At 33.2% G+C, this 144,179-nt stretch overlaps 7 protein-coding genes, 1 non-coding gene and 1 pseudogene across 45 annotated transcripts; 7 read left to right on the forward strand and 2 right to left on the reverse strand.

Annotated features, from left to right (window-relative positions):
• Positions 1-6,830: 6,830 nt before the first annotated feature.
• Positions 6,831-24,890, forward strand: LOC127900686 (bifunctional aspartokinase/homoserine dehydrogenase 1, chloroplastic-like; annotated as a pseudogene).
• Positions 24,891-28,728: 3,838 nt separating this feature from the next.
• Positions 28,729-34,974, forward strand: LOC127900984 (disease resistance protein RUN1-like). Of its 5 annotated transcripts, none has more exons than XR_008052920.1 (6): positions 28,729-28,910; positions 29,817-31,715; positions 31,801-32,088; positions 32,213-33,507; positions 33,595-34,355; positions 34,599-34,974. XR_008052920.1 is itself a non-coding variant. In XM_052436608.1 (6 exons), the coding sequence occupies exons 5-6, from the start codon at positions 32,428-32,430 to the stop codon at positions 33,991-33,993; spliced, it is 1,479 nt and encodes a 492-aa protein (XP_052292568.1). In that variant the 5' UTR covers positions 28,730-28,910; positions 29,817-30,304; positions 30,994-31,715; positions 31,801-32,088; positions 32,213-32,427; the 3' UTR covers positions 33,994-34,974. The 5 variants fall into 5 exon arrangements, 4 of the variants coding, with proteins under 4 accessions (XP_052292567.1, XP_052292569.1, XP_052292568.1 ...); XM_052436608.1 differs by having other exon boundaries at positions 28,730-28,910; positions 29,817-30,304; positions 30,994-31,715; positions 33,595-34,974; XM_052436607.1 differs by having other exon boundaries at positions 33,595-34,974.
• Positions 34,975-43,179: 8,205 nt separating this feature from the next.
• Positions 43,180-117,613, forward strand: LOC112498222 (disease resistance-like protein DSC1). 27 transcript variants are annotated; one of them, XR_008052942.1, is made up of 9 exons: positions 43,180-44,407; positions 44,712-45,457; positions 45,968-46,069; positions 112,073-112,220; positions 112,876-113,437; positions 113,564-114,123; positions 115,941-116,012; positions 116,163-116,431; positions 116,517-116,814. XR_008052942.1 is itself a non-coding variant. In XM_052436611.1 (6 exons), the coding sequence occupies exons 3-5, from the start codon at positions 112,216-112,218 to the stop codon at positions 114,086-114,088; spliced, it is 1,092 nt and encodes a 363-aa protein (XP_052292571.1). In that variant the 5' UTR covers positions 109,885-110,076; positions 110,974-111,126; positions 111,589-112,215; the 3' UTR covers positions 114,089-114,123; positions 116,517-116,814. The 27 variants fall into 27 exon arrangements, 4 of the variants coding, with proteins under 4 accessions (XP_052292574.1, XP_052292572.1, XP_052292571.1 ...); XR_008052939.1 differs by having other exon boundaries at positions 43,182-44,407; positions 45,920-46,069; XR_008052936.1 differs by lacking the exons at positions 43,180-44,407; positions 44,712-45,457; positions 45,968-46,069 and adding exons at positions 109,879-110,076; positions 110,974-111,126; positions 111,637-111,738.
• LOC102626890 (disease resistance protein RUN1-like) lies at positions 49,441-53,985 on the forward strand. 3 transcript variants are annotated; one of them, XM_052436601.1, is made up of 5 exons: positions 49,441-50,119; positions 50,285-51,365; positions 51,783-52,082; positions 52,193-52,418; positions 52,585-52,777. In XM_052436601.1, exons 1-5 carry the CDS (start codon positions 49,614-49,616, stop codon positions 52,629-52,631), a joined length of 2,160 nt encoding a protein of 719 aa, XP_052292561.1. In that variant the 5' UTR covers positions 49,441-49,613; the 3' UTR covers positions 52,632-52,777. The 3 variants fall into 3 exon arrangements, with proteins under 3 accessions (XP_052292561.1, XP_052292560.1, XP_052292559.1); XM_052436600.1 differs by adding an exon at positions 53,506-53,679 and having other exon boundaries at positions 49,446-50,119; positions 52,193-53,122; XM_052436599.1 differs by adding an exon at positions 53,391-53,985 and having other exon boundaries at positions 49,451-50,119; positions 52,193-53,122.
• On the forward strand, positions 106,577-107,092 carry LOC127900687 (disease resistance protein RPV1-like). Its single transcript, XM_052435881.1, has one exon. It carries the CDS (start codon positions 106,577-106,579, stop codon positions 107,090-107,092), a length of 516 nt encoding a protein of 171 aa, XP_052291841.1.
• On the forward strand, positions 107,234-109,671 carry LOC127901197 (disease resistance protein RPV1-like). The gene is made up of 3 exons (XM_052437882.1): positions 107,234-108,484; positions 108,798-109,097; positions 109,198-109,671. The coding sequence occupies exons 1-3, from the start codon at positions 107,564-107,566 to the stop codon at positions 109,669-109,671; spliced, it is 1,695 nt and encodes a 564-aa protein (XP_052293842.1). The 5' UTR covers positions 107,234-107,563.
• Positions 117,614-123,678: 6,065 nt separating the features above from the next.
• LOC102627662 (disease resistance protein RUN1-like) lies at positions 123,679-133,881 on the forward strand. 6 transcript variants are annotated; one of them, XM_052438870.1, is made up of 6 exons: positions 123,679-124,250; positions 125,769-125,968; positions 126,722-126,861; positions 131,428-131,727; positions 131,852-132,571; positions 133,070-133,879. In XM_052438870.1, exons 1-6 carry the CDS (start codon positions 123,781-123,783, stop codon positions 133,631-133,633), a joined length of 2,394 nt encoding a protein of 797 aa, XP_052294830.1. In that variant the 5' UTR covers positions 123,679-123,780; the 3' UTR covers positions 133,634-133,879. The 6 variants fall into 6 exon arrangements, with proteins under 6 accessions (XP_052294830.1, XP_052294828.1, XP_052294827.1 ...); XM_052438868.1 differs by having other exon boundaries at positions 125,769-126,861; positions 131,852-132,140; positions 132,375-132,571; positions 133,070-133,877; XM_052438867.1 differs by having other exon boundaries at positions 125,769-126,861; positions 131,428-131,566; positions 131,687-131,727; positions 133,070-133,877.
• Positions 133,882-138,075: 4,194 nt separating this feature from the next.
• On the reverse strand, positions 138,076-139,116 carry LOC127900688 (uncharacterized). The gene is made up of 2 exons (XM_052435882.1): positions 138,706-139,116; positions 138,076-138,630 (listed from the first exon to the last, which is right to left on the reverse strand). Exons 1-2 carry the CDS (start codon positions 139,114-139,116, stop codon positions 138,076-138,078), a joined length of 966 nt encoding a protein of 321 aa, XP_052291842.1.
• Positions 139,117-142,476: 3,360 nt separating this feature from the next.
• Positions 142,477-142,580, reverse strand: LOC127901675 (small nucleolar RNA R71). Its single transcript, XR_008053919.1, has one exon. It is a non-coding gene; the product is annotated as a small nucleolar RNA R71 (small nucleolar RNA).
• Positions 142,581-144,179: the final 1,599 nt, after the last annotated feature.

Genomic DNA, 144,179 nt, shown 5'->3' on the forward strand with positions numbered 1-144,179 from the left:
TTTTTTCCGAAATGCTAACCTTCTAAATTTACCGTAGTCCCTTTTCCAAAAAAAAAAAGAAAAAGAAAATCATAGTTCATTCTCTATAGCAAATCTAATTATACACACTCTGATGATGTCTAATTACAATGCAATATAAATTCCACACTCACAAAGTTTAATCATTAAGTTCATAAGGACTTATTGATAGTATTATCTGAAATCATTTTATAATTCAGACAAGAATATTTTCATCCCATGATTGTTGTAAATACATTCTACTTTTAAAAAATAATTATAATAAGTTCACGTTGTTTTTAAAATATAAAAATTAACAAAAAAATTTGATAATTAATCAATCAAATCTTTCTTATAAGCTTTTTACTTAGATATTTTTTTACTATTAAAGTTGCTTTAAGATCAATTTTATTTGCTATTTTATCCTAATAATATAAAGGGAAAATATCCACCGTCCACCTGATTTTGTCCATTTTATCAAAACTATACAAATCTTAATTTTTTTAGCTGCGCTCCACCTGAACTTAAACTTTTTTTTACATTTCCACTTTCGTCTGCAAACCGTCAATAAAAGTAACGGAATTTTGTCAAAATTACTTTTTAACCCCGAAAATAGAAAATTACATATTTACCCTAAATAAATGTCAAAATATTAACTTTGTGCTCTTTGTAGCCGTTGCCTCCCAACGGTTACAATTTTGGGTATTTAAACCCATGAACCGTTACATATGCAATGCATGAAAGCTCTACCATTCAAGCAAATATACAGCTGCTCACAAACCAGCCACAACTGAGAATCATTTGTTCAAATAAACCTACTCATACACAACTCATCATCTACACATTGAAGCAAATATATAGCTGCTCACAAACCAACCATAGCTGACAATCATTTGCTCAAATAAACCTACTCATACACAACCCATCATCTACACATTCAAGCAAATATACAGCTGCTCACAAACCAGTCACAGCTGACAATTATTTGTTCAAATAAACCTACTCATACACAACTCATCATCTACACTCGCCAAATATCACTTGTTTAACCATTCTTTCAAACACATCATCCACACAATCGATTAAAAAATGGCATCAAGTTATAATTCAAGTTCTGCACCCAGTGGACAGCAATATAGAAAAGTTGAATGCACTCCAATTCACTGCTGGTGTGGTGTGCAAGCATGTGCTATGGTTTCCACTACACCACAGAATCGCAATGCAATGTTTTGGTCATGCAGGTTCAATAAATGCAAGTTTTGGCAATGGTTTATAGCTGAAACTCTTATATACCCTAGCAATAGTGACCAGACAGCAGATAATCAAAATTTAGAGCTGGATGCAGTCCACCTTCGAGCTGATGATGTAGCAAAGATAAAGAAAAGGCTAAAGGTCATTGAAGGGAGGCTTAAATGTATAATAATTATGCTAGTATTTGTCTGTGCTATTGTGTTTACTAAAATGTAATATATCCTACGAAATATGCATGAATAAAATGAGATTAATTATGTTCTATTTGTCCTAGAGCTAGTCAACTTAAATACATTGTAAATAATATAACTTCAACCATAATAAATGAAAAATACAGCCCAAGTAAAATGAACTTAAATACAACCATATCTAATTATCCAAAAAACAGCAGAAATAACAATTAAACATGTCATGAAAATACAGCCAAGTAAAATTCCGAAATAACCAGCAATATTCCAAAATAGCCAGCAATATTCCAAAATAACCAGCGATATTCCAAAATAACAACAGATATAGCAAGTTTAAACATTTTTAGTTTGTTCTCGCATTTATCATTACAAAGAACCTGTCACATTTGAAGCTTGATATGGATTTTCAGATTGTGACAGTCCCTGACTTGATTGTTCACCTCTTGTTCCAACATCTCCAGAGCCAACTTGAGCCCTTCTTTTCCTCCCTCTAGTATTGGAACTTTGTCCTGGACCACTTGGTATCTAAATATATTGTACGTTAGTTTGAGAACTTAAACAAGAAAAAAAAACAAAAAGAACTTAAATAGAAAAAAAAACACCTTTCTTGCTGTCTGTGATGTAGTAACTTTTGAATCAATTGATTTTGCTACTGTTGTTGTCTGTGATGCCTATGTTCAAGCATAAATGAATCTTATGTTACGCGTTACGCATAAAACAAATTGGACAGCCACAAAAAAATAAAATAAAACAAGTCAGCACCTGTTTTCTTCTTGTTGTTGCTTGTTGTGAAACATTTAACGGCTGAATTGAGGTAGTTGATGCCTACAAAACATGATGTTTGTTATTTAATGACAGTAAATAATAACAGCTACATATGATGTATAATAATAAACTATTAAAAATTAATAGTAGTATATTGTCTGTACCTGAGAGTTATGACTTTTAGCTCTATTTGCCCTTGCAACAGATGGTCTTAATGGACAAGACCTCAGATTATGGTTGGAGCCACCACAGAATGAGCAAATAACAAAGAATTTTCTTTTCTCTTTATTAGGCTCATTTTGTGCTCTTTTCCTGGATTTTTTAGGCCTTCCAACCTTTTTCTGCACAATTGGTGGATCAATCAATGGTCTTCCTGTACGCTCCCACATACATTGATCCGGAAGAGGGCTAAACATCAATGAATATGTGTTAAGGTAAGTCTGTGTAGCAAACTATGCTGGAACATACTCCTCAATTGCATGTCTTGCATATCCAATGGCAGCCATGGCATGTTGACAAGGGAGGCCAGCAATTTTCCAATAACCGCAATCATATGTTCTGGACTCCAACTTCACCACAAACCTTCTAAGTGGACTATACGCTACATCCATGACTTGAAAATTCAGCTCACCAGAAGCTTGTACAATCATTTTCTATGCAAGCTTTCTTTTTTTGTCCAACTCTCTTACAACTTTAGGTGTCAACTGTCCCTTCCAAGTGGCTGCCTCATGTCTCCTCTTTGTAAACCGTTTCATAAGCCGACATCTGATTTCTTTAAGTATTGTCAAGCAAGGCCTGTCTCGATAAGCTAATATCCAGCTGTTGAAGCACTTTGACGCATTGTTGTCAGTTCGGTCTACCATGCAATTTCTATCAAATGTGTGCATCGACCAACTATAACCATTTAGCTCTCTTTCCAGCCATTCAAATGCAGCCTCTTTTACAATTTTTATCTCTGCCATTGCCTTATCAAAGTCATGCTTGTTACAGCTCTTAGTAGCTTTCCAAAATAATTGTTTCAACTGTGCACCAGCAAATGACTTAGAAAAATTAGCATACACATGCCTAGAACATGCCCTATGATAAGCAGTAGGTCATGTGTTTGAAATTGCATTAATCAGGCCTTTTTGTCTATCACTAACAAAAGTCACCTGCCTCCCATACTCTAGATAACTATGCAAGTGCTCCATAAACCATCCCCATGTCTCTGTATTCTCAATCTCACAAATACATATAGCCAATGAGACAATCCCATTATTACCATCCATGCCAACAGCAGCTAACAGTACTCCCCCATATTTACCCTTTAAGTGACATCCATCTACCCCGATGAAAGGCCTACAGCCATTAAGAAATGCATTTCTTTATGCTGGAAATAAAAAAAAAATCTTTGGAATAATACCTTATCGGGTATAGAAACACTATCACACAACACCTTACATATTGCACCCGAATCAGCTTTGTGAATAGCTGCAGCATACTCAAACAGTTTCTGATATCCTTTCGAATGATCCCTAAAAACCTCCGTTCTTGCCTTTGCTCTAGCCCGATACAATGCCAAATTTTGAATCTTCAAACCATACGTCTCTTGCATAAAATTCTTCAAAAGATCAATTTTCACATTCGGGTCAATGGCAACCTGACTTTTTATTTTGCTGGCTACCCAAGAAGAAGACACTTTCACTGTCTTGCTGGTAAGTCTGCACTCATGCTTCTTATTGTACTGTCGCAATATAAAACTAGTTCCATTGTTCAGTTTTGCACCAGCCACATACCATGGACAACCAGCCTCTTTACAAGTACCCACAAATCTTCTTGGCTCACTGTAAACTGTTTTAATGGAAAACCCTTTCCTAATCATCACTTCATGCAAAATCTCTCTAAAATGAGCAACATCTCTAAACACATGTCCTAATTTTAGTCTATTTTTTCCATCAGCACCCACTTTATACTCATGTTGTTCTATGTAATTGGTCAATTTGACAGTCCCAAGCTCAATATCATCATCAGAAGAATCAACGACCCCTTTTACTTCCTTATTATCACCAGATAAACTACCATCTGAATAAGAATCAACGTCAGTTTCAGTTGTGCCCTCACTGTCCTCATCAACAAGAGTACCTACAGCAGCACCATCAACTGCAGCACCATCAACTTCAGCTTGCATGACTTGTGCATTAACATCATCATCATTGCAATCATTTCTGTCCGAGTAGTCAGATAGTAATGCATTTTCGTCAGATTCACCACCCCCAACAGTAGCTTGTCCATCAACAACATCATCCTTTCTAACACTAGCTTGTCCCCCAACAGAGGCATTTTCGCCGACAGAATCATTCAACTGATTAATCAGTTCATCAGGCAACACAACTCCTAGGTTAGTCAACAATGCATGTAGTAAGGCAGAATCTTGAAACTGAGGGTACAGTGCTGGTGCAACTTCAACTATGAGAGTCTTCACACCCAAAATGTGATGAATTTTAAGCAAAACATCTAGCCCAAAATCTGAATCCAGTGCAACCTTAGCCTGATTCTCTGGATTTATAACGTATAACATGACTTTTGAAGCACAATCTAACCCATATGGACTCGTAATGCTTACAACAGTATCCTTAATCTTCGCAACTGTACAATCAGGTTGAAGCAACCCTAAATTCTTTTTCATGCCTCGAAAGGATATCACTAACTCTACTTGTCGCATCCTGAATGACCAAAAATAAATAAATAAAAAATTCAGCACTGGTTTACAATTCTTGAGTCTTGTTGGTAACTCTACTATTTTCCTATTAATGTATTATTAATATTGCAGGTCAGACACTTAAAGAAAAAGCATGTAAACAAACATCTAGCTGGATATGGATGCATGTAGCTAGCTTTTTAAACATTCTAATTTTACATGCAACAACCAAATCTTCCTCGGGGGGCTGAGGGATATGCATACAAATATAGCCAGGGGTTAAAATATTTCCAAAAACCATGACCCATACATCACCAACCAAAAATTTCAAAAGCCCCAAATTTTATATGTAAACCACAGACAAAGATACATAACTAGGCAGAGGATAAATATGCATTCAACTATAGTAGCATAATCTTTCATAAATTTGCATCTCAATAACCGAAAACACCATATTACTCCCCAATTTATCATTACCCCCAACAAATATGTCACAAATCAAACTAATCTATATTCTAGGGTTTCCAGTAACAACGAATGAATGTGTTAACAATAATCACCAGACATTGTTTCAAAAACATTGTTGCATGTCAAAAATTAACTGAAAATAAGTAAACAAAATAAAACTTACTTGATTGTAGCTTCAAACCCTTAAAAAAACAAAACTTCGCAACTTCGTAACAACTCACCGCTTTCGTCAATGCCTCTGAATCTTCGATTTAACAAAATATTTAAAACTTAAGCGTGGTTCGTTGATGAAAATGCATGGAAACTATAGGAAAAATGGCGGGATTTTGTTGCTTCTTCGTGCATGTGGTGGGGAATAAACTATGTTTGTTTTCGTTGCTTGCTGTACTGGTGGACCACTATGCCTCCTTTTTTTTTTTTTTTTTTTGCTTATTACAGATCTTAAACGACGTCGTTTTTGAAGCCCAAGTGAAATTATCATTTTAACCTTATGATGTCAGCAACGCCTTGACGGTTTGCAGACGGAGGTGGAAATGTGAAAAAAGTTTAAGTTCAGGTGGAGCGCAGCTAAAAAAATTAGGATTTGTGTATTTTTGATAAAGTGGACAAAATCAGGTGGACGGTGGATATTTTTCCTAATATAAAATAATCAAATTACCCCAAGAACATAAGCTCTTGTGTCTAATAGTTTAAGTATTGAGTTTTATTTGATTAAATTTCTAAATTTCTTTGTTATTTATTTTTTATAAAAGGTAATGTGAACTTATTATAATTATTTTTTGCGAGCTGGGTGAGTTTAAAAAAATGGTGGGGTGGAAATATCACCATCCTTATAATTCAACATTTCTTATCTATTACCAAATTATTACATAATTATCTTACTTATATAAGGCTTCGTTTAGAATTTTTGTATACCAATAGTGGCTTTTAAATTACCATTCTTAAATATTGATAAACATTTTGTAATTATGATTTGGATTGGCAAGTTAAGATTATTTTATGCAACAATTATTTGGTAAAAAACTTATACTATATTTATTATTTTTTCTCAAAATAATTATTTAAAGATCATACTTTCAAATATTATCAATTTTTATTTGACATTAGAGCTTTTATTTTTTTAATAACTACAGTTTAAAAGACATGACACCACGAATTCCAAAAAAAGCCTATGGGTAATTTGATCGGTTCATTAGGGTTCTTGGAAAGGGGCCTATTATTACAAATAAAAAATAAATATACTTTTTAGAGAATAAGTAAACAAATGGGGATCCGAAAGTAATTATTGTACTTGTTAACACACGTGACCTGTGACGACTGACGAGCCGAACTTAAACATTTCCTGGACTACGTGTCATCCTACTGTTGGTGATACTCAAAGATATTCTTAGACTGACAGACATCGGATGCCTCCCTCCTCCGTTTAATTTCAATTCATCATCTGTGCAGTACAGCAAGTGAATCACTTTCATTCTCATCAGTTCCAGCAACCAAAGCCGCCAAATTATTAGTTCATTGATAAAGAAAGTGAACCGGCGGCGGGGGGGGGGGGGGGGGGGGGTGGGGGAGGAGAAAGAGAGAGATAGAGAGAGAAACAAATCAATGGCGTTCTCTTCGAGCGTCTCCTCCTCGCGTATGATTCACTCCCCAGCCGCATTGGCTTACCAATCAAAGCTCAACAACAACCAAAACATTAAGAAGATCTTTCATTGCCGCTCTTTCTCTCCTCTTTCTTTCATTTCCAGGTGCTTTTTGTTTTGTTCATTTGCTCCGCACTGCTTGGAAACGATGCGTTTTGATAATCAACTTTTGCTTTACGATTGTTGTCTAGTTATAATTGATGTGAGCATGTCACAAAAAACGATGCGTTTTGGTGCTTTGTGATAGTTCTTTGAATTGATTCGAGGTCTTGGAGTTGGTTTTGAAATGACGATCCAACGGTGTGTGTTTGTGTATGTAAATGTGACTTGTCTAGTTCTCTTTCTTATGCTTCATTTAAAATGAAAAAAAAAATTGGAAATTTGAGATTCTGTTATTTTGCCATTTGTTGTGTGTTTGAAAGTGCTTCCGGTAAAGTGCTTTTGTGTCTTTCTTGCTATTTTCAGTTGAAATGGATAAAACTGCCTTCAGGAATCAAAACAGAAGCACTTTTATGTTTAATTTTTTTGAGAAGTGCTTTACAAGTTGCAAAGGAATTTGATGTGCTTTCACAGGAAGCACTTTTGTTCGCTAGTGCCTTTTTCAGACTGTTTTTATTTTTATGTTTACATTTCGATTGGTTTCCTAAGGCAATTGGCAGCTGAGCTCCTTCTATGTAAGGCTTTAAAAGCTGCAACCTGGAGTTCATGTATGATATAGCTTTCTTAACATTTCTTGATGATTTTAAGTTCAATACTTTCTTTTACTTAATATTAGTGTTTCATGATTCAGATTGAGTTATGTCTCTCGGGGGCGAAAAGGGGAGTCATTGAATAAGCACATATTGGCTTCAGTTACAGGTCCATTAGCTGCTTTATCTACTTTCGAAATCTATTAAAATTGTTACCATCTTCTAATTGACAAATGTTTGTTCAGTTGATTCCATCTTAATTTTTTTTTCTTATATGTTTACAGATATTTCAGTGGACAAATTAACTGAAGAAGCTCAGATTCCCAAAAGACAAATGTGGTCAGTTCATAAGTTTGGTGGCACATGTGTTGGAACCTCCCAAAGAATAAAAAATGTTGGTGAGATAATAGTTAATGATGATACAGAAAGGAAGTTGATAGTTGTGTCAGCCATGTCAAAAGTGACAGATATGATGTATGACCTCATCTGCAAGGCTCAGTCGCGAAATGATTCCTACTTATCTGCCCTGGATGCTGTTTTTGAAAAGCATCAATTAACAGCACATGATCTACTTGATGGAGATGAACTTGCTGGGTTTTTGTCTCGGTTGCACCATGACATAAACAACCTCAAAGCAATGCTCCGTGCTATATACATCGGTAACAGAGCGCTCGCATGATGCATATTCATGGGACTTTTTGGTGGAGAAAATTCTCTTTCCATTTGTGTGGATCTATCTTTACAATGAGTGATAAAAATACTGCTTGCTTGCAATTTATCATGAGTTTGTACCTTCATCTAAGTCCCTCTTTACAAATTGAGTTTCTTACTTGTTAATCTTTTTCTTTACAAAACAATTGCATATAGCTTTAACAGTTTGATATTTGAGTTTCTATTCTGAGCTATACAAGTCATGCATTCATGTTCCAAGTTTTGTATATCATTCATATCAGTTGAATATCTACTTGGATGTTGGTTACAAGTTATCCTTTATATCCGATTTGCTCTACTTTTAGGTGAGGAATTATGTTTTTATCTCTGAGTTGTCATATGAGTTCATAAGGTCTACATATAATTTCTTGTCAAATGTGGACTGTGTTTACTAATTGTTTATTCGTATATATTTGATACATTGATTTGATTTTCTTGTTTGGTGGGATGGGATTTCCATGGCGTATTCTGTCATCAACCTTTTTCTTTTTGAGGCAAACAGGTCATGGGAATCTAATCTTTTATTTAACAATTTGTTGGAAACCACTTTTAATCATTTTATTATTTTTGCAGCTGGCCATGCCACAGAATCTTTTACAGATTTTGTTGTCGGACATGGAGAGTTGTGGTCTGCTCAGATGTTAGCAGCTGTTGTCAGAAAGGTCCAGCGGTTATATGCACTTTGTTATTAGAAATATCTCTTGATTTTAGCTTTTGGAAGTTGCTATAACTTTTAGAAGCCATTTGAACTTATTTTTTCTCGTGCAGAATGGCATTGATTGCAAATGGATGGATACAAGGGAAGTGCTTATTGTAAATCCAACTAACCCTAACCAAGTTGATCCTGATTTCTCAGAATCTGAAAAAAGACTTGAGAAATGGTTTTCTCAGAGTCCATCAAATACAATAATTGCAATTGGTTTTATAGCTAGCACGCCTGATAGTATTCCCACAACTTTGAAGAGGGATGGAAGTGACTTCTCTGCAGCCATAATGGGAGCTCTACTCAGGGCGTATCAAGTCACAATTTGGACAGATGTGGATGGAGTTTACAGTGCTGACCCAAGAAAAGGTTTGCATAGAGCATTATATGTATGCCTTCATTTTCAGAAGATCCTCAATATTCTTGTATATTGAAAATTCAGTACAATGAATAGGATGCTTGCTTGGGATTTTAATGGATCATAAGTTTGATATTGTTGTAACTCGAATTTCTGCAGTTAGTGAAGCTGTGATACTGAGGACACTGTCTTATCAAGAAGCCTGGGAAATGGTGAATTGACCACTACTCTTATGCCTGCCAAAGCTGTGCAGAATTCAGACTTACATTTCTTACACTATATTCATGTGTATTTGCAGTCATATTTTGGAGCAAATGTGTTGCACCCACGAACCATTATACCAGTAATGCGATATGACATTCCAATTGTGATACGGAACATTTTCAATCTTTCTGTACCTGGAATAATGATATGCCGGCCTCCTGTTGATGAAAATGAAGATGAGCAAATAATAGACTCTCCCGTAAAAGGTTTTGCAACAATAGACAATTTGGCTCTCGTAAATGTTGAGGGGTGAGCTGCCTGTTCCAGTTTCAGCTCTATTATTTTTTGGATTATAATTTTTTTTTCGATTTTAAATCAATTTTATCTGCCTGTATTGCTTCTTTTTATTTTTATTTTGGTAGTACTGGAATGGCTGGTGTTCCCGGCACTGCAAATGCGATTTTTGGTGCAGTGAAAGATGTTGGAGCTAATGTCATAATGATTTCCCAGGTAATTTTGTCCTCTGATTTAAGTTCAAGGGACAGTCTTCTTTAATAAACACAGATGCTTAGTGACTGATTATGGTGTGGGCTAGCAGTGAGCACTCTGTGTGCTTTGCTGTGCCCGAGAAGGAAGTAAAAGCTGTTGCTGAGGCACTGGAGTCTAGATTTCGTGAAGCTTTAAATGCTGGACGTCTTTCCCAGGTATGTTTGTCATTTTGGTTATGTGATTATACTTGATAATCTTACAAATTTTCAAACTGAAACAATTTATACTGACTTTTGTCCTGCGATTGCTTATCTGGTTGTCTCTTACTTAATATTATGCACAAGATTTTTGTTCTAATTTAGTAATCTTTTATTTTAACTTCCTTTTATCATCATTCCTTTGTTTTGTACAAGAATAGACTAGACTAGAATAGACTTGATAAAGATATCAAGACTCTGGCTGAATGTAATTATTAAGCTTTCACATCTGTACCACACAGTTTGAAGTATTAAATCATCGGAAAATTACTGCCTGTTGCCATAATTGAGAGCTAATGCATTTCATGTCTCTGTGATTTATCATGGTCCAAATTATTAGCTCGCTTTTTGTGCTGTGAGATCTGTAGTAGAAGCTGCGTTTTCATATTTTCCTTTTCCTGTAATTACATTAAAGCTCTGATTTTGCCAAGTTCAATGCAAATGTAGTTTTCTGCTTCTATTTTATCTCAAGACAAATCTTCTTAGGTGGCAATCGTTCCAAACTGTAGCATTCTAGCAGCAGTTGGCCAGAAAATGGCGAGTACTCCTGGTGTTAGTGCCACGCTTTTCAATGCTCTGGCCAAGGTAAAATAATCATCTCTTGATAATCCCTTATTTCTGCTTTGATCTTAATTTCTAATTATCTGTGTGATAAGTGTTTGAAGTATCAATAATGCAGGCTAATATCAACATCCGTGCAATAGCTCAAGGTTGCTCCGAGTACAATATTACTGTAGTACTTAAGCGTGAAGATTGCATTGGAGCTTTGAGGGCTGTCCACTCGAGGTGTTATCTTTCAAGAACCACTATAGCAATGGGGATTATTGGCCCTGGTTTGATAGGTGCCACATTACTTGACCAGCTCAGGGATCAGGTGCAGTATTAGACAGTTTCCCTTCGTATTTGGTTTGTATGATAACATCTATGAATAAATCAATGCTGGAGTTTGAGAATATATGGAGTTCTTAGTCTTGGTCAATATGAATACAGTCAATAGTTGTAAATTCTTGGAAATCTAATATCAACAGCAGTAATCCTATTGATTTGTGTTATACTAAAGAAATCTATTATGGACATTAATAAAATAGATCTGCTATTTGTTAGTCAAATTAGGGACAATTAATTAGGCATGCTGTAGCCATTAAGCGAGCATGGGGTTCATTAATCTGGTTGCCATATTGGTGTCTTTTCTCGAAATATAGCAACTGGAGACAAAAATATGAAAACGGTTTTCAAACTTTGAAGCAAAATGTGCTTTTGTTGTTGGTAGTTGAACAAGTTTTGAAATTTCTGTTTTACTCTGGCAGGCAGCGGTCCTGAAGGAAGATTTTAACATTGATTTGCGGGTCATGGGAATCACTGGCTGGCTCCAGGACAATGGTCTTGAGTGATACGTAAGTTAGAAGCTTTATTCGAGTATTCATGGCTCTTTGATATCATTGCATCAGATGGGTTTTAAAAAGACGTGGTAACTCTGCTCTTCCTGCTGAGCTGAGCATAAACATAACCATTTTTCAGACTAACAAAAATTTGCTCATATGATTATTTTTCTGTTGGGAGCTCTGTCGGAGTTCAGTATCCATCAATATGAAGTGATCATAAGTTCTATAACATGTTATCTTATATTCCTTGTTTCACACCTTGGTAATGACTATTTTGTTCTTAATAAGAAACAATTATATCAGAAATAGAGGAATAGAATGTAAAATAAAGGGGATCAGCAGACCATCCTATGCTCAGGTAACCATATTAAAGAAAAACAATATATCAAGTCAAAGGAAGAAGGAACTCAGCCTTAAATAACACTATTCCAGTTCCTAGGAAGACAGAATATGTCTTCAAAACAGTTCACTGGAGACTATAATGAAGTGAAATTCATTGTTCTGCTTTTGTAGAAAGTACAATAAATCGAACTCCATAGGCCCATTTTTACCCACATGCTTTCCATAGGTTGACACCAACAACTTTATATGTTTGGGGCACATGGTTCACATATTATGTTGAGTTTTTGGGAAATGAATGCGCATATTCGAGTTGTATAATCTGAAGATTATGACGATTTGCTATTGGGACCTGTCTGTTTGGGCTTCACTATCAGAGATTATTTTGCTTTTCTTTGTTGACTGAAGACATTATTCAATTGTATTCTTTTTTCCTGCCTTTCCTGTGGTTTTAATAAATATTGTGAAGCTACCCTTTTTTCTCCTTTTAATATATGCTGGGACAGTGGGACTTCTTAATTTATGAATGAGCATGCTTATTTCATTAATTATAAGAATATTACTTTCGAATGTAGTCAAATTTACTGCAACCCTTCGTCTCATTAGTTATTCATTGTAGGGGAATTGACTTGTCAACATGGCGAGAGCTTCTAAAGGAGAAAGGAGAAGTGGCTGATGTGGAGAAATTTACTCAACTTGTGCATGGAAATCATTTTATCCCTAATACCGTTTTGGTAGACTGTACAGCAGACTCTAATGTTGCCAGCTGTTACCATGATTGGTTGTGGAGAGGAATTCATGTAATCACCCCAAACTAAAAAGCAAATTCCGGACCGCTGGACCAGGTAACGAAATTCATCTTTGGGATATGATCATTCATCATCACCATCATCATTGTCATATAGAAGCCTCTTCGGTAGTGTTACTCTTTTGGGGAAAAGTACAACATTCCAGATTTTTTAAAATAAATTTACACTACAGATTTACATCTTGATGTTTATTCATCTGCACTTGCTTCTTTTTTAATATCAATCTCCTGCTGGAGCATGGTTGATTTGATGTCTGTGTGTTACCCAGCCGGATGAACTGTATCCTGGTTCACCTAATAGTTAATTTAGAAAGGGACAATTTTACTGTTGATTTTTTTTTCCTCTGATCCTTCCGTTGGGAGATTTGTTAATGTAGTTCTGCATAAATCTAGTATTTAAAGCTGAGGTCTCTTCAATGGAAATCCTATACACATTACTTCTATGAAGCAACTGTTGGAGCTGGTCTTCCAATTATCAGCACTTTAAGGGGTCCGCTGGAAGCTGGGGACCATATATTGCGCATTGAAGGCATTTTCAGGTTGGTCATATGTATTGGCTCATATTGCAAAAGACCCTCATGCGGAAAAAAATATGAAATATCAGTACGTTCGTTGTGTACTGAAATATTTTTCCTTAAAGTTGACTCACGCGTCTTCTGACAAGTGTTCACCTGTGTGTTTTGCTGTTGCAGTGGGACTTTGAGTTATCTTTTTAACAGCTTTGTAGGCGCAAGATCATTCAGTGAGGTAGTGGCAGAGGCGAAAGAAGCAGGTTATACTGAACCTGATCCAAGGGATGATCTATCTGGAGCAGATGTTGCCAGAAAGGTACTGTATGCAGTAATTGTTTGTTTTGTTATTCAAATTGTTGATAATTTAGGGATTCTTAGCTATTTTCTTGTTATTTGAATAAAATAGGAAAATACCATAAATCAGGAAGTAGATAAACTCTGATTTTATGGTCCTAAAAATTAGCCCTAGAATTGCTCTCTAGTTTTCCTATTTATTTCTATCGATCACTGTGTTTTGAATAATAAGGAAAAGTTCTATAGCTTTGTCTCTCTGTTTTTTCCTTTTTTCCTACATGGTATCAGAGCTTTAGGGTTCGGCCATGAATTACAAAGCAGCCATGGTTGGCTCTAATTCGGCTTCCTCCGACGCTAACAGCACTGTGTCATCCTCTAAAGGGATTTCCCAACCATCCCCAATTGTGCCTATTAGTGAAAACACTTTACAAATAACCATTCACAAGTTAAATGGTAAAAATTATTTAGAGTGGTCGCAGTCTGTGTGTTTGGTGATTGATGGCAAAGGCAAACTTGGATATTTAAATGGAGAAATTCAACCACCAGCTGCTGATGACCCAAAATTCCTACAGTGGCGATCCAGAAAATTCAATGGTTACCGCTTGGCTTATTAATTCCATGGAACCTTCTTTGGGAAAGCCATTCATGTTTTTGCCAACTACTCGTGATGTCTGAGAGGCTGTTAGAGAGACATACTCTGACCTAGAGAATCATTCTCAATTATATGAAATTAACACTCGGATGTGGCGGACGCAAAAAGGTGATAGAGATGTAACTGCATATTATAATGACGTGATGATTTTGTGGTAGGAATTGGATATGTTTGAAGTTGAGGTATGGGAGAGTCCAAATGATAGTGCTTGATACACGAAAAAAGTTGAGCAAAGTTGAGTGTTCGTATTTTTGGCAGGACTAAATACAGACCTTGATGAGGTTCGAGGACGAGTTTTGGGGCGAAAACCTCTGCCCTCTATTAGAGAGGTTTTTTCAGAGGTTCGTCGCGAGGAAGCTCGGAGACGTGATGTTAAAGCGAGTAGAGGAACCAAAGACTGATCTTGATGGTTTAGCCCTTGTAGCTCGTGGTAATGAGCAACATGGAGATAGACAAGGAGGCAAACAAAGGCCATGGTGTGATCATTGTCGGAAACCGTGGCATACACGAGAAAGTTGTTGGAAACTCCATGGAAAACCTGCAAATTGGAAGAAGAAATCAGGTGACGATGCTCGGCTAGCAGGAGATACTCGTGCTTTCCAGGTTAGCACCACTAATCTAGAGCAGCAGTCATCCTTAGAATCTCTTCTTTTTACTAAGGAACAAATGAAGCTCCTGTACAAGATGTTTCAATCCCAATCCGTAGGAAATTATAGTTCATCTTGTTCTTTATCCCAATCAGGTAATTTTTTCACCACAGCCTTTACCTGTATCAATCCAAACACCTCCTGGATATTAGATTCTGGAGCAACTGGTCATATACTAGAGTTACTTGGGTATTTCTGCTAAAAGATAAATCTGATGCCGAAAGTGTGTTTAAAAAATTTTATACCATGGTACAAATACAATTTCAGGCTCAGATTAAGATTTTTTGGAGTGATAATGGCAAAGAGTTTTTTAATCACGTGTTAGGGAATTTTTTTGATGAGAAAGGAATTATATATCAAAGTTCTTGTAGCAATACTCCACAACAAAATAGAGTGGCTGAAAGGAAGAATAAGCATCTCCTTGAAGTTGCTAGGGCCTTGAGCTTCACAACTAAAGTTCCAAAGTATCTTTGGGGAGAAACTGTTTTGACAGCCACATTTTTGATAAATAGAATGCCTACAAGAACTTTGGGGTTTAAGACACCAATAAATCTTTTCAATAAATGTTTTCTAGCTTCAAGGTTAATAACAAGTATTCCATTAAAATTTTTTGGCAGTATTGCTTTTGTTCATAACCATGACTTTAGAAGAACAAAATTCGATCCAAAGGCACATAAATGCATTTTTGTAGGCTATCCTACAAATAAAAAAGGTTATAAATGCTTTGATTTAGTTTTGAAAAAAATGTTTGGTTCTATGGATGTCATTTTCTTCGAAGGACAATCATACTCTCACAATTTTCATTTTCAGGGGGAGAAAAACAATAGTGAAAATGATATGTGCTTAAGTGATTTTGACTTAAACATTGAATTTGATTGTATTAATAATGGTGTTTTGCCTAAAGAAAATGAGAAAGGGAATCCAAATGAATTAATTGTTGAAAATTCTGGACAACCTTTGTTAATGCCATCACATAACCAAAATTCTGGAATGTTAGAGACGTGCACGAAACTGTATAAAGGTCTTGTGTATTCAAAAGAGTACCAAGAACAAAAAAAGAAGAGGAACACTGTCCTACAGCATCACTAAGAATCTGACCAGAGGTTGGATCATGAAAATTCTAACAAGAATCCTCGAGGTAATTTTGAGTTAAATTCCTCAAATCAAAAAGATATTCCTATTGCTCTTAGGAAATGTGTTAGGTCTTGTATTAAACATCCTTTATCCAACTTTATTTCTTATACCAATGTGACCCTTTCCTTTCGTGCCTTTATTTCACAAGTCTCTAGTGTGGTTATTGCAAATAATGTACAGGAAGCTCTAAAGGTTCCTGAATGGAGGGAGGCTACTTTTGAGGAGATGAGAGCTCTGGAGAAGAATGCTACTTGGGAAAAAGTTGATCTACCACAAGGAAAAGCTGCTGTTGGTTGTAAATGGGTATTCACTGTGAAACATAACTCTGATGGGTCCTTAGAACAATACAAGGCTCGACTGGTAGCAAAAGACTATACACAAACTTATGGAATAAATTATTCTGAGACTCTCTCTCCAGTGGCTAAACTAAACAATGTTCGTGTTCTTTTGTCAATTGCTGCAAATCTTGACTGGTCTCTAAATCAGTTAGATGTAAAGAATGCTTTCCTCAATGGTGATCTTGAAGAGGAAGTCTACATGAAGCCTCCATCGGGTTTTACTGAGAAGTTTGGATCCAAAGTATGTAGACTTCAAAGATCATTATATGGTCTTAAGCAGTCACCTAGAGCTTGGTTTGAAAGGTTTACAAAGTTTGTGAAGAGCCAGGGCTATAGTCAAGGACAGGCAGATCATACTCTCTTTACAAAAGTCTCCACCAAAGACAAGCTCTCAGTTTTAATCGTTTATGTAGATGATATAATTCTGACAGGAGATGATACAGAAGAAATGAGTCGATTAAACCAGTGTTTAGCTAAGGAGTTTGAGATAAAGGATTTGGGGCAATTAAGATATTTCTTGGGAATGGAAATTGCGAGATCAAAAAAAGGTATAGTGGTGTCACAAAGAAAGTATACCTTGGATCTCTTGAAAGAAACTGGTATGAGTGGGTGTAAGCCAGTTGATACTCCAATTGAAGCAAATGTGAAGTTTGGAGAAGTGAAAGGAGGAGTTCATGTGGATGCTGGCAGATATCAAAGGTTAGTTGGGAAGTTGATTTATTTGTCTCATACTCGACCTGATATAGCTTTTACTGTAAGTATGGTAAGTCAATTTATGCATTCTCCTTGTGAGGAACATTTTGAAGCTGTTTCGAATTCTTTGTTATTTAATGTTAAGGAAGCTCATTGTGCTGAGCTTATGAAGAATAGAAAGGTGAAGAAGCTGTTAGTTTCAGCAAGTGAAGTTAGTCAATCATGCCAGCTCAGCAGTGCCAAGTCATCAGAGTTAGTTATGAAATAGCAAGTCAGCACAAGTTGTTAAAGTCTGTTATTAATAATTCTTGTGTATACAACTAACTCGTGAGTATATAGGCTATGATTGATTCAGTTGTATAGTGACTTGATCATTGTCCAGATTCAATGAAATAAAATTTTTCTCTGCAACTTTTCTCTCAAAACAAACAGCTCAAGTTTTCTTTCACGGTATTAGAGCCACAATTGCTAGTTCCAGTACAACCAATCAAAATCATTCAATTGTTCATCAAACTCAATCTACTCAAATTTCGTTTACTTTTGCTACAACCGTCAAGCTTGATCGATCTAATTTTCTTCTCTGGCGTAAGCAAGTTCTGACTTCAATCAGTGGAAATAGACTTGAGGGATTTATCTCAGAAAATCAAAATATTCCAGAACAGTATTTGTCTCAAGCTCGAACTGATGGATCTGTGGAGAGAACTGAGAATCCAGCATATGTTAATTGGAGAGCTCAGGATCAGACTCTGCTGAGCTGGCTCTTTTCAACTATAAGTGAAGGTATTCTAAGCTCAGTTCTCAATTATGATACTTCATTTGATGTCTGGAAATCGATTGAAAAGCAATTTGGAGTCCAATCTGAAGCAAAGGTAATGCAACTTCGATATAAATTAGATACCTTAAGAAAAGAATCAATGTCGATTGAAGAATATTGCTAAAAAATGAAGATACTTGCTAATAAGCTTGCCTGTGCTGGTGATAATATAACTGAAAAAGATCTGCTAATAAGAACTCTTAATGGATTAGGATCTGGCTATATGGATTTAGCTTCAATAATTACAGCAAATAAAATGAGTTATGATGATGCATATGCACTTTTGTTGACTCATGAGGCTAGATTGGAACAAAATCAGAATTCTCAGGCCATGTTTAATGCTAATCACAGTATGATGAATGCAAACTATTCACATATGAGGGGAATTCCTAGGAGAAATACTTATGGTAATGGATCCTTTGGTCAATTTTGAGGAAGAAGTCAAAATTTTGGTCGAGGCATGTTCTTTAATTCTTATCCTAGAGGTTTTCCAGCTGGTAGTAGTATTGCTGGTAGTTTTGGCAGAGGACATGCTGCAAGCTTTGGAAGGAATCAACAGTTTACACATCATCCTAGGTCACCACATGTGAGGAATGTATTTTTACCTAGAATGAACTCAAGCATTTCTACTGGTGAATCTAATGAGTCAATACCTGTGTGTCAAATATGTTACAAACAAGGTCATACTGCTGATGCTTGCTGGTATAGATATGGTGATAATTACTCTCCTTCTCCAAAACAATTTGGTAGAGGAAAAATGATGGGACCTAAAGTAGTATGTATGACTAATTTTGAGCCATTCTCATACCACCAGTCAGCTATTGAAGATCTTTATGAATTGTCTGGTGTCAACTTCAGCTGTCAACCAGTACATTACTCCCCTGTCTCTTCTTATTCATCAGAAGCATTTACTCTGCCTGAAGCTTATGTTGCAAATCTGAAAGATTCATCAGATGAAGGGTGGTATCTGGATAGTGGTGCCACACACCACATTACAAATAACATGGCAAGCATGCATGTATGAGAAGAATTCAAAGGTTTAGACCAGCTTACTATTGGAAATGGACAAGGTTTGATCATTACTCATATTGGTGATGCCTGCTTTAACTATAAATGTCTTCATATCGCCTGCCAGCACACACCTATAACACTTAAGGATATCTTATTAGTTCCTTCAATTACTAAGAACTTAATAAGTATATCTAAGTTGACAACTGATAATAACCTTTCCATTGAATTTGTTGGCAATGTGTGTTATGTAAAGGATTCATTGAAGGGACGGGTGCTTTTGCAAGGTCTTGCTGAAAAAAGGATTATACAAGTTGCTGTTAAAGTCATCTCAGACATCTCCCTCTTCTTTCTTGAGTCAAATCTCTTCAAATAAGCCTTTGTCTATACTATCTACTTGTTATCTTTCATTTCCTGTTACAACTGGTGCTCAAAATAATCACTCAACTTCTATGTCTTGTTATCAAACTGTTGTTTCTCCTTGTAATGCATCAGTTAATAAAATCAGTTTGTTTCATAGAAGATTTGGTCATTCTCATCATGATGTATTAATACATTTGCTTAAGAATGATAAAACTATCAATCTCTCTACCAATCTTATCAAACAATCTGCACAACAAATATGTGAGGCATGTCAAATGGGCAAGGTTCATAGACTGCATTTTCCTGTTACTGAAATCAAAACTTCTCACATACTTGAACTCATTCATACTGATTTGTGAGGATCCTCACCTACACCTTCTAGAGCTGGTTATATCTATTATATTAGCCTTGTTGATGATTTTAGCCGATATACTTGGATTTACCCATTAAAGTTGAAATCAGAAGCCTTATAAATTTTCAAATTGTTCAGATTGCAAGTTGAAAAACAGTTTCAATGTCCAATTAAGAAGTTGCAATCTGATTGGGGGGGAGAGTACCGAGCATTTACTGAATTCTTGAATCAAAATTGCATTATTTTCAGGCACTCATGTCCCTATACACATCATCAAAATGAGGTAGTTGAGAGAAAACATAGGCATGTAGTTGAGTTAGGTCTCACACTCTTAGCTCAAGCTAAGTTACCCTTACAATTTTGGTGGGAAGCTTTCCAAACTGCTGTTTATCATATTAACAGGTTGCCTTCTGCAACTCTGAAATTTCTTACACCATATGAAAAGCTTTTCAGTCATAAACCAGATTACAAGATGCTCAAATGTTTTGGCTGTGCATGCTATCCTTATTTGAGAGATTACAACAAGCATAAGTTTGCATATCATTCTAGTAAATGTATTTTCATAGGTTACAACCCTTCTCATAAAAGGTATAAGTGTTTACACCCATCTGGTCAAACCTATATAGCTAGACATGTTGTTTTTTATGAGAATTTGTTTCCTTACTCATCAGATTTTGCTTTCACTTCAAACTCATCAAATTCATGTTCAAACCTACCATTTACTTTTCAACAAGTGTATTATCTATCCATTTTGTTAATATCTCCAATATCAGATGACAGCAACTACTATAATCATGATTCTGCAAGACCTACCAGTAGCACTTCTCATCACTCAGGTAATTCTGCATACAACATTGATCCTCACTCTTCATAACAAACAGTTCAACCACATACAAAGCTAGAGCCTTATACTTCTCCTCATGATCAAATATCACTAAACACTATTCCATCTACCTCAGCCCCAGAACATACACAACATATTACTACACCAGTAAACACACATTCCATGATCACTAGAAGCAAAGCTGGCATTTTTAAACCAAAACTCTACAATGTCACACTTGTTCATAAAGAACCAGAATCTGTCAAAGAAGCTATGGAGAATCCTAAATGGTTTGCAGCCATGAAGGATGAGTACAATGCTCTAATGAGTAACAAAACATGGTCTCTGGTTCCTAGATTAGCTGGTCAGAAAATTGTTGGCAATAAGTGGGTATTTAGAGTCAAACAAAATTTAGATGGAAGTTTGGTCAAGTATAAAGCCAGGCTAGTAGCTAAGGGGTTTCAGCAGATTGAAGGGGTTAATTATTTTGAGACATTTAGCCCTGTAGTAAAGTCAGCTACTGTCAGAGTGGTGATTAGTTTAGCTGTCATGAAACAATGGGAGATTAGGCAAGTTGATGTAAATAATGCTTTTCTTAATGGAGAGCTGACAGAAGAGGTGTTTATGGATCAACCAACAGGCTTTGCTAATAATCAGAAACTAGATTTTGTGTGCAAACTCCACAAGTCTCTCTATGGCCTTAAACAAGCTCCAAGGGCCTGGTATGAGAAGTTAAAAGGCTGCCTGTTATAGTGGGATTTTATACACTCAAGAGCAGACTCTTCTTTATTCATAAAGAAAACAAGCAACTTCATGATAATGATGTTGATTTATGTGGATGATATCTTAATCACAGGACCAGATAGTGCAGCATTGGAAATCTTTGCCTTGAAAGATTTGGGTAATTTGTCTTATTTTCTAGGCATTGAAGTTTTGTATGATGCTGGTTGCATCTATCTGTCACAAAGAAAATACATAAGAGATTTATTATCCAAAGTTCAGTTACTTGAATGCAAAGGAATTGACACACCTATGAGCACTGGAATAAAGCTACAAAAGGAAACTTCAGGTCATCTTGGTCAGTATATCACTAATCCTACACATTATAGAAGCATTGTGGGGGGAATGCAGTATCTGATCCTACCAAGACTAGAAATTGCATTTGCTGTCAACAAGTTAAGCCAGTATGTTTCCACTCCTACATTGCAACATTTGGTAGCTTGTAAGAGAGTGCTCAGATACTTGAAGTCTACTCAAGATTATGGACTTAAATTTGTTCAGCATGGAGAGATGAAGATCACAGGATTCACTGATGCAGATTGGGCATGTGATCTAGATGACAGAAATTCTGTGGGTGCTTACTGCATTTACTTGGGAAATAATCTAATATCATGGTCATCTAAAAAGCAATCAGTCATTGCCAGATCAAGTGCTGAAAGTGAATATAGAGCCTTAGCTTCAGCTAGTGTAGAGATAAGCTGGTCACAATTTCTGTTTTTTGAAATTGGTTTAAGCTGTACAGAAACTCCTACTATCTGGTGTGACAACATCAGTGACACTGAATTAGCTCGCAATTCTGTTATTCATTCAAGAACTAAACATATTGAGATTGACTTACATTTCATCAGAGACAAAGTGATTGCTGGAGAGCTGCAAATTCAGTACATTCCTAGTGCAAAACAGATAGCTGATATCATGACCAAGCCTCTCTCATTTATTCACTTTAATTACCTTAGAGACAAATTCAATGTGCAGCTGTGTCCCTTGAGTTTGAGGAGGGCTGTTAAGAAAGCTCATTGTGTTGAGCTTATGAAGAATAGAAAGGTGAAGAAGCTGTTAGTCTCAACAAGTGAAGTTAGTCAATCATGCCAGCTTAGCAGTGCCAAGTCATCAGAGTTAGTTATGAAATAGCAAGTCAGCATAAGTTGTTAAAGTCTGTTATTAATAATTCTTGTGTATACAACTAACTCGTGAGTATATAAGCTGTGATTGATTCAGTTGTATAGTGACTTGATAATTGTCCAGATTCAATGAAATAAAATTTTTCTTTGCAACTTTTCTCTCAAAACAAACAGCTCAAGTTTTCTTTCATTTAAAAGCAACTCCGGTGAAAGTTCTGTTTTTTGGTAAAAATCAGCAAAGAGGAATTGAAGTTTATACTGATGCAAATTGGGCAGGTTCAATCACTGACAGAAGATCAACATTCGGATACTGCACTTTTATATGGGGTAATCTAGTTACTTGGAGGAGCAAAAAGCAAAGTGTTGTTGCTAGAAGTAGTGCAGAAGCTGAATTATGTTCAATGGCTCAAGGAGTGTGTGAAGTACTTTGGTTAAAACGGGTTCTAGAAGAACTTAAACAGCCATTTAGTCACCCTATGAGGCTGTACTGTGATAATAAATCGACTATTAGTATAGCTCATAATCCGGTGTTACATGACAGGACAAAGCATGTTGAGATTGATAGACATTTTATAAAAGAGAAGCTTGACAAAGGGATAATTTGTACTCCTTTTGTTCCCACTGTGAGGCAACTTGCAGATGTCTTCACCAAGAGCTTGATGAGACAGCCATTTGAACTTCAAGTTAGCAAGTTGGGCATGATTGATATCTTTGCGCCAACTTGAGACGGAGTGTCGATAATTTAGGGATTCTTAGCTATTTTCTTGTTATTTGAATAAAATAGGAAAATACCATAAATCAGGAAAGTAGATACACTCTGATTTTATGGTCCTAAAAATTAGCTCTAGAATTGCTCTCTAGTTTTCCTATTTATTTCTACCGATCACTCTGTTTTGAATAATAAGGAAAAGTTCTATAGTTTTGTCTCTCTGTTTTTTCCTTTTTTCCTACAGATTACTACATTTCAGAGTGTCGAATTAGTTTCTGCATTCTACCACAGCTGTTAGCAATTGGTAAATGCCTAGGATTTCATTAAGACATCTACTCAATTGCCATTCTATAAATTTGCACATCAATGCATGTGTCAGATAAGTGACATAAAGTTGGCAGATGAGCGTTCATACCTTTTAAAAATTCTATAATCGGTTATCGCAGAATGATGTTCACAGGCATGACCAAACATTTTGAATTGTCAGAGAAACTGACCACAGTTGATGCTTCCATATTTGTTTGTGGTTTATTCCTGTGTCTGAATGCTGAATGTAATTCGATGAGAATCAGACTGAAAAAAACTTTCTTTCTGCAGGTGATAATTCTTGCCCGGGAATCTGGTCTTAAGCTGGAACTTTCTGATCTCCCTGTTCGAAGTTTTGTGCCAGAACCATTAAAAGTAAGAAAACAGTTTTGCTCAATCCAACACTCCACTGAGGGTGAACTTCATCACTAATGTAATGCTTTGATTTTTGCTACAGGCTTGTGCATCTGCTGAAGAGTTTATGAAGCAATTACCACAATTTGACAAAGAATTGGCCAAGCAAAGACAAGAGGCCGAGGATGCAGGGGAAGTGAGTTTTTGATAAGACACTTTGCTGGTTTAACTTCTAGTAGAGCTAGTAGATGCTGATATAATAATTACAATAACCCAAAAAATGATTTTATGACATATCGTTTTTGAATTCTTGTCAATCATTTGAGGGATGAAGTAAATTTTAGTTATGAAAGATGTACTCAGAGATACTATGGAAAATAAACTTTACAATCTTACATGTTACTGCAATAAATTCTTGATTATGATTTGGTTCCTTGATGTGTAGCTTATGTTTAGGAACATTATTTCTTATTTCTGTTATCCCTTAGGAAACAAAATCCTGATTTTGTTTCAAACTTGTATTTGTCAGGTCCTTAGATATGTGGGAGTGGTGGATGCTATCAACAAAGAGGGGCGTGTAGAGTTGCGAAGATACAAGAGAGATCATCCATTCGCACAGCTCTCTGGTTCCGATAACATCATAGCTTTCACAACAAAACGATACAAGGAGCAGCCACTTATCGTCCGTGGACCTGGTGCCGGAGCTCAAGTCACAGCAGGTGGAATCTTCAGCGATATATTGCGACTGGCCTCATATCTTGGTGCCCCATCATAGTGTATCAATTTCTATGCCTTTCAGTCTGGTTTTAGCCTTCTCTTTTTGGTTATTTGAGGCAGTAGCATTGGTAGTTTTATCTGCATAATGATGGTAGTGTTTTGAGTTAGTAATTACGTATCTTAGTCGTCTTGGAACTTGCGAACTTTCAAAATAAAGTTTATCTAGTGGCTTGAAAGCATAAATAAGTCTATATTTAGTTCGGCCTTGTAGTTTTCTTTCTTTAAACTTTATTTTTTTCTTCATACTATCTTTTTGTCAATGGAAAATGAACTTGAGAATTATTTTTTGATGCATTGCAAAAAAGACTAAATTTTGGATTTTATTTGATAAGTTAACTACAGGTGAAATTGATTCGGTAAAATATGAAATATTTATTTGAGCTACAGAGTTTGTAACATGGGGTAAATTTTATTATTTGGGGTAGGAGGAATCGGGTGTCTCATAACAGCAGTTCAGCACTCTAATGGGCGTGCTATTTTATCATCATTATTATAAATATAATTAATATTTATTATTTTCATAGTAATTTTTAAAATAATTCTATCGCTAACAATTAAATGAAGAAAGCTTTAAAGTGTAAATAAACTTTCATCTTCTCATTACACTCGAATTTTTGTAAACCTTCAAACTTCAAATTGATTGACATTGAGTCCCTCCTAATTTGTCCATATCATGAAAATGCAATACCACTAAATGAAGAATGAGATAAAGTCAATCAACGTCTAACACTTCGTAATTATGATCCTTTATATAATATGTGACACATCATTGAAGCAATAAACAAGGATAAAACAGGAATATGCAGTAAAAATTAAGATTTAAAAAAAAGGAAGATCTTAAATATATTCTTAATAAAAAAAATTGAAACATAATAAATAAGGACCCCATTACTGTGGGGGTTGTTAAACCACTTTTATTAGGCATAGCTGATGAAGCAAAAAGCAGTAGCATAGCTGGTGCTATGATGAGGATGCACACAGCCGATAACTGCAAGAGCTGCTCAGCGTGTAGCAAACAAATTGCCAGCCCGGCGGTAAGGACCAACAGATGCATAACACTGTAACAGAATCAGAAGCAGCTCTCTGTGACTGCAAGCATGAGCTGATGAGTTGGTTACAAACAAGCTAATAGAATTCGCAGGTGCTATGTTGGTATGTGAGCAATGGGTGGTACTTACACTAACTGGCCCAATTGCAAGCTTGTAACTGATGTTGGATTATATTTTGTATTCACGGAGGCGAATACAATAAATGTACGTGCTGGTTTCATGCGAATTCTGACTTACCATGAAGGACTGCCTCCTGAAGGAAAGAAAACCAATTGGATCAGAGAGGAGCTTAGTCATAACCCTGCAATAATTCTAGCCAGTCAACCGGGCGCTGAGACTCGAGCAGAGGGACCTGATGCTAGGACTCAACCAAAGGTAACATAACGCCTTGTATTTAATCAGAGAAGAAAATTTGGCGACTGTTTATTGTTGTTGGGTAGTTTTGCCATTATTATATCTTCTGAACGATGATTTCAGCAATCACATTACATTGTTTCATATCACATTTGTTTCAGAGTTTCTTTGTCTGCAAACTTATTCCCACTGAAGGTGATACCAAGGAATATACTTAGGGGAAAACGTTGGATTGCTTAATTCTTTGCTTGTCGGGTTTGTTTTTAGCTCCGGAAACAAAGAATGTATATCATTATTGTTTGATCCTTTTCTTTATTTGTATATATCTTAACATATAATCAAAATGTTGCAACTAAAACCCATACCACTGCTTTAGAGTTCACTCATTGTCTTCTACTGTCCTAACTGGTTTCCATATGAAGTTCGTTCTTAAAATACAAAGAAATCCTTGACTATACCCACACACGCAAAAGGAAGAGACTGCAGGAGAGTAGGAGCAAAGAAGAAGAATAGTATAACAAAAAGCGGGGTTAGGCTGCCCCCAAATTGTGAAAAACACAATGCCATTTGCTGCTAACCAGAATACTTTGTTATAAATCTAAAGGCTGTCCTTGATAACTACCGATTATTGAGTTTGGACTTTAGCAATTCGAATGGAGATGAGGAGTTTTTTTTCATGAAATGGAGGTCAATTTTCATGATCAATTGATATTATATAATTTTGTACTTCTCTTTTATTCTCCTAAAAGTTAACAGGGTTTGGGGTGAACTTGTTTTCAAGACGGACTTTGGGACTGTAAGTTTTTACATATATTTCATCTTTTACATAAAAGAAAGATGAGTAAGTGTTTATATATATATATATAAATTTTTTTTCAGTGCTAAGATTCAGACTCCCATTAACTAGAAATCACAAAATTCAAGTCTCTGTCTCAAGACATTGCGCATAAGATTGAGACTTCCATTTTGAGCGTGTTTATATATGATTAAGATCCTCTTCTGATATGAATTTCTACTAAGTAGAAGTTCACACGTTGATCGATAGTTAAAAAAATGAAAAATTAAAATTAAAATTCTATCCATACACTATTATTATATGACACCTGAAATAAGATCTTTAAAAGCTTAGGGGAACTCAGATTAAGAGAAGATTCTAATCTATTTAGATATTTTTGTGATTTACTACGCTTCTCATCAAATGACTTGGCTTTGTCAGAATTTGATCTCCATTTTGACTCCAGGAATATCGATATGCAATGGTATGCCAGATTTGTTGAACTTCTTTCTAAGTTCCATTAGTTCTCTAGAGTGTTGGGGATGGTATGTTTGTTCATACTTAACTATTATTGTTTAATATTTAGTGTTCTTTCTTATATGTGAAATTTAATTATTACCATTCAACCTCAAGCTCTCTAACTTGTTACTTTTTAATTTCTTTTTTGAAGAATGTGATTGTTCCTAGAGAACTATGGTCTATGGCAAAGTATGCTCCCCCTTATCCGATGTCAATCTATTGAAATTTACAATAAACACTTGTACGTTTCACGTTTCAAAGAACTAGAAACTGTGCTTTCTCGATACTCCGTAATTAACATGAAATTGTCTCGAAGCATCGTAGAAGGTTTAAAGAAAGTATATACTATTTTTTAAAAATAAAATTTAATGTTTAAATGAAATTGAAAAGGTACAGAACTTTTTGATAAAAATTCAATTAGATATCACAAGTATCAAAAGGCGTTCATGTTTTATACAGATTTATAAGGAAAAAAAAGTTGACAAATTACTTTTATATGTAATCTTGATATTACAAATTTTTAATATTAAATAATTACATTAGGACGTTACGTGTATGGTATTAAGATAACTTTTGATATTTATACTATGTGTATACTTGAATTTTTTTCCGAGCTGAATTTTTTTCCAAGCAATTAAAAAAAAAAAAAACTCTAGTCTCATATTTAAAATATCAGTGACTTGAGAGTTTAACTCAAGTTACTTGACCATTGAAGATAGCATTGGCAGAATTCCTTGAATCTCGATCACAAAATTATATAATGTTCGACCAAATTGAAGCTTTGAATTTGTTGATTTCTAATGAGTGGGAATTTAATCCTTTGTTTTGTTTCCATAATTGAATCTCTGTTTCATTGCAGCATTCTCTCATTTTGCATCCATTATTACACGTGCGAGTTTTTGGGTCATAATTGATGAATTGCTTGCTATGAGTGAACAATAAACTAATATGCTCATTGCAATATGACTTAATATATTTTTCTTTTAGTAGCTCAAATAAGCTTCTTCTAAATTATATAGGATTGGTAAAAAAGTTCAGGCTGATAAATTGGTAAAAAAGACTCAGCTAAACTTATTCTAAATTATATATTTTTCACCAATTTGTCGTAATTTTTACTGACCTATTACCGACTACTCTAGTCACTTCCATGTGCTATATTTCTCATTCTCAAATTTCAACCGTTGGATATTAATATCCAACGGTCGTTTAACTAGAGGACAAATAATGGGGTTTGTTACCCTAATGCAATTTAGTCGTTGCCAATTTATATATAATTATTTATAGTTCTATTTCATAAACAGTTTCTTGGAAGATGCTCGAAGGGCAGTTTTCTAGCCTATTGAATAAACTAAGGAAGCACATTATTTTCTATGATAGTGATTGCCATGTGAAGAATTTTATGATAATTAACAATTCCTTGGATAATTAATTAAGACTAGTGGAACTTTATGACGAATAATTAATTACGCAAGTGGAAGTTTATATCGAGTAATTAATTATGCAAGTCGGTCAACACTAAGGCTTGCTTTAATCTGGAATACAATCATATAACAGAGCTGAGGATGAGGAGCCAGAAGTTGCATGATTTAGACTAAGGAAGCACATATCCTGTAAGTGTAAATTTTGAAAGAAAGCTTGAATGTTAATTTTATATGAATTCTTTGCCTTTCCTTATAGTTACTTAGAAAAGATTTGCTTAAGTAGAGGTGGGTACACACACTCTCCAATCAGCATCCGAAAAAATTTTCTAATTACATTTTGGGATTTATTAAGTATAATTTTTTTTCTTTTTGGTAAAGAAAGTAAATAAGAAGCTGTGGACCTGTTTATTTTGTTTAAGAAGAAGATCGTTGATTTCGAAATCAGAAGCACTCTGTTATTAACTTTTAATTAATATTAGTAATTTTTTTGTCTTCAAACAATATTTAAATACAATTTGTTGTCAATTAATTTAATTAATTGAAAAAAAAGGGCAAATATTCAGTTTCTGTCAGCTTCTCTCAATCTCTCTCAAAATTTAACTAGAAAATTACGATCTATGCGCAAATAATTTATTAGGATTAAGTATTCGCCAGGTTCTTTGCTTATATATAATGTCAACGCATATTAGTTGTAACCTTAATGTTCTTCTTAATTCTTTCTAAACGACATATGGGCACACTGTTTTTTTTAGTTATATAAGATCATTTTATTTATTTTACTTTCATTATTTAATAATTTATTATATACTGAAATAAAAAGTACTACTTTCTTGATAATTTTCAAAATTTTTATTGAGAAAGTTTCATAACACATTTAATGTAAGTAATAGTATAAAATATCAAAATTCTAATAGAAAATATTTTATTTAATGCAAATACAGCTTATGTAATATAATATGGCGCACCAAAAACATCCGAAATTAATTATCACTTGATATATACATTATCCTTTTCGGGTGCCCATAATTTTGGATGAATCATGTTGTCTGCATTGTATTGTTCCAAGAATGTCACATTTTTTATTCTAAATTTCAGGACAAATATAATGGCTTTCACGAGCATCCACACCATCTCTTATGGGAAATATGATGCATTCTTAAGTTTTAGAGGAGAAGACATTCGTAAAAGCTTCACAGGTAATCTCTATACTGCTTTAAAAAATAAAGGGATTTATGCATTCAGGGATGACAAAGAACTACAAAAAGGAGGATCCATTTCACCAGAACTCCTTAAAGCAATTGAAGAATCAAGAGTTTCTATTATTGTTCTCTCAAAAAATTATGCTTCTTCCACTTGGTGCTTGGATGAACTTGCTAAGATTGTTGAATGCAAAAACAAAGAAGCTCAAAATTCTCCAATTTTCTATGGTGTGGAACCAACTGTGGTGAGGAAACAGACAGCAAATTTTGGAAAAGATTTTGCAAAAACGAAGAAAATTTTAAGGATAATATAGAAAAGGTGCAAAAGTGGAGAGACACTTTAAAAGTGGTGGCCAATAAATCTGGTTGGGAATTGAAGGATAGGTAATCATTCTGACTCTCAATTATTATCATTTTTTTGGTTGTTCGGCATGATAAGTAACCACAAAACAAATTTTAGTATTCATGATTCAACATTGTTTTCAATTAAACAGCTTCTGTTTAATACGTGTGTATATCATATGATGTGTCGTTATTAAAATAGTACTGCTATAAATGAACTAATATTTGCAAATGAATAGCTACAGACGTTGATACGTTAAATTATTGTATTTTGAACTTTTGAAGACGGTACATTTGTATCTTGTGATGCTTTGTGCTTTGTTAATCAGTTGATTCTTGAGATAAAATAATTATCTCAGTTGAATCTTCTAAAGAATTATCAACTACCTAATTTAGGATGTCTTTCATCATCATCTAATTGATTTCATGTGTGCAACAAATGTTCTTATAAAAAATTGATATAAATTCTCTTTTAATCTAATTTACCTAATTATAGAAAGAAATATATGTACATGAGAAGAAAACAGCAGAAGAAATTGAATTTTCTCATTCTAGTTTTTTCTGACCCACGTAATAATAACATGTTACTTGATAATGTGACTTCTATTTGATGAAACGAATATTGTGTGGTTTGGATTTTATAAATAATATGGAATTGATCTTTTACCTCGTTCACACAAAATATGGATTTTATAGCATACGAAATGTCTACGACGGTATTAACATGACAGGAAGTAGGCTGCGACAAAAAAAGGTCCTTCTCGTAATCGATGATGTGGCTAATGTTGAGCAACTACAAAGATTAGCTGGAAAGCGTGATTGGTTTGGTCCGGGCAGCAGAATCATAATAACAACAAGGGATGAACATTTGTTGAAGTTGCATCGAGTCGAGGAAGTTTATAAGCTTGAGGCACTAACTTATGATGAGGCATTCCGACTCTTTTGTTTGAAAACCTTTGAAACCCAAAAGCCCAGGGAAGAATATGTTCATCTATCTCAACTTGTTGTAAAGTATGCTAGTGGTCTTCCATTAGCTCTCAAGGTTTTGGGTTCATTTTTATTTAGTAGACCTGTGGACGAGTGGACAAGTACCTTGGAAAGACTAAAAAGAGAACCTGAAAATGAGATTCTAGATATACTCGAAATAAGTTTTGAAGGGCTGAAGGAAGCAGAGAAGGAAATATTTCTCGATGTTGCCTGTTTCTTTAAAGGGGAGAAAAGAGATCACGTATCGAAAATTCTAGACAGCTGTGGTTTTGAACCAGTAATTGGCATTGGTGTTCTTATTGAAAAATCTCTATTAACAGTATGTGAGGACAACAAACTGTGGATGCATGATTTGTTACAGGAAATGGGTAGACAAATTGTTAGGAGACAGTCCCCAGAGGAGCCTGGAAAACGCAGCAGATTGTGGGAGGAAGCAGACATATGCCATGTATTGTCACAAAACTCAGTAAGTGACTAATAAAGAGGATTGCAAATTTTTTGTCTTTTACCTATTAAAATCTCGAATGAACTATTTTGCTTATAATTTTCAGGGGAGTGAAGTAGTTAAGGGAATAATAGTTGATGATTATTACTTTCTCAAAGATAAAGTGCATTTAAGTGTTGGTCCAAAAGCATTTTCGAAGATGACCAACCTACGATTGCTCAAAATATGTAATCTGCAGCTTCGTCAAGGCCTTGAATGCCTCTCTAACAAATTGCGGTTGCTTGATTGGCATCAATATCCTTGGAAATCTTTGCCGTCAAATTTACAATTGGATAAAACTGTGGAGTTTAAAATGTGTTATAGCTGCGTTGAAGAATTGTGGAAGGGAACCACAGTAAGATCATTAATTTTGTCAGTAATTTATATTTTTTAATTGAATAATTGTTGATAACAATTTTATTATTATAATTGTATATGAATTAAAAAACATCATTTTAGCACCCTTTTGTTTTTAACAGCGCCTTTAAACGTGTTGAAAGTCATGAAACTCAGCCATTCAAAGAATCTGATTAAGACACCAGACTTCACGGAAGTGCCAAATTTGGAGGAGTTGGATCTTTAAGGATGTACCAGGTTGCGTGAGATTCACCCATCTTTGCTGCTTCACAATAAGCTGATTTTGTTGAACTTGAAAGGTTGTACAAGTCTTACAACTCTTCCGGGCAAGATTGTTATGAAATCGCTTAAAACACTTGTTCTTTCTGGTTGCTTTAAATTGAAGAAATTTCCATGCATTGCGGGAGGTATGAAGTGTCTGCAGGAACTTCTTTTAAATGAAACTGATATCAAAGAATTGCCGCTATCAATTGAACTTCTATCTGGACTTGTTCAGTTGACTTTGAAAGGCTGCAAAAATCTCTCGAGTCTGCCAGTTACTATAAGCAGTTTAAAATGGCTACGAAATCTAGAGCTCTCTGGTTGCTCGAAACTGAAGATTTTTCCAGAGATAGTGGCTAGTATGGAAGACCTGTCCGAGCTCTATCTAGATGGAACTTCCATTACAGAAATGCCATCATCTATTGAACTTTTGATGGGGCTTGAATTGTTGAATTTAAATGACTGCAAAAACCTCGTGAGACTTCCCAGCAGTATAAAAGGTTTGAAATATCTCAAAACTTTGAATCTCTCAGGCTGCTTCAAACTTGAAAATGTGCCAGAGACAGTTGGGCAAGTAGAAAGTTTGGAAGAACTTGATATAAGTGGAACAGCTATAAGACGACCTCCATCCTCCATTTTTCTTATGAAGAATCTTAGAACACTCTTTTTTTCTGAGTGTAATGGACCACCATCATCTACATCATGGCATTTTCACTTTCCCTTTAATTTGATGGCAAAGAGCTCATATGCTGTACCTTTGATGCTGCCTTCTCTGTCAGGTTTGTGCTCTTTGACAAAATTGGATCTCCGTGACTGTAGTCTAGGGGAAGGAGTAATCCCAAATGATATTGGCAACTTATGCTCATTAAAAGTGTTGTATTTGAGTAAAAACAGTTTTGTTACGTTGCCAGCAAGTATTGACGGTCTTTTCAATCTTGAAGAACTAGAGTTGGAAGATTGTAAAAGCCTTCAATCTCTGCCACAACTTCCACCCAACGTAAAAAGAGTTAATGTGAATGGTTGTACTTCGTTGGTGACATTATTAGGTGCATTAAAACTATGCAAGTCCGAATACACATTAATTGATTGTGTAGACAGCTTGAAATTTCCGGGAAACAATGGTTTGGCATTTTCGATGCTACAAGAGTACCTTGAGGTCAGTCTTCTAGCTACGCCAAAATTATGCCTAAAAAAATTAAGCAATGGTATGGACTCGTTCATTTTTTTAATTTTTTGGTTGCAGGCAGTGTCAGGTCCATTAAAAGATTTCAGCATTGTTGTTCCAGGAAGTGAAATTCCAAAGTGGTTCATGTATCAGAATGAGGGTTCTTCTATAGCAGTCACAAGGCCTTCATATTTGTATAATATGGATAAGGTTGTGGGATATGCTATTTGCTGTGTTTTTCATCTCCCGAAACATTCAACTCGTACGAAAAAACTATGGCCCGGACATCAGTTGGACTGCCAAATGATCGGTTCTCATAATAGGCCTACATATTATATTTCTTTTAAAGAGAAATTCGGTCAAGCTGTTTCGGAGTCGGACCATCTTTGGCTACTCTATTTGTCCCGACAACAATGCTATGATAGTAGGTGGCATTTTGATTCTAATCATATTGAGTTGTCACTTACAAGCACGTAGAGCCCAGGATTGGATGTAAAGAGGTGTGGCTTCCATCCAGTTTATATGCGCGATGTGGAGGAGTTCGACCAAACGGCAAACCGATGGAGTCGTTTTAATGCTTATAATCTAAATGAATTCAATCGCGATTTTGTTGGATCAAATCTGGAATTAGCCACAACATCAAACCGAAGCCTTGCAGAATATGTTGGGGCAGCTGAAGCCAGTGGAAGTGGCTGCTGTGATGATCACGATGAGGAACCACGACCTAAAAGATTTAGACAACTCGAAGAAGGGCACAGCCCGGGGGATATTATTGTCTCTGAATTTTGTTCGGAAGTACGCTTCTCAATTTCAATCCATGTTCTTTAAATTTGCATGAGGTACTTCATTTCCTTTTTATCATGTTCGACCGAAGGTCATTTTTTCAGAAAGTACTCTGCTGGCAAAAATTTAGTTCCGCTAATATTCTTCAGAATCAGGAACTTCCTCACTTTCGTTCTCAAACTACGTGATACTGATTGGAAAATCTGTGTGGCTTTATGTTTTTAAACAAAGAAATTTAATGAAGAACTCTCAGATAGTGTGTGGGAATAAATAGCAGGATATTATTTTAATTTCTGCAGGGAAACAGGGATTGTGAGAGAGTATTTTTGAGAGCACTACAAGATAGATATTGGCTTTGAAGATTTTCTTGGAGTCAACTCGTTCTGTTACAAATATGAGCAAGGGACTGAATTGTCAGTTGACATGATGAGGGTAGTTTTCAGTTGGATTTAATGAAAATCAAGGACAGAATGCATAGGATGGGGAGTGGGGACCCAGTGTTCTTTTTCTGTTTACATATATTTGTAGAGACAATTTTTTTTATTTCACAAGTTATCCAATTTCGATACTGTCTCATCTTGACTTGAAGATGTTGCTCTCCTTTTGCCTTTTTTATGCTTTAAACACCATAGATTTGGTATTTCAATTGAGAGCCCTCAACATTAAGATTTTCAATTGATTCGGGTATATGTGTGTAACATTGCCTTCATTGGCAGATCATGCTTCACCAACCATCTTAAGATTTAAGGTCAATATGTAAAGTAGCATGTGATTTTGTGCTGCTATCATAAAAATTAAAAATGTCTTCATATTGTTTTAAAACTTATGATTTACTTATTTCTCCGTTATTAAAAGCATATATTGTTAATAGAGAAGCGTGAAATTTTGAAAATACTCATTGTTTGCTAATCTTTTTCTCGTGTCATGGCTACACAAGCCTCCTCATTCTTCTGCATCTCCTGATCTATGTCCTCCCCATTGTCCAAGATCACAGATACTCTGTCAAATGCTAATCCAGAAGCCTCATAAAGCAGGAGTTTATGTTCATCTGTTTCACTAGCTTTTGGTATGAGTTATTATTTCATATTACTTTTGTTTCAAAGTTTTGTTGTCTACAAACTTATTCGTACTGAAGGCGATACCAAAGAATACTCAGAGGGAAACGTCGGATTGCTTAATTCCTTATTTGATTGGATCCTTTTCAGCTCTAGAAACAGAGAAGGTATATCACTACTATTTAATCTTTTTCTTTATTTGTATAGATCTTTACTCGTAATCAAAATGTTTAACTATAAGTCATACCATTGCTTTAGAGTTCAGTCGATCTCTTACACTGTCCTAACTAGTTTCCATATGAAGTTCGTTCTCAAAATGCAAAGAAATCCCGTGACTTTACTGACATACGCAAAAGGAAGAGACTGCTGGAGAGTAGGGATGAAGAAGAACAATATAACAAAAAAGCAGGTTAGGTCTGCCCCCTATTGTGGAAAACACAATGTCATATACTTGTTTGCAAGAATGTTTTGTTATAAATTTGAAGGCTGTCCTTAATAGCTATCGATCAGTGAGCTTGGACTTTGGCAACTTGAATAGCGATGAGAAGCTTTCTTATGAAAAGTGTATATAATTTTTGGAAATTTTTTAATTTTACCCCCGACTTAGAATGGCAATCTTCAATTTACCTTACAAAAATGTGAAAATATCAATTTTCAAAAAAAAAAATTTGATAGGTTAAGTGTTCTGACCAAAAAATTTGATAGGTTAAGTGGTGGATTCAATTAATTGCATTATTTTGACCCAAAAAAAAAAAACCACTTCTACTTGAGTGCTTTATAGGTTAAGTGTTGTGCTCATACCGAATTGAGAGCCACAGGTTATACATCGCCAACTCTTTCTCATCCCTTCATCATAAAATTTATTTCTTCTACTAAATAAAATGATAGATTTTCTATCGGGATTGATCTATAGCATTAGAAATTTTTGTAGCACACCTGCATGCTTCACGTGCTTGCTCATAAGCCAAACGTGGCTTGTTGAATTGGAAGCAGCCAGCTGCATGCTTCACTTGCTTGCTTGAATCGGTGCTTATATATATTAAAAATTGAGAGCTGCTTGGTTGAATTCGGTGGTTGTTCGTTGGCTTTATAAAGTGTTAAATATTGACAGCTGCTTCATTTATCAAGTTGCAACCCAGAGGAAAGCAGAGACAGAAGAAAACAAAAGAAAAAGAGAGAGAAAGAAAAGAAAAGAAAAGAAAAGGTAAATAAGAAGAAAGAAAAACCGAGAGAAAAAGAGAAGAAAAGAGAAGAAAAAGAAAAGAAGAAAAAAAATTAAAAGAGAGGAGGTAAGCGGAGAGTGAAGAAAAATAGAAAAAGGAAGGGAAAAGGAGAAAAGAATTAAGAAGCCGAGAGTGGGAAAAGAAGTTTAAAAAATATATATTGGACAGTTAGATTAATTTCTAGTAAATTAGTGGATAATAAATTTATGAAATTCAAACAATTATGTTATAGTTTTCATGATACATATCAATTTTTATATCAATTCTAACAATTTTATTTTATAACCCTATGTTTTACGAGAAATTCAAGTACCCCGGAACCCACAGGAGCTCCAATGAATTCTAGAGTAAAACAAGACCTGTGAGTGAATTACTATTGTGTGTTCTATGACGCATTTACGTTTGATAGTATGATTTAGTATCGTATTATGATTATATACATGCACATTATATGACTGATTAATCATTAGATGTGATTGATAATCACCATATGTGTACCTTTCCTGATATGCTCTACGTGCATATTGAGAACTAGGTTACTGTACTTGTGCAATATAGTTAAATTCCACTAGGTATTGAGAGGTTTTTCCTCGCTCTACTTGTCCGATGATGAATAAAGGAGAAAAACTATTTTATGAAAAACGCATGGTACAGTATTAAGAATACTATAATTAATTAATGAAAAATCAATTTAATTATAATTAATTTAATTATAATTAATTTAATTATAATTAATTTAATTATAAGCATAGTATAGTATTAAGAATCAACACAAAAGCAGCCAGGTAGAGTTGCATTGAACTCACATTTTTAGCATGATGGTTTGAAAAATCAATTTAGAGATCGACACAAAAATACGAAGCATTCATTGTCTTTTAAAATAATTCAAAAATGTATTCCTAGATATAGTTTTGAAATATATCAAATTCGACAGATAATTATATAATTTCAACTTGATAATAGATTTTTAAAACTATATCTAGGAATGCTAGTAAAAGAAACATGTAGTAAATCGTTGTGTATGCTTCCTTTGACAATCCAAGCGTTTAAACTCTACTTATAGCGTACGCTTTTGAGTGGAGTGGTATCTTAACATAATACGCTAGCCAGGTTAATCAGTTAGCCTTGTTTTCAAATTCCCACATTGGAACTTTAGAATCCAATTTGAGAAAGTTTAAACAAAACTAGAGTAGAGATTTATCTGTAATGTTGGAATTTGATAAAAAAAAAAAAAGGAATATAAAACCCAAAACTTGTGGTTAAATTAGTTAAAACTTTAAAATCTAATATGAGAAAGTTTAACCAAAGAATAGAGACTTATGTATAATATTAAAATTTGACCAAAAAAATAGGAACATTAACCCAAAGCTAGTGGTTAATTAATTGAACTTTGGAACCCATAAATGAGAAAGTTTAACTAAAACTAAATACTTATCTATAACGTTGAAATATGATGAAAAAATACGAACATGAAACCCAAAGCCTATAGTTAAATTAGTTGGAATTTAGAACTAAATATTTAACCAAGACTAGAGACTTGTGTATAAAGTTGAAATTTGACCCAAAAAACAGAAACAAGAAAAAACCCTTTATCATCCTTAGGGTTTCATGCAATAGTCTATTTCATCCCTACTCTTTAAACAATAGCCCAAAACATCATTTTGTTAACTCATGGTTAGTTAAATGTCATTTGTTAGTAATTCATTGAGATTAAAAAAGGATTTTCCATTAAAGAGAAAATTAAAAAAATAAATAAAATTTGACATATAATTAAAAATAATTTTTATCTAATCCCACTAAACATGAAATGCCAAAAAGATGAAAAACTTATATTTCAAGCAATTATTTTGCACTCCTCTTTATTTTGTTGGCATGAAAGTCCTATAAACTCTAGATCTAAGTACCAAAAATAATCACAATTTTCATATTCGTTTAAGCGTACTCTCTAATTGCACTATGAGCGGACTTAAGTAGATAGTGGTAAGGACTTGAGGAAACAATAATGGTCAAAGAAGAGTGGTGGTAAAGCTCAAAATAAAAATTTATTGAAGATTAAGAAGATATTTAACATATGCAAGCACACAAAAATTGATTGTGTTTTTGAGTTTTTTTCCAATGATTTAAAGATATTGTGTTAATTATGGTTTATTACTTATGATGATTATTTAGTGGCTATATCAAACTATTTCATCATTGATTTCATTTAAGAATAAATTAATGATTTTTGCATATTTTGTAGTGTTATTTAATTGTGTAAAAAATTTATTTTAATATAGTTTGTATCGCATTAATTAAAAATCTTGTTTTGCTCTCAATGAATGACTAGTTAATGGCAAAAAAATAATAGTGAGTTAGCAGAAGAATGTTTTGAACTTTTGTTTAAAAAGTAGGGATGAAGTGAGCTATTGCGTGAAACCTTAGGGATGAAAAAGGTTTTTTCCCATAGAAACATGAATCCCAAAACTAGCAACTAATTAGTTGGAACTTTAGAACCCGTATGTGAGAAAGTTTAACCAAAACTAAATTTTTATCTATAATGTTAGAATCTGATAAAAAAATCAAAACATGAAAATTGGAATTTTAGAACCCAAAAATGAGAAAATTTAATCAAAATTAGAGACAGATGAAATCAATTTGGAACAACTACCCAACACATTGGTATTTAGCCAAAAGTAGGAATATAATTATGTTATCATTTTTTCATAATTTATTTTATTATATTTAAATAAAATCTATTAACATATTTGTATCATTCAATATCTTATCCTAATTTATAATTTTCCTTATTTTAATATGATTTCTAATATATTTTTTCAACGAAAACAAATTAATTGAATGGATAACCAGTAAAATGCCGGCTCTCCAGGTCGCAAAAGCAGGCTGTATGTCATACAGTACTGCACAGTAAGATGACCTGAAGGGTAAAACTGAAAATATTCTATCAAACACAAAATTAGTGAACCAATAAGTTGAAATATATGAACCTATAAATTAAAAAAATTAACCAAAATCAAGAACTAGTCTAACAAAAAAAATGGTATTTAACCTAAATAATTGAAATCGTATCAAGTTAATTGGAATATTAAATACAAAACTAGTGGAATAATAGTTAAAATAAATAAACCCATAAATGAGAAAGTATAACCAAAATTATGGGCTTATTTAACCAAAAATAAAATTATTAAAGTAAATTTTGTACTTCATCCAAATAATTGGAATATTACCAAGTTAGTAGGAAACATTCAACATAAAAATGATAGAATAATTAGTTGAAACATGTAAAACAAAAGGGGAGAAAGTTTAACCAAATTTAGGTACTTATCCAACGAGAAATGAATTTACTTGGAATCTAACCTAAAATATTAATATTTAATGAGTTTAGTAGGAATATTGAACACAGAGCTAGTGGATTGGGAAGTGGAACAAATGAACCAATTAATAAGAATGTTTAACCTAAATTAGGGGCAGATGAAATTAGCTTGGAACGTCTACCTAATATATTGATTTTTAACCAAAAGAATTAGGAGATGATTATTTTATATTTTTTTACATTCATTTAAATTAAAAATACTTTCTCACACAAATATCTTTTTACTAATTATTTATAAATTTCCTTCATTTTTCATTTTATTTTGTAATAATAAAAAAAGTTTTTAAAGCAAGATGAAAAAGATTGGGGGTCATAACAATATGTTATTATTTTCTTGAAAGTTGATATTTCATAAAATAAAAGGGGGTTCAAATATATTTTGCCTTATCAATATTATTGTTAATAAAAAAAATGAACTTGGAACACCTATATATAATATTGGAATCTAATTGGAAAAAAAAAGGGAACATGAAGGTTGAAATTTTAGAACCGAAATATGAGAAAGTTTAACATAAACTAAATACTTATATATAGTATTGGAATTTGATTAAAAAAAATGGGAACATGAAAGTTGGAATATTAGAGTCTAAAGATGAGAAAGTTTAACCAAAATTAGAGACTTTATATTGTTGGAATTTGACCAAAAAAAAAAAATAGGAACATGAAACCCAAAATTGGTGATTAATTAGTTGGAACTTTATAAACCAAAAATGAGAAATTTATAACTAAAATTAGAGACTTATCTATAATGTTGGAATGTATAAAAAAAATTGAATATAAACAAAAACTAGTGGTTCAGTTAATTGGAACTTTAGAATCCAATTTGAGAAAGTTTAAACAAAACTAGAGATTTATCTATAATAATGGCATTTAATAAAAAAATTAGGAATATGAAACCCAAAACTTGTGGTTAAAATAGTTGAAATTTAGAACCTAATATGAAAAAGTTTAACTAAAGACGAGAGACTTATGCATAATGTTGAAATTTGACCAAAAAAAATAGGAACATGAACCCAAACCAGTGACTAATTAATTGGAATTTTGGAACCCATATATGCAAAAGTTTAACCAAAACTAAATGCCTATATATAATGATGGAATATGATGAAAAAATGGGAACATGAAATCCAAAGCCTATAGTTAAATTAGTTGGAACTTTAGAATTAAATATAAAAAAGTTTAACCAAGACTAGAGACTTATGTATAATGTTGAAATTTGACCAAAAAATAGAAACATGAATCCCAAAACTAGCTATTAATTAGTTGGAAGTTCAGAATCAGCATGTGAGAAAGTTTAACCAAAACTAGGTATTTATCTATAATTGTTAGAGTGCAATTTATGCATTAGTTTTGCATTGTTTACTTCCCTTAATATCGATGTTTTGCACTTAATAATAGTGATTTACTTGTGTTTTACTTTTGTAGGTGCAATTCTATTGATTGGTGATAAAATTGAGCTATAAGATGATGTTTAAGGATGATTGTTCTCTTGGAGAAATTATGAGCGTCAGAAGAACTTTGTTGATAAGGCGTGGGCGCGTGCTGTCAACTACGGACCTGCAGTTTTTAGTTTAACGTGTTGTGTATTTTTGGTTATTTTTGTAATTACGAATTTAATATTTCAGATATTAGTATTTTATTTTAAATAGAATTCTAAAAGAGAAGAGAGTGAGAGTATTTAAGGGAGGAATCTATTGTGAAAAAGGGGAGATTGGGGAGAAGAGAAAGAAACCCTAGATCTAAACTTTTCTCTTCTCTCTATGAAGAACTAAATCTATTTTTCTGGTTGAAGGATAATAAAGCTTTGATTCATCACTACTGTGAGATCTATTTTATGCTTTAATTGTTTTATTACTTTTTGGGTATTTATTTATTCTCTGAATTATTTTCATGATTATGTTTGTTAATTAGGTAATTGGCCACTATTTAATTATCAACTTAATCTATTGTTAATTAAAGGATTCATCGTATGAAGATTTTAATGTTTGTGACAAATAACATAGCAGTGAGTTGTGTTATGAGAATAAACAATCTAATTTAAATGAATCATCGTATGTGTTGATTAGGATTTGGGTCTCTCTGGTCTTTCAGGCTGTCAATTGATTAAATCCTATGATTGTATCTAGGGTTGTCTATTGATTAGGGAAATAGCCAACGGTCGTACCTTGGTTATCGACTAGTTAAGGAGAGATTGGCTATTAGAGGGTCTCAGTAGCTATAACCGGTCTATTCGTAAATAATAATAATCTATATTTGAATCAATTATTAGTAGTCGAATCAAGCTGAATTAATTCCTTCAACCAGAGCTTTCTCCAATTTGAATTACAACTTTAATTTGCATTCTTGTTATTTTAATTTGATTTTTATTATTGTCAACAAAACCCCCATTTTATGTTTTACGTTTTAAAAGGATTTAAATAATTACCGATCTCTGTGGACACGACCCTGCTCAATCACTATACACAATTTATTTAGAGTAGGAATTTATTTTTGTTGGCTTCGACAACCATCAATAATGTTGGAATCTGATAAAAAAATCAGAACATGAAAGTTGGAACTTTAGAACCCAAAAATGAGAAAGTTTAATCATAACTAGAAACTGATAAAATCAATTTAGAACAAGTACCCAATACATTGGTATTTAACCAAAAGTGTAAGAATATAATTATTTTATAATTTTTCATAATTATTTTATCATATTTAAAATAAAATCTACCAACATATTTTGTATCATTCAATATCTTATCTTCATTTATAATTTTCTTTATTTTAATTGAATGGATGAGTATAACCGGTAAAATACCGGCTTTCCAGGTCGCAAAAGCAGGCTGTATGTTATACAGCACTGCACAGGAGGATGACCTGAAAGGTGAAACCGAAAATATTCTATCAACTTTAAAAAGGATGAAGAAAAAAAAAAATCGGTGAAATTGTCACGCCCTTTCTTGGAAGAATCAAAGAAAGTGTTTGGCTATTCTTATTATTATTATTTTTTGGGTGTTCCCCACAAAGCTTAATTTAGTTGAATGGAAATTAAATATTTAAATAGTACCAAAAGGTATTGAATATTGATGAGGTACCAAATTTTGAATTTTTCTATTTTTTTATACCCAAATTTTAGTCAAAGTTCAGATAATTACTTTTAATTAATTAATTTATTACCAAAAAAATAAGTAATTTGATATCAACACAATATCTTGAAATTCCTCCGCAACGAATCATATAAGGAGCTTCCAAGAAATTATAGGATGGACATGAAAGAGGAAAAAGAAAATTTTTGGACCCACCGTCTTGAAATCTCATTTGATTTCCAACTAATTTCCGCGGCATATTCGCGCTAATCTCCGCGTTTTACTTTTTATCATGACTGTGGGCTACTCGATGCCATCGCCTCATTGAAATTGTTGTATCTACTTTACAAAATAAAAACGAAAACCAATAAATAGCAGATAGTAATCCACTTTACAAAATTATTATCACATCCCAAATCAATTTTCTAATCATCAAAATCTCTAATCAATTGAACTGTTTCTGTAAGTTGTTATGGCTTCTTCTTCTTCTTCTCGTCCATCCAGCAGTTTGAGTTCGATGAATAATCCTCGAAACAATAAGTATGATGTTTTTCTTAGTTTCAGAGGAGAGGAAACCCGTGACAGCTTTACTAGCCATCTTTATTCGGCTTTGTGTGAAACGAATATTGAAACTTTCATTGATGACCAACTCGTCAGAGGAAATGAAATCTCACAGTCTCTTCTTGATGCAATTGAAGCATCAAGCATATCAGTTATCGTATTCTCTGAAGGGTATGCTTCTTCCAGATGGTGCCTGGATGAACTTTTAAAGATCCTCGACTGGAGGAAAGAGTATGCACAGATTGTGATACCAGTTTTCTATCGGGTCGATCCATCACATATGAGAAAGCAAATAGGGAATTTTGGGGATTCATTTTCGAAGCTTAAAGAAAGATTTCCAGACAAGATGCAAAGTTGGAGGAGTTGTTCAGGGACGTAGCCAGCATAGGACCAGGTGGGGCACATGCCCCAGCTGGCTTTTAAAATATTTTTTTGATGATTATCTTTAAAAAAAAAATTTATGCATTATTTATAAAAATGCCCCAAGTCAATTGTGAAAATTTGAAAGTGCCACATGTAATTTTAAAAAATTTCATATTGCCCCTAACTTAAATGTATAAATCTAAATAATTTGATCAGTTATTATAATTTCATAAAAGTCAACAAAGACAAAAAGGAAAACGCCTTTTATCAAATAAAATCTATTAAAAAATCAATTAAAGTAAGTGAAATCACAACTTTACTCTTTCTTCCGTCTCTTTCTTTCGTCTCTTCCATGGATTAAAGTGTGGTGGGTGGAGCTAGGCAATTTGCAGTGCTCATCAATTGTCACTAGTGCGTGAATTTCTTCTCACTTTCTTCATTTGCGTCGCTTGATGTTTTAAAATTGTAAGTTTATTAATACTAAGTTTTTATTATTTCATTGTTTTTTACATTTTAAAATTGCTAATTTTATTTTATATTCATGTTTGATTTTTGTGTTGTCATATATGAATATTTTTGCCATTATTAAAAGATTTAAGAACAAATTAATTTATTAAGATTAATACACTATATAATGAAATTTTAATGAAGACCCATAATCTTTTGTCTAGTTCTGTAACTGTAATTTTCATGTATATTTTTTTATGAAGAAATTTTTCTTTGAATGATAAATATCATACTTATTTGATGAATATATTTCTTTGAACAGCCATGGATAAATATTTAAGAAAGAATTCAACAACCTCATTAGGAAAAATGAGTGGCAATTCAAAAGAAAAAGTTAGTCTTAATTTGCATGATCTTCCAAGAGATCCTGATTTACGAACAGTAATTTCGAAGTTAGATCCTAATATTCAAGATTAAGTTCGGAGAGCTTATTTGCAAATGGGTCCTTTTCAACCTCAAAGCCATGATTTTCCTACTAGGTTGTTAGGAGAAAAATCACGACGATTTGTCCGGAGTTGGTTTGATAATTATCTTGATTGGTTAGAATATAGTATTGTAAAGGATGCAGCTTTTTGTCTTTATTGTTATGTTTTCAGAGAAGAAAATGGTAGTCAAGGGGCTGGTCCATGCTTTACTGGTGAAGGGTTTAGAAATTGGAAGAAAAAAGAAATGTCGAGACAACATGTTGGTGGCGTAAATAGTGCTCATAATATAGCTAGGCGTCGTTGTGAATCATTGATGAATCAAAAGGCACATGTTGCTACATTTTTCTTTAACCATTCTAAAAAAATTAAAAGGGAGTACCGACTTTGTTTAACTGCTGTAATTGACTGCATTCGGTTTCTTTTGAGACAAGGCCTTGCATTTCGTGGTAATAATAAATCTCAAAGCTTAGATAATAGAGGAAACTTTCTTCTTGCTAATCACAATGAGGAAATTAAAGGTGTTATTTTCAACAATGCTCCAGCAAATCTCCAAATGACATCCCCTGATATTCAGAAACAAATTGTAAGTGTTTGTTCAGCTGAAACTTCTAGAGCTATCATTAAAGAAATTGGTGACTCTTTATTTTCTGTTATGATTGATGAATCTCGTGACATATCCACAAAAGAGCAAATGGCAGTTGTGTTGCGTTATGTGGATAAAAGAGGACATGTGGTTGAGCGTTTTATTGGTATTGAACATGTTATTGATACTAAAGCTGTCTCTCTCAAAGCATCACTCGACATAGTATTTGCTAGACATGGATTAAGCATGTCTAGGTTGCGTGGGCAAGGATATGATGGTGCTAGTAACATGCAAGGGGGACTTAATGGTTTGAAAACACTCATTCTAAAAGAGAATGAATCAGCTTATTACATTCATTGTTTTCCCATCAATTACAGTTGGCCCTTGTTTTTGTGGCAAAAAAGCACCAAGAAGTTAATGATCTGTTCAGTTTAGTTGCTAAAGTTAGTAACATTGTTGCAGCCTCGTCTAAACGATATGATATCCTTAAAGAGAAGCATGCTGTTGCAGTTATTGAAGCACTTAAAATGGGTGAGCTTAAAAGCGGACAAGGCATGAATCAAGAGATTACTTTAAAGCGTTATGGCGACACACGGTGGAGCTCACATTACGGTACATTAATAAGCATTATTACCATGTTCTCATCCATAATTGATGTGCTTGAGATTATTGCAAATGATGCATCAAATTCTGAGCAAAGATTTGAAGCAAATTCAACATTGAAGTTCATGCAAACATTTGATTTTGTGTTTACTTTATACTTGATGAAAAATATTCTTGGTTTTGCAAATGAATTGTCACAAGCATTACAAAGGAAAGATCAAGATATTGTGAATTCCATGAAATTAGTTAGCATTTGCAAACTAGGTCTACAGAGGATGAGGAAACATGGATGGAATTCTTTGCTTATTCAAGTTTCTTCATTTTGTGAGAAACATTTTATTAGTGTTCCTGTCATGGAAACTATGTTTCTAACACCTGGAAGATCAAGGCGTAGAGCACAAGAGATCACAAATATGCATCATTATCGCATTGACCTATTTTGTGCTATTTTGGATATGCAACTTCAAGAGTTAAACAGTCGTTTTAATGAGGTAAACACTGAATTACTTCTTTGCTTGGCTTGTTTATGTCCAAAAGATTCATTTGCAGCTTTCAATAAAGAAAAGTTATTGCGTCTTGCTCAACTTTATCCAAAAGATTTTTCTCAAGTTGATCTCATGGCACTAGATACTCAACTTGATATTTACATAATGGATATGCAGTCTAGTGTTGAGTTTTCAGAATTAAATGGGATTGGTGATCTTGCACAGAAAATGGTTGAGACTAACAAGCACAAGGTGTTTTCATTGGTCTATTTATTAGTCACATTAGCATTACTTCTACCAGTTGCCACTGCCACTGTTGAAAGAGTTTTTTCAGCAATGAATTATGTGAAGAATCGACTACGAAGTCGAATGGGAGATGAATGGTTGAATGATAATCTAGTTGTGTACATTGAAAAAGATGTATTTGATTGTATTGATAATGAAATTATTTTACAGCATTTTCAACACATGAAATCCCATCGAGGAATTCTTGATTAGAACAATTGTAATAAGTTAATTTATTGTTAATTTATATTACACTTGTGACTCTATTTACTGTTATCTAAATTTTCAAAATTTATTCTCAATTTATATTATATTGCGATTTTTTGTGTTGTGATATAAATTCTTAAAATTATACTATATTTTTAATGTGCCCCAGATCAATTAAATTTCTGGCTACGTCCCTGTTTTAATCTATACAATGTTATTGAGTAATGATCTAGTGGGCAATAATGCTCATCTTATGGAGAGCGAGAGTGGCACATCGCATTGCTTAATTAATCCGCAGCGTTAACGCTATTCACTGGGAGTTGTAGAATTCTGCCACATCCAAATGCTCATCCATATGGTGGGCACTAGTGCTCACTAGATCATCGTTCCAATGCTATATTGTTAATTTTTTATTTAAAATTAAATTTAACAACATTTTTTCAAAATTATGATCTTTGGTACTGGGAGATTTTTTCCAAAGTTCAGGTCGAGTATTATTACCTGGGAATGAAATTCCAAAGTGGTTTAGCTTTCAAAGTTTGGGATCTTCTTCTATAACCTTGAAGATGCCACCTGTAGGTTGGTTCAGTAATAACAAAGTGATTGGCTTTGCTTACAGCGCTGTTGTAGGATTTCGAGACCATCATGTCAAAGAGAAGAGGTGGTTTAACTTGTTCTGTGAATTCATGAAAGCCAAACCTGAAGATTGTACTGAGCTACTGGTCAGACGGAGTTCTCTAAGGGGATTTAATTATGTAGAGTCAGATCACTTACTTTTGGGGTACTATTTCTTTGGTGAGCATGATTTTAGTGCTTTCCGGAAACACAACTGCGATCATGTGGCAGTCAAGTTCTATTTAGAGGATGATCGTAATCAACGTGAACGTTTGGATTGTTGCCCGGTGAAAAAATGTGGGATTCATTTATTGTACGCCCCTGATTCTACGGAACCCACAGAAGATCCAAGGGGTACTCTCGATTGAAATATTCTTTAAGATATCATAGTAGCTGCTACTTTTCAGTAAATTAATAAATCTTATATTCATAAACCTTGTTTTGCTAGCTTGGTTTCTTTTCCTTCTATCTGTTTTTATTACTTTTCTTTAATTATTTTCTTCCCATATATAAATCATTGGCTTCAAATATTCATAGGGAGATACTTGTTTTCCTTGAATTGCCTCGTTGCAGTATTGAACAACTTTCGGAGAGCGTCCAGGTGTGCAATGTCAATAATATTTAATTATCATACACGCTACTGATTTGCATGTAATGGCTTCTTTTTTGGTGAAAGCAGAATAATTCATTGGTAACGCTTGATTAATCTCTGGTTATAGTACTCAATAGATTTAGTGAGACATTTCGTCAAACAGGTAGGTTGTAAAAATTATATAGACTATGGTAAAAAAATTGAATTAGGATATAGAGATACAAACACGGGAAAAAACAACATGAAGACAATACAATAGAAATTAAATAGAGCAGGTAGTGAACTAATAATACAACTTAACCCGCACTCATAAAAATTATAAATTACTAAACTCACCCATAATTGGCAGTAGGTTTTTTATTTTTTTTTTTAAAAAGTCCATCTATTGTGGGTTTTAGGGGTGGCAAAAATATCTGTCTGATCTGGACTCTGGCGATGTGGGCCGGATAATTCTAAGCTTGGGTATGAAGCTAGACTTGTCTTGGGTATCACTTTATAAACCCAAGACCCGGTCCAAAACCCAAATTTTATTAAAAAAATATTATAAAATATATATTATTTTTAATATTTATATTTATTTGACCGATCTATTACATATAGATAAAGTTTTAAATATTTGAAGTTTAAATTTTCATGTTCGATTTCATTGAAATAAATTTAAAAATTATAAAATTATAAAAATACATATATAATAATAAAAAAGTACAAAATACGAGGTACAAAAACCTGAATTAAAAAACCTGGATCGGGTGTTTAAAAATTGAGTAATGATACAGCCACAAACTCTTGTACAAATTTATTTTGTACAAACTGACGTGGCATTAATTCATTGGTTGAATGAAAATATAAAATAATAAAAACAAATCATGTGGGCCAAATGATATTTAATTCAACCAATCTTATCATGTCACATCAGTTTGTACAAAATAAATTTGTATAAGAGTTTGTGGCTATATCATTACTCTTAAAAATTACATCAGGGAACCGAGATTTAACAATCAACAAACTAACCTATAGCACGCAGTAAATTTTTTTTATAAGTTTTCTTATTTAAAATCACAAATATATAAAAAAAAAACACTTTTAATAATACATAAAAAATTAAATTAAGTGATTCAAATATAAATTTATAACCATAGCCTAAAAAATCCGCATACAAAACTCAATTCTAGATTTTACCAATAAAAATAAGAAATTAAAATTCCAACATTAAAAAAAAAACAAAATATACTAAATCTGACTTACAAAATAAAAAAGAAAAACAATAAATAGCTGATAGTAATCTACTTTACAAAATTATTATCATATCCCAAATCAATTTTTTAATCATTAAAATCTCTAATCAATTGAATTGTTTCTGTAAGTTGTTATGGCTTCTTCTTCTTCTTCTTCTCGTCCATCCAGCAGTTTGAGTTCGATGAATAATCCTCGAAACAATAAGTATGATGTTTTCCTGAGTTTCAGAGAAGAGGAAACCCGTGATAGCTTTAATAGCCATCTTTATTCAGCCTTGTGTGAAACGAATATCGAAACTTTCATTGATGACCAACTCGTCAGAGGAAATGAAATCTCACAGTCTCTTCTTGATGCAATTGAAGCATCAAGCATATCAGTTATCGTATTCTCTGAAGGGTATGCTTCTTCTAGATGGTGCCTCGATGAACTTCTAAAGATCCTCGATTGCAGGAAAGAGTATGCACAGATTGTGATACCAGTTTTCTATCGGGTCGATCCATCACATGTGAGAAAGCAAATTGGGAGTTTTGGGGTTTCAATTTCGGAGCTTGAAAAAAGATTTCCAGACAAGAAGCAAAGTTGGGGGAGTGCTTTAACTGAAGCAGCCAATCTCTCTGGCTTTGATTCTCATGTCTTCAGGTAACAGTCAATTTATTACCAATTTTATAATTATTTTTATTTACTCAAGTTCTAGTATTATATAAATAATTTTAAAAGCAAAAAACTGTCTCAAATCCGAACTAATTAAAAACTCTCCTTTTTGTCTCTTTTTGAACTTAATACTATGTTTCTTGTATTTGCTAGGAATGAATCTGAACTTATAAAGACAGTTGTTGATGAGATTTTGGAGAGGCTGCCTAAAGTGGTTCCATTTGATAACAAAAATCAGCTAGTTGGAGTAGAATCAAGAGTTGAGGAGCTTGAATCTCTATTAGCTGCTGCACCTATATTAGGGATTTGGGGCATCGGTGGTATAGGCAAGACAACAATTGCTAGGGTGATTTTCAACAAAATCTCCAGAAATTTTGAAGGTTCTTGCTTCCTTCAAAATGTAAGAGAAGAATCGCAGAGCCCTGGTGGATTAGCTAGGTTGCAGCAAAAACTTTTTAACGAAGTATTGAAGGATGTAAATGTGATTCCTGATATTGACTTCAACTTTAGGAGGCTCAGCCGCAGGAAGGTTCTGATTGTTCTCGATGATGTGACTAGCTTCAGCCAAATAAAATCCTTCATCAGAGTTTCTGATTGGTTTCTGCCTGAAAGTCGTCTCATACTGACCACAAGAGATCAACAAGTCCTTAAAAATTGGGTTGTGAAAGAGAGAGACATTTATGAGATGAAAGAATTAGAACACGATCATGCCCTTGAGCTTTTTAGTCGACATGCCTTCAAACAAAACTGTCCTCCTGAAGTAGGTTATAAGGAATTGTCAGAGGTTGTAATAAATTATGCTCAAGGTGTTCCTTTAGCACTGGAAATTTTGGGTTGCTATCTATTTGGAAGGGAAAAGGAAGTTTGGGAAAGCGCAATAAACAAATTGAAAAGAATTCCTAATGTGGAGATACAAAATGTGCTAAAAGTAAGTTTCGATGATCTGGATGATGAAGAGAAAGATATTTTTCTAGACATTGTTTGTTTCTTTAAAGGGAAAGATAAAGACTTCATTATAAAATTTCTTAATGCTTGTGGCTTTGATGCACAAATAGGAATAAGTGATCTTGTCAATAAGTCTCTTATTGTCATACACGACAACAAAATAACAATGCATGATCTGTTACAAGAAATGGGTAGGGAAATTGTCAGGCAAGAATCTGTGAAAAATCCAGGAGAACGCAGTCGGCTGTGGCACCATGAGGATATTATTGAAGTTTTGACCTTTAATACGGTAAGCATTTTGTTTGAGACTTTATATTATTTGTGAATGCTATTGGATTTGTAAACTTTACTTATAATTATGTATAAGTACATGGAATATAAGATCAATAGAAGAACTGGCAATAATAAAAAGGAAAAAAAAAATTGCAATGTCAATTTACAACTAAAAGTCTGGCAAACAGACAGAGATACGTTACAATGTCAATTTACATCTAAAAGTATGGCAAACAAACATAGATACTTTATATGTTTAGTATTGTTTGTATTACTATGTTTCTTTCGTACATAGGCATGTCCATACTTCATGGATACTTTATATGCTTAGTATTGTTTGTATTACAATGTTTCTTTTGTACGTTGGCTTTCAATTAACTTGAACATTAATTTAAATTTGAATTTAACTTCCTGGTCTTTCATTGATTGTTAGGGGACCAAAAAAGTTGAGGGTATCTGCTTTGATATGTCTAGAATAAAAGAGATCTATCTGCATCCAGATACTTTCACAAAGATGTGTAAATTGAGATTTTTGAAATTCTATAACTCTAAAGATGATGGAGAGAACAAATGTAAGGTGTCTTATTTGGTAGGACCTGGATTTGCTGAAGTGAGGTATCTTCACTGGTATGGATATCCACTAAAATCATTGCCGTCAAATATTCATCCAGAGAAACTTGTTTCAATTGAAATGCCTCATGGTAATATTCAACAACTTTGGGATGATGTCGAGGTATATAAAATCTTAATATTTATGCAATGTTTCAGTAATAATGTTTAATTATTTATCGTACTTAAATGCTAACAATTTGTATGTCTGGGCTTCTAATTTTTTTGGAGCAGCATAATGGTAAGTTAAAGCAGATAATAAGCCGGGCCTGCAATTTTTTCACCAAATCTCCAAACCACTCGTTGACCCTGCATCTGGACAAGCTAGTTAACCTCAATCTAAACAATTGCAAAAGCTTGAGAATTCTTCCAGCTGGAATATTTCGTTTGGAATTTCTTAAAGAACTTGATCTTTGGGGCTGCTCAAAACTAAAAACACTTCCAGAGATATCATCAGCTGGTAATATAGAAGTGATGTATTTAAATGGAACTGCAATTGAAGAACTGCCTTCATCCATAGAATGTCTGTCTCGGCTTTCGGCCTTATACCTTGATAATTGTAAAAGGCTGAAGAGTCTCCCAAGCAGCCTATGTAAATTGAACTCTCTGAACTTTATTTATCTCAGGTGGTGCTCAAGTCTTAAGAGTTTGCCTGATGAACTTGGAAATTTAGAAGCTTTGGACAGTTTGATTGCTGAAGGAACTGCTATAAGAGAAGTGCCGTTGTCCATTGTTGGTTTGAACAATTTTGATGGCTTGCAAAATCTGACGTCTTTATATCTAACTGATTGCGGCATCACGGAGTTACCTGAAAATCTCGGTCAGTTATCCTTGTTACGTGAATTGTATCTAGAGAAAAACAATTTTGAGAGAATACCAGAGAGCATCATACATCTTTCTAAGTTGGCATATCTTAAATTGAGTTATTGTGAGAGGCTTCAATCCTTACCAAAGCTTCCATGCAATCTAAGTGAGTTAGATGCACATCATTGCACGGCACTGGAATCATCACCGGGTTTAGTATTCCCAAGTCATGATCCTCAGTCTTTTAACCTAACAAATAATTTGGAATTGGATCGCAACGAGATCTGGGAAATTCTCGAAGATGCTCTGCAAGAAATTCAGGTTATGGCAATAGCACGTTGGAAACAATTACCGGAAATGGTATGGAGTGTCTTTTATGATCCTTTTAATCTATACAATGTTATTGAGTAATGATCTAGTGGGTGATAGTTCTCATCTTATGGAGAGCGAGAGTTGCACATCGCATTGCTTAATTAGTCCACAGCCTTAACGTTATTCACACAGGGAGTTGTAGAATTCTGCCACATATCCAACTGCTCATCCATATGGTGGACACTAGTACTCACTAGACTATCGCTTCAATGTTATTTTGTTAATTTTTTATTTAAAATTATTATCTTTGGTACAGGTATATTTTTTCCAAAGTTCAGGTCGATTATTATTACCTGGAAATGAAATTCCAATGTGGTTTAGCTTTCAAAGTCTGGGATCTTCTTCTATAACCTTGAAGATGCCGCATGCAGGTTGGTTCAGTAACAACAAAGTGATTGGCTTTGCTTACAGCGCTGTTGTAGGATTTCGAGACCATCATGTCAAAGAGAAGAGGCGGTTTCACTTGTTCTGTGAATTCATGAAAGCCAAACCCGAAGATTGTACTGAGCCGCTGGTCGGACGGTGTTTTCTATGGCATTTTAATTATGTAGAGGCAGATCACTTACTTTTGGGGTACTATTTCTTTGGCGATCATGACTTTAGTGCTTTCCGGAAACACAATTGCGATCATGTGGCAGTCAAGTTCTATTTAGAGGATGTTAATAATCAACATGAACGTTTGGATTGTTGCCCGGTGAAAAAATGTGGGATTCATTTATTGTACGCCCCTGATTCTACGGAACCCACAGAAGATCCAAGGAGTACTCTCGATTGAAATGTTCTTTAAGACATCACAGTAGCTGATACTTTTCAGTAAATTAATAAATCTTATATTCATAAACCTTCTTTAATTCTTTTCTTCCCATATATAAATCATTGGCTTCAAATATTCATAGGGAGATACTTGTTTTCCTTGAATTGCCTTGTTGGAGTATTGAACAAATTTAGGAGAGCGTCCAGGTGTGCAATGTCAATAATATTTAATTATCATAGACGCTACTGATTTGCTTGTCATGGCTTCTTTTTGGGTGAAAGCAGATTAATTCATCGGTAACACTTGATTAGTCTCGGGTTATAGTACTCATAGATTTGGTGAGACATTTCATCAAACAGGGAGGTATATGCATCAAACAACTGGCTTTAACTGGCTTTATGCCGGAAAAGGATTGAAACTTTCATTAATAACAGTCTCTTACTAAATATAATAATATACAAAATGTTAGAAAAACATTTAAAAGGGAAAAAGAATATATAAAAGAAATAAAGCTTGTAAATGTTTTTTATGCAGTAAAGAAGGACATATTAAATCACATTGCCTTGAGAGAAAAAAAAAAGTCAATCAGTTAAAAGTAGACAGTTATAATACAAAAGAACATATTTTAGACATAAAAAAATTCTTAATATAGATCAATTATTTGACAATGATAGTATATGTATTATTAGTAGTAGTGAATCTGACACTAGTAGCAATTATTTGATAATGATAGTATATGTAGTATTAGTGGTAGTGAATCAAACACTAGCAGCAGTTCAGGTTTAGAATCAAACTCAGAATTAGAATCAGACTTATAAATTAATGTTCTAGAAACTTACACATTATTTTATGGTGAACAGACTGTGAAAAAAAAAAAATTGAATTAGGATATAGAGATACAAACACAAGAAAATTCTTTTGTAATAATTGTAAAGATAAACAAAAAAAAAAGATAATACAATAGAAATACATAGAGCAGGTAGAATTATTATTTAAAAAAGAAACGGTTTATACTAAAGTAATGATAGACACATGTGCAAATAAATATATTATACATGATAGTTTAGTACCTAAAGAGAATATGAATAAGTTTAGAAATTCAGTAAATATTAGACAATTTAATGGTGAATTAATGCAAATAACAGAATGTATAAATAATATACCCATAAAAATAAATGGAGAAACATTCATTTCTAATAAAAAAAGCTAGATATAAATTTATTTTAGGATTAAACTTTATATTAGGAAATAATGGTAGCATATTAATAACTCCAAATGGAGTGAATGTCTTTAAAAAATCAACATTTATTCAACCTAAATATGTGACACACATTTTTCTATACAAAAAGAAAACTTTAATGATCGAAAAAGATGTAGATATAGAATTCTTTTATTCTCTATCAGAAGAAGAAAAAGTACAAAAATCAAAAGAACTAGAAAACAAAAGTAAGCTAAAAGTAAAAAGTGATATGTATGAAGTAGTAATTTTAGATGATGAAGAAATAGACAAGTATTTAGAAGATGTAACGAATGTAGAAAAACAAGTAGAGTGTTTAGAACGTGAAAAGTGGCCTGAAGAAATTAGGAAAAAGGCAGAAGAATTAGAAAAATTAGAGATAACAGGTAACATTCCAATTAGAAAATAGGGTTTAGCTACAATGCAACTGTTGTTTCATACCTTTTTTTTTTCTGTCTATTTGTGATCCAACCATTGCATCCAACCCGAGAGTTGCAAAGGCTATTCCAACAGTTTGGATGTTATTATTTGGTTATTAACGATGTGGTCCCTTATGTTTACTAAAAGAATAAGAAAAGATTAAATTTTAAAATTTGGACACATTGGTCCGTTAAATATTTTATTATCAAATGTAATTTAGTAAACGAACATATTTATATATTAAAAATATGGATGGATTATTTTAACTTGCTAAAATACTCTCCACTTCCATTTACTTAAAATACCAATTATATTTTAATAATACTATTTTGTATTTAGTGTAATACAAAATTGGATAAAGTTTTATATAAATTTTGACAATATTAAAATGAAAAATAAATAAATATTAAATAAATGCTTGGATAGTCATTTAAATTCATTATAGAGTTTATAAATAATATTTTCAAAATAATAAATTTCTATATGTAAATTTGAGATTATGTAAAATTACTTATATTTTATCCCACGTATGAAGCCGATCAATTATTTATTTAATATAAAAAAAAATAAATTATATAATATTTATTCTATTACTTAAATTTAGAATTATAAAGAATGAAACTTAAATTTAAAATTGATTGAGAAGGAGATAGAGAGAATAAAATTTTTAGAATTTTAAAACTATTATATTTTAATTGAGTTTATTACATAAAATTATTAAAACTTATAGTTTTTATTATTTACATAAAACAATAGGGATTGTTGAAGAAAATGCCAAATAAACTTTTTAAAATTTTGAATTATTATCTTTTAATTGGGGCTTATTGTATAAAATTTTTAAAACTTATAGTTTTTATTATTTACAGAAAACTACAGGGACTGCTAAAGAAAATACCAAAATGGTATTTGGTACAACGGTAGTTTTGCCCTAGAAAATGTAATAAGGAAGTATATAAATTAGAAATCATTAATGCATATATAACAATAAAAACACAAAATTTAGCTTATCGTTTAGAAGATAGGAAAGAATTGAAAATGCACATAAATGAATTATTAGAATTAAAAGTTATTAAAGATAGTACAAGTAGACATACAAGTCCCGCATTTATTGTAAATAATTATAGTGAGTAAAAAAGAGGTAAGAGTAGGATAATAATTAATTATAAAAAATTAAGCGACAATACTCTAGATAACAGTTATAAAATACCTAAAAAAGATGAATTACTAAATTATATACAGAACGCAAAATATTTTTCTAAATTTGATTGTAAAAGTAGTTTTTGGCAAATACGACTCTATGAAGAATCAGTACAATGGACAACTTTTAATTGTTTAGAAGGACATTTTGAGTGGTTAGTAATACCATTTGGATTAAAAAAATGTCCCACAAGTTTTTTCAAGGTAGAATGGATAGAGTATTAAAGCCTATTTTAAAATTCTATGTAGTTTATATTGATGATATTCTTGTTTTACTCAAAATAAGTTTATGTATATTACTCATCTACATAAAATTTTAGATTGTTTTAAGAATAATAATATAGTAATTTCTAAAGAAAAATTGAACTATTAAAACAAAAAAAAAAGATTTTTTAGGACTAACAATAGACAGAGGAACTAAAGAATTACAACCACATATAGTTGGCAAAATACTAGAATTTCCAAATAAAATAGAAGATACTAAAAAAGTACAAAAATTCTTAGGATTATTGAATTACAGTAGCAAATTCATACCAAATCTTAGTGCATTCATAAGACCTTGATATAATAAATTATGTGAAGATGGACAAAAGTATTTTAATAGTGAAGACATAAAATTAATTCAAAAACTTAAAGGAATAGTTAAAAATCTTAAGCCATTAACATTAGCTATAGACAGTTACTATAAAATTATATAAACAGATGGAAGTGTTAACATGTATATGTTCATAATATTGATTTTGATGATAACAAACTTTAAATGTTTTTTATTAAAATGATGAAGCTATTCATTAATAAACAAAAGCCTTATAATCATTCCAATTGTTTTCAAAGAGGTTGGATAAGTGGTATATTTCAAAATTGGAAAATGATTCTCTGCAATATCTGGCTAAAAAGATTCTGGAAATAAACGGTGAACTGTTTTCCATTTAAACGGTTAACCGATTAAAACTAGACAGTAACAAAATTGCTTAAGCTCTAACCAGTTAAAAAAAACAGAAAATACAAAAAGCTAGGAAGGCTACTAGAATTAAACCGTGAATTGTTTATTGAAACGGTTAACAGATAAAATCCAGAAGGTAAGATTATACTCATCTTGCTACTGGAAACAAACGGCAAAAGTTTAACTGAAACGGATAAGGCTAATTTATTTTGCAGGTTACTGGAAACAAACGGCGAACCGTTTCGTGCAAACGGTTAACCGATAAAATCCAGAAAGGTTATTTCGTTCAAATCTTTAACTGTAAACAGATAACTAAAGTTTGTGTTGCAGGTCTCTAGAATTTAACGGCGAAAGGGTAAGTCTAAACGGAAAAGCGTTTATTTGAAATTTGGCCCAACGGTAACTTTGACCAGCCTAAACGGTTAACCATTAATAGTTAACGGCGAACCGTTTTTGAGCAGACAGTCTGTAATGACTAGTTTTTCAGCTCCAAGTATAAATAAGCTCATTCAAATTCAAACAAGGTTGATCACAACACGACCATTGAACTTATATTTGAGAATACAATCTTCATAGAGCTTTAAACACATTCTTGCTTCATCTATTCACACATTGGGCATCGATTTGTAATCTTAGATATTGTGTGAGAGAAAAATAATTTGTAATATTTTATTTTGAGTGATTGTAAGTGTTGGGATACACTTGGGTTAAGAGATTGGGGATAATCTCTTGCTGTAAAGGTTCATTGACACCTTGGAAGTCAAGTGTAAGCTTTTGAAGCATTGGAGGCTTGCTTAGTAAAATCCTCAAGCCTGGAAAGCTTGGAGGCGTGGACGAAGACGAGGTTGGCTGAACCATGTAAAAATCTTCGTGTTTGAATGTCTCTTCCCTTATCTTTTTATATTGTAATTGATTTAATTGTTATTGCTTTAAATTCGTTTTAAAATTGCATGATATTTTGTTTTAGAATTAAATAATTTTTAGAATCTCAATTCACCCCCCCTCTTGGGTTGCACACTTGTATTTCATTTGGTATCAGAGCTTGGTTCTCTTGTTAGGACTTAACCGTTTAGAGTAAAAGATCCATGGCAACCCAAAATGACTCAACCTTTAGGGAAGGACAGTCCACAACTAGACCATCGTTCTTTGACGGAAATGATTACGCATATTAGAAAACTAGGATGAGAATTTATTTACAAGCACTAGATTATGAAATTTGAGAAGTTGTATGTGATGGTTCGTTTATGTCCTTAACTAAAAATGAAGTCGGAGAAGATATTCCAAAACCTTCACATGAATGGAATGACTTGGAAAAGAGAAAAGTTTCTCTAAATTCCAAAGCTATGAATGCCTTATTTTGTGCACTTGATAAGAAAGAATTTCATAGAGTATCTAGTTGTGAGAGTGCCAATGAAATTTGGCACAAACTTGAAGTTGTCTATGAAGGCACAAATCAAGTGAAAGAGTCGAAAGTTAGTAGGTACACTCGACAATATGAGTTGTTCCAAATGGAACAAAATGAGAGTGTGTACTCTATGTATACTAGATTTACGGACATAGTAAACACCCTAGGAGCCCTAGGAAAGACCTTCTCTAACAGTGAGAAAGTTAATAAAATCATTAGGTCACTTCCAAAAGAATGAAGACCTAAAAGAACTGCTATTGAAGAGGCCAAAAATTTAAATTTTTACCTCTTGATGATTTAATTGGTTCTCTCATTTCATATGAAGAAGATTTGGCAGCAGAAAAAGGGCATGGAGAGAAGAAGAAAAACATTGCTCTCAAAGCCTCAAAGTATGAGAGTGATGGGGAGAGTGAACCGGATGATGAAGAGTTGGCCATGCTAGCAAAGAGGTTCAGAAAATTTTTCAAGAAAACCGGTGAGCGAAGAAAATTCAAAAACTTCAAGAATTCAAGGGAGAAGAAAGAGGTAATCACATGCTATGAATGCAAGAAGCCTGGCCATATAAGATTGGAGTGCCCACTTATCAACAAACTCAAGAAGAAAGCCATGGTTGCAACTTGGAATGATAGCGATGAAGATTCAAGTGATGAAGAAGAGTCACAAGAAGTATCAAACCTAGCACTTATGGCAATAGGAGATGATGATGATCTCAATGAGGTAAGTGATCCTACTTATGATGAATTGTATGATGTTTTTAAAGAATTGCATAATGAGTTGATGAAGATTGGTAAAAAGAATGTGTGTTTTAAAAAGGAAATGGTAAAGCTCAAAAATGAAAATGAATCTCTAAATGCAAAAATTACATGCCTAGAAATAGAGAACAAAACATTGCATGATAAAATTGAGTTATCAAATGAGAAACCTAGCACCTCACATGAGCATTTAGAATCACACATTGATGATTTGAAAAATGAAAATGAAATGCTTAAGAAAAAGAGCAATGAGTTAAATGAGATTGTTTTGAAATTTACAAATGGGCAAAAGATGTTGGATAACATGCTCAATTCACAAAAAATGTGTGTTTGACAAAGGGGGTATTGGTTATAAGCCAAACTTGAAACAAAAATATTATAAGTGAAATGCAAGTTATGCAACCCAAAAGGGGGGGGGGGGGGGAATTGAGTTTTTAAAATTTATGCAATACAATTTGCACAACAATTTAATCTATTGCCTTAATCAAATAAAAAACAATAAATTCAATCAAGCACAATATTAAAAGAGTAAGGGAAGAGAAAACAAACACAAGGATTTTTACGTGATTCGGCTATCCCCGCCTACGTCCACGCCTCCAAGCTCACTCGGCTTGAGGATTTCACTATCCAAACCTCCCAAGGCTTCAAATGTTTACAATTGACTTCCAAGGTGTCAATGCACCTTTACAACAAGAGATTATATCCCCAATCTCTTCACCCCAAGTGTTTCTCACACTTGTACACTCACAATTTGATGAGAAATGAAAATCAAAACAATGAAACTCTCTTTAAGAGTGGATAAACAAATTATAGCTCAATAATGATTCAACAAATGTTAATTTACGAAATGGAAGCTCAATATATGTTATATGATCTTGTTTTTCCTTGAAATAAATGTTGGAGTTGAGTTTTTATAGTTAAAGCCCGAAAACTAGCTGTTATAGGTAAATTCCAGCGCCCAAGCGGTTAGCCGCTCATGAACAGTGATATTATCGTTATTTTTGAATTTGCTACAGTAACACTGTTCACTAAAATTACACTTTAGCCCAAAAACTTTCTATAATTCTAATATGGCCCAAAACGTAATAAAATTTTAAAAATAGGTCCAACTTCAGGATTTCTTAATAATAGTTGTTTTTCCAAAACTTTTTAAAATTATGCTATGGCCCCAAATGTATTATTATTTCTCAAAGAGGTCCTTTTTAACATAATACCCATATTTTTCAAAGTTCTCAAAATCTTTTACTTTAGTCCAAAATATTCATAAATTATAGTATGGCCCAAAACATTTCAAATGTTTGTAAAACGGTCCAACTCCGAAATTCAATAATAATACTTATTAAAATTAAAGATTTCAAAACTTTGCATTTAAGTCCAAATTACTCAAACCACAAAATACTTTACCTTATAAAAATAAAACCGTTTAGTTTATGAAAAGTAATTATTTAAATTAATCTCTTGAGCTTCTCAAATGCTAAATCATGCATCAATTAAATCATACCGGCTTTACAAGAATTTATCGCACTAATTTGTCCGTTGAGCTCTAAACTTTATTCTTGATTTCGCCGTTGTCCGTTGAGTGTCTTCAACTTGATTTCACTTGATTCACTTGCATAAATATTATCCTTAAAAAACTAGTAAAAATTGTGAAATACAATATTTATTAAATCGCTTAATACACATGTTTGTTATTATCAAAATTACATTATGTGTAGCCCTTTAGACTAACAATAAGAACAACTTTGTGAAGAGTACATCTAGTAGCAATCAAGTTGTATGTCATTTTTGTAATCAAGATGGTCATATGAAAAATAAGTGTCCAGTAAAAAGAAATACATATTATGGTATGAAATGCATTTGGGTTCCAAAAGGAACTATTGCTAACTCTCAAGGACCCAAAAAGTTTTGGGTACCTAAAACTTGAATTTTTCTCTACAGGGCATGAAGAAAAAGAAAAATAAATGGTACTTGGACAATGGTTGTTCAAGGCACATGACTGGAAACTATGCATGGTTCTCAAGCTTCACCAAAATTGAAAATGGTGGAGACGTATCTTTTGGAGACAACTCAAAAGGAAAAATTCTTGGAATTGTAAATGTTAGTAAAGTTTCCTCAACTCTAATTGAGAATGTTTGTTTTGTTGAGAACTTGAACCACAACTTGATTAGTATTAGTCAATTATGTGACAAAGGTTATAAAGTTGTCTTTGATAAATTTAGTTGTGTCATTGAGAATTCATGTGATGGAAAGATCTTATTTGTTGGAAATAGATGTGGTAATGTTTATATCATTGACATAGAATGTGCATCTACTTTTGATAAATGCTTTTCGGCATCGCATGATGATAGTTGGTTATGACATAGAAGGTTAGGACATGCAAGTATGGACTTGATTTCAAAAATTTCGAAAAATGATTTAGTCAAAGGTCTTCCAAAAATCGATTTTCAAAAGGATAAAATTTGTGAAGCTTGTCAACTTGGAAAACAAATCAAAACATCTTTTAAAAAAAAAAATCATATTTCCACTTCAAAACCACTTTAACTTCTTCACATAGATTTGTTTGGACCTTTAAGGTATGCTAGCTTGAACGGAAAATATTACGCTTTTGTAATTGTTGATGATTTTTCAAGATACATATGGGTATTATTCTTAACTAATAAGGATCATGCTCTTGATGCTTTTAAAGTACTTTGTAAGAAAATTCAAAATGAAAAAGGGTATGGTATTGCATGCATTAGAAGTGATCATGGAGGAGAGTTTGAAAACTATGCATTTGAAACCTTTTGCAATAATCTAGTCATTGTGCATCAATTTTCATCACCTAGAACTCCACAACAAAATGGAGTTGTTGAGAGAAAGAATAGGTCAATTCAAGAAATGGCTATGACTATGTTAAATGAAAATTCCTTGCCTAAGTATTTTTGGGCCGAGGCCGTCAACACCGCTTGTTATATTTTAAATCATGTGTTGATTAGACATAATCTTAATAAAACCCATATGAGCTTTGGAAAGATAGAAAACCCAATATTGGTTATTTCAAAGTTTTTGGATACAAATGTTTTATTTTGAACACAAAAGATAATCTTGGCAAATTTGATCCAAAATTCGATGTTGGTATTTTTCTTGGATATTCAAACTCAAGCAAAGCTTATAGAGTTTATAACAAAAGAACTCTAGTTGTAGAAGAATCAATGCATGTTACATTTGATGAGTCTAACCCCTCTTCTACGGAGAAAGGAATTATTTATGATGATGCAGATGGAGAGTTACAAGAAGAATCATCAAAGCATAAACAAGAGAATGCACCACAAAGAAATCAAGAGGATGGACAAGTAGAGCAAACAAATATGGAGCAACATGAAGGTACTTCTCAAACACTCCCCAAGGAGTGGAGGTATGTTTCTTCTCATCTTAAAGATGTAATTTTAGGAGATCCCTCACGAGGTGTTACAACTAGATTATCACTTAGGAATACTTGTGAGTATCATGCATTTATTTCTCAAATTGAACCCAAATCCTTTGCGGATGTGGAAAATGATGAATCTTGGATTATGGCAATGCAAGAGGAGGTAAATTAATTTGAGAGAAACCATGTGTGGGAATTAGTTCCTAATCCGGAACATCAATCCATCAAAAGGTACTAAATGAGTATTTAGAAATAAGATGGATGAATCCGGTATGGTTGTAAGGAATAAAGCTAGATTAGTGGCTCAAGGTTACAACCAAGAAGAATGAATTGATTTTGATGAAACTTTTGCACCTGTAGCTAGACTTGAATCAATTAGAATGTTGTTGGCATTTGCATGTCATAAAGATTTCATTTTATTTCAAATGGATGTGAAAAATGCTTTCTTAAATGGTTATATTATGGAAGAAGTGTATGTAAAACAACCCCCTGGTTTTGAAATTGAAAAATTTCCAAATAATGTTTATAAGTTATTTAAAGCTTTGTATGGATTAAAACAAGCACCTAGAGCATGGTATGATAGGCTTAAGAATTTCCTGTTAGAAAATGATTTTTCAATGGGTAAAGCGGATACTACTCTCTTTGTCAAACATAAGAACAAAGACATACTTGTTGTTCAAATTTATGTTGATGATATTATTTTTGGTTCTATTAATGAATTGTTGTGTAAAGAATTTTCATTTTGCATGAGTAATGAATTTGAAATGAGTATGATGGGAGAGTTGAAGTACTTCATTGGGCTGCAAATAAAACAAAATGAGGAAGGAATTTTCATAAATCAAGCCAAGTATGTAAAATATCTACTCAAAAGATTCGGCATTGAAGACTCAAAGACCAAAAATACTCCGATGAGCACAACAACTAAGCTTGACAAAGATGAAAAAGCAAAGAAGTGGATATCAAAATGTATCGAGGTATAATCGGATCTTTACTTTATTTAACTGCAAGTAGACCTGATATCATGTTTAGTGTATGTTTGTGTGCAAGATTTCAATGATGTCCCAAGGAATCCCATTTACTTGCTGTAAAACGAATCTTCCGTTATTTAAGTGGAACTATAGATCTCGGCCTTTGGTATCCTAGAGGAACTCATACAGATTTAACATGCTATTCAGATGCGGACTTTGCGGGTTATAAAGTTGATAGGAAAAGCACTAGTGGAACTTGCCATATTCTAGGTCACTCACTTGTTTCATGGTTTAGCAAGAAACAAAATTTTGTTGCACTTTCAACTACCGAGGCTGAATATATAGCTGCAGGAAGTTGTTGTGCACAAGCTCTTTGGATGAAACAAATACTTAGAGACTATGGCATTAACCTTGAACAAATTCCCATTAAGTGTGATAATACTAATGCTATAAATCTTTCAAAGAATCCCATTCAACACTCTCGAACCAAGCATATAGAAATAAGACATCATTTCTTAAGAGATCATGTTCAAAAGGGAGATATTGCATTAGAGTTTATTTCTACGGAAAAACAACTTGCCGATATCTTTACAAAACCTCTTGGCGAAGAACAATTTTCAAAAATTCAACATGAACTTGGGATGATAAAATTTTCGCATTAACATTTCTATTTATGATATAGGGTCTATTACAATTGATTGGTCTATGAAATGTTCGTAAGTGATATGTTTGTGTTATCTTGTGGTTTATGTATGTATATTGATTGTTTGACTCATATGCTAGTTGATAAATCATGCATTGAACTGGCTTTTAACATGTTTCATATTCATGAGTTGATCCTGGAACATATTAATTGTTGGCAAAATATTGAAAATAAATGTGCGAAATCTAAAAAAATAAACGGATAACTGTTTTTCAATAAACAGTGTACCGTTTAATTCAAGAAACTAGGATATGCTCTCTGGAAATTACTCTCTAACCATTAAACGGACTAACCTTTCACCATTTCCTATTAATTGCTCTCTGGAAGTTACTCCCTAACCGTTTCAATAAACGGTTAGCAGTTTTCGTGAATATAAAACTGTTCAAAGGGTTTCTTCTCCTTCGTCATTTGCCCTCTGCCATTTCAGCCATTGTTGCGCAGCCGAAGCTTTCTCCATCCTAAATCCTTCATTTCTCTTGTTTTTCTTGCCAAATCACACCTATAAACCCTCTTCCATCATTATTAGAGTGCTTTCACCGATTCAATTCATCCAATTGATCCCAAAATTCAAAAATCCCAAATCAAAACCCTAAGGTCAGCCGGTTAGGTTTCGTCATTTTTGACCTAATTTGTGTCTCTTTTCAACCACATTAGGCCTCCAAATTCCATCCTCCATTCTCCCTTGATCCCAAAATCAATTTTTTTTGTCCAAACTCTCTTTTCTCAAAATCCTCCATTCTCATTGTTCTTCACCATGGCCGAGCCCTCTCGGAGAACTCGAACGAGGAAGGATACGCCTCAAAGGAATCCCATACCACCACGGGCAGTCTCTGAATTCGAAAGAATTCATTTTCCCACCCCCTCATTGGCCAAGCGTTTTGAGGACCGCTTCAATGGTAGAAAGGTACTTGATTCTTTCTGTGTTGACATAGAAGATTTTAGAACCTTAATTGTGTATGTTAGAAGTGTTAGAAATATGCTACACCCTTGGGAGTCCGCCATTGATTTTGATGACCGAGTTTATCCTAACTTAGTGCGAGTTTTCTATTCAAACATGGAAATTTTTGAAACCCGCCTAGATAGGATAGTTACTCAGGTTGGTGGTGTGCATATTGAATTTGATGTTGAGCTCTTGAACAATATTCTAGGGATTTCAAATGATGGACATAGGATTTATACATCCAGAAAAGCACTATTTTTTAGTACTTTTTCTCATCATCGCGGTGTCCGAAACATTTGTCGTCGTCGAGACCTGACTTATGACATTTGTAATTTAGCATTTTGGTCTCAACTATTACCTCTACAAGTTCGTATCCTGCATTTTATTCTACAACATATCATTACACTTAGGAAGGGCCATTCAGATGAGGTTATACGGTTGGATGTTGGGTTACTAGATAGTCTTATTACCGGGAGACCTATTAACCTTGGTTACATTATTGTGCGGCACATGTTGAGTATTCCTGCGGTTAACCACCGCTTGCTTCCGTATGGTAGTATCATTATTAAGATACTGCGACGCTTTGAGGTGCCCCTTCTAGATATCGGTTATACAGAGACCAAACGGATTGGTCCATAGGCCATAACCAGTATCGGTTTCTCTAGAAAGAATGGCCAGTGGATAAAGACTTCCACCTCCAAAAACCGCGATACTTTGATTGCTCCAGAGGATGATCATATGCTCAACGATGTTTATCGTCCCGATCAGCTTCCAAATTTTAGATTAGGGCCTCATCCTCCTCCTCCGCACCGCCGCTCTATTCCCCAGCCTCCAGCTGATTCCGATACAGAGGAGCATGAGATGGATGTGGATATTCCATCCACTTTGATGCCACATCCAGCTCCAGCACAGCCTTCCGCTCCCGAGCCCTCTACTGTTCCTGCGCAGCACTCCGCTTCTGAGCCACCTCCAGCTCCCGAGCAACCTCCTGCTTCAGTTCAGCCCTTACTTCGGATGCTTTGCAGCAGTTGGCGGATGATGTTCGCAGGATTTCGAAGAGGCAACAACTGATTCTCGATAGGTTGGACACTTTCTCCCGCGATCATCAGCAGCTTCGTTCTGAGTTTCAAACCTTCCAGCAGCAGAGCATTGATCAGCAGCTTGAGCTTATAGCTGGACAACGCACTCTTCTTCGTTATTTCGGTTATGATCCGGGAAGCACATCTTCACCACCTCCATAGTTTCTGAGTTTCATATTCGCACATACATTTCATGTTCTGGTTGTTTGCGTGTTGCTATTTATATTTTGGGTATACATTTCTACTTCTCTATGATTTTGATGATGGATTGTTTCTGTGATGTTCTTGATATTAGATGATTTGCTGGATTATTGTTTTTGTGATATTGGATGATTTTAATATTGTTGGCTGATTTTATATTGGATAATGGAGTTGTTGGTATGATTGGATGATGGGGTTGTTATTAATATATTTGGAAGTGTTTTTAATCATATTTTTTATTAGCGGATTTGTTCCATTTTAAGGGGAAATTCTGCCAAAATTTTTGCTCGCCAAACCTGGGTAATTTCTTTATCACGATGTTTTACGTCCTTCTTTTCTCTCTTTTTTTTTATGATGAAGGGGGAGAAAATGTCCTGTATTTTGTGTATATTGACAAAGGGGAGATAGTATAATAAGAATAAAATTCACTTTTGAAATGAACTTTGTTTTTTTTTTTTCAATGAATTCTCTTTTTAAAATGTTTCCTTGAGCAAAAATCTGTTTATTGGACATATTTTTAAATTGGCCATACATTTAGGGGGAGCATATATTAAGGGGGAGAAAAATAGTGAATAAAGTTTGTCATCATCAAAAAGGGGGAGAATGTTAACATGTATATGTTCATAATATTGATTTTGATGATAACAAACTTTAAATGTTTTTGATTAAAATGATGAAGCTATTCATTAATAAACAAAAGCCTTATAATCATTCCAATTGTTTTCAAAGAGGTTGGATAAGTGGTATATTTCAAAATTGGAAAATGATTCTCTGCAATATCTGGCTAAAAAGATTCTGGAAATAAACGGTGAATCGTTTTCCATTTAAACGGTTAACCGATTAAAACCAGAAAGTAACAAAATTACTTAAGCTCTAACCGGTTAAGAAAAACAGAAAATACAAAAAGCTGGGAAGGCTACTGGAATTAAACCGTGAACCGTTTATTGAAACGGTTAACCGATAAAATCCAGAATGTAAGATTATACTCATCTTGCTACTGGAAACAAACGGCAAAAGTTTAACTGAAACAGATAAGGCTAATTTATTTTGCAGGTTACTGGAAACAAACGGCGAACCGTTTCGTGCAAATGGTTAACCGATAAAATCCAGAAAGGTTATTTCGTTCAAATCTTTAACTGTAAACAGATAACTAAAGTTTGTGTTGCAGGTCTCTGGAATTTAACGGCGAAAGGGTAAGTCTAAACGGAAAAGCGTTTATTTGAAATTTGGCCCAATGGTAACTTTGACCAGCCTAAACGGTTAACCATTAATAGTTAACGGCGAACCGTTTTTGAGCAAACAGTCTGTAACGGCTAGTTTTTCAACTCCAAGTATAAATAAGCTCATTCAAATTCAAACAAGGTTGATCACAACACGACCATTGAGCTTATATTTCAGAATACAATCTTCATAGAGCTTTAAACACTTTCTTGCTTCATCTATTCACACATTGGGCATCTATTTGTAATCTTAGATATTGTGTGAGAGAAAAACAATTTGTAATCTTTTATTTTGAGTGATTGTAAGTGTTGGGATGCACTTGGGTTAAGAGATTTGGGATAATCTCTTGCTGTAAAGGTTCATTGACACCTTGGAAGTCAAGTGTAAACTTTTGAAGCCTTGGAGGCTTGCTTAGTGAAATATTCAAGCCCGGAAAGCGTGGAGGCGTGGACGTAGGCGAGGTTGGCCGAACCAAGTAAAAATCTTCGTGTTTGAATCTCTCTTCCCTTATTTTTTTATATTGTAATTGATTTAGTTTTTATTGCTTTAAATTCGTTTTAGAATTGCATGATATTTTGTTTTAGAATTAAATAATTTTTAGAATCCCAATTCACCCCCACTATTAGCAAACAATGGATATACTTTTTAGAAGTAATAACAAGCAGAGCATATAATGCAAAGTTTGAGCACATAGTAGGTAAAGATAATACTTTAGCTGATATTCTTTCAAGACTAATTAATCAATATTTATTTTACAGGAATGGAGCGATATATGAAATTCGGTTCAATAAAACTTAGACAGATTGTTTCAAGAATGAATTTAAATTTTAAAAGAAAATTTCGGTTATTAGACAGTCAGTAATGCATTTTAAAAAATTTTTGTATTTGCAATAACGCACAAGATAAATTAAAAGTAGCCTATGCACGCATGCATAATTTTAGACAGATGAATGAATGTGTAGACAGTAATCACTTTGCATTTTTTGTGTTAGTTAGACAACCAGACATTTATAGTCTGTGGAGAGAGTAGTTGATTTAATAATCAATTATCCTTATCTATACTATAAAGGCTTTTACTCATTTCATGAAGCTATAGAATTTGCTAGACAGAGAATATGACCAAATTATCATGTTAGTAATTTAATTAATCCTTTAAACAGTGCATAGACATCATCAAATAGACTGTTAAATAATTCTTTAGACAATACATTTTCATCATCATCATCTATACAATTTTGCAACCATTGTGAAGCCTTGACATGCATAGTTAGAAAGCCTGATGAAACTAGATATCATTTCGACAGTATAGTTGAAGCATGTAGACAGTTAGAAAGCCTAATGAAACTAGATATCATTTAGACAGTATAGTTAAAGCATGTAGAGAGAAAATAATTGCATTAGAAAGTGCTGAAGAAGGGTTAATTAGACAGAATATTATTTTACAAAATAAATATCATATTTTGTTAGTAGATCACTAAAAAATCCAAATACAAAACCAACCATTAGAAAAATTATTTTACCATAGTCCAGCCAGACAGTTAACTAAAATCAACCAAATCTCATCTTTCCTTTGTGATACCATAGACATTGTAAAAGAAAAAATGGTAGAAAACATATACATAGACTTTAGTTCTTTAGCCAATCAATTGTTACATAGCCAGTTAAATTTCTTACTTGAATTTGGACCTGGGTGGTTAGAATTAAGTAACATTACTTCAATTAGACATGATTTTCCTACTATTTCCTTTGATTACTCCTTAGCCAAAACACTAGACAATGAAGACATATTATACAAAGCTCTTAGTTTTGGAATAATACGTACTATTTATATTTTGGGCCTAGACATATTTAAATTCTTTCTACCTACCTTGAACATAGCCTTATATATTCTAAAACCTGCACCTTTAACAATAAATTTTTGTTTTATACCACCTAGACCTCAAATAGTCAATAAAACCAAAACTGGTGTCATATTAGTAGCATATCATGTTATTTTTATATGCGAAAGAGCCAAAAAGTTCAAAAGAAGAATTTATCATGACAAGCGCAACTTCTCTGCAAAAGATATATACAAACGAACACATGGAATAGCAGTTTTCTATGAATAGGTAAATACTCACGATAGGATTATAGCCCAACCAGAACATTATATTATTATAGCTCAAAAGCATCTTATCCGTGAGGAACTACTCATTCCTTCACTATAGATAAATATTGATAATCCAAGAAAATGTGAAAAATATTTGGAGGCGCTAATCGAGATGAATTACATGCCATCATTAGGTGATGGATCAGAAGCTATGAGTCATCAATCTATGGATGAGGATATAGCTGAAGCTGTTGATGAAATGATGGACAGATAGGAGGCACAACAAAAACTAAAGTAGTCAACAATCGACAATTAGCATTAGTCAAAGGTTAAAAGTAGGCAGAGTTGTGTGTCTTTACAGATGACCTTCTTTTACTCACTACCAGATAAGGAAAAATTTGTGAAGGCATCTTTTTCATTTTATTTTTTATTACCGACAGTGAGGTAACTTAGAAAATAGTAGCAAGTCATTATTTGTCGACAATGAGTCACTACAAAATAACAGTAGCTAGACAATCTTTTACCTTTTCATTTTTTTCATTAATCATTGGATTTTTGCCACATGTAAAGTATAACTTTAAATTTTTATCCTTTATACACAGAGTTATTAATCGTATCAATAATTGTATCCAATCTTTAGTTGTATATACATAGGACTCTTAAGACAATAAGAAGAGAGAGGATAACGAGAAGTAAATGTGCAAATAGAAGTCAATACTTTGTACTCAAAAATAAAAATCAATAAAAGTTTCTTATTCATCAACATTTAGCAATCATTTAGACAACAACTAGCAAGCTCTTACCAAGAAAGTAGTTTAATTTCTTTAGTTTCTAGTTATTTAGCTCGAAAAGTTAAGAAGTATATCCTAGTTAACAAAAGTATAAATTGTTAGACTAAGAAAACCTTTGGTGAAAAACATCATCTATAACGCAGGAATATTCTTGTTGTATCACCAAGAATCAATAACAAAATATATATGGAACCATACCAAAATCCATAATGCTTAATTGCCCTCTAAGGCGGTGTGGTTGGCCTTCTAGATCAACACGTTCTCCTAAAGAATCCTTTAAGTTTCTCACTGCTCTCTCTCTCTGATGATGGGAAATAAAAAAGAATAGAAAGATACGCGTGACCTGGGGACGATAACCACTTATATAGACAATCTTTTTTTGTTGTCATTAGGTATTCCTAATTCTGCCCATCATAGAATTAGAACACCATTGGGTCTCTACACATTAAAAGCCCACACCCTATTAGATACATTAAGCACATAATACCAAAAATCTTAATAGATCACTTTTAACATAACACCAAAAATCTTAATAGATCACTTTTAATTGGGCTTAACCTTATATGACAATTTGCAACACATAATTATTCACAAATAAGCCTAATGTTTGATTAAGGATCCAACAATATTGAATTAAAAAATCTAACAATCTCTCTCTTGTGCTATATGTGTAACTCTATAATTATGTTTTGCAATAAATAACCGTATGAGCTCAACCTTTGACTTTGGAATACAGCACAGCTGACTTATTGTCACAAAATAACTTAAATGGTTTATCAACATCATCTACTATATGTTAACATGTATATGTTTATAATATTGATTTTGATGATAACAAACTTTATATGTTTTTGATTAAAAATGTTGGAGCTTTCTATAATAAACAATTTCTTAAAAGCCATTTAATATTTCTAGATATGATGAAATTGGGATAATCGATAAATTTAATCGAAAAATCATTTTTTTGTGAAATTCTATAAAAATGTTGATTCTAGGAAATAACAATGAACCGTTTACTGCAAACGGTTAACTAATAATTTTCAGAGGGGTATTAACTTTCAATCTTGAACCGTTTAGCAAGAACGGATAATCATAATTTGTTTTACAGGATTCTGGAATTAAACAGCGGACCGTTAATGTCAAACGGTTAACCTATAATTTCTAGAATGGAATTACATGCTAACATTGAACCGTTTAGCAAAAATGGCCAAGCTAAATTTGTTTCGCATGATTCTAGAAATTAACGGCGAACTGATAATTCCAAACAGTTAACTGATTATTTGAAATTCAGCTCAATGGTCATTTCAAATAGTCAAAACAGTTAATCGATAGCAGTTAACGACGATCCTATTTCTCTCAGAAAGTCAACAACAACTAGTTGTCAGTTCCAACTATAAAATGGCTCAATCAAATTCAAATAAGAAGTTATCCAAGAGGTATCATTGAGTTTACTATTGAGAATACAACCATCATTGAGCCTTAAACTTATTCTTGTTTCATTCATTCACACTTTGAGCATTCATTTATAATCATTTACATTATGTGAGAGAAAATTCATTTGTAATCTTTATTTTTGAGTGATTATAAGTGTTGGGATACACTTGGGTTAAGAGATTGGGAATAATCTCTTGTTGTAAAGATCTATTGACACTTTAGAAGTCAATTGTAAGAGTTGCTGAAGCCTTGGAGGCTCGTTTAGTGAAATCCTCAAGCCTGGTGAGCTTGGAGGTGTGGATGTAGGCAGGGATTACTGAACCATGTAAAAATCATTGTGTTTGCTCTCTCTTCCCTTACTCCTTTGTTATTGTACCTTATTAAATTTATCATTTTTTATTTCATTAAGGCAATAGATTAAATTGTTGTGTGGTTTGTTTAGCTTATGTTTTAAAATCCCAATTCACCCCCCTCTTACATTGCATAACTAGTATTTCATTTAGTATCAGAGCTTAATTCTCTTATTAAAACTTAACCGTCTAGAGTAAAAGATCAATGGTAACCCAAAATGACTCTACCATTAGGGACGGACAATCCACAACTAGGGCACCATTCTTTGATGGTAATAACTACTCTTATTGGAAAACTAGGATGATAATTTATTTGCAAGTACTAGATTATGAAATTTGGGAAATTGTATGTGATGGTCCATTCATGCCTATGACTAAAAATAAAGTAGGGGAAGATATTTCAAAACCTTCACGGGAATAGAATGAATTGGAAAAGAGAAAAACTTATCTAAATTCCAAAGCTATGAATGCCTTATTTTGTGCACTTGACAAGAAAGAGTTTCATAAAGTGTCTAGTTATGAAAGTGCTCATAAAATTTGGAATAAACTTTAAGTTATTTATGAAGGCACAAATCAAATGAAAGAGTCTAAAATTAGTAGATACACTCGACAATATGAATTATTTCAAATGGAACAAAATGAGAGTGTGTATTCTATTTATATTAGATTTACGGATATAGTGAACACTCTAAAAGTCCCAAGAAAGACATTTTCGAATAGCAATAAAGTTAAGAAAATTATTAGGTCACTACCAAAGGAATAGAGACCTAAGAGGACTACCATTGAGGAAGCCAAAGATTTAAATGCCTTACCTTCTTATGAGGAATACTTGGCAGCACAAAAAACAATGAGGAGAAGAAGAAAAGTATTGCCTTTAAAGCCTCAAAACATGAAAGTGATGAGGAAAGCGAGCTGGATGATGAGGAGATGGCTATGCTGGCTAGGAGATTCAAAAAATTATACAAGAAAACTAGTGAGCAGATAAAGTTGAGAAACTACAAGAATCAAAAGGAGAAGGAGCCAATTACTTGCTATGAATGCAAGAAGCCCAGACACATATGATCGGAGTGTCTTCTTCTCAACAAGCTCAATAAGAAGGCAATTGTAGCTACATAGGATGACAACGATGAGCAAATAAGTGACGATGAAGAGTAACAACAGATGACAAATCTAGCTCTCATAGCAATAGGGAAAGAATCATTTGATGAACTTGATGAGGTAAGCGATCTTCCAACATATGATGAGTTACACGATGCTTTTAAAGAATTACATGATGATTGGACAAGAATAGGTAAAAAGAATGTATCCCTTAAAAAATGCTAGAAATTTCAAATAAAAAGGATGCTTTACAAAAATGCAATGATTCATTAAATGAAAAGATTAAAGGACTAGAGTTAGATAATCAAATGTTACATGACAGAATTGCATCATTTAAAGGTAAACAAAGTATCTCAAATGATCGTGAAAAATCACACGTTGATGAATTGATGAAAGAAAATGAAGTGCTTAAGAAAAAGAGTAATTAGCTCAATCAAAATTATGTTAAAATTTACAAGTGGTCAAAAGAATTTAAAACGATTATTGAGCACTAAAAAATGTGTGTTTGATAAAGGAGGACTTGGGTATAAGCCTAACTTGAAACAAAAATATTATAAGAATTATTTTGTTAAAGGATTATTTTGTTAAAGCTACCTCTACAAGTGATCATAATATTATATGTCATTATTGCAATCAAAATGGTCATATGAAATATAGATGTCCAGTGAAAATAAAAATATATTATGGTGTAAAATGTGTTTGGGTTCCAAAAGGAACCATTGCTAACACTTAAGGACCAAAAAATGTTTAGGTACCTAAGACTTAAGATTTTCTTTGCAGGGTTTGAAGAAAAATAAAAATAAATAGTACTTGGATAGTGGTTGCTCAAGACATATGACTGGAAACTATACATGGTTTTCAAGTTTTACCAAAATCGAAACTGGTAGAGATGTTTCCTTTGAAGACAATTCAAAGGGAAAGATTCTCGGAATTGGTAATGTCGGTAAAGTATCCTCAACTCTAATTGAAAATGGATGTTTGGTTGAAAATTTGAAATACAATTTGATTAGTATTAGTCAATTGTGTGACAAGGGTTATAAAGTTGTTTTTGATAAAACTAAATGTGTTATTGAGAATGCATGTGATAACAAAATTTTGTTTGTTGGAAATAGATGTGGTAATGTTTACACCATTAACATAAACTGTGCATCTACTCATGATAAATATTTTTCTGCGTTGCATGATGATGGTTGGCTATTGCATAGAAGACTAGGACATGCAAGCATTGATTTAATTTAAAAAATTTCCAAAAATGATTTGGTTAAAAGCCTTCCAAAAATCTATTTTCAAAAAGATAGAATTTGTGAAGCATGCCAATTCGGTAAACAAATCAAAACCTCTTTTAAAAGCAAAAATCATATTTCTACTTTAAAACATCTTCAACTACTTCATATAGACTTATTTGAACCTTCAAGATATGCTAGCTTAACTGGCAAGTATTATGCTTTTGTAATTGTTTATGATTTTTCTATATATACATGGATATTATTCTTGGCTAATAAGGATTATGCTCTTAATGCTTTTAAAGTGTTTTATAAGAAAATTCAAAATGAAAAAGGGTATGGTATTGCATGCATTACATGGAAAAGAGCTTGAAAATCATGCATTTGAAACTTTTTGCAATAATTTTGGCATTGTGCATCAATTCTCTTCACCAAGAACTCCACTACAAAATGAAGTTATTGAGAGAAAGAATAGGTTTATTCAAGAAATGACTAGGACCATGTTGACTGAAAATGCATTACCTAAGTATTTTTGGGCCGAAGTTATCAACACCGCTTGTTATATTTTAAATCTTGTGTTGATTAGACCTCATCTCAATAAAACTCCCAATGAGTTTTGGAAAAATAGAAAATCCAATATTGGTTATTTCAAATTTTTTAGATGCAAATGTTTTATTTTGAACACAAAAGATAGTCTTGCTAAATTTGATGTTGACATCTTTCTCAGTTATTCAAACACAAGCAAAGCTTATAGAGCGTATAATAAGAGAACTTTGGTTATGAAAGAATCAATGCATGTTACGTTGATGAATCTAATCGTTCCTCTACGGAGAAAATTGTTGTTGATAATGATACAGATGGAGAATTACAATAAGAATCTTTAAAAGACAAACAAGATGATATATCACGTGAAAATTAAGAGGAGCAACAAGAAGAAACTAATTTGAAGCAACATGAAGGTACTTCTCAAACACTCCCCAAGGAGTGATGGTATGTTTCTTCTCACCCTAAGAATTTAATTTTAGGAGATCCCTCATGATGAGTAACTACTAGATCATCATTTAGCGATAATTGTGAGCATGTTGCATTTATATCTCAAATTGAACCAAAATCCTTTTTTAATGTGGAAAACGATGAATTTTGAATTATGGCAATGCAAGAGGAGTTGAATTAATTTGAGAGAAACAATGTATGGGAATTAGTTCCTAAACCGGAAAATCAATCTATCATTGGCACTAAATGGGTATTTAGGAAGAAAATGGATGAATCCGGTATGGTTGTAAGGAATAAAGTTAGATTAGTGGCTCAATGTTGCAACCAAGAAGAAGAAATTGATTTTAATGAAACATTTGCACATGTAGCTAGATTATAATATATTAGGATGCTCTTAGCATTTGCATATCATAAAGATTTCATTTTATTTCAAATGGATGTCAAGAGTGCTTTCTTAAATAGATATATTATAGAGGAAGTTTATGTAAAACAACCCCCTGGTTTTGAAAATGAGAAATTTTCAGATCATGTTTATAAGTTAACAAAAACTTTGTATGGTTTAAAACAAGCACTTAGAGCATGGTATGATAGGCTTAAAATTTTTTTGTTGGATAATGGTTTTTCAATGGGTAAAGTTGATACAACTCTGTTTATTAAGCATAAGAATCAAGACATTCTCATTGTCCAAATTTATGTTGATGATATTATTTTCAGATCTACTAATGAGTTTTTGTGTAAGAAACTTTTATCTTGTATGAGTAAAGAATTTGAGATGAGCATGATAGGAGAATTGAAGTACTTTCTTGGACTTCAAATAAAAAAAATTGAAGAATGAATCTTCATCAATCAAGCCAAATATTTAAGAGACTTACTCAAGAAATTTGGCCTTGAAGAAGGAAAGATTAAAAGTACTCCAATGAGCTCAACAATCAAGTTTGAGAAGGATGAAAAACGCAAGTAAGTTGATATCAAAACTTATCGAGATATGATCGAATCCTTGCTTTACTTAACTGCTAGTAAGCCTGACATTATATTTAGTGTATGCTTGTTTTAAAGGTCTATTGACACATTGGAAGTCAATTGTAAAATTTGTTGAAGCCTTGGAGGCTCGCTTAGTGAAATCATCAAGCTCGTTGAGCTTGGGAGGGTGGACATAGGCGGGGATTGCCAAACCACGTAAAAATTATTGTGTTTGCTCTCTCTTCCCTTACTCATTTATTATTGTACTTTATTAAATTTATCATTTTTGATTTCATTAAGGCAATAGATTGAATTGTTGTGTGGTTTGTTTAGCTTAAGTTTTAAAATCCTAATTCACCCCCCTCTTGGGTTGCATAACTAGTATTTCATTATATGCAACTTCGTAACAAAATTTCGTAGCCATATTCAGTGATTGGATGCCTCATAACATGTTATGAACTCTGCTGCCATAGTAGAAGAAGCTATGAGAAACTGTTAAGCACTCTTCTAAGTGACAGCACCCCCAGCTAGTAGGTAGATGTAACAGGAAGTGGATTTCATATTATCTTGGCATCCAAAAAAATCAGAGTTAGTATACCCAACGATCTCAAGTTGAACTGACCTCTAATATGTGAGCATATAGTCTTTTGTAAGTATTGTAAGACCCATTTAGCAGTTTCCAATGGTCTGCTCCTAGATTACTTAAATATCTATCTAATATCCCAGTAACGCACGCAATATCTGGTCGCGTACAAATTTGAGCATACATTAAACTTCCTACTGCTGATGCATAAGGAATTTCTTACATTTCATTCTCCTCAAAGTTAATCTTAAGGCACTAATTAAGGCTAAACTTGTCTTGCTTCGCCATAGGGGTATCACCTGGTTTATAATCTTGCATGCCATATCTCTTGAGAATTGTTTCGATATAACTCTTTTGTGATAATCCAAGAATACCCCGAGAGCGATCCCAGTGTATCTATGTGCCTAATATAAAAGAGGCATCAATAAGGTCTTTCATCTAAAAATTCTTAGGTAGAAATCTCTTGGTATTGTGTAATAAGCCTATATCGCTCTGATACCACTTTTGGAAACTGGTTATTTTATTAGAACTAGATGGTTGGTTGATTACAGAGTAGAGCATACAAATACTAGACCTGCTCCAAAACTCGATGCCCAGATACAAACCATGGGTTCCCTTTTATAGGAGTAAGGGATCCACTATTACACAATATTTGCATTATTGATCTTTATCACTAAGGAATCTACTTTACAACTCATTAACTACTTTATAGCACACCACACCCCTATCCTTATTTAAATAGAATCTCTCTTGTACACATGTGAAGCACACATACAATTATTACATATATTATTATCATCATCGCTTCCACTATGGGGTCCACTATGTTTTCGCCTACAGTCCAGAGTTGCCACTTGTTGACGTGCTTTTTCCCGATAGGTTAGCTCTCCGTTCTTCTGACATGGTCTCCATCCTGTCAGTGAGCTCTTGCCAATCCACATCCTCTAGCTATGGTTCCACCTTCAGCTGTGGCCATTGTTCTAGATCTAGCCAGTCGGCTAGTTTTTCTAGCTCTCCTCTTCATCTGTCGATTTAGGGGGTCCTCCATGGACAGCCTTCTTGTTCTCTGTATCTTTCTTGCATGTCCTCCTCCCCTTCATTATCGTTGTAGAGTCTCGCATCCTGATACCTTCCTTGTAGTAGAGGTCTGGTGTTCCTTGGACTTGTGAGGATATTGGGCTGTGAGTTATGTACATAGAAATTGTATCATAAACTTCAGCCAATGCTTTCCTTGCCGTAAAGCATCCTGTCCACATGGAATTGATGTCTTCACATAAGTGGTTGTGTTCCACCACTTTGACTATTGGTTCGGCAAACTCTTTACGTCTCCCTCAAATATCTGTTAATTTCACAATCACGATAGTGGTATGCGGGATGTGATAACCATTGATGAGTGCAAGGGTAAGGATATCTTCAAAAATAGAGGCAAACATTCTGTCAAACCAGCGCCCTTTTTCATATCTGCTGCTGGTGTGGATTAATTTTGGTTCAAATAGTATTGCCACCGGGTAGATGTTCAGCCAGTACCAGAATATATAGTAAGCCTGTGGGGTTATGTCACAGATGACATAATGTCCCCAGTTTGTGTTTTCATCTATTACATGATAGAATGTACAGCCTAGCTTGAAGACTGTTTTGTGCATCTAGTCTGGATCTGGATATGGTTCGAATGGTGTCTGGCTTCTTCTGTTGTAAGCGGGTCTAAATTCTTGTAAGGCCATGAGCTGCCATATTCACCAGGTCAAAGCTCTGTCTTATGGGTCTTCTTTGTGATCAATCACCTTCTTGAAGATTCTTTTTTGTACATCATCGGAAAGCCATGAGATTAAAGTGTTGAGATTTTCAAGGAAGTGTCCTCTGGCTTTGTGGGCTCTAGAGCTTCCTTCTTCCCATCGTCTAGGGAGGCTTCTTCTTGAGATCATAGTAACCGGTCTGGATAGGAAATCGGCTACTGTATTAGATTCTCCCTTTATGTGTTTAACTTCGAACTTGAATCTCGAAAGAGACTCAGACCACCTTGCTAGCTGTAAATCTGGGAATTCTCCTTCTTCTTTTTTTCTCAGAAGTCCCTGTAAGTATTTATAGTCTATTTCAATTATGAAGGGGGTTAGAGAAAGAAAGAACTGGAATTTCTTGATCCCTTTGATAACTGCTAAGACTTCTTTTTTCGAGGATGGATAGTGGCTTTGAGCATCATTGAACTGCCCTGATTTATAACCACATGCTCTTCTGTTTCCCTCGGATTCCTCTATCAAGAGTGCTCTCTAATAATAGTCACTAGCAAATTTCTGTAAAATAAGTTGTCCATTGTCAGGTATCTTTAATGGTGGAAGTGACTGGCACTTTTGCTTTAATTCTATCACTGCTTTTGTCGCTTCTTTCGACCACTATGGGGGCACCTTTCTTCAAGTGCTAGGATATCTAACTCGTCATTTTTTACAAGTTCTGGACATGATCTGCTGCATAGTTGATTATCCTAAAGAATTGCAGGATCTGCTTTCTGCTCGACAACTGGTCATGAAATTGGGATATTTTCTCAGTAATGTGTGGCTGAGGAATGATGTATCCCTGCTTGATATGTAGTCCCAAAAAATCTACTTCTTTGAGACCTATCTTCATTTTTTATTCTGACAAGGCTAACCCATGTTTGTATGCTAGGTCTTTGAATTGGGATAGGTGCTCTGCATGCTCTTCCTCGCTGATGCTAAAGATAAGGGCATCATCAATGTAAATCAGGCAGAATCTAGAGATGGATTTGTACACTTCATCCATTGTGTTTTGGAATTTTGACAGTGCATTCTTTAATCCAAAAGGCATCACGTTCCACTCATAATGCCTGTAGGGAACCACAAAAGCTTTCTTGTGTCTATCCTCTTCCTTTATCTAGATCTGCCAAAAGCCTGATTTCATGTCGAACTTTAAAAACACATTTGCACCTACTATTTGCTTTAAAAGGTGTGTCCGACGTGGAATGGGTAACTGATATCTTGCAACGTGGAATGGGGTAACTGATGTCTTGCAAGAAATCATTCAGCTTCCTATAGTCTATCACCAATCTCTTTTTGCCACGTACTTATGTTAAGTGCTTGTTGACATAAAATGCTGGGATGGCCGAATGAGACTTAGAGGGCCCGATCAGCTTTAGATCTATTAAGGCATGGATCTCTGTTATGTACAGATCTTCATCATGGGGCATACCTGGATGCGAAGCTGTCTGATGAGGCATGGTCCATCCATCTTTGTAAGGCAATGACACAAAGTATTGTTCTCGAGCCCAAAATTGGTTTAGCACTTCTGCACAGCATTCCAGAAGCTCCTTGATCTGTGTTTCGAATTTATGGATTGGGTGTTTCTTTATTTTCCTCTTTTCACCCTCTCCAAAAATGGAGTGTTTTTCAACCCAAGGAACTTGGAACAAATGGGCATTACCATCCATAGGATTATGAATAGTATATAAGAACCCTTCCGGAAAAAAAGGCAAAAGGGGCAATAAGACTGAGAAAATATGTACCCAGTAGGATATCTTCGCCAGTATGATCAAAAGCAAAGAATCCATGCCTTATTCCAAATAGCTTTACTTCAATTGGCCTTGTGTATTTGCGGCTATAAAAGTCTTCCCCACTTATTGAGCCGAAAGAAACTTGTATAGGGACGTAACAGTCTTTAAGTACACATGCTTCGCGTATTATTAAACATATTGCTCATGTGTCAATTAGAGTAGTGAGTGCCACCTGGCTTTCTTCTGATAGATTGAGAACTATTTTGATGTAGGGCATGAAGAAGGATGTTGGTTCCATGGTGAAGTCAACTGGTAATGGTTGTCTTACCATCATGACTGGCTCTTCTTCTTCTAAGCTGCTACTGGAAATTTCCTCTGCTTCTCCGGTACTATTATCTGATTCTTCGAGATCAAATATTGCTCCAATGGGGTTGGAAGTCCAGTAGTAGTCATCATCCTCAAATTCTGCTTGTTGGATCATCTGAAGTAATTTGGTTAGGAGTTTCTTTTTTTACTTGCACTGCCGTGCATAATGTCCTTTCTTTCTACAGATAAAACATCTCCCCAAACCTTTTTTCTTGGTTCGCTTCTTAATAAAATGATACTTTTTGCCCTTATATGGCTTCTAGGGCTTTTTCTCCTTCTTACGTTTGCCTGGTCTACAGTAGCATGTCTTGTCTGAATGCTGGCATCCAAACTTATTTGGTTTGTCATCACAATATTTTTATAATGACATTTTCTCAATCTATTTCATGTGCTTTTTTAACTCTTGTGATCTGCAGTGGCCTTGGATGAGTTCTGTCGCTATTTGGTACAGTTGTGCTATATTGTACATCGATAGGTCTATTATTGCGTCAGCTTTGAACTTTGCTTCCATCATCTCTACTACAAGTCCTAGCATGTTGAGTACGAACGTTCTGTGAATAGTATCAGTGGGTTTGTGAAAGATGTAGTATAACCTTTCTTGTTCCAGGTAGTACTCTTCCATCTGCCTGACATTACAGCACTTGTTCTGGAGAAATTTCTTTTCTGTAACTTCTTCTTCTCTCATGAACTGCCCTAGAAAATCTAAAGATAGATTTTCCATGAGGGATCCACAGGGATCTTCTCTGCCCAGTATGAACTCCCTTTCATCTCTCGTGAGCTTTCTTCCCCACCCTCTTCTGAGTGATCCTACAAAGCCTGCTACAAGTCTCATAGCGGCTGTTCTTTTTGTCAGCTAAGGGGCTCGCTGGCATTCTCCTTCATACCATGCCGTCATTTTTTCAAAATAAGCCACTCTTTCTTTTGGCTTTATCCCATCTATATTCCAGAACATTTTCCCCGTTGTTGAGTGCCCAAGTTGGACTCTCGTCTCTCATTCTTCTCCTTGGGGTATTTTATCTCTTTGTTCTATCGACGGAACCTTTCTGGGTGGTCTCCTAGCTGGATTGGAAGATTCTATTCCAGATACTACTGGTTCTGCAGCATATTCCTGAGCTATAAATTATGTTGCTCCTTATGGGTGTTGTGTTGATACTTGTCTGCTGGGATCAGAGGTCTGACCATGTTCAGTTGCGGAGGCAGCAAATCTTCTTCTGGTATCCATATAGAATGGATTAGCAGGGTTGGGTCTCTCCATTAGGATTGGGTTTAGTGCCTCTTCATCTGAGGAAGTTCATGTTCCTGAAGAAGTGTTGGTTTCTTCATCATCCTTGTCATCCCATCCCATAGCTTTTATGAGCCATGGATATTGTGGAGGCGGAGCATAGCTTCTCTAAAATGCTTTCTGGCAGTTTCTATATGCATTTTCTTCCCAAATGTGCCAAGGCTTGGTATGCTTGCTTTTCCAATGCCTGGACACTTTTCTTATGGGTGGGCAAAAAAACTGTGCACTAGAGAAAACTGAATCAAATCGATCCAAACAGTTCCGTTCGGACCGATTTTAATTTTAAAAAATAACTGAAATATATAGTTTGTAAAAAAAACCAAAATGCAGGTTCGGTATTCGATTCACTCAGCTGAACCGAAAAACTGGGTTATTCTTGGAATTTTATTTAAATAGACACATGTTAAATTTTAATTGGTTGCGTAAGATAACTAAAATAGGCATGCACACAAACGATTACGGGTATATATATATTTAAAAATTATTGTTGGTGTTTGTTTCCAAATTTTCTTTTTATTTTGTGTTGTAAGTTTTAATTGTTGTTATTTTTATTTGTCTTTACAACATTATGTTTATGTAGATGGAGTATTGGAGTTTGATTATGTATTTTGAAATCTTAATATTTCATATTTTGTAAGTACCTTATTAGTAGTTAGTAAGATATTAGTGATAAAATGTGTTTTGAATACTTTGTATTTATTGTTAATATTTGTAATGAAATTAGGATAAACTAATTGTTGAAAAAATTATTACATTCATGAGGCCGAATGGACTAAAAATTTAGAAATTCAAAATAGGCCCAATAGGCCCAAAACCGAAAAAACGAACCAATCTGAAAAGATCCATTTATATTCAGTTTTTATTGAGTTCGGTTCTTATTTGGTTCTTTTTATAAAATAATCGATTTAAATCGGTTCTGCTTAATTTCGATCTGAACCGAACCGGACCGAACCATGTCCACCCCTAACTTTTCTTGTAAAACATTGCCTTATCCTCTCCATTTCTTCAAGAGATGCAGCTCCTGTGGCGACTATCATTTGATAGGTCTGGGGTTTTCATGGAGCTGTGACAACTGCTAGGTAGTCATTCTGTGGACTTTCCTGGTCTTTTTTATCTACTTTCGCAAATTGCTTAGTTCAGACAAAATTTGCTACTGGTTAATCAAGATTTCTCCCAATGCCTGATTTTGTTCAACAGCATTAATGTTGTTCCAGTTGAGTGCTTTCTCGATTAGTCCGAACTCAATTGGATTGACCTTTTGTATAACCCATCATGTTGCGGCCATACCTCCACACATATCTTTTATGAATTCATTGTCGAGATCTGGAGTGTTGATCATGGTAATTGGACCCATAATTCTGCAGGAAGTTGATCTTCTAGGCATATAAGTGCAGAATGAGGGAGGCTTTCCTTCAATCTGAAGATTTTCACATGGATAAAGAGGTCTAGTTTCTTAAGGGAATGAAACTGACACCCAGCCATCTTGCATCCTACTAACTTTTGGGGCTTCATGGATCTGCCGAGGCCAGTTGTTCTTCTCATACTTATTAATCCATTAAGGAGGGAAAATGAGTTGATTTTGTTGGTAAACCCTTAGTTGGATTACTCTGCCTTCACCGTCTAAGAATCTGGTGATTGGTCTTCCAGAGCTGCTCATAGAGAACATGTGGGTTTAGACTTTGTAGGTCATGGAATGATGGATTGCTAAGGCTGACTCATCAGGTTTCATTGTTAACCCATTCAATTGGATTAACACTTTGATGGCATCAGTGAGGGATGGTTTATGTAGGTCTGGGGTAAAGTTAGGTTTTACTTGGAGAACAATATGGCCTTTATTAAGTCCTACCTCAACAGCAGTAATTAAGGCATTCTCAAATGTTTGCCATCTAGTGTTTAGAATGGCAATAAAACATGTGACATCCTTTCCAGCTAGAAATAATGGTTGTATTCCTATCTAGATTGCTCCTAGATGTAGACTCTTATACCCTTCTCTCTTGTACCTGGTAATCTTAAGAGAAGAAAGAATAGGTAGGTATGTTTCTTTTGAACTGGAGGATATTGACTGGACAGTTATTTCGGAGGACTTGTAAATGGATTTTAATTTAGGCTGTCAGATGGGGATTATGGCTCTTAAGGAATTTAGGGTGGCGTTTACATGGTAATATTTATATGGGTCGAGAGGATCCAGTCTGAAGGATTGTACCACTCTTTCTCTGTTTTCGTCTTCCTAGGTTTCATAATGGAAGTTTATGGAAGGTGCACTATCAGTAAGGACTCTAAGGGCCAAAGTGGAAGGATCAGAAGTGATGTGGGATTCAGGTCTAGAATTGTTTTGGTTTTCCATGACTACAGTGTTTCAAAGAGTTTTCTTTAAGGTGATAAGCCCTAAACACATGGCTCCCCTGGCCTTATCAAACGGACGCCACACTTAGAGGGAATTCTCTTTAAAAGACCAAAGTTTCTAGAAAATTTGGACAAAACAGACTAATATCTAACAATTTTCTAATGTGGAGGATTCGAAGTATTTCGGCAACCATAGAGCATATTATTGTTACACACCCAGGGGTTTTGGCTCTGATACCACTTTTGGAAACTGGTTATTTTATTAGAACTGGATGGTTTGTTGATTACAGAGTAGAGCATACAAATACTAGACCCGCTCCAAAACTCGATGCCCAGATACAAACCATGGGTTCCCTTTTATAGGAGTAAGGGATCCACTATTACACACTATTTGCATTATTGATCTTTATCACTAAGGAATCTACTTTATAATTCATTAACTACTTTATAGCACATCACACCCCTATCTTTATTTAAATGGAATCTCTCATGTATGAAAGGGGTCAGAGAAAGAAAGAACTAGAATTTCTTGATCCCTTTAATAACTGCTAAGACTTCTTTTTTCGAGGATGGGTAGTTGCTTTGAGCATCATTGAACTGTCCTGATTTATAGCCACATACTCTTATGTTTCTGTCGGATTCCTCTATCAACAGTGCTCCCCAATAATGGTCACTAGCATCTGTCTGTAAAATGAGTTGTTCGTTGTCAGGTATCTTTAATAGTGGAAGTGACTGGCTATATACATACATATATACATACATACATACATACTTATTACCACAAAAGTTAAAGTATATGCAATCATAGACCAAATTTTTCTTGAAACCGAATGAGATAATCACTTGATAAAACTTGAAATACCATTATTGAAATGCTTGCTTGAGCCCATGATGGATTTCTTAAGTTTGCAAACCATATTCATTAGGTCTCCTGTCACAAAATTTTCCGGTTACACCATATAGATTTTCTCATCAATGTTGCCCTTGAGAAACAATGTCTTTATATCCATATGATGTAACTCAAGATTGAAATGCGCCACCAATCCCATTATAAATCTGAAAGAATCTTTTGAAGAAACTGGAGACAAAGTCTCTTTATCATTGATGCCTTTTTTCTGCATAAAGCCCTTTGCGACAAGACGCAGCTTATACCTCTCCATATTACCTTTTGAATCCCTCTTGACCTTAAATATCAATTTGTAATAAATATGTTTCGCACCTTCTGGCAATGGGACAAGATCTCATATGTCATTATCCTTCATGGACTTCATCTCTTCATTCATGGCATCTATCCACTTCTGAGAGTTTGAACTATCCATGGCTTCATAGAAATTAATTGAATCGTCTTCCATCACTCCAATGTTTGCCTCATATTCTTAAAGAAATACATTGTAGTCATTTAGCACTGCACTTCTCATTTCTCTAGTGGATCTCATTAATGGCATAGGTTCTTGAGGTGATAGAGTTTGTTCTTCTAGAATAACTTCTTATATAAAGGGTTCTCCAACATTATCTTGATTTGTTGTGTCTTGAACAAGGTCAATAATGAGACCCTGATCAATGCCAATAACACTTATGAGAATATTAACATATTCTTCTTCAAAGACAAAGTCTCTAGTCGTATCTCCCCCCGTAAACTCAACATTCTCAAAGAACCCAGCATTTCTCAACTCGAAAATTAACTTAGTCGTGGGATCATGAAACTTGTAACCCCTGGATCGTTCTAAGTATCCAATGAAATATCAACTCACCATATTTCGGTCTAGTTTTTTCTCATTAGGCGTATAAGGTTTTTGCCTCAACTAGACATCCTCGAGCATGCAAGTGCTTTAAACTAAGCTTCTTACCCATCCAAAGCTCGTAAGCGATTTTGACAGTCGCTTTAGATGGAACTCTCTTTAGGATACATGTTGCAGTCTTAAATACTTCTCCCCAAAGTGATTATGGTAAGATAGAATGACAAATTATACTCCTCACCATGGCGTTAAACGTCGTGTTTCGTCTTTCAACGACACCATTCATAGTGGGGGAACCCAGCTGTGGGATGATACCGCATTCCTCTAGGAATTTAGCAAATAGTTTGGGACGTTGTTTACCTAAATCGTCATATCTACCATAATATTCACCACCACGGTCAAATCTGACGTTTTTTATTCTTTTGCCGAATTGGTTCTCAACTTCAGCTTTTAAATTTTTTAACATACCCAACGACTATGACTTTTTATGGAGGAGATATATGTAGCCATGTCTCAAAAAATCGTCTATGAACACATAAAATATTGTTGACTATTCGAAGCATCTACAGGTAATGACCCTCAAATATTCGTATGCGTGAGTTTTAAGACATCCAAAGTTCTGTTGGCTTTAAATCTCCTTTTATCGATTTGCTTCCCCTTGATACAGTTAACACATATATAAGAATCTGTGAACTCTAAGGGCTTAAGAATTTTGTCTGACACAAGTCTCTATGTTCTCTGTTTGAAGATATGACCTAATCTCCTGTGCCATAACGTAACTAAATTCTTATTGGTTTCCTCCTTAAACCCCGTGTACATAATTATAGGGATTCATTAAATGAAGCAATCATGTCAAGCATATAAAGATTATCATATCCTGACAAAGAACTGGAACCAATTAGTTTTCAATCATGAAACAAACTGAATTTTCTATTTCTAAATAAACAAGAATAACCATATTTGTCCAAAGTTTTATCAAGATTCAAATAAAATTTGGTCTATAATAACAATCAAAATTTTCCAATTGCTTCAACTTCAACATTCTTCTCATCACCCATATAGATGTATCTTTTACCATAATTGGGCTTTCGGTAATTCAACCAACCTTATATAGACACCTATCCACCACGCGTGTCTATATACGGAAGCTAAATTAACCTTAGAACAAATCAAACCATGCTCTTCAGCTCCATAAAAGAAACAACTAATGGCTTCTAGATAATACAATTTCTTCTGTTGTTTCTTTTGAGGTGTTGTATCTGCAGCTTTCTCACTCTTGTTCCTTTTCTTGCCCTTGTCCTCGTCCTCATATGTTATTGAAATTAGGATTGTCAAGCACGTACTAATTTTAGCATTTTCCTTCTTGACATAAACCTCTGTTCATGACCACGATAGTTATGACAAACCTTTGTTCAAGTTCTACAGAGAACTCCTTAGCTGTAGTTGCCTTTTCAGACATTAAACCTCTGAATGTTTCCGGAATGGCCTTTTTCATGACCATGATACACATGCGATTTAATATCTCCTACCTTTGCATATCCCTCTTGTCATCAAGGGTACTCTAATTTGCAAGAGGTGGGGAAGAATCAACCCTTAACGCAAGGTCGAGATCTATGACTGCAAGAACTATTAAGAGGATCTCTTGCCATAACTTGAAGTTAGAGCCACTTACCATAGGAATAAAATTGATGTTGGCAGTAATATTAGCAGGAGTCATAACTAAACAAAAAATAATGAACAAACAAAACAAGCTCCTGTAAGTCTTAAAACAAAAGCAAATTCAAATAAAGGTAAACTCATCTCGAGATACTGAACACTCCATTAATATTTCATCTTTAGACAAAATACTAACTTGTAGGTAATATCTTGATATAGTAATCAAGCATTGATAATAAAAACATGTCAAACAAAGAAACTTTTTTTGGACTGATTAATTGCTCACATGTTAAACCAAATAATCATCATGTGTTTATTACCACAGGTGCACATGCAATTCTATTAAATATGGACCTTCCTTTGGACTGACCGATATTTACAGAAATTACATATACAAAACCGCTTATATTCGAAAATAAATTAATATCCATAAGAGAGGTCAGTTTGGCAACATGTTGCTTCAATTAATTTATCTCAAAATATATATAAACCAACAATATTTGAATTTAAATTGCACTAAAAATTACCCAAAAATTAAAAATTAAAAAATTCAGGTCATAATGAAAGTATGACAGTTGACCAATCAAACTTTGACCGATTTAGACCATTGACCGGTTCTGGACCAGTCCCAAATAAAAAAAAAAACCAACATTTTTATTTTATGGCAGTCTTGCTTGAAACTATTCTATAGCGGCCTGATGGTTGCAGCATCACTGCTAATGCAGCCCAATGCCGCGTCTTGCCGGTGTCGCCTTTCTTTTTTTCTCTTAATTCTTAAAGCCGTCGTTTTTGCTAGATCCGACCCCGACGTGCATGGCCAAAGTGCTGTGCCTCTCGCTAATGCTGACGGTGGCAGTAGCTGCTGTTGGCTATAGTCCTTAAAAAGAAGAAAGAATCTTTTTTATTAATCCTTAAAAAATTTTTAATTTGTCTCAAATTCCAAATTTATTTTTGCTAAATACCAAAAGTCAACCACAAATTTGTTCTCAAATTTAATAATATTAGAATTATTAAATTCAAGAACACCAAAACTTTAATTATTAATAAAAATAAATCTAACTCTCAATGATTCAACATGAATGAGCTCTAATACCACTTGTCAGAATAAGAAAACTTTAAATGAAAAGCATCACCTATAACCCAGGAATATTCATGTTTTATCACCAAGAATCAATAATAAAATATATGCAGAAGCGTACCTGAATCCATAATGTTTAATTGCCCTCTAAGGTGGTGTGGTTAGCCTTTCAGATCAACACGTTCTCCTAGAGAATCCTTCAAGTTTTCCACTGCTCTCTCTCTCTCTCCGATGATGGAATGTCAGAAAGAATAGAAAGATATGTTTGACCTGGGGACCATAACCACTTATATGTACAACATTTTCCTGTTGTCATTAGATATTCCTAATTCTGCCCATCATAGAATTAATATACCATTGGGTCTTTACACATTTTAAGCTCACACCCTATTAGATACATTAAAGCTCATAATACCAAAAATCTTGATAGATCACTTTTAATTAGGTTTAACCTTATATGACAGTTTGCAACACATAATTATTCATATATAAACCCAACGTTGGATTAATATTGGATTAAAAAAATCCAACATAAATTATATTTCAAGCATTAATGAAAGGCGATCATTGTTATCATTGAAAAGAAAAGAGTTTGGAGGAAACGTTTTTGAGAAAATTAAGGTTTTTGTTCTTGAAAGCTTCTTTTTAAAAGTTTCTACTGATTTTTTGAAAACTTCTTTTTAAACACGATTTCCATTGGCATGTTTAGTTGTTAATATGTTAAGAAGGCATTTTTTGACGTGAGTCAGGAGCTAAAAGTGTTTTTAACCAGCATGTTTTCAGAAGTAGTTTTTTTTTTTAACTGATTAAGCATCTGGTTACTTTATTACACAGATATTTATATTAAATTATGTGAAGTACATGCCCAAATAAATAACCCTCACTGAGGAGGAGTATCTCTACTCCACTCGCATTTCGCAAGGGAGAAAGACTTTACAAATAATCTCCACACAATTATGCTTAATTGAGGGAAGTTGATTCCATGGGGACTCGAACCATTATCCTCATAGTCATGCTTAATTTTGAGGGTAGTGGTTCACCACTTGGCCTTTTCAGAAGTAGTTAAATAAACTTTGAAGGGTCAGTTTTTGCCAAAGTAGGTTTCATAGTTTTAACAAAAACTTTTTGGAATTCGCTATATATTAGTGGGAAACCAGCGACATATATTCTGATGGTCAACCTAAATGGGGACTACATCAATTTGCACTACTGGTATAATAAGGCAGGTACCTAAATGGGGACTACATCAAATTTTTGGAATTCGCTATATATTAGAGGGAAACCAGCGACATATAGTCTGATGGTCAACCTAAATGGAGACTACATCAATTTGCACTACTGGTATAATAAGGCAGGTGCAAGTCTTCCCCTAGTTTGAACTAGTCGCCCGTTTATCTTTCCTCTTCTTTGGTGTCAAAGCATCTCTTTTGTTCTTGTTTTAAATATTTTTTATATAAGTAGTTACAAGGCAGACTTCATTGACTTTATGATATATTTCTCTCGATTGCTAAATTTGCTCAAGATCTTGAAAACTTCTATAAAAATCCATTTACTATTTTAGAAAAAGATTTTGATACTTGGATAGAAAATAACCCTTATATAGAAATTTTAGAAATTGTAGAAACTGAAGCAGCAAGAATTCGTAGTGAACAATTACAATTAAACAATTTATTAGATGAAAAATTTGGAAATATAAAACTTCCAATAGATTACACATTTCTTTTACCTCCTGAAATAGAAAGACAAATAAGTATTAAACATTACGCTTTTACAAATTTGCCTATATTTAACTTTAGAAAGTATAATTTACAATATTATAATATTAATAAGCAAATGAAATTATTAGACAAGTACGAAATCTACCATTAAAAATTAGAAATAAATTAGAAGATTTAAAAAATTAGTTTCTGAATTTTTAGAGATTAGAATATTTAGATTTAGAAATTAGACACCATAGAAAAAAAATTAAATTTAACAAAAAGAGTTAAAATTAGTTGTAATATAGAACACTTAAAAAATCAATTTAAACATATTCCACACACTAGCAATAGTCAACAAAATTTCATAGTAGTCCTCTTACTTAACTTAAGACAAGACCTAGAAGTAAATATTGAAAAGCTAAAAGAACTAGTACTAGGACTAGGAAAATTCTTCGAAACTAGTAATATTAACACGTTAAGAAGAAATTTAGATTATATTAAAGAATTATTAGCATATTTTAATATTCAAATTAAAAGATTCCCTAGCAAGAAATAAATAATAGAATTAATATGATTATTAGACATAAAAACACCTAATCCAGTAGAACCAGAAATTAACAACCTTGTAGAAAGTTTAAAAGTAAAAATAGAAAATATTAAATTTACATAGAGAGATTTACAAATACAATTAGATGCCATAAAATTAATAGTCAGTGAATGAATTCAGAAAAAATATTAATCAAACCTTTAGCAAAATTAAAATATGACATACCACATCTAAATCCAGTAAGTTATAACTTTAAAGAATTTAGTTAAGAAAATAATAGTATCCAGCAAGCACAAACCAATACTATTATTAAATTATTAGTCAAAATCAGTAATAAGTTAGAAGACATAGACAATAGACTTAGTAAATTAGAAAATAATTTTTAAATATTTAGAAAGAATAAAGAATCCGTATCAAACCTAAAACTTAGCAACTCATTAGATAATTTAGATAAAGAACTAGACATATTAACCAATAGAGTAGAAAATTTAAATTTAAGTGGACCAATCTTAGCACCTAGAACCGTAGACAATAAAGATATTTTAGGACCTAAAGTAATATTAAAAAGAAATGAAATAGTAGAATCGATGTAAATATGGTAGAAAGACTTAAAAGATCTTTATCATTTTCTAGTAGAGGAAAATAAATTATAGAAAGAACTAAAAACATAATAGATGAACAAGATCCAGATAAATTATTAGAAAGAGGATTTGAAAAATTAGAAGAAAAAAAAGATTATATAATGAAGGATTAATGTCAAAAGTAAATAATAGTTTACATATTTATACAGATGAAACTAAATTATCAGTAGTAAATAAAAGAGAAGAATTAACATTAATCAGTCCAATAGGTAGAGACTATCTTAGAAAACAAAATTACAATGGCATACATTGGGAATAATAGTTATAGGAATTCTTGGTCAGGCTAGAGAAGGACTGGACATAAAGGCTCATTTACATCTATATTATAGTAGCTTTTATGACCATGAACAAGCTCAAATAACTAGTGGAAAAGTAGACTTAAAAAATAAAGTAGCTGTAGTAGGATGTATGCTTAATATAGACATATAAAAAGTGTACAAACTAAAGGTTACAAAATGAATGCAGGATATAAAAACCTTACAGTTAATACATTTTTTCTAGAAAAATTGTATAATGAATATCATAATAAATTTAGATTTGAAAGTAAAAAGATAGTCGATTGTTTTAAAAGCCAATATGTAGAAACAGTAGTACCTAAGAAATCAAGTAGTAGTGAATTAAATGGATTAGAATTGATATTACCTAAATTAGAACAAGATAATGTGATAGAAGTTCCAAAAACAAGCTATACATATATAAATAGATAAAAGAGAAATTTACAACCTTCCACCTGTTTGTTTTACATTTTTCAAAAATACACAAACACTTGTTTTTTCAACGCGCCACTTGAAGTTTGCTTTTTGTTGCATTCGTCCACTTCCATCTAATTTCTGTTAGCGAATTTAACAGAATGACCTTTTTACCCCTCAAAATTACAATTTAACCCAAAATAAATAGAAATTGGAGATAAATTGGATGGATTTAATTTTTTTCAAAGGCGGATGCTAGAAATTGGAGGAAAATAATGTTTGTTACTAAATTTAGAAATTTTGTATTTATTTTCCTCCAATTTCTAGCATCCGCCTTTGAAAAAAATTAAATCCATCCAATTTATCTCCAACTTTCATTTATTTTGGGTTAAATTGTAATTTTGAGGGGTAAAAATATCATTTCGTTAACATTCTGTTAAATTCACTGATGGAAATTAGACGGAAGTGGACGAATGCAACAAAAAGCAAACTTCAAGTGGAGCGCTGAAAAAAAAAAGTGTTTGTGTATTTTTTAAAAAGGCAAAACAAACAGGTGGATGATTGTAAATTTCCCTAGATAAAATCAAGTTACACAGAGATTTAGTAAATATAGACAGAGAAATAATCCAAAACTAGACAAAAAAAGAAGAAGAAATAGAAATCAATATGGCTATAATAGAAAATTTAAGTATTGATAAACATAAAACATTACTTAATAATAAAGATAAAAATATAAATCTAATATTTAATGATCCTAAAAAATACTTAGATGAGGAACTATTTGAAGAATTATGTAATAACGATGAATTAGTAGATGGTATAGACATAGAAGTTACAGAAAATTTAAATTTCAAGAATTTAGAAATAGATTAAATTTATTATTTAGAACAAGTAGATGAAATATTAGTCAGAGAGGAAGATGGAAAGCCATAACTAGGAGAAAGTAGTAATAGACCTATATTAGAACCAAGAGTAGAACCCTCAAATGTGGAAATTTATTTAAATAAAGAGGAACCCCATAAAGTAATGAAAAGTACACAGAAGCAGAAAGAGTATTTAAAACTAAAACAAAATTAAAAAGTTAGAAAACAATGCCACAAGCTAGAGATTTATTAGTATTAGAATTAGAAAGACATAGACCCGGTGAATGGAAACAAGTATTTAACAGTGGGAAGGTGATTTACTTAGACATTCTATAGAAGCATTAGTAGCTATAGTAGACCCAATTAAAAATTAATATAATTAGAAATTATTTTAGGAAGTAGAGAAAAAAATATATATTTAGGATAGAGAGAATGGATGAAGAAAAATAAATTAGAAGAGTTAGACAATTTTGATATAAATATTATAGTAATTAGTTTTATAGATTTAATGAAAAAATTAATATTAGGAGTAGACAAAAAAGATGATATGATTACACAGATTAAAGCAATTACAAATTTAGAACAATTTAAAATTTGTGATTTAAGATATTTTGATGAATATGCTAATTATTTTTATAAATATTGGAGTGAAATAGGAAGACCTTTGATGAAGATTTATTATTAAAATTTGTAGATAAACTACTAGGAAAAATAAGAGAAAAATTACATAATAAATTAATTAATTGGTTTAAAACTAAAAGAACACAAGGAATAAACTATTATGCTACATTATGACCAGTAATGGAATACGTTAAAGACATGATTAAAGAATACTGTGAAGAAGAAAAATATAGACATCAAATAAAGTTACAATTTATAAAATTGTTTATTGACATGACAGAAGTACCGACATTAGGCTGTAATTATCCTAGTTATTTTAGACATAAGAAACATAGAAAACATAGGAAACGATATAGTCAAAATAAGCAACCTTATAGGTATAATAGTAGAAAATTCTATAAAAAGAAACTTTTTTAAATATAATTATAATAAACAAAAAGTTAGAAAAGCATTCAAAAAGGGAAAAAGAATATATAAAAGAAATAAAGCTTGTAAATGTTTTTTATGCTGTAAAAAAGGACATATTAAATCAGATTACCTAGAGAATAAAAAGATCAATCAATTAGAAGTAGATAGTTATAATATAGAAGAACATATTTTAGACATAGAAGAAATTCTTAATGTAGGTCAATTACCTGACAATGATAGTATATGTAGTATTAGTAGTGGTGAATCAGACACTAGTAACAATTCAAGTTCAGAATCAAACTTAGAAATAGAATCAGATTTAGAAATTAATGTTATAGAAATTTACACATCATTTTTTGTAGGGGTGGGCAAAATACCCGATCCGACCTGATCCGATCCAAAAAAAATCGGGTTTGGATCGGATCAGATTGTAAAGAAAACCCGATCGGGTGCATTTGTGTCAACCCGATCGGATCATGATCGGATCGGATCGGGTGGATCATGATCGGATCGGGTTGACCCGATCGGGTTGACACAATAAAAAAAAATTAAACCTCAAATACACACCCCACACACACACCGGAACACATATACACCACACACACTAGAACACACACGCTGGAACACATACACACCACACACACTGGAACACATACACACCACCCACGCACTGGAACACACACATTGGAACACACACACTGGAACACATACACACCACCCACGCCCTGGAACACACACACACCACGCCCCCCACGCACTGGAACACACACACACCAACACGAAGTGAACACCACACACACTGACACACCCACAGCCCCCTGCCGACCAGCAACATAATCGCCCACACCCACCCACAAGCCACAGCCTCCCTCTCTTGCATCCCACTATCGACGGAAACAAGCGACAGTTATACAGCCCACTCCAACCGAGGCTACTCCGTGAGAATGGTGACCCGATCTACTGATCTACTGCTACCAAGTACCGGATCTGCTGCGTCACCTCCACGCCTCCAATCCTCCGCCATCACCCGATCCGATTCAAGCTCCATTTGGCTGTTGAGTTTTGAAAGCTTTGGGTTGTTGCTGTAAATGTGTAGATCGTGTGTGTGTAAATGGGTAGATTGTGTGTGTATTTTTTATATCCGACCCGATCCAATCCGAATTATATTCGGATCGGGTCGGATCGGGTTATAGATTCGGGTTGAATTCGGATGAGTTCTCATCTAACCCGACCAACGCGAAACCCGATCGGGTTGATCTGAACCCGAACCGAACCCGATTTTGCCCACCCCTAATTTTTTGGTAAAAATTGCATAAACAGTGATAAAAATTTTGAATTAGGATATAGAGATACAATCACAGGAGAAGTTCTTTTATAATAATTGTAAAGATAAACAACAGGATGGTAATACAATAGAAATAAACAGAGCAAGTAGTGAACTAATAAATACAGATGTATGATTATTATTTAAAAAAGAAATAGTTTATACTAAAGCAATGATAGACACATGTGAAAATAAATGTATTATAAATGACAGTTTAATACCTAAAGATAATAGGAATAAGCTTAGAAATCTAGTAAATATTAGACGATTTAATAGTGAATTAATTCAAAAAACAGAATGTATAAATAATAAACCCATAAGAATAAAAGAAGAAACACATATTTTACCATAAACATTCATTTGTAATAAAAATGTCGGATATAAATTTATTTTAAAATTAAACTTTATATTAGGAAATAATGGTAGTATATTAATAACTCCAAATGGAGTGAATTTCTTTTAAAAAATCAACATTTATTCAACCTAACGATGAGACACACATTTTTCCATACGAATAGAAAACTTTAATGATCGAAAAAGATGTAGACATAAAATTTTTTGATTCTTTATTAGAAGAAGAAAAAGCAGAAAAATCAAAAGAACTAGACAACAAAAGTAAGTTAGAAGTAGAAAGTGATATGCATGAAGTACAAATTTTAGATGACAAAGAAATAGACAAGTACTTAGAAGATTTAATGAATGTAGAAAAACAAGTAGAGTGTTTAGAATATGAAAAAGGGCCTGAAGAAATTAGAAAAAAATAGAAATAATAGGTAACGGTCCGATTAGAAAAGATAATAAGAGAGTATACAAATTTGAAATCATTAATCCAAATATAACAATAGAAACACAAGATTTAGCTTATAGTTTAGAAGATATAAAAGAATTTAAAATGCAGTTAAATGAATTATTAGAATTAAAAGTTATTAGAGATGTACGCATTTATTGTAAATAATCATAGTAAGCAAAAAAGAGGTAAGAGTAGGATGGTAATTAATTATAAAAGATCAACCGACAATACTCTAGATAAGAGTTATAAAATACCTAATAAAGATGAATTACTAAAATGTATACAAAATGCTAAATATTTTTCTAAATTTGATTGTAAAAATGGATTTTGGCAAATACGACTCTGAATAGTTTATATTGATGATATTCTTGATTTTAGTCAAAATAAGTTTATGCATATTACTCATTTACATAAGATTTTAGATTGTTTTAAGAATAATAATATATTAATTTCTAAAAAGAAAATTCAAATATTAAAACAAAAAATAGATTTTTTAGGACTAACAATAGACAGAGAAACTATAGAATTACAATCATATATAGTTAACAAAATATTAGAATTTCGATACAAAATAAAAGATATCAAAGAACTACAAAAATTCTTAGGATTATTAAATTACATTAGAAAATTCATACCAATCTTAGTACATTAATAAGACCTTTATATAATAAATTAAGTGAAAATGAACAAAAATATTTTAACAGTGAAGACATAAAATTAGTTCAAAAATTTAAAGGAATAGTAAGATATCTTAAACCATTAGCATTACCTATAGATAGTTACTATAAAATTATACAACAAATGCAAGTAGTTTACGATGGGCACGAATATTAATACAAAAACCTAATATAGACAGTTCAAAAGATAAAGAAGAAATAGTAATGTATACTAGCAGTAAATTTACAGAATGAAAGATAGAAAATCAAGTATAGAATTAGAAATTTTAGGAATAAAAAAATCTTTAAATTCATTTCATTTGCATATGAAAAATGACACATTTACAATAAGAACAGACTTTAATAATATTATAGAATTTTATAAAAAAACACAAAAGAAAAAATTTGAGAAGAAAAATTATTTTATTAGCAAACGATGGATATACTTTTTAGAAGTAATAACAGACAAAGGATATAAAGCAAAGTTTGAGCATATAGGAGATGAAATTTCAGTCCCTCTTGGGAGCAATTCTATAGTACCTCTATTGTACTATATCTATTTAATGCATGTATGACATGTGTGCATGAATTAAGTATAACTATCGATTACCTGATGATTTTTCAGAATAAATGCACGCATATCATACACGTATTGAGTAAAATTCAATAGAGGTGATATAAAATCTCTCATTTTTTTAGATGTGATTGATGCATGAAACCTTTCACTTATTATTTTCTCGAAAGGCTATGCCTTTTTTTTATGGTGAAGTTGTTAAGATTCTCATTTGGATGCAATTTGGTAATTTAAACTTCTGAAATTTTTTAAAACATTAAAAGTAAATTTAAGACAAAGAAAATTCCAAACAAGACTTCTGAAACCCCTATAAGAGCAACATTGCGACTTTGTATGGCTCCCAAAAGCCAGGTGCTATGACTATAATGAGCTTATAGTGATAGACAAAGCGTGGGAGCGAGATAAGCCCAACAAATTAATGGAGAGTACAGCATCATGAAGATTTTAAAATTGAATAATGTGTTTCATTCAAAATCTAAAAATTGAATAATGTGTTATTGGATCACTGGATGTAAATTAGGATTTAACTTGTTCCATTTATATGAATAGATTGACTAGGAACTCTTCAACACAATCTCCAAGCAACGGCTAAATTCTTGGCTATGAAATTTCATAATACCAGTTTAATTTCTTTTAGAGTGCTTGGGGTGATCAGTTTGCTTTTTCGGGGTGACAAAAGGAATTAGAGTTTCCACACAATAATTTGCATTGACATTGAGATGATCCGCCTTGAACTCTAAAGGTGAGTCTAGCTTCTTTGTTCTAAATTAATTAAATAAAATTATTAATAAGGATCTTGCCAAAAATTTAATGCAGTCTCTCTTATACTTTTTACATTTTTAACCTATAAATCTGTAAAATAAGTACTCTAAAATAATTTAATATTCAACCAATTGCATTGATCATTCTCCCCAAGCACATAACATCATTCATTATTGTAAATAATATACTTAAATGATAACATCCAAATATTACCACATATTTTCAATGGTTTCCAAAAATATGTTGCAACTAATAGATTAAATATTTACAATAATCATATCAAACTATACAATCCAAAATGAAGTGATCATAATGCTCAAATAATATGATCTACAATTCTTAGCAATATCACGTGGCTAAAATTCAAAATAATCATAGTCACTGGATCAACTAATGTATTTGGAATCTTCTCGAGAGAGAAAAATACAGTAAAATAGAGTTTATTCTTATTCATAACTAGCCCAAATTAGAATTAAATTTTTTTTATGATTATAAGAAGATTATTCATCTATATAGTATCATTACTGAGAGATTTTACTGTATTAGGATTTAGGCAAACTCCAATCTTCCATATTCGAATTTGAATAATGCCATATGACAACACATAAAATTATACATAGTCACAAAAGATAAGAAGCATTTCAATATAAAATAAGCTTATTATTTTATCTTATTAATTTTATCTTTATATGTTAGTGTCCCCGTTTCATTTATCAGTTATAATTTTGCGTGCAAATAACATTTTTCTTTCAAATTTTATTTCTAAATTATTTTCGCTGCATATCGTCTATGTCTCTTCATGCCAGTGTACGATACTCGATGACATTGACTCATTGACCACATTTGGTGTAGTGCCAACTCTTTCTTAAGCTTAAAATAATGAAATGATTGCATCTACTTTACAAAACATTTTTTTTTCTTTTGTGAAGTAATGTTTTCTGAAGAATGTACTTACTAGTGCTTTCTTTTAAAATTTAGTTGTTTGAATGAAAATGAAAAGGTATTTATGTGTTACATAGATTTAAAAGAAAAAAATTGAAAAACTAATTCTATATATACGATTTTGATCTTACAAATTTTAAATATTAGATAATTACGTTAGTACCTATAGGCATTAACATAACTTTTGATACTCATAGTATATGTACTTTGAATTTTCTCCAAAAAATTGGATAACCTGGATGATAATTTCTCGCAACGAATTAAACTTGCAAAAAAAAAAAAAAATGACCCTGATCTCATATTTGATAAGTGTATTGAGAGTTTAACTCAACGACCATTGAAGGAAGCTTGGCATGAAATTATTGGATGGACTTGAAAAGGGGAAAAGAAGTTCAAAAAAGTAGGCAAAGCAATCATTTTACACTTTCATTTATCTTTATTCTTCTTTTAGAGTACTTTATGGCTGCTTCTTCTCCTGCTCCTCCTTCTTCTCATTATAAAGTAGATGCCAGAAGTCTCTTTTTTTAGATGTCATCAACTATTTTGTAAAGTTCCATGGAAGGAATAAAGTAGCTGAAGCATCAATATATGCCCTGCAGTGACATTCAATTCACATAAAATCATAAATTTTCTGACCAAAATCTCTCTAATCAATTGAACCGTTTCTCTATGGCTTCTTCTTCTTCTTCTTCTCATTAAATGTACATGCCACAAGTATCTTTTTTAAGATGTCATCAACTATTTCGTAAAGTTCCATGAAGGAATAAGTAGCTAAAGCATCGATATATGCCCTGCAGTGACATCCAATTTATATAACATCACAAATTTTCTGGTCAAAATCTCTCTAACCAATTGAACTGCTTCTGTAATGGCTTCTTCTTCCACTTCTTCTTCTCATCCATCTAGCAGTTTGAGTTCGATGAATATTTGAAACAATAAGTATGATGCTTTTCTTAGTTTCAGAGTAGTGGACACCCGTGACAGCTTTACTAGCCATCTTCATTCTGCTTTGTGTCCAAAAAAGTATTGAAACTTTCATTGATGACAAACTTATCAGAGGAGATGAAATTTCAGAGTCCCTTCTTGATACAATTGAAGCATGAAGCATTTCAATTATCATTTTCTCCGAAGCTATGCTTCTTCAGGATGGTGTCTCGATGAACTTTTAAAGACCCTCGAATGCAGGCACAATTATGGACAGATTGTGATCTCTTTCTTCTATCGCGTAGATTCATCACGTCTGAGAAAGCAAATTGGGATTCTTTTGGAGATTCATTTTTGAAGCTTGAAGAAGGATTTCCAGGGAAGATGCAAGATGGAGGAGTGCTTTGACGGACGCAGCCAGTCTCTCTAGCTTTGATTCTCTTGTCATTAGGTAAAAGTCAGCTCATTAATTATTGGATAAATAATTGTTTCGTCCCTATATTTAATTTAAATGATTCTCTATTCTTTAAAAATATCTCAAAATACTTTTCAAAAAAAAAAAAAAATCTCAAAATACTATTATATTTAGCTATATTATATTCTTACCTTTGCTTTTGCCTTCCTTTTACAATAATAGCTTTGCAATAATATTCTTGATATTAATTAATTTATCTATAAAAATTTAACTAGAAAATTAACCAATGATTATTTATTATTCTAGCAAATTAACTAAAAAATATCAGTATGAAAGAACTAATATTTAATATCCTTACAACATTTTTATTATTTTATAAAAAAATTAATTTGCCAAATTAATCTTAAAGGTAAAATAATAACATAAGATTTATAAAATTTTTATATTACTTTTAAGGTTAATTTGATAAATTAATATTTTTTTCATTAATATCCTAGAGAAGATAAGAATATTGTTGTAAAAATATTATCATAAAAGGAAAGAAAAATAGAGAGTAGGTAAGGATAGCAATGGATACCACCCACTGTGGGTTTATCACTACCTAACCTGCATCCACAAAAAATTTAGATTACTAAATCCACCCATAATCGGCCGTGGGTTTTTATATTTTTTTAAAAAAGCTTGCCTATTGCGGGTTTTAAGGGTGGCAAAAATACCCATATGGTTCGAACCCGAACGATGTGGGCCCACTAATACTAGGCTTGGGTATGAAGCCAAATCAGTCCTAGGCATCACTTGATAAACTCAGGACCTGGCTCAAAACCCGAATTTTATTAAAACAATATTATAAAATATATATGATTTTAAATATTTATATTTATTTGACTCATCTATTACATATATATAAAGTTTTAAACATTTAAAATTTATATTTTCATGTCCAATTTCATTGAAATAAATTTAAAAATAAAAAAAATATGCACATATAATATTAAAAAAGTACAAAATTTGGGTACAAAAATCCAGATTAAAAAACCCGGCCCGGTGCCAGGCTTTTAAGCCCGGCCTGGGTGTTTAAAAAGTACAATTGGGCTGGGTCCGAGCATTGCGATACCCAAACCTAGGTTTTGACAACCTGGCTGGTTTTAACAATTAATAAACCCACCTCTAGCACCTAGTGAATTTTTTACGGGTTTTTTTATTTAAAATCACAAATATAAAAAAAAACTTTTAATAATAAATAATAAATTAAATTAAGTGATTCAAATATAAATTTATAACAAGAGCCTAAAAAATCTGTATACAAAACTGAATTCTAATTTTTACCAATGAAAATAAGAAATTAAAATTTCAACATCAAATAAATATACAAAATATATTAAATCTGACATAAAATATTTTTGATGCAGTTAGAATATTTCTGTTGTAGCCAAACCATCATTACTAATATCAACGTCTTGCTCTATCTTTTAATCAATATATAAGAATTATCAAAAATATTAATAAGTAAATTTTGTATAACTATCGTTAGCAATTAATTAAACAAATAAAAACTCAACTTTTGGTTGTCAATCATTAGGTTCAGGTCATTAGAGCAAAACAAACAAAATCAGTCAAATTAAAATAAAATATCAGTAATATTAAACTTAAAAACTATAAATTTTCTACTTATTACATATATATATATATATGGAATTAGGAAATTAATTACACATATTTATGATTAAATTTTTAATTTATTTTTATGATTAAAATTAAAAATATAAACAATTAAAATAAAAATGTAGGTTGGTGAATACTTGTGCGGGTATCCAAAGGATTTTCTTTCAATACCAAACCCACCTGCAACCCGTGGGTTTAAGTTTGAAATACCAAACGTGCCCGCAACCTGCAAAATTACTCGTAGTGGGTGGGTCTTTGCAGGCGAGTTTGGGCGGATTTACTGGTTGGCAGATAATTTTGCCATCCTATTAGGTAGGAGTGCAACATATTTAACAGTAAGAATATCTTGAGGCATTTGTTAAAATATAAGAATTAAATGGACACTTAAGTCAAAATATGGGGACTAAATAAAAACTTACCATTATTTTATTATTAGGGTAATCAGCAATATCAAATATTCTAAAGTTAAATTTTAAATCATTTGATGAAGATTTATTCGGTTACGTCATATATTATATTACTCATTTTTTCTAATTGTATTTTTTAACTCAAGTTTGATTGTTATGTGGCCAATTTAAAAACAATAGCATCAAATTAAAAATTTGAACTGCACTCTTTTTTTTTTTTTTTGGTCTCAATTTTGAACTTAACGCTATTTTTTGCATTTGCTAGGAATGAATCTAAACTTATAAAGAAAGTTATTGATGACATTTTGGAGAAACTGCCTAAAGTGGTTCCAAGTAATAACAAAACCCAGCTAGTTGGAGTAGAATCAAGAATTGAAGAAATTGAATCTCTATTAGGTGCTGCACCTCTATTAGGGATTTGGGGTATTGGTTGTATAGGCAAGACAACAATTACTATTATGATCTATAAATTTAAATAGGAATAAATATAATTCCTATAAATTTTAATAGGAATTAATATGATATTCTTGTCTTACTTGTCTCATAAGAAATATTTAGAGCATTTAATAAACTTTATGTTTGAACTAATTTTTTCTCACTATGACAACGCTCAAGCTAGGTTATCGTCAACATCTATAGATTAACTCACATTCATGGCTCCTCCTAAGCCAAAGAAATTACACAATTACTTTCCGAAAATGAGAAAATACAATTAACTTTATGCAATATTACTCTAAATGGATATTAACCCTATAAATTATAATTTCTTAATCCATAATTGAAAGTAACAAAATTACTATAATATTCTCAAAGCCATAAATTACACCTTATTGTCACGGACTGCAATCGTGACACCCAAGATATGCGCTTGTACGCTAGTATCGATGATAGCTGTGCTGATTGTTGGAGACGTGCTTCAGGGGCGTGCGTGTGGGGAATACAATGGTCCTAGATTCCTTGGAGTTTAGGCAGGCTGACCCGGTTGAGTTTGGGGAGCTTGTCGCTAGTCGAGGACTTAACATTGAAGAGGGGTCCAGGCGAAGCCCTACACACACTGGTTGGGAACTGAAGCCGTTCTCCTGATAAGCCCAAGGTAGGGCGAAACCAGTCGATATTGTGCCACTTCCACTAGGCTTACTCTCGTAGTATGGGATGCGCGAGTGCCGCACAGGCTCGAAACCTCTCGTCCCGTGACATTATGCTCAAAATTTTATAATTCACCTCCATAATTAAATTTTTCATATCTTATAATACTGATAAATCAAGTGATAGATAATTATTAAGTCCCACCATTTTTAATTTAAATAGTAAAATTCTATTAGTAAAACTTCAGTTAGAATACCAATTAAGAATTCCAATAATATAAGATTAGAATCACTCCTTTGCTTTCATGTCATGCGGATTTAATTACGTTGAGTTAGATCATCTTCTTCTTCTTCTTCTTTTTTTTAAAGGTAAGGGGGGTGGGTAAGTCCAAATACAGTTTTTAGCCCCCTTACCACTCCCAAGAATCGAACTCGGGTTTTAGTAGAAGCTACAGCTGCACTGCAGCCAATCCGACTATGCCTTTGGGGGCTGAGTCAGATCACTTACTTATGGAGTACTATTTCTTTGGTGATCACGTGGAAGTCCAGTTCTATTTAAAGAGATTTTTTTATGATTATTCAGAGTGTTGCCTGGTGAAAAATTGTGGGATATACTTTAAGCCCCATATTTTATGGAATTATGCAACAGAAAATCCAAGCGGAAGTTTCAGCTATAATGAAGAAATTGCAGCTGATACATTTGGGTAAATAAATATCTCTTCCTATTTACATATTTGTGTCTGTGTGCAAACTTTTTTTTTTTGGCTTGCTTTCTTTTTTTGTAGGTGTATTTTCAAAGACATCCAAAACTTTTATCTTAAATTTTATTTCAAATGATGTAGTATGTGATATGTTATTTATTGAGTTGTTGATAATTTTTCACAATGTTCAAGTCAATTAATTGTATTTTCTCATCATCCAATTGATGAATATCATATCATTTAAGATAAAATTTTAGGATGTGTATCATTACTTTTCTTTAATTCTCATAATAAATCATGAGGACAATTTATGAAAGAACAAGCAAATATTAATACACACTTCTTATATATACAAAACAATCAATCATATAATAACCTCCACCTATCTATGGCTAAAAGAAATTGTTGTCCCCAAACCTAAATATATAAGCCAACAATTCCTTGGTTGGATGGTTGGCATCTCTTGGGAAAGTTTGAATCTCTCCAGTGGCTTGAGAGTATTTTCTTTGAGTTCTTATTGTTGGTTTTAGTGGGCGTCAATTTTTTGTTGGGCTTTGAATGAATATTTAGAGCTATTGGCAACCTTAAAAAATTCTTTTAAAGCCCCTACATCGTAAATTTACATTTTAAACTTGAGTTTTTATTTTTTGTTAAATAAAACACAATTTGTTGTGATGGTGATAATATTTTTTTTATTTTTATTCTTAAATTAGTTGTTAAATAACACAATTTTTTTATTTTTAAATAACATAATATTTTTATTTTTATTTTTTGTTAAATAAAACACAATTTGTTGTTCCATTAATGAAAATTAAAAGGTATATACACACGAACAACTTTTGACAAAAATTAAAGTATCTTTTCTTAGCTGTCATCAACTATTTTGTAAAGTTCCATGGAAGGAATGAAGTAGTCAAGTAGCTAGAGCATCAGTATAAGCCCTGCACCTGCAGTGACATTCAATTCATATAACATCTCAAATTTTCTGATGAAAATCTCTCTAATCAATTGAACTGTTTCTCTAATGGCTTCTTCTTCTTCTTCTTCTTCTCCTTCCCATCCATACAGCAGTTTGAGTTTGATGAATCCTCAAAACAATAAGTATGATGTTTTTCTTAGTTTTAGTAGAGCGGAAACCCGTGACAGCTTTACTAGCCATCTTCGTTCTGCTTTGTGCCAAAAAAGTATTGAAACTTTCATTGACGACCAACTTATCAGAGGAGATGATATTTCAGAGTCTCTTCCTGATACAATTGCAGCATCAAGCATTTCAATTATCATTTTCTCAGAAAGATATGCTTCTTCAGGACGTTGTCTCAATGAACTTCTAAAGTTCCTCGAATGCAAGCACAATTATGGACAGATTGTGATCCCTGTCTTCTACCGCGTTGATCCATTACATGTGAGAAAGCAAATTGGGATTTTTGGGGATTCGTTTTTGGAGCTTGAAGAAAGATTTCCAGAGAAGATGGAAAGATGGAGGAGTGCTTTGACGGAAGCAGCCAATCTCCCTGGCTTTGATTCTCATGTATTCAGATAACAGTCAATTTATCGCCAATTATATAATTTTTTTATTATTAGATATGAAACATTCTAATATTAAATATTAAATCAATTGATGAAGATTACTAGGTTACATCTTATTTTACACTTTTTTTCTTTTTTTCTTTTTTTCTTTTTTTCAACTCAAGTTCTAGTCTTATGTAACTACTTTAATAGCAAACAATTAAGCATCAAATCAAAAACTGGAACTAATTAAAGACACTCTGTTTTTGTTTTTTTTTTTAGCTTAATACTATGTTTTGTATTTGCTAGGAATGAATCTGAACTTATAAAGAAAGTTGTTAATGACATTTTGGAGAAATTGCCTAAAGAACTTTCATGTAATAACAACATCCATCTGCCTGAAGTACTTTCATGTAATAACAAAAACCATCTGGTTGGAGTAGAATCAAAAGTTGGTGAAATTGAATCTCTATTAGCTGCTGCACCTCTAGTAGGGATTTGGGGCATGGGTGGTATAGGCAAGACAACAATTGCTAGGGCGGTTTTCAACAAAATCTCTAGAAATTTTGAAGGTTCTTGCTTCCTTCAGAATGTTAGAAAAGAATCACAAAACCCAGGAGGATTAGCTAGGTTGCAACAAAAACTTCTTTCAGAAGTATTGATGGATGAAAATGTGATTCCTGATATTGAGTTCAACTTCACAAGGCTCAGCCGCAGGAAGGCTCTGATTGTTCTTGATGATGTGACTTGTTTCAGACAAATAAAATTCTTAATCAGAAGTCTTGATTGGTTTATGCCTGAGAGTCGAATCATAATTACCACAAGAGATCAAAAGGTTCTTAAAAATGGGGGAGTGAAAGAGAAAGACATTTATGAGATGAAGGCATTAGAATGCGGCCATGCCCTTGAGCTTTTTAGTCGACATGCCTTCAAAGAAAACCTTCCTAGTGAAGTAGGTTATCAGGAGCTGTCAGAAAAGATAATTAACTATGCTCAAGGTGTTCCTTTAGCACTTGAAATTTTAGGTTGCTTTTTATATGGAAAAGGAAAGGAAGTTTGGGAAAATGCAATAAACGAATTGAAAAGAATTCTTAATATGGAAATCCAAAAGGTGCTAAAAATTAGTTTCGACGGTTTGGACGATGAACAGAAAAATATTTTTCTGGACATTGCCTGTTTCTTTAAAGGTGAAGATAAAGAATTTGTGATAAAGTTCCTTGATGCTTGCGGTTTCGCTGCACAAATAGGAATAAGTGATCTTGTTGATAAGTCTCTTATTATCATACATGGCAATAGCATAACAATGCATGATTTGCTGCAAGAAATGGGTAGAGAAATTGTCCGGCAAGAATCTGTAAATAATCCAGGAGAACGCAGTCGATTGTGGCATCATGAGGATATTATCGAAGTTTTGACATCTAATACAGTAAGTATTTTATTTGAGACATATATATATATATATATTATTATATTATTTTGGAATGCTATTGGATGTGTAATCTTTGATGATAATTATACATAAATAGATGGGTTATAAGCCCAATAGAAGAGTGACGCTAATAAAAGGAAAAAATGAAAAAATTGCAATGTCAATTTGTATGTACACGTTTGCAGTCACACATTTTATTATTATTATTATTATTATTCCCTGTATGTAGGGTTACATTTACTGCCTAATGATAACAATCAACTTAAATTTATAGATTTGATTTTAATTTGTGTCTTTTATTGATTATTAGGGGACTGAAAAAATTGAGGGCATATCCCTGGATATGTCTAAGGTGAGACAGATTCGTCTAAATTCTAACACATTCACGAAGATGCGTAAATTAAGATTTTTGAAATTCTATAATTCAATCTCTAAGGGAGGGAACAAATGTAAGGTGTCTGATTTTCAAGGTTCTATATTTGCTGAAGTGAGGTATTTGCACTGGCATGGTTATCCATTAACATCAATGCCGTCAAATATTAATCCAGACAAGCTTCTTTTTCTTGAAATCCCTCATAGCAATATGGAACAACTTTGGGACTGTGTCCAGGTATATCTTATATTTTATTCAAGCTTCTTTTTCTTGAAATCCCTCATAACATTTGATTGTTGAATGATTTGTCATCGTTGCTTCTTTTCTGTCCGAACAGCATCATGGTAAGTTCAACCGGATGGTCATTGCTGCCTGGAATTCTTTTACCAAAACCCCAAACCCCTCGTTGATTCCGGGTCTAAATAAGCTAGTTAGCCTCAATCTAATTGGTTGCTCAAAATTGAAGAGGCTTCCTGTAGAGATCTCATCAGCTGTTAATGTGGAAGAGATACGTTTAAATGGAACAGCAATTGAAAAACTGCCCTCGTCCATTGGGAGTCTCTCTGGGCTTTTGGACTTGGACCTTCAAAATTGTAAAAGTCTTAAGAGTCTCCCTAGCAGCCTATGTAAGTTGAAATCTCTTCGGAGTCTGTATCTCAATGGGTGCTCAAATCTTCAAAGATTGCCTCAGGAACTTGGAAATTTAGAAGCTTTGGAGTTTTTGTCTGCTATAGCAACAGCTATAAGAGAAGTACCCAGGGACGTAGCCAGCATAGGACCAGGTGGGGCACATGCCCCAGCTGGCTTTTAAAATATTTTTTTGATGATTATCTTTAAAAAAAAAATTTATTCATTATTTATAAAAATGCCCCAAGTCAATTGTGAAAATTTGAAAGTTCCACATGTAATTTTAAAAAATTTCATATTGCCCCTAACTTAAATGTATAAATCTAAATAATTTGATCAGTTATTATAATTTCATAAAAGTCAACAAAGACAAAAAGGAGAACGCCTTTTATCAAATAAAATCTATTAAAAAATCAATTAAAGTAAGTGAAATCACAACTTTACTCTTTCTTCCGTCTCTTTCTTTCGTCTCTTCCATGGATTAAAGTGTGGTGGGTGGAGCTAGGCAATTTGCGGTGCTCATCAATTGTCACTAGTGCGTGAATTTCTTCTCACTTTCTTCATTTGCGTCGCTTGATGTTTTAAAATTGTAAGTTTCTTAATACTAAGTTTTTATTATTTCATTGTTTTTTACATTTTAAAATTGCTAATTTTATTTTATATTCATGTTTGATTTTTGTGTTGTCATATATGAATATTTTTGCCATTATTAAAAGATTTAAGAAAAAATTAATTTATTAAGATTAATACACTATATAATGAAATTTTAATGAAGACCCATAATCTTTTGTCTAGTTCTGTAACTGTAATTTTCATGTATATTTTTTTATGAAGAAATTTTTCTTTGAATGATAAATATCATACTTATTTGATGAATATATTTCTTTGAACAGCCATGGATAAATATTTAAGAAAGAATTCAACAACCTCATTAGGAAAAATGAGTGGCAATTCAAAAGAAAAAGTTAGTCTTAATTTGCATGATCTTCCAAGAGATCCTGGTTTACGAACAGTAATTTCGAAGTTAGATCCTAATATTCAAGATGAAGTTCGGAGAGCTTATTTGCAAATGGGTCCTTTTCAACCTCAAAGCCATGATTTTCCTACTAGGTTGTTAGGAGAAAAATCACGACGATTTGTCCGGAGTTGGTTTGATAATTATCTTGATTGGTTAGAATATAGTATAGTAAAGGATGCAGCTTTTTGTCTTTATTGTTATGTTTTCAGAGAAGAAAATGGTAGTCAAGGGGTTGGTCCATGCTTTACTGGTGAAGGGTTTAGAAATTGGAAGAAAAAAGAAATGTCGAGACAACATGTTGGTGGCGTAAATAGTGCTCATAATATAGCTAGGCGTCGTTGTGAATCATTGATGAATCAAAAGGCACATGTTGCTACATTTTTCTTTAACCATTCTAAAAAAATTAAAAGGCAGTACCGACTTTGTTTAACTGCTGTAATTGACTGCATTCGGTTTCTTTTGAGACAGGGCCTTGCATTTTGTGGTAATAATGAATCTCAAAGCTCAGATAATAGAGGAAACTTTCTTCTTGCTAATCACAATGAGGAAATTAAAGGTGTTATTTTCAACAATGTTCCAGCAAATCTCCAAATGACATCCCCTGATATTCAGAAACAAATTGTAAGTGTTTGTTCAGCTGAAACTTCTAGAGCTATCATTATAGAAATTGGTGACTCTTTATTTTCTGTTATGATTGATGAATCTCGTGACATATCCACAAAAGAGCAAATGGCAGTTGTGTTGTGTTATGTGGATAAAAGAGGACATGTGGTTGAGCGTTTTATTGGTATTGAACATGTTATTGATACTAAAGCTGTCTCTCTCAAAGCATCACTCGACATAGTATTTGCTAGACATGGATTAAGCATGTCTAGGTTGCGTGGGCAAGGATATGATGGTGCTAGTAACATGCAAGGGGGACTTAATGGTTTGAAAACACTCATTCTAAAAGAGAATGAATCAGCTTATTACATTCATTGTTTTCCCATCAATTACAGTTGGCCCTTGTTTTTGTGGCAAAAAAGCACCAAGAAGTTAATGATCTGTTCAGTTTAGTTGCTAAAGTTAGTAACATTGTTGCAGCCTCGTCTAAACGATATGATATCCTTAAAGAGAAGCATGCTGTTGCAGTTATTGAAGCACTTAAAATGGGTGAGCTTAAAAGCGGACAAGGCATGAATCAAGAGATTACTTTAAAGCGTTATGGCGACACACGGTGGAGCTCACATTACGGTACATTAATAAGCATTATTACCATGTTCTCATCCATAATTGATGTGCTTGAGATTATTGCAAATGATGCATCAAATTCTGAGCAAAGATTTGAAGCAAATTCAACATTGAAGTTCATGCAAACATTTGATTTTGTGTTTACTTTATACTTGATGAAAAATATTCTTGGTTTTGCAAATGAATTGTCACAAGCATTACAAAGGAAAGATCAAGATATTGTGAATTCCATGAAATTAGTTAGCATTTGCAAACTAGGTCTACAGAGGATGAGGAAACATGGATGGAATTCTTTGCTTATTCAAGTTTCTTCATTTTGTGAGAAACATTTTATTAGTGTTCCTGTCATGGAAACTATGTTTCTAACACCTGGAAGATCAAGGCGTAGAGCACAAGAGATCACAAATATGCATCATTATCGCATTGACCTATTTTGTGCTATTTTGGATATGCAACTTCAAGAGTTAAACAGTCGTTTTAATGAGGTAAACACTGAATTACTTCTTTGCTTGGCTTGTTTATGTCCAAAAGATTCATTTGCAGCTTTCAATAAAGAAAAGTTATTGCGTCTTGCTCAACTTTATCCAAAAGATTTTTCTCAAGTTGATCTCATGGCACTAGATACTCAACTTGATATTTACATAATGGATATGCAGTCTAGTGTTGAGTTTTCAGAATTAAATGGGATTGGTGATCTTGCACAGAAAATGGTTGAGACTAACAAGCACAAGGTGTTTTCATTGGTCTATTTATTAGTCACATTAGCATTACTTCTACCAGTTGCCACTGCCACTGTTGAAAGAGTTTTTTCAGCAATGAATTATGTGAAGAATCGACTACGAAGTCGAATGGGAGATGAATGGTTGAATGATAATCTAGTTGTGTACATTGAAAAAGATGTATTTGATTGTATTGATAATGAAATTATTTTACAGCATTTTCAACACATGAAATCCCATCGAGGAATTCTTGATTAGAACAATTGTAATAAGTTAATTTATTGTTAATTTATATTACACTTGTGACTCTATTTACTGTTATCTAAATTTTCAAAATTTATTCTCAATTTATATTATATTGCGATTTTTTGTGTTGTGATATAAATTCTTAAAATTATACTATATTTTTAATGTGCCCCAGATCAATTAAATTTCTGGCTACGTCCCTGGAAGTACCCTCATCCATTGTACGTTTGAACAACGTTCGTGATATAAATTTCAGTAGGAGCAAGGGTCATAAGCAGATGGGTTTATCATTGCCGATCACAATATTTTTTGATGGCTTGTACAATCTAACGTATCTAGATCAATCTGATTGCTGCATCACAAAGTTACCTGAAAGTATTGGTCAGCTATCCTCTCTAGAATATTTGTATCTATCGAAGAACAATTTTGAGAGGATACCAAAGAGCATCATACAACTTTCTAAGTTGTCATGTCTCTACTTAAGTTATTGTGGGAAGCTTCAATCCTTACCAAAGCTTCCATGCAGTCTACATAAGTTGCATGCACATCATTGCACGGCACTGGAATCATTATCAGGTTTATTCCCAAAAAGTTATGAATCTTGTCCGCCGCGTTTTGAGCTGAACGGTAATTATAACTTGGATCGGAATGTTGTTGGAGGAATTCTTGAAGATGCTCTGCAAAACATTCAGCATGTGGCAACTGCACGTTGGGAACACATGCATGCACGGGAAAAGGTGTGTCTTTAACTCTCTCATCTCAGTTTAATCATACAATGTTATATATTTTTTCTTTTTTTTTTCTCTTTTAAATTTTTAGTTAGCAAATTTTTTTCTTTTCAAATAATGATTTGTGTGGTACAGATATCTTATCCGGAATTTGAAGGTTTTGCCATTTTACCTGGGAATGAAATTTCAAAGTCGTTTTGCTTTCAAAGTATGGGATCTTTGATAAAATTGAAGACGCCACCAGCAGGTTGGTTCAATAATAAAAATGTAATGGGTTTTGCTTTTGGCGCTATTGTATCATTTCGAGACCATTATGATGATGTGTTTGAATTGTTTTGTGACATCAAAGTCAAACCCAAAGATTGTGATCCACATGTGATACAGATATATCTGGAGCTGTATTGTTATGTGGAGTCAGATCACTTAATTTTGGGGTACTATTTGTTTGGTAATGACAATTTGAATGGTTTTCGGGATTGCGTTATTGAGGCAGTCCAATTCTATTTTAAGAAAGATCATGATGACTCTGAACGTTTGGAATGTTGCGGGCCAAAAAGATGTGGGATCCATTTATTGTATGCCCCAGATTCATCGGAAGACCCAAGCGGAAGTTTCAATAATGAAAGAAGAAGAGGAACTACAACCCCAGCAGATGACTGAAATAATCTTGAACCATCATCCATCACATGCAGCTGGTACGTTTCTGTAAATTAATTAATCTTCCTATATATAGCTTGTTTTGCTGGCTTGGTTTCTTTTCTTTGTATGTGTTTTCGATTCTTTTCTGCAGTTTCTAAAGACAATTAATTACTAACCTAAATAATAAGGCCGAGTAATGAAAGAGCAAGCAAAAAACACACACTTCATATTCTCCAAAATAATGAATCAGTGGTGGCAGGCCCAAAAAAAAAAAATGATTTATCATGGCTAAACTATGCAACAACTAGATGTAAAAACTGAAATTTTATGGGTTTATTAGCTTATGGAGGTTGTTTTAATAGATTCAATTGGAGCTAAGTTAAATAATAGTAAAACCACTTATATGGTTTGTTGTGGACTTTTATTTTTTCAATTAAAATGTAGATTTTTATAATTTTTAAAGTTTAAATTTTATGGATTATGAATTTATGGGACTATTTTTAGAGATTCAATGGAGCTATATTTATAAATTTCACAGAGGCTAATTAAAAGCTTAAGTAATTTTTTCTTTAATTTTTAGAACTTATTTTTAACAGCAGGGCTTGGGCCCGCACATATTGAGCTGAGCCACCAGTGCATATAGTAACATCCACCTTTATCTGCATGCCTAAAAAAATGGTTGCCCCCTAGCCTGATTATACATACTACGGGGATGAGAAAAATCCCTATGAGGACGAGGACGTTCGGGGATTTTTCTTATTCGGGGAGGGTACGAAGATGATTTTATACCTAATTTCTTATTAGAAGAAGGGACGGGGATAATTTTACATCAAAGTTCTCAAAACTTTTTCAATTTAAGCCATTAACTTGAAAATAACTAATTTCATAAAATTATTTTTCCATTAAGTATAAAACCTTTATATTATGAAAATAATGATTTATTTAAAATGTACGAAAAATAATTTGAGCTTTTAAAAGTTTAATCATTCTTAATTTTGTTTTTATCATCAAAATCAACATTATGAATACATAAATGTTAACAGTATTAAATAATTTTTTTAATAATTTAATTTATATATTAAGATTATTTTAGGTATTAAAATAGGTTCATGGAGTAAAATTTTAAATTTTAAATGCTCTTTTCTCATATTTATCTCTACATTTCTACATGTAAAAAAACAAGACCTTGGTTTCTATTCTTCTATTTTACTATATATATTTCTTTGTACTTTTTTTAGTATCTGTATTTACCTTCTTGTTAAGAAATAACAACTAATATTGTCAATTTATTTTATTTTTAAAAAAAACCACCAGATGGTGGGGGGTTAGTTCTATTGTCGATTTAAGTTATCATATGGTCTTTATTTAGATAAAATTAATTAGGTAAAAATTTATCATTGATCTTTATTGCTGAGATCAAATATATTCTCTTATATTTCAAGTTTAAATATGACTAAGTTCACTATAATTGAATTTAAAGGATTCTTTACATTTTAATCATCGTCACCGAAACCAAATTTCCAATTCCCTCACTAACTAATATGGTACAAATTAATAATTAACAACAAAAATGAAAGTAATGGGTGGACTGTAACACCTTAACTTATATAGATATAAGTTAATTGGTGTGGGGCTTGAACTAATAATAACGCAAATAAACAATCAGCTCTATATGGAAAGCAATTTTTTTTTTTTTAAAAAAAAGGAACCAGTTACCATTTATTTGCAAGACTCACGAGGAAGAGAGGAAGTAAATGCGAAAATATTCAAGTCTTGGGAATTTTAACAAAAATTGAGTTTGGGGAACTATTCCAGAGTATTTCCATCCCTAAATTCATCTGGAAACATTCATTAGAGAGGAATTTAACTGTAGGAAGCGTAGAGAGAGGAATCAAGTGAGTGGAAAGTGATTCAAGCTTTCAAGTTGGGTTTCTCACCATTTGGAGTAAGATTTCTATCATTTTATCTTTATTTGAATTGGATTTCTTGGGAATGAAGCTGATTTAAAGATTATTATACTTTATTTATAATCAGGGTTTCTGACAAATTGGCAAAGTTGGTCTCATGCTAATTTTTGTAATTGGTGCTATTTTAGGTGCACAAGGGCACCAACAAGGCATTGTAGAGCCGGAGACACGAAGCCCTTGCAATTTTTCCGATTCAGTATATAATTATGTTTAGGTACTTTATGGTTAGTAATGAGATTGTTGATAATGTGGATGATTTATTAGTATTATAAGATATGGAAACTTAATTATTGAGGTGGAGGATGGAATTTTGAGCATAAGTTGTAATTTATGGCTTTGAGGATGTTATATTAATTTTCAACTTACAAGTATGGTTTCAGGAGTTGTATGTTATGAGGTAAATATTCATTGCGAGCTATATCTCATAAAGTTAGTTGTATTTCACACATTTGGAAATTAATTATGTCATTTCCATGATTTAGGAGGAGCCGTGAACGTGAGTCAAGCCACTGACGTCGACAATAGTCGAGCTTGACCATCATCGTTGTGAGTGGAATATACTAAACTTGTCTTTTATATTTTTATTATGATATTAATTTGAGTAAAATAAAGTATTTTTAAATGTCCTATTTAAGTTTTTCTAGAAATAGAAATTTTATTTACATGTTGATATGTTTGTTAAAGGTGTATGTTGATTGGTTTTCCATTTTTTCTTACCTATTTTGATTATAAATTAATGTGCGAGAGTATTTTAATGAAAAGGAATATAGATTTAAAGTATGTTGAAAATGTTTATATACCTGTACAAAAAAGTTTATTTTTCAAAAATATTAGACAGTGCCTTTCTCTCTAGATACAAAGATAAGTGTAGAGATTCAATTACATACATACAATTGAGATAGAGGCCCTTCATCTGAGCACTAGGATTTGGGCCATGTGGGTGGATGCTTCTGCTCTCTTGGGACTAATTTACGCTTGCAGTATGACGAGATGAGACATATAAGATGGCACATCATTGGTCTACCCGTTATAGCTTCGGGCATGATAGTACACTTTCAGTATATTATTGCACTGCCCGTAGAAGGTTCAGGTATGACAAGGTTATTCCTCTAGGTATTAGTTTCATGAAAATTTTAGAATCAGGTATCTAATTATATTATCTTTTGATATGATTTTCAAAATTATTAATTGTAGTATCATGTATTCCTTTTTAATGCTAATTGCTTGATTTAAAGATTAAATAGTTTACTTATGTTCTTACATATAGCTCGATGAAATTGTATATTACAATAATATAATTATTCTAAAATAAGTTTACTTTCAAAACTTATTATCCACTCAATGAACCACTTTATTATACTTTTCGCCCTCACAAGAGGTTGTAGGTACACCAGTCGACCGAGCGACTGTAGTTATTTTGAGTTTTGGCCATATGATAGTGTTAGGAGACATAGGTGATATTATTAAGGCATTTTGATCACCTCATTTTGGATTGTATAATTATATTATAATTTGATGATTACTGATGTTTAATGTATGTTGGCATTAGCTATGATATATTCTTTCGATACTTTGGAGATGTTGGGTGATATTTGGATGAGTTCATTTAAATATATTATTTACTATGATGTGTGATATTATGACTAAGGAGGTTGAACAATGAAATTGGTTGAATATTAAATTATTTTAAGAGTGTTTATTTTATAGATTTACATATTGGAAATATAAAAAATATAGGAAGATTTTAACGAATTTTCAACAAAATCTTTATCGATAAGTTAATTTTTTTTTTATTAAAAGGGGCTCATCAAGGCGAGCTAGATAGGAATAATGCGGGGTTGACAAACCCCATACATGTCTTGTGAAAGAATAGAATAAATACCCACAGGCGGGTTAGAGAATAACTGTAGACCATGCGGTATTAAATGAGCCATATTTGCCATGAAATCCGCAGCTGAGTTCGCTTCACGATAGATATGCGAGATATTAATCTGCCAATTTCTGTTTAAAAAATCACGAATTGCCACCACTAAAGCATAGGAGACATTAGGCACAACCATCTGCTGAGAAATCATCTGAGTTACACAGAGGCTGTCTACTTCCACCAAAAGATGTCTGATTCCAACATTCCAGGCGAGGGACAATCCTTGATACAGGCCCCAAAGTTCAGCCATAATCACTGAGCTTTCCCCAATATTCATACTAAAGCCTGAGACCCAGTTACCAACGGAGTCGCGAATAACCCCACCCGCTGCAGTTGCTCCTGTATGTTTACAGGAACCATCTGTGTTCAACTTACACCATGGCCATGGAGGAGGCAACCAACCAATAAAAATCTCCTTACGCCTTGGTTGTGGGCTGAGATGTGAGTTATTAATTCTATGGATCTCACTAGCTCTGGCCATAATATCCGAATATATTGTCTTGCTATCTACCAAATTCCCAGCCATAATAAATTGATTACGCCAAAACTATAATCTCCAAATAGCCACTGCAAAAATACAATCCCAAGGAAGCTCCGAATCAATTTTCCACTTATTTTGCATGTTGGCAGCAACCCATGCACGTAAGTTGGATTGGAAGAAAGCAAGTTGATGACAGGTTGGAACAAGACTAAGCCATAGATTCTTAATGCAACTACAATCTCTCACAGCATGAAGAATGCCCTCAGCCGAAACCCCACACCTAACACAAACTTCAGAAACGGGGATATTACGCCTATTAAGCTCACTGTGGGTCTTCAATTTGCCATGCAAAGTCTGCCAAATAAAGAGCTTTATAGATTGGGGCCCTTTCCAAGACCATGGCAATTTCCATACTTTATCTTGAGTGTCTAAGTTATGGTAGCAAAGAGACTCATAAGCAGTTCGGACTGTGAACAACCCTCTTGGATTATAACTCCAATATAGTCTATCAGGACCAAGATGCGGCGCAGGTGGCATGATCGAGGCAATCTGCATAAGAACAGAAGGGGGCAGTAGGAATTCAAAGCTCGCCCATCTCCAGCCACCATAATCATTAGTAAATTCGCTAACCGTAGCATTGAGAGAGGCCTGAGGGATCGGTTGGAGAGCTAGGTGAATCAAAGGCTCATATTTCGTCACCCAACAGTCCAGCCAGAAACGAATTCGAGCACCATCACATACTGCCCAGCGAGCTCCATGCATGGTTGCATTCCACGTTTTTCTTATAGCAGACCAGATACGCGAACCTTGTTTGTCAGGGAGGGAAGACGGCAAATTGCATGGGTCCAATCCATATTTGGAACAGAGAACCCGCACCCATAACTTATCTGAGTTGGAGATAATGCCCCAACTAATCTTCATCAACAGGGCATGATTCATCACCTCTAAGTTCTTAAACCCCAAGCCACCACTTGATTTCGGCAAGCAGATTTTATCCCAGCCCACCATGCACATCTTAGGACTCTTCGACCTCCCATCCCAAATAAATCTACGGCAACTCTTATCAATTCTATGGCGCACCGAAGCAGGAAGCATGGTCGTTTGCATTGCATAAATTGGCATAGCTTGAATCACCGATTGCGCCAAAGTAACACGACCAGCAAAGGATAAATGAGCCGCGTTCCAGCCACTGAGCCTTATGTCTACCTTGTCTAAAATAGATTGATACGTAGCTTTATTCACCCTCGAATGAAGTAACGGCATTCCAAGATAGCTTCCCAGATCATGAGTAATCGAAACCCCCAAGGCAGCACCAATGAGCTTGGCCTCTCTTGCAGCAACGTTCTTCGAAAAGAAAATTGTAGTTTTCACTTTGTTAACCTTTGCTTCAGAACTTCGACAAAAATTCTCCAAAACCGCATCAATAATATGAGCTTGATCAATCGAAGCTTCTGCAAATAAAAGCAAATCATCAGCAAAAAAAAGGTGGGTAAGGGGAGTGCCATGTTTAGCCAGCCGAATTGGCTTCCAACTTCCATCCCCCACAGCTTGGGATATTCCATGGCTCAAACGCTATCGATAAGTTAATTTAATCACGTTAGATTGAAACTTTTCCTTAGAGTTCGCGACGGGACATTTCATAAACTCCTCGCATTATTATCGCATGATGATCGTTATCCCTCAGATTGTTGTTGTGACTTGTGACCCTTAAAAATAATAATAATAATAATAATATAATGATACAAAGTTGATTTTCGCGAAGTGTAAAATGAGCGTGTATTCTATCCTCTGCGGCTAAACAATGCATATTGCTCAAAATACTTGTTAAGCTACTTCACAGTTTAAAGTTTAAAGAATGAAATCATGAGAAAATTGCTGTCTGGTGCAATTACTGAGAGCCAATGCATTTCACGTCTCCGGGATTTGTTGTAGTCCAAATTCTCAGCTGGTTTCCGTGCTGCTGGATCTGTAATTAGGACCTCTGTTTTCATATTTTCCTTTTCCCGCATTAATATCAAGCTCTGTTTATGCTATGTTCAATGCAAATCTATGTTTCTACTTCTATTTTATCTCAAGGTAAGTCTTCTTAGGTGGCAATCTTTCCAAATTGTAGCGTTCTAGGAGCAGTAGGCCAGAAAACGGCGAGTACGTCTGGTGTTAGTGACACTCCTTTCAATGCTCTGGCCAGGGTAAATATTGTATACCATTAATTTCTCTCTTTCATTTTGTATTCATAAGTCTCTCAATTTAATTAAAATTTATCAACTTAATTTTATAAGTTACTTGTTGCTTATTAATTAACTAATTATTTATCCACGAAATTAAACAAATGATAGCAATCAAAATATTTAAATTCAAGGGTGTAGACCCATTATCAACACTATAAAAAAAAAACACACAGTATCGCAGAAATATCCTCTGCATGGTTGTTCCCAAGACTAATTATACTAAGGCAAAAAATTTTAACGCTAAAAACTAAAATTATGTAACATCGTCAGCAATAAATTTGAGAGAAATAGCATCAAGGTAAATGAATATACAAATGGAAATTTGTTTTTGTTTAATTATAGAAGTATTAAATAATCTTTTTTGATAATTTAGCTTATCAGTGGTATTTTAGATATTAAAATGGGTTTATGGAGTTAATTTTATTTTTTAATATAGTAAAATTTCAAATTTTAAATGCCTCTTTTCTCATATTTATCTCCACATTTCAACATCCAATAAAACAAGAACTAAAGTTTCTATTCTTCTATTTTACCATATTTCTTTGTACTTACCTCTTTTTTTTTTCCTGTAATATTTGGATTTATCAACGTGTTAACAAATAACAATTATTTTCGTGGATTTAAGCTATCATACGGTGTTGATTTAGATAAAATTAATTAGGTGAAAATTCATCATTGATCCTTATTGCTGAGATCAAATAATCTCTTATATTTCAAGTTAATAAATACGATTAAGTTCACTATTATTGAATTACAATACTCTTTACATCTTAATTATCCTCACTGAAACCAAATTTTTTTATTCCCTCACTAACTAATATACTACACATCAATAATCAACAAAAATTAAAATAATAGGTGGACTCCACGCACTATTATCACAATGATTATTGCTATCTCTTAGATTGTTGTTGTGACTTGTGACCCTCAAAAATCTAATGATACAAAATTGATTTTATATTTTATTTTATCGCATGGTGTAAAATGTGCGTGGATCCTCATTTTTCAATAATAGGATGAGTGAAGCATTTTGTAAAAGCATCCTTTTTTAACTTTTATGGTGATAAACGGACAGGTGACAATCCCCTGCTTGATTCTTGGATTGCCTTCTTGTCTTTTGCGCGGACTTGTCCCTTCCTGGTAGGGACAAGCCAATTGGGGTGGGTGAGTTCTTTTGTGTTCTTATTAAGTTAATAGGTATTAAAAATGGCGCTACAACAAACTATACAGTGGATGATTGGCATCTCCAATGCATAACATTATTTCGGTATAACACCAACACTAAAAATATATATTTTTTACATTAAATTATTATTTTATCTCCAACTCATTTACATCAAATTTTACACCAAAAAAATATTCTTCTTTTTATTCCTTTAATTCTCAAGAATTAATTTAATTAACACAATAAATATTACTATTAATATAGATAATTAAATAATAAGTAATTTTATATCGATTAACAAAAAAATATAGAAAATTATTAAATTTTTAATTTTTAATTTGTGTTAATTTAATTTTTTATTTTTTATTTTGTAATATGTAATCTAGTAATTAATGTTATTGGCATTTTATTTTTATTATTAATTTTTGTGTTGAATATTTTTTATTTAAAATATTAGTATAATATTCAAAAATTAACAAAATAACAAAAATAATAATAATAACTTAAAATATTATATAAAATAGGACATATATGTAAATAAGATAAAATAATAAAGATATTTGAGATTTTTTTTTCCTAACACCAAATATGGTGTAATGAATAGTATTGCACCATATTTGGTGCAATACTATTCATTACACCATTTTGGTGTTGATTTTGGTGTTATATTAGAGAATCATTTTACACCGAAAATTGTCTAAAAGGTAATTTAGTGTTAGGTTTAGTGGTACATTAGAGATGTCTTAACACGTGTTACTTAGGTGCAGATGAGGGTTGATCTATACGTCATCTACAATCATATCACTCATTAAGTCAAGATTTAAAAATAATAATAATTTATTTAATGTGTAGTTTATTTTTATTTATGTCTGGCTAAAATTATAATCATAATTTTTTAAGATCACATAGATGTTATTCTTAAAGAGATTATCAATTTTTCTCTTATTGAAATTGATAAGTATCGCTTACCTTTTATTGTTTTCATAATCTCTAATAACTTTCTTGGCACTATAATTTTATAGTATTATCTTTATTTATAAATATATTTTTATTCATATTTATTATAAATTGATATTAAAATAAAAAATTTAAATACTAAAAATAAGAAATATAAGTTTCATGTGAATAAAAAATTAATAATAAGATTTTTTTTTTTGTTATTTTTGCTGAGTGAGATAGATATTTGCTTAGTGAGATAGATATTTCCGTATTCGTAATTTTGTTATGCCAAATTTAATCAAAGATACGAGCTATTTAATAACCCTACCACAGTCATTGAATGCAAATACGATCTATCCAAAAACAAGTCGACACTGGTCAATTAATAAGCAAGTCAATGATTAATCTGACAATACGATTAGCACGATTGAAAAATTGTCCATACCCACTATCTCGTGTAATCATGCCAACCTCTAAATTGGAAAACCTTATCCATTTAAATTTCGCCAAACGTTGAGGACGTAAATGTTAATAATGTCCCTCAGTTGAATGAAACTACGGCGACCCAATTGTCAAAGTTAAGAGTTGAACGTCAACACAAAGACCCATTGAAGGCAGCCTGGCGTGAAATTATTGGATGGGCTATACAATTCACGTCATTGTTAGAGCGAACGCATATTATACGGCACGCTCCAACAGAAAGCGAGAATTTTGACGTGGATCAGATTTTTTTTTCTTTATTCGGGAGCAAAATTGTTGACTGAAAAAAATCCCTCATAATATCATATATATTGTTGACTGAGAAGGGAAAAACGCCAACAAATCTGCTTGAAATTATTGCCCAAGGATAATTGAAAAAGATAAGATGCAACTATCATCGTGAAAATTCCCAGAAAGTAAGGTATGTAGCTAATTAAGAAACTATATAAAAACTCTGCCGTCTGATTCAATTATTATCACATCTCAAATTTTCAGATCAAAATCTCTCACCAGTTGAATTGTTTCTGTTATGGCTTCTTCTTCTTCTCCTCGAAACAATAATGAGCATGATGTTTTTCTTAGTTTCAGAGGAGAGGACACCCGTGACAACTTTACCAGCCATCTCTATTCAGCCTTGTGCCAAAAAAGTATTGCAACTTTCATTGACAATGATCTTAAGAGAGGAGATGAAATTTCACAGTCTCTTCTTGATACAATTGAAGCATCAAGCATCTCAATTGTCATTTTCTCAAAAAGGCATGCTTCTTCAGGATGGTGTCTCGATGAACTTTTAAAGATCCTCGAATGCAAGCACAAGTATGGACAGATTGTGATACCAGTTTTCTATCGGGTTGATCCATCACATGTGAGGAAGCGAATTGGGAGTTTTGGGGACTCAATTTCGAAGCTTGAAGAAAGATTTCCAGACAAGATGCAAAGATGGAGGAGTGCTTTGACCGAAGTAGCCAATCTCTCTGGCTTTAATTCTCACGTCATTAGGTAACAATTATTATTTGGCAACTTATTGTGCTTTTTACTATTTTACAGTTATGAATATGGGACAAAAAAATCCTCTCGTTGCGTTTTTTCTCCCTAAGGTTGCTTTTGTTGTTTTTTTTCTTAAATTTGAAGATACGAATTTAGCTAAAGTAAGAATATGTCTGAATGAAATATTTATTTATTTTTTTTAGCATATGAACAAAAAAAATTTAAAAATTAGTAATTTAATATAAATATCTTTTTAAGTGGTGTATTTATTTATTTTTTACAATATAAAATCTTAACATGTTGATTAGTTTAATGGCATTAAAAGAAATGATACTATCGGTCTTTCTTAATTTAATTTTGTAATAAAAGACATAATTATAACATCAACTTTTATTATAAAGTCAATGTTGTTATTTTAATTTTGATTCATCACAATGACATAAATGGATCCATTCATTATTTTAATTTAGTTAATGTTACTATGTGAACAAAAATTTAAATCAATTAAAAAAATAACTTCAACGATAATATAAAAATATTAGGTTTGTACATAATATAAGAAATATATGAAATATTAAAGATATTTTTTAGATTTCAAATTAAAAATTTTCATTTAGATTTCACAGATCAAAGTAGATTTCTTCTACTTTTTCTATTCAAATAAAATTTTGTAACAATAAATGATGAGTTAAGAAAACAAATAGTCCAAAACAAGTAAATGAAATTCAGACCCAAAAGAATACAATACTTTTTTTTTTGTGAAATAAATGTTATGATTGGATTTTAAATTTTGATATTGACAATCAAGTTAATTTTTTTCAACTCATTTATAGCTAAGTCAGCTTTTTTCACTAGATTTAAAATACTGCAAGATTGTGTGAGAAAAATACTAGGAGATCACCTTAATCTATGAAATATGAGTCAATTGAGTGTGTGTTTTACTATATCAAAGTAAAATAGGAAAAAACACAAAAGTAACAGTTTTTAATCTGTAGGAGATTTTTTATGATTTTTAAAAGACGTAGGCGAATGCTTAATTTATTGAAAAAAGGGGGGGGGGCGCTCCCCCCCCCCCCCCCCCCCCTTTTCTGTATAACCACACACTTCGTAATTACTGTGTTACCCTTAGTGAAATAATTAATATCACTGTGTTACCCTTAGTGAAATAATTAATATAAACAAATAAATAAAAATTTAAATTATTATTTTATTTATTAAATTAAGATAAATTTTTTGATACACATAATATTTAATTGATCAAGGAATGGGACTTTATTTAATGTGAAGAATTTAAGCAGAAAACTAAAGTAAGCTGAAATTAACGATTTTTGAACTATAGGAGATCTTTTATGATTTTAAAAATGCCTTGGGGAAATGCTTAAATTATTTCGGCAACGGGAGGTTTTGATCATTTCCTTGTTAAAGTAACTAACCTCTATCTTTTAATTTAGATATCACAACTTCAAAAAAAAAAAATCTTTTTGTTTGGTTTCAAATTACTTGAACTTAGTTCTTGTTATATTTTGGTAGGCCTGAATCTAAACTTATAGAGGAAATTGTTAGTGAAGTTTTGGAGAGGCTAGATGATACTTTTGAAACTGAAAACAAGTTGGTTGGAGTTGACTCTCGCATTGAAGAAATTTTATCTTTATTAGGTGTTGGGTTGACCATGGATACTTGCAAATTAGGGATCTGGGGCATTGGCGGCGTAGGAAAGACAGCAATCGCAGGTGCTTTTTTTAGTAAAATCTCTAGACGTTTTGAAGGTTCTTACTTTGCTCATAATGTTAGAGAAGCAGAAGAAACAGGCAAATTAGCTGACTTGCGAAAGGAACTTCTTTCCACATTATTGAACGATGGAAATATGAACAAATTTCCAAATATCGGCCTTAATTTTCAAAGCAAAAGGCTTACTCGCAAGAAGGTTCTAATTGTTTTTGATGATGTGAATCATCCAAGACAAATAGAATTCTTAATTGGGAACCTTGATTGGTTTGCTTCTGGGAGTCGAATACTAATAACAGCAAGAGACAAACAAGCGCTTATAAATTGTGGGGTCAATAAAATATACCAGATAAAGGAATTAGTACATGTCGATGCTCTTAAGCTTTTCAATCAATGTGCTTTTGGAAGAGACCATCCCGATGCAAGTTATATCGAGTTGACACACGAGGCAATAAAATATGCTCAGGGAGTTCCAATAGCGCTTAAAATTTTAGGTCGCTTTCTATTTAGAAAGAGAAAAGAGGTGTGGGAAAATGCAATTAGTAAACTGGAAATGGTTCCTCAGATGGAGATTCAAGAGGTCTTAAAAATAAGTTATGATGGTTTAGATGACAAAGAGAAGAATATCTTTTTGGATATTGCATGTTTCTTGGTCGGAGAGGACAGAGATATAGTAACAAAATATCTAAATGCATGTGAATTCTTTGCAACATCAGGCATAGAAGTTCTTGTTGATAAGTCTCTTATTACTATTTCAGAATACAACAAAATAAGAATGCATGATCTCATGCGAAATATGGGCAGAGAAATTGTTCGGCAAGAATCCATCAACGATCCTAGTAAACGCAGTCGATTGTGGCATCACAAAGAGATTTATGAAGTTTTAACAGAGAACATGGTGAGTAATTATGATTTTGCATCCTATTTTATTTAATATTTGATTAGGATTTATATTTTGTTTTAAGTTTTCTCTTTTAATATGACAATACAACTAATAAGATATTCGGAATAATAATAAGGTTCAAAATTAGAGGAATGAATATAAAAAAATCCGTAAAAATGTTTTAATTAACTAAATCCATCGCCATACAGATCTTTTTTTTTTTTTTCAATTTCAAAATGAATGTATATCATTTTGTTGATTTCATGGACATTAAATATGTTTCCTTGTTGGGCTAAGATAAACTCAGAGAGCGTTATACTTGGCTCCAACGTTTAAAATTGACTAAGGGTGAGTTTGGGATTGAGGTTGGGCAACTGTAGCTTCCAAGGTACAGCACTAAAGTGTTTGGTAAATACCAACTGTTGTAACTTAAAAGCTATGTTAATATAATTTTTCACTTGTATTATGGAAAATCTTTTATATCTTTAATAATTTTATCAAAATTATTATTTAAAATTTATATTTACTACATATTATTAACTTTTGTTCCATAGTTATAGTTTTTTTTTCCACAGCAGTTGCAGTTTAAAAGTTACAGCACCTCAATCCCAAACGCACCCTAAAAATTCATTTCTTTATCTTTGTCGGTCCTCTTCATCTCTCTTTCATTGTCTTTTCCTCTTTCCCTACTCCAACTTTTTTTTTTAAAAAAAAAAAGCTTTTTATTAAATTAGCTCTAGAATTTTCTAAAACACATAAATTAAGTTCTTTCAAATTTGAATTTTGATTCATTCAAGTTCTTGATTAAATTTTGACCATTTTTAAGTTGATGAAAAATGAAAACATTAACATGAACATAAGAAGACAATTGCGCCTATGTATTTCGCATCAATGGTTTAAAGTCCACTTTATCATTGTTGTTATTTCTTTTTATTTAGTATGCTAAAAATTGGAAACAAAACTTGGAGCTTTTCACATTATTCATCACATTTGATCTCCCCCACAATACTTAATCATTTCAACACTTTCAATAGTCCCTTCATTTCTTTTTCTTTTTTTTTGGCACTCTTACCATAACATTTTTTTACATTATTATATAATCTTTTCATTTTCTAGATCTTTTAAATACTGTTAAAAAATTAAAATTTTCAAAAATTAAATTTCAATGATCGGGTTATAATTGCATGGGACCAAGATCTGGTGCGGAGCTGAGTTTGTGCTTATTATCGGATCAATAGTCTGAAGTTATCCAACATGGGTCCCACATGGGACTCAGGCCTATCATGATTGTTAATAAGATGATCAGCACAAACCGATCTCAACAGCAAATCCATTTACAATAAATAATAAAATTTTACGAGAATGTTAAGTTAATAATGGATTTTACATATCAAAATTTTTCTTTTCCATATTTGATAAAAACAAGTAACTTCACAGTTCAAAAATAAATTAATTATAATATTAATATTTGAAAGAGGAAATTAACTTTACTTGTTAGAAATTTTTAGGATGATTTTAAAAGTTTGTGGCATTATATTACAAATTCTAGAAACTTTAAAAGAAAATATATAGGAGTTAAATTTCACTCCTATTCGTTCATGAACACATATGTTCAATTTATACAAGTGTTTAAAATAAAGATGACAAAGGACCAGTTTGGGAATGCTATAATTTTTAAAATAATTGTTGTTAGCTGTGCTGTAGAAATAATCAGCTGTGAAGAGAATCAGTCAAGTGTTTAGTAAATTTTATTTTCAGAAGTACTGTGAGTTTTGAAAACAGTTATAAACGTTTGGTAAATTTTACTGTTAAACTGCTGAGAGAAAATAAATGACTAAAATGTGCATAATATAAGATAAAAATAAATGACTAAAATGTGCATAATATAAGATAAAATTTACTTATACATATAAAAATATGTACATATAATTTTTTAATTGTGTATTATAATAATTTTTACTTAAAATAAAATTTATAATATATTGATTTTACTTTTTTATTTTTTTATCTTAAAACAATTGATAATTAAATTAATAATATAGTGAAACAAATTTAATAATAATTCGACCAACAATTGATATTACTAAATTGACATTGATGAATTATAATAAAAATTTGTTAAAATATTTATTTTGTTTCCAATTTGAATAAGGATAATTTTGGGTTTAGGTAATAATTTTAAGGATATTTATGAAATTGTATTAAAGGGTAAAATTGATTTTTAAAATTAGAATCTAAAAATTACTTCTTCCCTGCATTTCAAAATCAGCTGTAGGAAGTGCTGATTTTAATAAAAGTGATTTTGATTTTTTTTTTTTACCAAACGCTAAAATTAGCATTTAGATTTTTAAAATTACTCTTAGGTCTCCTAAAAGCAATTCCAAATAAGCCCAAAATCTTCTCTGGGTTTGAAACTCCATAAGACCCTACTCCAAATGAGGTCAATTTTGATGAATTATTGGGAAATGGGTGAAAAATAATTTCCAAGTTCTTAATATGGTGGAGCTTGGTTTTATACAATTCCCATATATATAAATATGTGTATATTTTAGTTTTTATTTATTTAAATATATTACATTTTTATGTGGTTCAAGATATTATTCATATATATCGGAGATATTTTGTTATTTTAATAATTTAATTACTTTACAATATGTTAATAATGATTTTATTTGAGTGATTTTTATTTTATTTTACTAAATTTATAGGGGAAAGGCCAACCACACCCCCAATCTTTGCTTAAATGGTCACACAGGCCCTCTTTTAACTATTATACCCTTGATTACAACAGCCCAATAATTGACTTTAGATAATCTTATATAAAAGATATAAATTAAAATTAAAAATAAGATAAAATTTATAAAATATTTAAAATATTAGAAAAGTTATTTTAACATTATTAATTTGCCATATTCTTTTGATAATAATAAAGTTTGTTTGACATATTAATAATATTAAAATAATTATACCTAAAATTCATAGTAATTTATAAAATTTTATATTATTTATTTACAATATCTTTTTTAATTATGTTATATTAGTTTAAATCTTAAAGTCAATTTTTAGATTAATAGATTTTAATATTGATAAAACCCATTGATATAGACTAATTATAAGTTAATATTGAAAATAATTTTCTTTATATACATTATTTTTAATTATATTTATTGTAACATTTTATTTGTATCATATGATATTTATTTATTTATTTTTATCTTATTACTATATGTATATTCAGTTGGATTGTTATAATCAATGAGTATAATAGTTAGTTTTGAAATTAAGGAGTCCATGTAACCATTTAAGTAAATTTTGAGGGTGGAGGTTACTTTTTTTCAAATTTATATATAAAAATCTATTATAAAATAAGTTAAATAGAGAACATGTGGAAATAAGAAACCGATCCTTACATGAGGATTTTCCATCCTCGTCCCACTAAAATTTATTGAGGAATATGATGGGAAATGGGGGCCTAATTTGGAATGAGATCGGTGTACCCCATTGTCATCCCTAGTTTGAAACAAAGAAAAGGAAATTAATGATAGAATTTTTTTTATGAAAAAATTGATGATATGGTTAACATAGTTATTGTGTCAATCAATCTTTATATTAATTGATAAGCAATCATTTTCTAATCAATACTTAAGATAAAGACAATCAATCATTTGAGTTATTGTTTTGTTTCCATCATTGTTGATTATTATCAAATGCCATGTCATTTTTTAAAAAAGTAAAGAGTAATGTAACTACAAATTAGGGGACACAGAAGTCTTATCCCGAAAAAATCAAATAACAAATTGAAAAAAATAGGTGAAAACCTACAGCAAACAATGAAATATTATAATAAGAACAACCATCACACTAGGAAAATTGATATGGTTGGAAACTATTTGCAATCTCAGGATAATAATCTAAGAACCTCAGTAGCTAGGAGGTTAATCAGCTACATAATTAGTAAGAGTAAGACGATGCTTGAAACAGAATAATAATAACACACACACACATGTATATATGATTACATCTGCAGCATATTTAATATCGCTTATCTAATTGTCAAAAGTGATTATCTAATCCCACAAGTTCCTTCTAAAATTTTTTGTATTGTTTGGTTGTATTTTTTAGTAGAGCTTTTGGGGATTAAATAAACTATTTTGTCTCTATTAGTAAAAACTAAAATTTTGAACTTTTGAGAGTAAATGTTGGAAAGTTTTTTTAAAATATTAAATTATCTAAAATATTTTCTACTTATTTCATAATTTTATTTCATTTGTTTCAAAACATAACTTTAAGAAACTTGTGTATTAAAATAATTTTATAATTTTTAATAAAAACTCTCATTAACAATGAAACAATTAAATTAATTTTTTGAGAAAAATCTCAACTTATAAAAATTTCTACTAATAAAAGTTCTACTTGAATAAGCTTTATTTAAAAAATTATATAAATGAAGCTTCATAGTTTGTATGTTTAGTTTATTATTTGTATGGCTAAAACGAGTTTGACAGCCTAATGTAACTAGCTAGCAACGTCAATCATATAAATTTAGTTTTAACTTAATGGTTTTTATTCATTAATTATTAGGGGACTGAAGAAATTGAGGGCATATGCTTAGATATGTCTAAAGTGGAAGAGATCCATCTATATTCAGATACTTTCACGAAGATGCGTAAATTGAGATTTTTGAAATTCTATAACTCATCCATCAATGGAGAAAACAAATGTAAGGTGTCAAATATCCAAGACCCCGTATTTCCTGAAATTAGGTATCTGTTTTGGCACGGATATCCGTTGAAATCATTACCATCAATCACTCATCCTGCTAAACTTGTTTTACTTGAAGTGCCCCATAGCAATATTCAACAACTCGGGGATGGTGGCCAGGTATACATTTATATATAAATCTTAAAATTTATTCAATGTCTTTATAATATTAACGTTTAATTATCTAATGATTTGTCATCATGCACGGCCTCTTTTTTTTTTTTTTTTTTCCCCGTCCGAACAGCATCATTGTAAGTTAAGCCAGATAATCACCGCTGCCCGTAATTTTGTTACCAAAACTCCTAACCCATCGTTTATTCGAAGTCTGAACAAGCTAACTATCTTGAATCTAAGCGGCTGCTCACAACTGAAGAGACTTCCTGCAGAGATCTTATCTGCTGGTAATATGGAAGAGATGATTTTGAATGGAACTGCAATTGAAGAACTGCCCTCATCCATTGAGTGTCTCAGTCGGCTTTTGCACTTGGGCCTTCGAGATTGTAAAAGGCTTAAGAGTCTCCCCAAAGGCCTGTGTAAGTTGAAATCTCTAAAATTTCTTATTCTGAATGGTTGCGGCATCACGCAGTTACCTGAAAATCTTGGCCAGTTATTCTCGCTAGAAGAATTCTGTCTAAGGAAAACCAAGTTTGAGAAAATACCAACAAACGTCATACATCTTTCTAGGTTGCATTCTTTCTGCTTAAGTTATTGTGAGAGGCTTCAATCTTTACCAAAGCTTCCATGCAATCTAAAGGAATTGGATGCAGATCATTGCGCGGCTCTGGAATCATTATCAGACTTATTCTCAATAAGTTATGATTATTATATCCGGTGTTTTGAGCTGAGCACTAATTATAAATTGGACCGGAATGAGCTCAGAAGTATTCTTGAAGATGCTCTGCAAAAAATTCAGGATATGGCATGTACAACACGTTGGAAACAATTATACGAAAATTTGGAAAAGGTGTGTCTTTAATTAATTCTCTTATCATCATTTAATATTATAACTTTTTTTTTCTTTTAAGGGAAACTATGATCCGCAAACCACGCCGAGAATATTGAAAGAGCAAACAGTCGCCACTAATTTCTGAAAATATTTTTACTCTATCCTAAGTTTTAGTTTATATCAATCAGTAACTTTAACTCTCTTCGTCACTGTTAAATAATCTAAGTTAAAAAACTATTTTGTCTCTAAAACAAAAAGGTATAATCATAGACGATTTACCTTATTAACTAAAACTAGAGGTAAATTAATTTTATGTAGATTCTTTAACAGTAACTAATAGAATTAACCAAAAAGTAGTTAACACTTGAGATGGTATAAAGATATTACGAGAAACTCGTGGTGGTTATTTGTACTTTCAATATCCTTGAGACGACTGGGGATAATTTCCCTTCTTTTAAGTTTTCAGTTAGCAAATTTTTTTTTTCTTTAAAATAATGATTTTCGTGGAACGTACAGATATCTTACCCAGAACGTAGAGGTTACGTCTATGTACCAGGTAATGAAATTCCAAAGTGGTTTAGGTTTCAAAGTGTTGGATCTTTGATAACCTTGAAGGTGCCGTCGCCACCTGCAGATAATTGGTTCAGTAATGGTAAAGTAATCGGCTTTGCTTTTAGCGCTATTGTGTCATTTCCAGACCATCATGACGTGAAAAAATTAGGGCTATGTGAATTGGTCTGTGAAATCAAAGTTAAATCGGAAGATTGCAATCCGCAGGTCATACTGAGATATGTAGTGGTAGTTAGAAATTTAGAGTCAGATCACTTACTTATGGGGTACTATTTCTTTGACGATCATGATTTTAATGCTTTTCGGGAAAATACTTGCGTTCTTGAGGCAGTCCAATTCTATTACAAGATGTACGATGATGCTTCTGAATGTCTGGAATGTTACCCGGTGAAAAAATGTGGGATTCATTTATTCTCCGCCCCAGATTCAACGGAAGACCCAAGCGAAATTTTCAAGTGCGAAAAAGAAGAGGAACCACAGCACCCCAGCAAAAGACTGAAATACTCTTGAAGCTAGCCATCATCCATCCCATGCATGCGGCCGCTATGTACTTTTCTGTAAATTAATTAATCTTCCTATATACATATATGCACACACACATATATTGAACCTTGATTTGCTAGCTTAGTTCCTTTTCTTTGTATGGGTTTTCAATTCTTTTCTCAAGTTCTAAGGTCGATCTCGTAATGAAAGAGCAAGCAAAAACCTGTGGATCATTCTATGTTCCCGTTATTCTTTTACGACATTAATAATGTAACAAATGTAAATACTTGGATTTTAATCAATGGTGTAAAATATTTGTATGAATAAAAAGATAAATTTTTAAAAGTGTAAAATATTTGTATGAATAAAAAGATAAATTTTTAAAAATACTGTAATTAGTTAACAAATCGGTTAGAAGATTATTTACAAATTAAAGTAGAATAAATAAAAGGGGTGGTGATATTTCCACCCCATAAATTTTGTAAATCCACCCCACTTTGAGAAAATAATTATATAAAGCTCATATTATTTTTAAAAAATTTAAATAAAGAAGAATTCTGAAGAATTAATCAATTAAATCTATTCTAATTTATTTTTTTTGTAATATCTTAATTTATTTTATTATATTTAACTACTAAGATTGTTTTAGCCTAAAATAGCTATTTTTCCTTTAAAGGTAAAAATACCAAAAACTGACTTTAATTTCAATAATTTTTTTTATTTTATACAAAATTGATTGTTTTTAATAATCAATTCTACTTGCCTAGTATGATTATTAACCTTTAATTAAATAACATAATCTCTTTATGAGACAATACCCATGTAAATTATTAGACTGTCAAATTTATGTTATTTACATGTAAAATATTAAAAATTATTAGAATCCGTTTAAAAAATTAGATTATAAGTTACAAAAGTATTGGATATAAGAACACATATTTTTTGGGGCAATTGGTTCATTTTATGTCACAAAGGTAAAATAATTAAATAAAACTTATATTAAAGCAAACTTAATGGTAAACAAATGTTGAAAAAACTTAAGTAAGAAAAAAAATATATAAGAATGACTTAATTGATGAATCATACAAATATTTTTGTTGAGAAATATTTATATTTATTAGAAATAATGTGAATTTATTGTAAATATATTTTGAAAGTGGTTTGGGTTTATAGAAATAATGTGGTGGAAATATCCCACCCTAAAAAAAGAGTGATAATGAATCACAACTTCTCTCTCTCACATTGAATTCATAAGTCTCTTTATTTAATTCAAATTCATCAACTTAATTTTAAAGGTTACTTATTGATTATTAATTAACTAATTATATATCCACCAAAATAAAGTCAATGATAGCGATTAAAAATTTAAATCGAAGGGTCTAGACCCATTATCAACACTATAAAAAATGATACAGCATCATTAAGAAAATTCTCTATATGGTTGTCCCCAAGCCTAAATATACTAAGGAAAAAAAAAATGTAATGCCAAAAGCTAAAATTTTGTGACATCGTCAGCAATAAATTTGTGAGAAACAGCATCAAGATAAATGAATATACAAATGGAAAATTGTTTTCTTTAATTATACAAGTATTAAATATTTTTTAGATAATTTAACTTATCAAGGGTATTTTAAGTATTAAAATGGGTTTATGGAGTTAATTTTATTTTTTTAGTATAGTAAAACTTTAAATTTTGAATGCCCCTTTTCTCATATTTATCTCTACATTTCAACATGCAAAAACAAGAACTGAGTTTCTATTCTTCTATTTTACTATATTTCTTTGTCCTTACCTCTTTTGTTTTTTTTTTTGGTGGAATATTTGTATTTACCATCTTCTTAACAAATAACAACTATGTTCATGCATTTAAGTTATCATACGGTCTTAATTTTCCTCACCGAAAGCCAAAATTTTTATTCTCTCACTAACTAATACATTACACATCAATAATCAACAAAATAATAATAATAATGCGTGGACTCCACGCATTTAGTATCACAATGATGATTGCTATCCCTTAGATTGCTGTTGTCACTTGTTGCTTGGGACCCTTAAAAAAATGGGAACTTTACAAAACAAGCCAAAAAAAGAAGGCATTTTTCAACTTTAACCCCTCAAATTTTTTTCTTTCAACATTAGCCAAATCACCAAATTGTGGACGAAATTACCCTCCTCATTCTCACATTTCCCTCAAGCAAATTCCTTCCCCTCTCACCAAAATCTCATCACCGGAAGTTCTATAGATTGTCGGCGGCGGCGTACATCGGCAGCGGAGGAAGTTGTTGGCACTTGAAAGAAGCTAAATCACGTTGAAAATCTTCGGAGATCTCCAAAATCAAAGAAAAAAATTGAAAACCCTAGGTGAGTTGTTATTGCCGTTTTTCTTGTTGTTGTTGTTGCTGTTGTTGTTTGGGATGTTGTTGTTGTTTGGGTTGTTGTTGTTGTTTGGGATGTTGTTGTTGTTGGTGGTGTTTTAATGGCGGTGGTGGGTGAGATGCATGTGGGAAAGGGAAGAGAAGAGAAAGGGGGGAAGCCAACTCGGGCTGCGTCGCACACGAGATGCGCGCGGCGTACGCACCTCGCGCGCGCGAGATGGGCGTGCCGCGGGCATCTCGCGTGCGACATGCGCATGTCGCGCGCACGAGGTGCTCATCTCGTGTGCGACACAGCGCATGTCGCACACGAGATGCGCGCGGCGTACGCACCTCGCGCGAGCGAGGTGCGCACGCCACACGCATCTCGTGTGCGACAGGCGCTGCGTCGCACGCGAGATGCGCACGTTGCGCCCATCTCGCGCGCGAGGGCGCGGCCTCGCACGAGCGAGTTGCGCTAGGCTCGCGCGAGGGAAGCCAAGCGAGCGCGAGTTGCGTGCAGGCAAGCAGCTCGCGCGCTTGGCTTCCCTCGCGCGAGCCTGTCGCACCAAGATTGCTATGGTCCGAACGTTGATGCTGGCTATGGTACGCATACTGATGCTGGTAATGACGACAAGCACACCCCTATGTCCTTGTACAGTCTACATGGGGACATATGTGATGACAGTGTACAGATATTCACGGAGGCACCTCCCAGCGTTAGTAAGTTTGGGCGTCCGTACCGACCGTCGTATATATTTGGCAGTCCTTACTTCATTCCTCCTTTCAAGAGAGTTAGGAATGTCAGGGCTCTACCCGCACTCAACATTACGGACTATGAAATTGACGAAAGATCAAGTGTGGATATGAATCCGCTTAGGGGACTAGAAGACTCAAGACTATGTGAGGAGTTTGATTAGTGGTTTGCCGGCAACATTTCCGTCGATCGGCCCGTCCAACAGTCTCGAAATTTCTTTGAAATACTCATGGGCAATGCTTCGATGGGTTGGCTTGGTGACGAGGTAAGCGTGTTTAATGGTCAGTACATTACAATACACAATAATATTTCTGCTGGCATGGATATTGATATAAATTTACTTGGTATAATCCCTTCACAGCATATTCACACGTATTACCGCTTGATCAGCGAGAAGCAACGGCGGTTTCCAAATGCACTACCACAACGCGTCACGCATACAAATACATACTTTTGGGCATGTTTTCAAATTTTATAATCATTAATTATAATTTCGATGTTTTAAATATCTCGAAATGTTATTAATTTTCTACTCATCGTGTAATAGGTGTTCCTAAAGCAATTATGGAACAATGGTAGTTGTGATGTCAATTCATTACAATATGGCAACAACTTGAGCAGCTATATGGATGGGCGGGAAGATCTCATGTCCAAACCGTTTACGGATGTCGATATGGTAAGAATTGTCACTCAATCTTATGGTAATTGTGTATAAAATATACTAATTTACCAATTTATTTATGTAGATATTCATCCCTGTGAATTTGGGCGGCGATCATTGGGTACTAGCTCGAGCGGACCTTCGCGCGAGGAGGATGCGGATTTACGACTTGTTGGTTACCTTTCGCGAGGACAAAACATATTTGCGTAAATTCAAACCTCTTCAGGTCGTCTTCCCTCAATGGCTTCAAAATGTTGGATTCTATAACATTCGATCTGAGCTGCAGAGTGCCGACCCTTGGAAAGTAAGAATCGTTAAGGATGTGCCCCAACAATCACCTGGAAGTGGTGATTGCAGTGTATTTATGTTGATGTTTACAATGTATTTGATGTTCGGGCTAAAACTTGATTTTGATAGTAGCCACGGGCATTACTTCAGGAAGAAAATTACTGTAGATATATTCACGGGCGATATTGCCTTGTAAGTCGTTGTATTGTATTAAGACTTGATGTATGGATGTAGATTGTTTTTCTAATATATATAAACTTTTGATATATTCATATATTTAGCTATAAGTAATTATTGATCAACTTTAGTACTCATTATGCAAATGAACATAACATAATATACCTCATTACATATAATTGTAATATAAATTATAATAAGAGTTCATAATCCATAATTAGTTACAACGACACAGTCAGTTTGGATTCGACAGAATGGGATTTTTACATCTCTTGCGGTTATGACCTGGTTGGTTGCATCGACCACATCTCACAGTTCTTCGGTTAACATCCTCACCGATAGAAGGAATTCTTAACTCTGGACGATGACCAGGTGGTGGTGCTTCGATCGGTGGGTTAACTCTGATTTCCTGGATTTCTTCTGGAATGTCCCAATCTGTCATGTCCCCAACCGGCTCTACTGGTTCTGCATATGCCATGACCACTGAATCTTTAGAGTAATAATCAGAGCAAAGACTTATGTAATCCACACGGACGATCAGACAAGCAGCAATTGCATGCGCACAAACAAGCTGATCGAGTTGGAATACTCTACAGGAGCAAGTTCTTTCATGAATGTCAACTATCCCTTCCTTCATACCACCATCCAAAACATGAAATCGATGCTGAGACACTGGCCGAACGGTCATTCTTTCGGCCAAAATTCTCCTTTCGCCGACTATCTCATCTGCCCACGTCGTTAGACGAGTGCTCATCGATTCAGCGACAATTTTCCTATCATAAAACCATTGCTGCAATGTTTTTCTAAAGTGATCAACAAGATGAGTAACATGAAATTTTCGCGGTTCCCTCATTAAAGAATTCACGCTTTCTGCAATGTTGGTGGTAAGTATGTTGTATCTCCTACCTTCAAATTCGGACCTTGCCCAATTACACGTGCCCACATTATTCTCTAAGTAATCAGCCGCGGCCGAGTGGAGCATCCACAACCCTTCAAGTTGTCTTTTAAATTCTTCGTGTCCATATGCCTTTGCTGCATTAATAAAAGCTGGCTCGAATTGATCCCAAATAGCTTTGGACATCCTGAATTTAGACTTAATGTTGCCTTTGACATGGTAAAAACAAACTCCATGACTAGCAGTGTGAAATGCTTTTAAAACGGCTCGCTTGATGGCAGTGCATCGATCAGAGATAAATACTAACTCTGGCCTATCGCCAATCACTCCGTGTAACTTCGTCATAAACCATTCCCAAGCATCATTGTTTTCTGAATCCATGACCCCAATAGCTAACAGATACAGTTGATTATTACCATCCAGACATGTTGCTACAAACATGCTTCCACGATATAGCCCCTTCAAATGAGTGCCATCTACAGCGATCACAGGCCTTATGTACTATGTGAAGCCCTTAATGGAATATCCAAGCGCAACAAAGTAGTATAAGAAATTATCATCTCCATCCCGCTGGAGGTGTGTCACTGTGCCCTCATTCGCTTTAGTCAAAACGTGAGAGTATTTGGGAAGTAAGTTGTATGACTCTGCAGGGTTCCCTCGTACTATTTCAATACCGACTTCTTTAGCCCGATATGCTTGCTGATATGTTAACTGGACCCCGTATTCTTGCTGCATGTCTGCTCTAATGTCATTCGGTGTGTATATCCGTTTATCCTGAATAAATTTATCTGCAATAAGATGGCCAACAACCCGACTCCTAACTTGGCGGAGGCCACTAGGCAAAACCTCATTAGAGCACGTATGAACATTGTCAACTCTTCTCACTACCCAAGGAACATTATGCTCATCCGAACCTCTTGTTGCGCGAAGACGCCAATTACATGATTCCGAAGAACAATGAGCCTCAAAGCGTGTCGTTGTGGACCGTGCAATCTTGAAATCAAACTTTTCCCGCAAGGCCACTTTGCGCAATTCCAGTATTAACTCATTCTTCTCAACGAACAACTTTCCCACACCAATGTCGGCAGAATTACAGCTTCTAACTAAGTCTGGAGCAACCAAGTTTGAAGGCAAAACTGGAGCAAGACTCACCAGGGGATCAACTGTTGTCCTCCTCCTCGAACGGGCCATCGGAGGAATAGGTCGATTCTCTCTATTGTTAACAGGAATATCATACTGATGCTCATCCTCATTATTGATAGGAATATCGGAATGACCAATTTCCATATCATCAACTTCAGTATTGGAGTTCATGCCTTGCACATTATCAGCTTCTGTATTGTTGGTGTTATAACCAGGATCATCATAACTGCGGAACTCATTATTTTGAAATGGAGAGTAATGTTGCCCTAACGATGTCCCTAATGGTAACACATTATCTTCAACATCCGCTATCGTAATGCCATTATCATCAATAGTGTCATTGTTTTCGTTGACTGGTGTTGAGTGTTAGAAAATGCATATTTATAAAAGAGAAAACCGTCATTTTACATTTCAAGTCTTACTAACAACCCTTACTTTTATGTATTTAACCTTCTTGTGATTTAATTACATGTGTTTTATTTTAATTAAGTATTTTATGTATTTTAGGGGCATTATAGTCATTTCACAATAAAGGAGAAATCAGACGGCAAAACGGACATCACTTTTGAACTCAGGACGGTCAAAAACCTTAGGAGGAGCATAAAAGGAAAAATTGCACTATTCACATGTACGGTACTATTCACGTGTACGGTACTGTATACGTTACTGTTCACGACACTGTTCACATAGACGGATGATGACGTGGCATTGACCGATGACGTGGCATTGACTGATGAGGTGTCACGATCCTGTTGGACTAAAATTCTTATGTACTGTTGATGGTGACGTGGCAGCATATCAGTGGACGAAAAATCTCGCATACGGTGCATGCATCACACAGGATTATTTTCAACCAAACCGCGTTACTGTTCATCCGGGTCAAACCGCGTTACTGTTCAAAGTCGGGTCAAACCGTGTTACTGTTCATCCGCGTGGTCAAACCGTGGACTGTTGACTGATGACGTGGCGCAATCCTGAGCGTCCAAACTGTTTTTAATCCGATGGCCATGATTTACTCCATGTATCTATAAAAAGGGGGCCTCTCCCCCCTAATTTGATATCTCTGAATCCATTTTTGGGATCCATTTTCTGTAATTCCCTCTTCATCTTGTATTTTCTTCGTATTTTAATAAATTTCTATTTTGCCCATAGTTCAATTATGAGTGGCTAATTTTCTTTCAAGCTTGGGTTGAAGGTGAAGTCTCAACATGTGTCATGGGCTTAATTTGGTAAATTTATTTTCTCTTCCCCTCTAGTTTTTGTGGATGTTTTGACTTCTCGTCGACAAATAATACTAATCTTGTCTAGTACCGCCTTGGTTTCATCGGCCCTCTAGTACAAGGTTATTATTATTTGGCACGATAAGCCCTTAGCACCATATTGATTAGAGCGTGGTTCATGAGGTGTGGATTCCCCCCTCATGATTTAATTGGCATTAATAAGGAATATTTAGCCCATGATGCATGTTGATACGGATCCAGATACCCAAGTATGTCATTTCAATAGAATTCTCTTCAATTTATTCTTGCCATTTCAATTCTAATTTCAGAATTTATTCTCACCATTTTAATTTAAGTTTTAGCATATTCCAAATCATTTCCACCACAAATCCAACCACCCATTTACAAAAATTAATTCTACACATAATTAAAATCCACCTCCTCATGGGATCGACACTCGTCACCATAGATCTATACTACAATAGATTCGTGCGCTTGCGAGTACATTAAAATTTGCACAACAAGTTTTTGGCGCCGTTGCCGGGGAGGTAAGTAATTTTAATTAATAGAATTAATTTTTGTGAATAATTTCTTTTATTTGTTTTCTTGTATTTTTTTTTATTAAAAAAAAAAAGAGTGAATCTATATTTAAAGGTTAGTATTTCTTTTATTTTTTCTCTTCTTTAAAATTCTGTAATTTAATTTTCAATTTATTTTTCTTTGTAATTTTTTTTGTTTATTTTATTAATTTAATTTTTAGTTAATTTATTTCACGTATTTATTTTTGTGTATTTTTATAGAAAGGTTTTAATAGCGCAATAAGGTTAGTATCGTAATTTCTCCCTCTTCTTTATTTTTATTTGTTTTGTTCTCATCCTTATTTTTATTTTATTTGTTTTGCATGCATGGTCGTAGGTCATTATTACCTAATCTTGAACCTATAGACCTTGAATTAGAAAAAACACTTCGCACACACAAACAAATTAAAAATAAAATGGATTTACAAGCACCACAGGAGAGGCCATTTAAGGACTATTTTAGTCCCTTAGCTAATTTGAGCACATCATGCATAAGATACCCAAATGTAGTTGCTAGGAGTTTCGAATTAAAACCTAGTGTGCTAAATTGTCTCCCCACATTTTATGGCCTAGAAAATAAGGATCCATATAATCATCTGAATGATTTTCATGCCATTTGTCAAACTTTTAAATATGAAAATTTTTCAGACGATGATGTTAAACTTAGACTATTCCCATTTTCTTTAAAGGATAGGGCTCGTTCATGGCTTAATACATTGCCTGCTAATAGCATTGCATCATGGGAACAAATGGTTACAAAATTTTTGAATAAATATTTCCCAGTACATAAAACCAATGCTATTCGCAGGGAAATCTCGGAGTTTACCCAGAGAGAGGACGAGCAATTTTTCGAAACATGGGAGCGATTCAATGGGCTACTCTTGAAGTGTCCACATCATGGGTACGAGAAATGGCACCAATGCCAATACTTTTTGGAGGGATTACTACCAAATGTGCAAGAATGGCTAATGGCAACAAGTGGAGGAGTGCTAATGTCAAAAAGTGCATCAGAAATTTGGGAATTTTTCCAGCGACAAGCGGATAATTCCCAACAACGGAGTCGATCACTCAGGAATACTAGACGAATTAAGGGAGTAAATGAGGTTCAAATTGGCGAGTCAACTTCGGGAATCAAAGAAGTCAAGGAGATGGTTGAAGGTCTTGCTCGACAAATAGCATCGTTATCGACTGCTAAATCAACAGAACCACATGACCATGACTCATACTCAGATCAAGCCAATGCCATAGGTGTAATGAGAAAGCCATCAAATTACAACCCATACTCCAACACATATAACCCTGGATGGAGAGACCACCCCAATTTTTCATGGTCTCAAGGATTCCAACAGAATGGACCAGCAGCTCCAGCTCCACCAATTCCTCAAAATCCTCAAGCCTCTCAGCCCCCATTCAGACCATACAATCAGAACCAAAACTACTCTCAACCTAGACCATGGGAGGATTCATTCCAGAATCTCAAGAATCTTACTCACTCTACGATTGAGCAACAGAACCGCACCATTGATGGACTACGAAATGAATTGAGAGCGGGCTTCAACTCACAAGCCCAATCAGTTTCAAGCCTCGAGAAGATGGTGGGACAACTTGCTTCTTCAGTTCAGACCTTGGCAATGACCGTTGAGAAAGGTAAGTTTCCAAGTCAACCAGTGCCTAACCCTAAAGGAGTGCATGAAGCAAGTACTAGTTCACCACAGCAGCATGGAGAAGTCAAAACAGTAATGACCTTGCGAAAAGGAAAGGAAGTCGACAACAAAGTGGAGATGCCGGTGACAAAAGAAAATCAAATTGTACCTGTGAATGTTGATGACTCATCACCGGAGGAGAAAGAAGAAACCAACCCACAAGAATATGTTCCCAAGGCTCCATTTCCTCAGAGGTTAGCTAAAGGAAAAAAGGGAAAATCCACAGGTGAGATTCTTGAAATCTTCAAACAGGTAAGTGTTAACATCCCTTTACTTGATGCTATTAAGCAAGTTCCATCTTATGCTAAGTTTCTTAAAGACATTTGTACTAAAAAGAGAAACATGCATGTTCAAAAGAAGGCATTTTTAACAGAAAACGTTAGTTCTATCCTCCAACATAAAATTCCTCTAAAGTGCAAAGACCCAGGCTCCCCCACTATCTCATGTAGCATAGCGAACCACACAATTGAGAATGCTTTGTTGGATTTAGGAGCTAGTGTAAATCTGTTACCTTATTCAGTGTTTGTGAAACTTGGACTTGGAGAATTACACCCAACTCCAGTGGTGTTACAGCTTGTAGATCGGTCCACGAAAATACCTCGTGGTATTGTGGAGGACGTGCTTATCCAGGTAGACAAGTTCTATTTTCCTGTTGATTTCATTGTAATTGACACTCAACCAATACAGGATTCAAGGAAGCACATCCCCATTATTCTAGGCCGACCTTTCTTGGCAACTGCGGATGCTCACATTCAATGCAGGATCGGAAATATGCAGTTGTCCTTCGGCAACATGACTAT

Source organism: Citrus sinensis, chromosome 3 (assembly GCF_022201045.2).
Source record: "Citrus sinensis cultivar Valencia sweet orange chromosome 3, DVS_A1.0, whole genome shotgun sequence".
In the NCBI taxonomy this organism is placed as follows: domain Eukaryota; kingdom Viridiplantae; phylum Streptophyta; class Magnoliopsida; order Sapindales; family Rutaceae; genus Citrus; species Citrus sinensis.

Excerpts from the sequence above, each read along its gene's own strand:
- LOC102627662 (XM_052438866.1), top strand. The coding sequence starts at position 123,781 with ATGGCTTCTTCTTCTTCTCCTCGAAACAATAATGAGCATGATGTTTTT. Across the intron at positions 124,251-125,768 it reads TTTAATTCTCACGTCATTAG|GCCTGAATCTAAACTTATAG; the intron begins GTAACAATTATT and ends ATATTTTGGTAG. Across the intron at positions 126,862-131,427 it reads AAGTTTTAACAGAGAACATG|GGGACTGAAGAAATTGAGGG; the intron begins GTGAGTAATTAT and ends ATTAATTATTAG.
- LOC127900984 (XM_052436607.1), top strand. The coding sequence starts at position 32,428 with ATGAAATCGCTTAAAACACTTGTTCTTTCTGGTTGCTTTAAATTGAAG. Across the intron at positions 33,508-33,594 it reads TGCTACAAGAGTACCTTGAG|GCAGTGTCAGGTCCATTAAA; the intron begins GTCAGTCTTCTA and ends TTTTGGTTGCAG.
- LOC127900687 (XM_052435881.1), top strand. The coding sequence starts at position 106,577 with ATGGCTTCTTCTTCTTCTTCTTCTTCTCCTTCCCATCCATACAGCAGT.
- LOC102626890 (XM_052436599.1), top strand. The coding sequence starts at position 49,614 with ATGGCTTCTTCTTCTTCTTCTTCTCGTCCATCCAGCAGTTTGAGTTCG. Across the intron at positions 50,120-50,284 it reads TTTGATTCTCATGTCTTCAG|GAATGAATCTGAACTTATAA; the intron begins GTAACAGTCAAT and ends TGTATTTGCTAG. Across the intron at positions 52,083-52,192 it reads AACTTTGGGATGATGTCGAG|CATAATGGTAAGTTAAAGCA; the intron begins GTATATAAAATC and ends TTTTTGGAGCAG.
- LOC127900688 (XM_052435882.1), bottom strand. The coding sequence starts at position 139,116 with ATGGATTCAGAAAACAATGATGCTTGGGAATGGTTTATGACGAAGTTA. Across the intron at positions 138,631-138,705 it reads CCACCAACATTGCAGAAAGC|CAATGGTTTTATGATAGGAA; the intron begins GTGAATTCTTTA and ends AAAACATTGCAG.
- LOC127901197 (XM_052437882.1), top strand. The coding sequence starts at position 107,564 with ATGGGTGGTATAGGCAAGACAACAATTGCTAGGGCGGTTTTCAACAAA. Across the intron at positions 108,485-108,797 it reads AAGTTTTGACATCTAATACA|GGGACTGAAAAAATTGAGGG; the intron begins GTAAGTATTTTA and ends ATTGATTATTAG. Across the intron at positions 109,098-109,197 it reads AACTTTGGGACTGTGTCCAG|CATCATGGTAAGTTCAACCG; the intron begins GTATATCTTATA and ends CTGTCCGAACAG.
- LOC112498222 (XM_052436611.1), top strand. Across the intron at positions 113,438-113,563 it reads ACATGCATGCACGGGAAAAG|ATATCTTATCCGGAATTTGA; the intron begins GTGTGTCTTTAA and ends TGTGTGGTACAG.